This window comes from Eulemur rufifrons, chromosome 10, assembly GCF_041146395.1.
Source record: "Eulemur rufifrons isolate Redbay chromosome 10, OSU_ERuf_1, whole genome shotgun sequence".
NCBI classification, from domain to species: domain Eukaryota; kingdom Metazoa; phylum Chordata; class Mammalia; order Primates; family Lemuridae; genus Eulemur; species Eulemur rufifrons.
The window spans coordinates 12,471,104-12,615,282 of NC_090992.1; the positions used below are offsets into that span (position 1 = coordinate 12,471,104).

General features: G+C 36.6%; 4 protein-coding genes across 4 annotated transcripts; all 4 read left to right on the forward strand.

The window, feature by feature from the left end:
* The first annotated feature begins 28,600 nt into the window (after positions 1-28,600).
* SPINK5 (serine peptidase inhibitor Kazal type 5) lies at positions 28,601-92,388 on the forward strand. The gene is made up of 34 exons (XM_069484176.1): positions 28,601-28,655; positions 29,840-29,865; positions 34,339-34,466; positions 36,162-36,225; positions 44,598-44,725; positions 46,002-46,065; positions 47,128-47,255; positions 48,695-48,761; positions 51,545-51,672; positions 53,008-53,095; positions 54,753-54,880; positions 56,134-56,215; positions 57,353-57,480; positions 58,248-58,329; positions 58,663-58,790; positions 61,452-61,500; positions 62,933-63,060; positions 64,695-64,782; positions 65,899-66,026; positions 66,681-66,747; positions 68,314-68,441; positions 69,934-70,030; positions 71,400-71,527; positions 74,792-74,864; positions 75,797-75,924; positions 76,084-76,162; positions 78,250-78,377; positions 79,178-79,250; positions 79,940-80,029; positions 80,138-80,265; positions 81,057-81,156; positions 85,090-85,220; positions 87,908-87,998; positions 92,339-92,388. The coding sequence occupies exons 1-34, from the start codon at positions 28,601-28,603 to the stop codon at positions 92,345-92,347; spliced, it is 3,267 nt and encodes a 1,088-aa protein (XP_069340277.1). The 3' UTR covers positions 92,348-92,388.
* An 11,713-nt stretch (positions 92,389-104,101) lies between these two features.
* Positions 104,102-108,599, forward strand: LOC138392988 (double-headed protease inhibitor, submandibular gland-like). Its single transcript, XM_069483994.1, has 5 exons — positions 104,102-104,168; positions 104,769-104,782; positions 105,309-105,430; positions 107,119-107,161; positions 108,489-108,599. The coding sequence occupies exons 1-5, from the start codon at positions 104,102-104,104 to the stop codon at positions 108,597-108,599; spliced, it is 357 nt and encodes a 118-aa protein (XP_069340095.1).
* Positions 108,600-113,773: 5,174 nt separating this feature from the next.
* LOC138393009 (serine protease inhibitor Kazal-type 14-like) lies at positions 113,774-116,913 on the forward strand. The gene is made up of 4 exons (XM_069484010.1): positions 113,774-113,840; positions 114,970-115,013; positions 115,751-115,887; positions 116,868-116,913. The coding sequence occupies exons 1-4, from the start codon at positions 113,774-113,776 to the stop codon at positions 116,911-116,913; spliced, it is 294 nt and encodes a 97-aa protein (XP_069340111.1).
* Positions 116,914-130,467: 13,554 nt separating this feature from the next.
* LOC138393118 (serine protease inhibitor Kazal-type 6) lies at positions 130,468-141,334 on the forward strand. Its single transcript, XM_069484177.1, has 5 exons — positions 130,468-130,582; positions 130,785-130,918; positions 133,199-133,221; positions 140,138-140,253; positions 141,101-141,334. The coding sequence occupies exons 2-5, from the start codon at positions 130,861-130,863 to the stop codon at positions 141,144-141,146; spliced, it is 243 nt and encodes an 80-aa protein (XP_069340278.1). The 5' UTR covers positions 130,468-130,582; positions 130,785-130,860; the 3' UTR covers positions 141,147-141,334.
* Positions 141,335-144,179: the final 2,845 nt, after the last annotated feature.

A 144,179-nucleotide genomic window follows, 5' to 3' on the forward strand; every position in this document is an offset into this window, starting at 1 on the left:
ATATTCTAGTGGAAAAGACAAATAGTAAAGAAACTAACAGGTTAATAAAAAGAAGACTCCAGGTAATGATTATTTCATAAAGGAAAGAAAACAAACCATGTAATAGGAAGTGACTGGGATGCAGTGGAGAACCTGGTTTAGATTTGGTTGTAAAGAAAAGTCTCCGAAAAAACAATATGTAAGTTGAGCTGTATAAAGGAAACAGCCTCTCACAAATCTAGGCTAGGGGCTTTCTGGGCAGAAGGAGCATCTGGTATAAGATGCTAATGCAGAAATGAGGTTGGCATGTTGGAGAAACAGGAATAGGGATGATGGTTCTGGAATATACACGTGGTCCCTGGGTTATGGATGAGCTACATTCCTGGGAATGTCTTTAGGTTGGACCTGTATGTAACTCAGATCCCTGGTGAATAGCATGTATACAGTAATACTATTAATAAAAATAACAATACTATAATGGCTCATATGTGGTAATAATACAGTGTAATACTATAATGGTAATAATAATAATACCCCTGTACTGTAATAAGTTACAGAAACTAGTGTGCTCTTTCTTTTCATTCCTAGGGCTAATAGGAATGTTATGCTTATTTTGATCTTCTAACCAAATCAATAATAACCTTTCCATTTCAATAATTAATCCACTACATTGCTTAGTCATAATTGATGCTTTCATTAGGACACTGTCTTTCACATATTCCATTATTCTCACTTTATTCCTTATAATTGTACTGATAGTTGAGCAGCTAGCTAAAGCCTAATGCTTTCCCAATGAATGATGGCATATGGCTTTTCTCCAAATGCTTAGTTATTTCTACTTTCGTTTCCATTATAATCACCTTTCTCTTTGCTGTACCCTCACCTGTACTATCAGTGGACTTTTGCTTTGGAGGCAGGGTCACAAGGATAAACGCAAAATTGAATAAAAAAGTTAGACCAAAGTGATGCTGTGCATAAGTGACCATATGAACAATGAGATTAGCTGCTAGTGTACAGATGCTGCACCAACTAACCACTTTTATGCTTACATATTTGCATGGGTGGAAGAAGTACAGAACACCACAAGTTGGTTGCCGGTAGCCCAGGGACTGTCTGTAATAGGCTAGGGGAAGAAACAACAGTACAAGCTGACATTGGAGAGATTCATTAGCACCTTGTAGGTGCTAATGCTGGAAGTTTAGATCTAATTCCACAGGTGAAGTTTGATGGAAAAGAATCAGAAGGCTCCAAGAAGGTGGTTTAATTAATGTGATTTATATTTTTAAATAAAATGACTGTGTAAAAATTCAAATGGCAGCAAGGAAACTGATGAGGAGGGTTGGAGTAGCAGTCCATTTGAGAGATAGTGTGTCTAGTTCAATAGGTAGCAGTGAAGAGATTCATGATATGTTATAGGGCAGTGGTCCCCAACCTTTTTGGCACCAGGGACAAGTTTCATGGAAGACAATTTTCCCATGGGGGGGGGATAGTTTTGGAATGATGTGCGGTCAAACCTATCTTCTAATGATAATCTGTATGTGCAACTGCTCTCCAGCCCTAGCATCACCACCTCAGCTCCACGGCAGATGATCAGGCATTATATTCTCCTGAGAAGCACAACCTAGATCCCTGGCATGCACAGTTTACAGTAGGGTTCCTGTTTCTATGAGAATCTAACGTCGCCACTGATCTGACAGGAGGCGGAGCTTATGCCATGATGCAAGTGATGGCGAGCGGCTGTAAGTACAGATGAAGCTTCACTCGCCTCTCACCTCCTGCTGCCTGGCGTTCCTAACGCCACTGGTCTGTGACTGGGGGTTAGGGACCGCTGTTGTAGAGGAAGAATTAATAGGACTTACTACAAGATTAGACAGAAAAGATTCATTTAAGAATCCTTGGTTTTTGGTTTGAGAAATTGAATCAAAGCTGGAGACATTTCTTAAGATAGCCCATGATAATGGAAGGTTAGGATTGGAGGGTGGATAGGCTCAAGTATAAAGAGCTGTATCATGGATATTCCATGGTGAATTTTACCATTTTTTGGGTGTATGTTTAAGTTGTTATTTTCTTTTATAAAGAGTACTGCAATTACTGAACTTCTATGTTCAGGATAGCACACTTGTTCTATTCCTTCATTAGCATAAAGAAGTTAAATTACAGGATTGATGATATGCCCATTTCGAATATTTATAGACCCTGTATATTGCTCTTCAGGAATGCTGTACCAATTCACCCTCTCACCGCAGCACACAAACTGGTAGTTTTCATAAACTCTCCTAGCATTGTCAGCATCTTTTTTTTTAAGTCTTGTGAATTCAAATAGAATACTAATTCCAGTAACTAAGTACTGAGGACGCTCTCTTTGCCTACTTCTGAATGTTTTGGTAGGGAGTTGGTAGAGGATTATCAGAGAGAACACAGAATGAAATAATAATCGTAGCTGATATACATTGAGAGCTTATGATTACCAGGAACCATTCCAAGCACTTTATATATGTATTCATTTGTTTAATTTTAATTATTTAATTATGAAATAGCTACTATTACTATCCAAAATTTATATATGACTAAATGGAGGCAAGGAGAGGTAAAGTAACTTGGCCCAAGTTAGTGGCAGATTCAAAGCCTGGCAATTTACCTCCAGAGTCTGTGCTTCTAATCATTATAATCATTATATTCTATTGACAATCTACAAAACATCTAGTGGGTGAACGTTTTATTTACATGAAGAAAACAGCATAAGATAGTATATATGGTTCAGACATAAGGTACTCTAGTACCTCATTACTTACTATATTCCAATAGTAAGCAATAGCAAAATTAGTGGGTTGTGAATAGCAGAAAAGAGTGGAAAGATCTTGATTCTAAGGCTGGGAGGAGTCACTGGAGGATTTTTTTGGATGGAAGTCACAAAGTAATGATTTTTCTTTTTAAGGAACTAATAGTAGTTACTATTTATTGAATACCTAGTAAATCCTAAGAATTGTAAAATATTATTTAATTAATACAACAATCCTATGAGATAGTGTAATCTCAGCTAAGGCTCAGACATTTTAAGTAATTTGCTAATGCTTTGATGGTTAGTAAATGGTAGATGCAGGGCTCAGATCCTGATCTGCCTAATTTTAAAGCCCATGTTCTTTGCTTCCCTGCTTATAAATGTTATAAGGATGCAGATCAGACAACACTGCTAGATTTGAGAGTGATAGAGGCTGGGCAACGAGATAGCGCACACAGAAAAAGCCAATATCAATCCCATTTTAAAGGAGGAACATATAGGAACACACAGTTTTTCTGGTTGGCTGTTTTATTTTCCTTGAAAACCCCACGGATGGCATATTCTGAAATTCTCTGAATTTTCTAGTAGTATATTGGGACACTTGAACCACCTTTTTTTAAATGCAAGTTTGGTACATGATAAAGAAATGTGTTGTGTTAAGTGTTTGGGGGAAGAAATTACATTGAAATTTAGAGAAAGCAATCAGTTGGGTCCTGAGAAATAGAAGAGATTTTAATGGACTGTGATGAGAAAGTGGATATTGAATTAAAAGCAATTAACTTGCTTATATGGATACTTAGGAGGGGAAAGAAATCTAGGACTAGAGTCAGAATATATGTGGCTTAGTCTTGACTATGACATTTCCTAGAAATTCTATCCTGAAACTTAATTCTTTGGAGCTATCTTTCCTCATCTGTGAAATGCAAATAAAAACATTTACTTTACAGAGCTGTTGAAGTTTTGAATAATTAAGGTAAAAGCGTTTTAGTATGTCTGAGACCAACATTAATGACAGAAGCTTCTCTGCCTAAACAAGGCAACTCCACAATTTTAAATATATTTCAGGTATTTAAATTTTTAAATCTTAGGAAGACAAAAAATGAAAGGTTTCTCTTTTTAAGAAGAATTTGTTGCCTTTAGATACTCTATTAGGTATTGTGATTACAGAAATGTATAAGACATTGAATTTGCCCTGTTAAGATACACAGCTACAATAAGAAAAAGCAATTCATAATTTAATCATTAAAATAGCGTATTGAATAGGTCATCTAGTTGATATGTGTGTGCTAGATGCGTTTGAAGGAGGAAACGGTCCCTGAAGCCAGGTAGACAGAGAAGTTTCTTTGTAGCTGATGAAACTCTGTTTTATTTCAATTTTAAGGTAATGGACAGGTTCCTTAATTGATAATCTGCTGTTGTAATAACATTGTGTCATAAAATTGCGAAGAAAATGATGAACCAAACTAATCTTTCTACTTCATTCATAGATATGGAAACTGAAGCTCAAAGAGGGTAATTTTATGAGAATCTAGCTTTTTTAGATGATAAAAATCAGTACTCAATTCTAAATATATCTGGCTTCCAGATTATTGTACCTCAGCACTGTTTTCCTTTTCTGTAGGTAATTGTTTCCTTGGGATACTGCTGAAAGAGTAAGCTCTATCATGTTTATGTCACTGTTTATATCCAGGCAATTTGATTTAACAGTTGAGCTGTCTGCCACAAATGCTTTTTAGAACAAGGTGGGGTAGAAATAAATTACTAAGTGAGCATAAACAGACATGAGTAGTCCTGGATAAAATGACATTCTTTAAATCTAAGGAAATCCTGTAGGATGAATCATATTTCATGCAATTCACATTATAATTTGACCTTGGAGAATTTGATGGATATTAAGGACAGTGTTATTTAATTTTTTAAAAGTGGGGTGGTAGGATCTGGGATACAAGGGGAAGAAAACAGTCATTTATTGAACACTTTTTATTTGCCAATTATTAGGCTAAATTCCATTTAGCCTTAATTCTCACATTATTTTATGAAAACAATGCTATTATTTGTCCTTCTCTTTTTAAAAAATTTTTTTAATTTTTTTGATTTTTAATTTTATTTTCCAAAGTTGGATAAGCATATCTGTCCTTCTCTATCAGTGAAATGCTGAAGTTCATGCACCTCGTAGGTGGAGAAGGCAGGCTCTAACGCGTGTGCCCTTTCTTAGGCATTGGTTTCCTTTGTAGTCTCCGGATTGGGTGGGATCTTAGGTTTCCTCATCTATAAAATAGGAATGATATTAACTTTCTCATCTGTCTCCCATATAGGAACAAGCAGAGCAGACTTAGTATCCAATGGGCTAAAGATATGACCGTATTTGGAAAACTATTATCCTATTGTTTTCAGTTAGAGACGTGGGATCACAGATTTTTGGAACTTTAAAGCCGGCAGGGAGCAGGATGGCATGGCTTTGTGGGCACACCTTTCTACGTTTGAAGCCTGTCTGTGCCACTCTCTAGTTTTATGATTTGGGGTAAGAAATTTCATCCCTCCAAGCCTCAGTTCCTAATCTTAAAATGGGGATAATAATATCTCATAGGTTTATTCTAAACATGAAACCAGAAGACAGGTGCAAAATATTAGTTCTCTAAGTTCCAAGGAGGAGAGATATATTACTAAGTTAGCTCCAGTAATAGGAATGTATTGTGAGATAATATTTGGCAATTAGAAAGAAGGATCCTAGGGGAAAATGTGATATACACATACTTATAAGGGAATATTATTTTTCAGCCACAAGAAGAAGGAAATTCTGTCATGCTACAACATGAATGAACTTTGAGGGGATTATACTAAGTGAAATAAGCCAGTCACAGGAAAACAAATACTCCATGATTCCACTTATATGAGGTGTATAAAGTAGTCAAACTCAATGAAACAGAAAGTAGAAATGAGGAGATGCTGTTCATTGGGTATAGAGTTTCAGTCATGTAAGATAGAAAAGTTCTAGAAATCTGATATACAACAGTGTGCTCATAGTTAACAATTCTGCACTGTACATTTAAAAATTTGTTAAGAGGCTGGATCTCATGTCATGTATTTTCTACCACAATAAAAGGAAAAAGAAGAAGAAGGAGGAGGAGGAGGAAGAGGAGAAAGAAGAACAAAAAATAATCTTAGGGAAACTCTGGGAAAAGGCTTTGGTTGAAGACCCAAAGCAGCTCAAAAAATGGTCCAATAGGATAACTGAGAATGTGCTTAAAGATCTACAAAGCTGAGGTACCAGAATTTTTTAAAACAAAGTTTTGGTATTTCATTACTTTTTGGGTGTAGTCATGAAGGGAAAACTCGCATGTGTTGGGCTGCTGTATACATGTTTTGTTGTTTAGTAATTTATAATTTTGAACTCCATATTTCATAGAGGGGTGTCAATATAATTGCAATTAAAACCCCTGCCTTCATTTCTGGGAGCAATGGATGCTTTTTGCTACACCTTTCACTAAGTCTGACTCTGCTATTCCCTTGGCTTCGGCTACTTTTTTGAGTCTTATTTTTTTTCCATTGTCAGTCGATTTTCTCCATATTACACTACCAAATTCTAGCAGGAGGGATTGTTTAGCTAATAATTTACATCACCCTTATTAAGCAGAAGTCTTTGTGCATGGCATCCTCAGGCTATGGATAGAATGCCCTTGGACGACGTGTCCACTCTAGTCCAATTGGTGGCTGTCATCCTCATGCTCAAAGAACAGCCTAGAGCTTCTTTTTAATCAATGGAATCAGGTGAAGTAATTTTCCATAGGCATGTCAGGCATCACAGAAGATAACATTACTATTATTGTCATTTCTTGAAATTATTAGGTCATTAAATACAAAATGTCTGACTTCAAATCAAAAGTGTAGTTTGTATCTCAAACAAGAAGCAGTACCATTAATCAAAGTGTACACGTGAACTATTGACACAGTTTTGCCATCTTAACAGTAGCTTGTTTATGCCAGCAGTGAAGAAGCCTGGAGAACAAGTGTTGATGAAATCGCAAAAGGCGTTTTCCACAGCTTGTTGAGAATTGAATATTTTTCCTTGCAAGGAGTCCAAAGCCTGCAAGAAGTGATAGTCAGTTGGTGCAAGGTCTGGTGAATACGGTGGATGACAGAGTTTCCAAGTCCAGCTGCTGTAGTTTGAGCAGCATTCTTTGTACAACATGTGGTTAATCACAAGCATCCTATCATTTTGTCCAATTGTGTGCAGTAGACATCCACTGTAATTAATTGACCAGGTTTCATGAAGCTGTAGTGAATAATACCAGCGCTGAACCACCAAACAGATACCATTAGCTCTTTTTGATGAATATTTGGTTTTGGACTGTGTTTCAGCACTTCATCTTTATCCACCATTGTGCTGAATGCCTGTGATTATCAAAAAGAATCCATTTTTCCTTATACGTAATGATACAGTGTAGAAGTGGTTCACCTTCATGTTGTGACAGCAAAGAAAGGCAGGCTTTGAGACAATTTCTCTTCTGACACTCATTTAATTCATGCAGAACCCATCTATCTAGCCTCTTTACCTTGCCCATTTGTTTCAAATGGTCCAATATTGTTGGAAGAGTAAAGTCAAACCTTGCTGCTAGTTCACATGCAGGTTGAGATGGATTTGCTTCCACTACAGCTTTTAGCTCATCCTCTTCCACCTTGGTCTCAGGTGCAGGGAGTTAGCTATGCTCCCAGCAAAAAATCGGGTCTCTCAGCCAGGGGTTGTCACAAAGGACAAGGAAATAATAGAAAATAGAAAATAATAGAATATAGAAATAAAAGAATACACAGAGATGAAAGTACAGTTTTATAAAGAATAGACTTTATAGGTGGAGGCAAGGGAGTCCCCACAGCATTTCCGTGAACTGTGAGGTCACGAGTGAAGTGTCACATCAGTATTTATGGGTACAGTGATCGGTTGCCAGGGGTAACAGATTTACATAATAACAGGTAGTTCGTTTTAGGTTAAAAGTTTCCCAAAAGGCTTCTATAGAGCCCTTAATTAACTCTATCTATGTGAGCAAACGGTTACATTTAAAGATGAAGAAAAGAGGCAGCAAGTCTGAATAATGTGTTCAGTGGGGAAAGATACAATTCTTCATAGCATACCGCAGAGCAATTGAGATACAGAGGAAAATGGGGCAGTGAGAAATTGTCCACATTTGGCATCATTGTAATTTTCAAATTGTTTATGTGTATTTTCTCTTTCATTTTCATCAACAAACCAATACATTAATAAATATCTATATACTTCTTTGCATATACTCATTGTGCTAGATGCTGAATATATACTTATGATTTAAAATGTATGTTCCCTGCACTTGTGATAAAGGGGGAGGCTGGATGAAGCACCCTGTTTCATCTCTACATGAAAACAAAACACTTATATCTATCATGTATGTTATAATTATATTTAAGATATTATTTAAGCAAATTTTATTGCTTAAGCATTGAGATATAATAAAAACAGAAACATTGCAAGTGTCAGAGAAAGACCAGAGGATACCTAGAAAGATTCTAAAGTAGCAAGTAGTGAGGAAGTTAGGAATGGAAACTTTGGAATGGAAATTTGGGATAGACTATGGTTATAAGAGTGAAAGGGTTTGTAAGTTAGATCTCAGAGCTGTTCAGCCTTGGAGATGCTTGAAGACATAATAATGCTTGGAAAACTAAGAGGAGAGGGGTAGAAAGACCAGGGTGAAAAGTCCAGTATTCTACATCTTCTCTTGAAAGTGGTCTTATCTCTGGCTGAAATGGTTTATTGATGGATTCAAGATTTGTTTGTGCATTTTGCGCTCAGTAAAGTGAGGATGTGATTTTAAAAATCAGAGATGAGAAATTGGCCGATCTAGTAGATTATTCAAAAATAAGTGTTACCTAGCTTTTTCAATCAGTACCCATATCCCCTCCGAGTATCATAGCAGAGTCTCTTATTGTAGAATCAACTGCCTAATCACCAAAATAGTTAACAAAGCTTTGAAAGCTTATTCTGGTTAATAAGCACAGAGAAGAGTTTCTGAACCACTGTGTTGGCATTTCAAACTGGATGATTCTTTGAAGGATGGTGGAGTGTCCTGTGCATTGTAGGGTGTTTAGCAGCATCCCTCGCCACTATCCACCAGATGCCATAGCACCTCCCCAGTTGTGACAAACAAAAATGTCCCCAGACATTGCCAAATATCCCCTGAAGGGCAAAATTGCCTCTAGTTGAGAGCCGTTGGAATAGGATAAAGCTAATAAAAAATGCAACTAGAGGTAAAACGCATTACATACAATGCTGTATATGACGTGAGTTGCTTTGTTCCCTGAAATACAGGGTGATGAAAGAAGAGTCAATCCCCAGATCAGGCATGAATGGGTGATTGAAAAAGAAGTTGTAGTTTGGGAAAATCATCCACAACTGGGAGTCAGGAGAAATGGAATGAGTCCCAGCTTAGCCACATTCTAGCTATTCGTCCTTGAATCAACGACTTCTCCTTGTCAGAGCCTATTAATAAAATGAAAGGACTTGAATATACCATACTAGAATACACTAAGGACCATCCCAGCTCAAAGGCTATGGTAAGTTTGTGACTATCCATAGATCTACGCCTGGTCATTTGGGTATTAAACTCTCTCCAAAACCATACAATCAAAAGGGCTGAGTGTGTTTTTTTGTCAGAGTCCAGCCTAACAGGTTTTCTCTCTTTCTTTTTTTCTTGTCTCATGAGGAGGCTCATTCCTACAACCATCCTCACTGCTTAATGAGATACAGAGGGAGAAGGTGTGAGCTGGCAAAGGCAACTAATTTTTTCCTACAGTGATATTCATTTTTTCCTTTCGAGAGGAGGCCTGGGGTTAAACAGTTTTGGTTATGCAAGTATTTTTGTTGTTGTTGAGCTCAGAAATATAAGCTAAGTGGGCAACGAATCAAGGGTAAACTTCCACGGGAATGGTAGAGCCCAGCCCTCTACACTTGCCTCTCAGAAAAACGGACGTCAGAGGACATTCAGCATTTTCGCCATAAGTAGGCTGCCATGTTTCCATTGCATCACAACTCTAAGATGAGAGATTACTTTGACTCCCAAGAGTTGTTTTCCAGTTCAGCTTCATAGCATACCAGCTAATTAGGCAACACGACAACAGGGTGGAGCGATACTTGCATTCTGGACGTCTCCACACCCACAGTGGATTTGGCCTGGTGCCGCTGCCAGCCACCCTCAGAGCAGTGGCATCTCAGAATGCAACCACACCCAGGTGACAACAAATTACATTTTTTTAAAGATTCAGTTTAATGAAAAATCTCATATATTAATTAATCTAGGGGCAGAAAAGTGTCAGTTCTTTTCTCCCTTTTCTCTCCCCCCACTTTTTTTTTTTTTTAGATTTTGAGGTGTAATGAGCTAGGCTTATAAGTGAGTACACCTGATAAAGGCAGGAGTTGAGATGGCTTGATGGTCACAATAGCAATTTGGATCAAATCAGGCCTTGCGTTAGGAAGAACAGTGACTAGCTTTTGCTTAGTATTGTATAGCTCATGGAGTACTTCCATGTAAATTGCTTAGTTATATCTTCATGACAAATCTGTTATATGTAGTTGGTATTATTTTATAAATTAGAAAAGTGTGCTCAGAGATGTCAATAAGCATGTCTAAAATCACAGGTTGAGGGGTCCAGTCTTTTGACTCCAAATCTCATGCTTTTTCCACTGTTTTTCCTAGCTGTTCTCTATGTAACTGAATGGTGGAATGTTCTGGTCAGAGATCTCATCCATTAATTCAGTATATATTGAGTATTACTATGTTCCAGATGCTGCTGCCTCCTAAGGCAATATTTTTATTACACTGGCTGATATACTTGATGAGTACAGTTTCATTTGTCTGCCTTCTTTCTGTCTCTTTTTTTCCATCTTCCAATGCGCCTCACCTCATGAGTAATTTAGGAATTTATTCTGTGCTCACAGTCCTGCCTCAGCTAAAAGTGAGGGCTGGAATTAAAACACAGACTTCCTAACTCCACACTAAATATTATTTCGACTACATTCATGACCTTGCTAGTGAGTTAAGGGCATAAGATCAATTGATAACAGCATTAAAAAGCATTATTTTCTCCAGCTGGGGAGCATGACATTTCCTTTCTTTAAAAGAAGATAAGATGTTTGAACATTTAAGAGCTTAGAATGAGCTGTTTGATTTTCTGACTTATTTAAAAAGATGTCACTTTTTCATGACTCAAATGACCTGTCATTTCATTCAGCCGTGTGTGGCTATTTTTTGTTGAGGTGACCCAATTCCTTGCAAAGGCCTCACCACCTGGAGCAAAATAAGCTGTTCAAAGGAAGGGGCACTAACAAGTAAGTGACTCCTTAATCCTAGATTGCTATTAATTTGTACCCTTACACTTAAGCACTGTTTTCTTTTTGGCACTTGCCACAAAATTTTCAGTTCTTCAAGAGGCATAGAGGTGGATTTCCCCATTATGATCTCTAATTCAGTGTAATGAACAGGCTAACAAGAGACTTCTAATAACACTTTATAGTGAGCATTCCCCACGTACCAAATACCATCTAAAGGCTTTACGTGAATTAACTCATTTAATCCTCATGGCAATCACTATTATAATCCTCGGTTTCGTGGTGAAGAAATTGAGATAGAGAATTTAGGTAAATTGCCCATCTTTACACAGCAAAGAACCCAGTATTTAAACCCAGGTAGCATTGCTCCAAAGGCAAACACTTAACTTCTAAGTTATACTTGCTTCTGATTCTCAAGTAGCCTTCACTATATATGACTTGAACTGTTACCAATAATAGTTGCTTCAGCTTTTTCACACAATCATCCCAATCAGCTCGCAATAATCCTGTCAAGTGGGTGATACTCTTACTGTGATTTGCCTGAAGTCAAAATGCTATCAAGTCATGCGTTTCCAAACCATTGTTGTCTTCTATGGTGCAGATTAAGGAACTGATCTCTGTCCAGGCACTGTCTGGATCCACCTACAGGAGATGGTCTAGGAAAATCCTGAAATAGAGTTATCCCTCAGCACATGTGGGATATTGGTTCTAGGTCCCTGGCACATACCAAAATCACAGACAAAGTCTTGCAATTGGCCCTATGGAATGTGTGCAAAAAGTTGGTCCCCCTTATACACAAGTTTCATATTGCATGAGTACTGTATTTTCAATTTGCCTTTGATTGAATAAAATTTGTGTAAAAGTGGACCTACGCAGTTCAAACCTATGTTGTTCAAGGGTCAACTGTATTTTGCTTTGGGATTATGAAGTGGAAGTTTTGGAAGGATGAGAATCATTCCTACCCCCTGTTGAAATAAATTATGATATTAGTAGTTGAATCATATAGCTCAGGAAAAGGTGGTACTTAGGGCATGTTTTGCTTATTTTTAAATTTAAAATAATTAGGAAAAGTCACTGTTTGTTTCAGCTCTCTTCATCTATAAACTAAAGGAAGGGGTGCAGGATAAATTCCAATGTCCTATCTATCCCTCAAAATATCTATTTACTTTGTCAAAAATAGCATTTTTGTTCTTAAAAATATCTACTTTGTGCAGAAAATTTATCAGATGAGAAAAGCGGAAAGGGAAACATAAAAAATCATAATTCTACCCACCAGAGATAACAAATATTAGGATTTTTTTGAAAATCTATTTCTGTCTTAATACATATTATATATATACAAATGCTTTAAAATAGTATGATATTAAATATAAATGTTTTCTAGAGTCAGGTTCATTGAGATAAATTTTATATAGCAAAATTCACAATTTTTGGTGTGCCGTTACATGAGTTTTGACAGACAGAATCACTTATATAACCACCAGCACAATGGAGATATAGAGTAGTTCTATCACCCAAAAAAGTTCCAATATGCACTTTCACAGTCACTCCTCTCCCCTGGTCCCCAGCCCATGGCAATTACTGATCTGACTTCTGACCCTATAATTTTGTCAATTATGAAATGTCATATACATGGAATCATAAAATATGTAACTTTTTCAGTTGGACTTCTTTCACTTAGAACAATGCTTTTGAGGTTCACCCATGGATTAGCAGGTATAGTAGTTCATTTCTTTTTATTCTTGAGTAAAAATTCATTGTATGGGTGTGCCAAAGTTTGTTTACCTATTCATCAGTTCATGTACATTTGGATCATTTTCAGTTTTTATTGATTATGAATAAGGTTGCTACAAATATTCTCTTATAGGTTTTGTATGGAATACAGTTTAATTTCTATTGGGTAAATACCTAGGAGTTAGATTGCTAGGTCTTATGCTAAGTGTACATAGAATGGTGTAATCTACTTTTTAAAAACTTGTTTTAAAAAATAATTATTCACAGGAATTTTCAAGGTGCTAGAAAGAGGTTCTGTGTACTCTTTACCCAGTTTCCCCCAATAGTTAAATTTTACATAATTATTGATCTACATAATGATTCAATGTATGTGTATATTTAATGCCATTTTATTATGATTAGAATTACATAATTACTCCCGCAATCAAGTTATAGAACTTTGTATCACCACAAAGATCTACCTCATGCTACCCCTGTAAAGTCACACCCAACACTCTTTCCACCACCATCCTTAACCCATGACGACTACTAATTTGTTTCCCATGTTTACACTTTTGTGACTTTGAGAATGTTATATAAATTCCATTATACTATATGACCTTCGGAGATTTTTTTTTAGTAAGCATAATGCCCCTGAGATTCATCCAAGTAATTGCATGTATACATAATTGATTCCTATTTATTGCTAAATAAGATTCCATGATGCAGTGGAACATTGTGGTTGTTTCCAACCTCTGGCTATTACAAATAAAGCAACTATGAACAATTGTGTACAGGTTTTGTGTGGATATAAGTTTTCATTTCTCTGGGATAAATAACCAGGAGTACAATTGCTGGGTGGTATGATACCAGTATGTCTGGATTTTTAAGCAACTGCCAACCTATTTTCCAGAGTGGCTGCACCATCTTACATTCCCACCGGCAGCAGATGAGAGATTTGGTTTCTCCAAATCCTTACCAGGACTTAGTGTGGTCTCTATTCTTTTTATTTCGGCAATTCTGGCATTCTACTCTTTAAAAATTATTTTCCACTCTTTCCCTTATATATCTATCACAGTTGAAAGGTACTACATAGTCTGTCACAGAGGCCCCACATTATTTTGTTCTTGGGTCTTTGCTTATGTTGTTCCTTTGCTGAAGTATCAGTCACCTTCCCATCCCATGGTCAAATATCCTCAAGCCTCAAGGCCCAATTCAAAAGCCACATCTTCCAAAAAAAAGTCATTGCTAATCTCTCAGCTAGAAATCATATATCTTTCCTGGACACTTCATCTGTGCTTCTTTTATGCATTTACTATGTTCTATTGAATCACTTATTTTCTGAAACAAGTATTGTCTTCTTCACTAGGTTGCTAGATTCTTTAGGGTGGAATAATCTTTTATGTTGTTTTTTCTCTCCTTACCTTCCCTACTTAAGAGTTTTCAAGCTTTCAATTAATAAAACTCAACATCAATCCTGTAAATTGATTTTGATTTGAATTTTTTGATTGGCATTAATCCTTGCTGATTAGAGTATAAAAGTGCTTAATTTCAAATATCTGTGTTGAACATTTTCTTAAGCTTATAGCACTTTCATCTTTACGTTTCTTAAGCTAATTTCCATCTAACATTCAAAATTTATAGTTTAAAATCCACTTATTCTATCATAGGCTCAGATAGTACCAGCCCATTTCCAGGATCCATAGTATCAGCTATAATTTTTCTGCCATCTACAGAGGTGTAAAACATAACCTCCCTAAGACAAACCTGGCTTTATTTCTGGTCAGATTTCATTGTTGGAGAGCTATCCCTTTCAATAAAGTCATATCTGCCTCTAACTTCAATCAGATTCTATCTTTGCTCTCTTGGGTTGCATGGAGTAAAACTTTTTTTTTTTTTCCTGTTTGATCCCCAAAATTTCAAGTCTTTCCTAGGTATTTGAAATGCCAAGGGATGACAATTCTGGATTAAAGTGAGTTGTAAACAGATACTATGAATTCTCTATATATTATTGAATGCTTTATTTTCATCTAACAAAACAATCAATGGAAAACATTGTCTCATCCAATTTTTATGACTCTTGGCTACCTCTCATTTATTAAGTATAAACCATTTAGAATTGGAATGTCCCCTTGGTGAATTGATTCTTTGTCATCATAACATGATTCTCCTTATTCCTGGTGATATTCTTTGCACTGAAATCTATTTTGTCTATTAATATAGCTACTCAGGCTTTTTTTTCCTTACTGTTTGCATCATGTCTTTCTCTATCCTTTCACTTTTAACCTAGTTATGTCTTTAAAGTGTGTTTCTTTAGGCAGCAAACAGTTTGGTCTTGATTTTTTTGATCTAATCTGACAATATCTTTTAATTTACATATTCACATATGCTACACATATATTTATGAATAATACATTTACATAGAATATATTTACATTTAATATACATATAATTTACATAAAACAGATTTACATATTATAACATTGATATGGTCAGACTTGAGTCTACCATCTTGTTATTTGTACCACCGGTTTTTTTAATTCCTCATTTCCTCTTTTTTGTCTTCCTTTGGATGAATGAAATATTTTTTGATATCATTGTATATTTTTTGTTAATTTACTAGCTATAAATCTTTGGTTGCTCTTATTGTTTAGATGGTTACATTTAAAAAATATTTAAATAATAAGAAAAAATATTATATATTTATACATGTAGTTACACTTTCTAGTGATTTTCTCTCCTTTGTATAGACCCATATTTCCATCTGTTATATTTTTAAATCTTCCTTTAACATTTCTTCTAGTGCAGTAATCAGTACTCTACTGAATGCATATGAGATATTCAGATCTCGGGGGGGGGGGGCAGGGGGGGGTTCTGCTTTGTTCAGCTCTCTCATCTCCAGTTCTCTGTCCTGAGAACTCCAGCTGCTTTGTTCTTCCTGGAATCTGAGCTTTCTTTCCCCTCAGCACAGTCTGCATGGCTGTGCCTGGGTTACTTCCCCACGCTCTGTGACTTAGAAATTTTCTCAAGCCAGTAAGTTGGAGCAAATTTAGGGTTCAGCTTGTTTGTTTACTGTCTCTCATGGATCACTTGTCTTCATTTCAAAAGACTAATATCTACACTCTTGAAAACCATTGTTTAATATATTTTGTTTGTTTTGTTTTTGCTGCTGTTGGTTGTTTGCTTGCTGTAGGCAGGTGTGTAACTTCAGTTCCTGTTACTTATTTTGGCTAGAAAAATGAATCTAGTGAGTTTCTTCCAATTGATTTTTCTTCTCATCATGGGTCCCATTTTCTGTTTCTTCATATGTCTGGCAATTTTTTTTGTTGTATGCTAGATATTATGATTTACTTTCTTAGGTGATGAATATTTTTTGTATTCCTATAAATGTCCTTGAGCCTTGTCCTGGGACACAATTAAGATACTAATTCCTAGAAAGGAAATAGTTTGATCTTTTTACAACTTGCTTTTAATTTTTGTTAGGTGGAACCACAGCAGGCTTTGGGGTGAATTTCACCACACTACTAGGGTAATAACCTTCTCAAATCTCTAAATGAATGACAAGATTTTTCCTCTGGTGGGAATACAAGTTATTTCCGCTTTTATGTAAATTCTGGATATTGTTCCCGCTGATCCTTAGAAGGATTCTTTCCTCAGCCTTGAGTAGTTTTCTTACATACATTTATTGATATTTACTAGTATTCAGTTGCAGAATCTAAATACACCATTTGCTGCAGATCTCTGAAGGTCTCTCTTTGACGTTCTTTCCTGTTGTAACCATGCCATGTGAATTTTACCTCCCTTGGTCTCCCAGACACCCGGCTTTGTATCATCATCTCAGGGAAACTTTTGGGCTCTACCTGTGTTCTCCTTCCCTATACCATAGCCTGGAAACTCCCTATAGGCAGTAAGCCGTGGCAATGTAGGGGTACCTTGGTTTGTTTCCCCTCTCCCAAGAATCATTGTCTGCACCATATGATGCCCAAGGTCAAAAACTATTATTTCTGTGTTTTTATTCTCATTGTTTCAGTAGAAGAATAAATCTTTTCTCTCTTACTCCATCTTAGCCAGAAGCAGAAATCTTATTTATCATTTAAAAACAAACTGAATATATCCCTTACCTCATACATTAATTTCTGCTTGTTTTTTCAGGATATAAAGCAGGTGTTTTAATTTTCTCATCTTCCTTCTCATCATTTGCTTCCTAATGAAGTTATGAAAGCTCTATCTTCAAGCATCTTTCACAGTGTTGGGAAAGTTGAAGGCTATAGGAAAAAGACAGAATCTTGATTCAATAGGCTTCTGTCTGATTGCAGCTTTCAAGACTTACTATTTGTTCCTTTGGGAAGGTTTCTATAGCTCTCTAAATTTCAGTACATTGGGAGTGATAACAATAATACATATCTAACCTACTCAACAGATTGATCATGAGGGCATATGAGATCATATATCGAAATTATAGTTATCATTTCACTTATAATTTATAAAGTATTTTTATAAATGTTAGTATTTACCTTCATCACCAAGACTGGTTTACATTTATTTTTCTCTTTCAGTGCATTTGATGTCTTTCTATTTTTTTTATTTCTCTGTGAATGTCTGCCTCTCTTTTGTACTAGCTTCATATTTTTTCTTTTTTTCCTAGCCTAATATCACTGAATTGGTGTTTAGAACTTGTTAAATATGAAAGAGCAGAACAAAATATGTTAGGACAAGAGTCAGAAGGTCTGTGTTCCTGTCTCAGCTCTTCCATTTATGGCCAATAGATTTGAGCCAGATCATTCAATCATGCTAATCTTTAACCTTCTAGACCATAAAATGTAAATAACTCATTCTCTGCTTAAATTAAAAGAGTTATCTTGAGGATCAAATATATAAAATAAGTAGTATATAAATATTTATATACATGTATATTGTTTACAAATTGATATTGTATAATGTTATTCTATAACTGTAAATTCATATAATCGCTCTATGGTATAATAATATAATAAACAGATAAATGCTATTATTAATGCTAGTAACTGTAGGGAGTACTTAGGTAATTTCCTCTATGCTTTTAAAATCCTGTTCCCGGTAACAAAACTAGTATTTTCTATCTAGAAGAGAGAGAAGAAATAATCCCTATCTTATACTGCAGACTAAAGCTAGTTATTGTACTTTCTAAGGTTTTTATGTGGTTGGCAAATAAATGTCCACTATGTATATAATTTAAATATTTTAGAATATTAAAATTACTTTCTAGAAAAAGCTTTCTTAAGTAGTTTTATATTTAGGGTTGAATGATGGAACAAATTAATATCACATGGGAGGTGTCACTCCAAATAAACAAAAAGACCCACTAAGTGCAAAATAATTTTCATATTCAATTTTAATTTCAACCGTGCTCCCTATGTAGTGTTAGATAACTAACAGTGATATAGTGGGTTATATATACATAATATAGTAGGTACAGTAGATGATATAGTGGGTAAAATAAAAACATCAGATAAAAGAAATAACCAGAGCAAAATTTTGGTTTGCATAATTATTTAAGGAAAGATTCATTGCAATTAGGTGAATTTTTCAGATAGATGAAACTATACCTTTTTAACTATCTTTTTACATGTTCTATAGATTGCCTGTCCTGTCCACATATGTTGGCTTACATAAATTACTTATCTGTTATATGGTTGAATTGAAGGTTACCTATTAAACCAGGAACAACAACAGCAACAACAAAAAAACCCGATTAATCAATTATAAAGATATAGAAGGGTTTAAACAATATTTCTTGGAAGTTGCCAATAATTCATATTTCATACCAGAATCAAAAGAATTATCTGATCATGGCTTCAACTTGCTTTTAGAATAAATGCAAAGGTGTCCTTATAATGGGTATGATATGCCCCTACCCACTTGTCCAGTCTCTATTCTTATTCTCTCCCTCACTTCTTGCTCTAGCCTCTTTGGTCTTACTCCAGTTCTAGGCAGTGCAGTGTTTTCTTTCTTTCATGTGCCTGGAATGCCGTTACTTTCCTTTCAACTGATTTTCACCAGCTGATAACATCTCATTTTTTTTTAAATAATTGAGCCTAATTTTATGTGAAAACCCCCCTCAATAGGTCAAAGCTTCCTATTAAATGCTAGCTTTTCTCTATGGACATCTTCTTAGAACCTCTTCTGCAAATTCAATTGAACAATAATTTGTATGATTAATTTTCCCTTCTAAACTCTAATCTCCGAGGTCTGCAATTGTATTTGTTTTGTTCACAAACTTAACCCTGGGCTCTAGCATAGTGCCAGGCAAATGTGGGCATGTAGTAAATATTTGTGACACTCATGTGAAGAGTTTTATGGAATACCCCTGGAATGCCATCACACTCTTCTAACTTTGGGCTTATATTTTTAAATTTTTAAACCACATTTTAGTAATTTGGTTCCATGCCCAAGAATTCCCTGATTTTATACTTATTACTCATTTGCTTCTGCCTTTTTATTCTGCCTAATGAATCAAGGTTGTGGTATGACACAATGACTGTTGCTTTTGAACTTGGCACATTCTTAATTTTTAACTCTTAAGACTTAGATATGAGTCTCAGCTTGATCACTTACAAAGCATGTGGGCTGTTGTGAGTCACTGATCCTCTCCATGTCATGGTTACCTTGCTTTTAAACTCGCCTTTTTTCTAAAGCAATTGAGATCTGTTAAAACAATAATTGTGGAAATTTATTGTAAATTATAAAGGTGAATTCAACTTTTAGATATCAATTTTCACTCATTCATTCAAAAAAATGTTATTTATCTAATTGGAGAGAGAGACAAGTCAGCTGGCAGTTGCAAGCCTGTGTCACGAGTGCAGTGTGTGGAAGTGGGCACAGGGCACTACAGGAGCACAGAGGAGGGACACTCCAGGAGGGGCCAGGAAAGGAGTCCCAGGGAAGGTAATGTCTCAGCTGAGTCCTGCAAACAAAGAGTCAGCCAAGTGAAGAAGAAGGGAAAGGTCATTCCACAACGATAAGAAGGAATATGTAAATGCTTTAGCAGTGAGAAAAAATACGGAGCAAACTCTTTGAGTGGATGGTGTTTGGGTTAAAGCAGGGGAAGTTTGGGACTCTGTCTAGCTCTGTTAAACAAATTAAGGAAGGGCAAAACATGTGGGTCAAGGCCTTTTGGAATAGGAAAGATAAGAGTCATACAAGGAAACCAATCAGGTAATAACAAATGAAAAATATGAACTCCATTCTGAAAGTTTGCCAACATCAGTTTGCTTTCTACTTTATCTGATGACAAAGACTCTCCCCTTGACCAAAATTTAGTCAGGCTCCTCTGAGCTCTCTTCTCGACTGGGCCTCAACCTTTGCCTAGGAGAACAGCAAAATCTCAGCACAAATGATTTTGTTTACCTCCCTCCACACTAACAGGATTGAAAAAACACTAGCATAGTTCCCAACAGCTCAAGAACACATCTCTGGGATAAACCAGCCTCCATATAAGTTTCTGCCTGAGAAAGCTGAATGCTGTCAAAAGAATTTACTGCTTGCTCCAGGGAAAGCCTGACTATAGGTTCCTGACTTTCTTAGAGTATTTAGTTTAAAAAAGTTGCAATTGCTCCAATGGCGCTCCTATAAAGAAACTGTAAGGTTGGTGGGGGGCCATGTAGCCCCCTCCCCTGCTACAAACCCCTCTGCCCTAAGCAGTGAGCCAGCTCCACTTTTCCGCTTGAACAAACACCTGCCCCCCCTAAGCCCAGCGACATCCTGTGACTGACAACACACGCAGCCCCCACGCTGTCTACCTGACCCTAGAGACACCCTGTTACAGCCCCAGAGACATCCTACTTACCGTGAACTTAATAATCCACTTAAACAAACACCTAAAAAGCAAGCCCCCCTCCACTTATGCCCCTCACCCCATATAGATACCCTTACCTCAGTCCCAGACGACGGCGACTTCGCCCCTGATTTCTCCCGGGACCCGTTACCCTCGCCCGGGCTCCTCCCTTGAGACCTGTTACCCTCACCCGGAAACACTCCAATAAAGCCTCTTATCCCTTTCAACTCTACTCATCTTTCTTTCTCTGACGCCCACCATCCCAAAAACCTTACATTTGGTGCCGAAACCCGGGAGGGGTGTCTGGGTCGCGCGGGCCCCTCCGACGGACTCATGCTGCCGGGGGTCCCTCTTCAATTCCTCGTCAACGGTGAGTCCTCCCTGTGTTTGCCCGACTCAGACTTCCTTCCGGAGACCTCTGTTTCTTCTCGGGGTTCACTCCCCACGCGAAAATCGCAGAGCTCGCCTCAGAGGTCCTCCCTCGGCTCCGGCCTGGGATTTGAGAATTTCGGGGACGCCGGATTTCTCTCTTCCCTCCTCACAGTCAGTTCGTGGCAGTATAACCCGAGTGGAGACGCCCCTCCGCTTATACTCGCCACTAGGATCCCGGATCCAGCCCGCTCTTTCTGGTCCGCGTCCGGCACCATCGGCAGCCAAATTTCTAAACTTCCTCGTGAGACTCCCCTCGGGTGCCTCCTGGACAATCTCAAAGGTCTGGGTTTAGACATTCCGCCAAAACAGCTCATCTTTTACTGCAATAAGGCCCGGCCGATGTACAAATTGGACGATGACTCCCATGGGCCCGAGAACAAGACCTTCGACTTTAAAATCTTCCAAGACTGAGACAATTTCTGTCACAAAAAAAAACGGCAAATGGTCGGAAATTCCTTACGTTCAGGCTTTCTTTTTACTTCGCTCCCATCCTTCTCTCTGTACAACCTGTACATCCTTGCGCGAGGGCCTGCGCCACCCCCCTCTCTTCCCCCCGGACCTTCTCCTTTGGCCCTCTCTGGTTCCCCGACTCCCTTCGCTCGCCCCCACGCCGGCCACCGCCATATCCTGGTCCCTCTGGGCCCTCGTCCCGTCCTTCTGCTCCGTGCGGCCACTCACCGCCCACATCCCCCGTCAGTCGACACACTCGCTGTCATACAAACCCTTGCGACCAGTCTCTCCTCTGTCCTTTGCGAGAGGTGGCGGGCGCTGAGGGAGTAGTACACGTTCATGTTCCCTGCTCTCTTTCCGACCTCTCTCAGACCGAAAAGCGAATGGGGTCCTTTTCCAATGACCCAACGGCTTACACCAAAGAGGTTCGCTACCTGACACAGGCTTATAATCTCACTTGACATGATATTTGTGTCATTCTCTACCCTGATGGTAGATAAAAACAAACAAACAAACAACAACAACAACAACAAAAAACGTGTCTGGAGGGCAGCCCAGGCACATACTGATGAGGTCCATCCTACGGACCGGTCTATGCCAGTGGGGGCTGAGGCTGTCCCTCACAGAGAGCCCCACCGGGAGTACCAACCGGACACCCCGGCCAGCCAGGAGGACAGGGGACAGCGAGACCGCATGTTACAGTGTGTTCTTGCCGGCCTCCAGGCCGCTGCTCACCTGCTGTTAACTTTAAAAAACTAAGAAAAAAAAAAAAAAATTGCTCAAAGGCCCAATAAAAACCTGGTAACTTTCTTAAACCGCCTCACAGATATTCTGGTCCAATATGTCCCCCTAGATCCAGCTTCCCCCGCAGGGACTACTGTCCTTACAAGCCATTTTATTACCTAATCATCCGCCTCTCTTGAGACCCATTACCCTCACCCGGAAACACTCCAATAAAGCCTCTTTACTTATCCCTTTCAACTCTACTCGTCTTTCTTTCTCTGACACTGACCATCCAAAAACCTTACAGAAACAAAAGGCAAAACAAACAAACAAATAAAACACTTGCAATTGTAAATTCTTTCTCTGCCCCTTTCGGGATAAATCTTCTGCAACTCAGAAATGTCTTTCTCAAGGACCTGGAGGGCATACTTTTGAAACGCAATCATGGAGAAGGAGAGGGCGCCTGTCTCCTAGTCTCTGGGGAAGGTAAGAGCCAGACTTTAATAAGTACCAAAGAACAAATACAGACGGCCTGATCGCAAAGCCCAGCCCCACCCCACAACATCCTTTAGTTCTTTTCCTTTAGCATGCATGCTCCAGGGTTAAGAAAGCCTCCTGCCTTTTGTTTTGGTTAGTAGAACTGAGCTCAGTTCATACTGGAGTGTCTTTTTCCTACTGCAGCAACATGGATAAAATCTGTTGTGCCATATTTGACAAATGCCCAGCACTGTTTCTCTTTGACACTATTCTACAGTTCGTAAGTTTGGTATAATGGTTACTTAAAGAGAAAGAAGCCTACCTAAGACCCAATTCTCAACTGTACCCATATATTTTTACAGTGTGCCTGTGGCTGTCAGTACATATGGTGAGAGTATTGCTTGCTATGGCTTCCATAACCAAATACCACAGACTGGGTGACTTAAACAACAGAAACTTACATTCTCACTGGTCTGGAGGTTAGAATGCAAGGTGTCAGCAGGTTTGGTTTCCTCTGAAGCCTTTTTCCTTAGTTTGTAATAGCTGGCTTCTCACTGTGTCCTCACGTGGTCTTTCCTCTCTGTGTCCAAATTTTATCTTCTTACAAGGATACCAGTCAGTTTGGATTAAGGCCCACCTTAACAATCTTATTTTAACTTAATTACCACTTTAATGGCCTTGTCTACAAATACAGTTGGATTCTGAGGTACAGGGCGTTAGGGCTTCAACATTTGAATTTTGGGGGGCACAATGCAGCCCATAACAGTGAGTGCCTGAGATAAGTCAGTCACAGATACAGGTAATGTGGTTATTGCATGAGTGGTGTTTACAAGCCTGGGCTCTGGAGTTGCTTTTATTGCATTGATTGTCATCATTTGCAAAGATCACTGCTTACAAGCTGTATGGAAAGTAATAGAATGTCACCAAATCTCAATTTCTTTACCTGTAAGAAAAGAATAAAATGATACTTAACCTTTATATTTATTATTGTACCTAAGTGCATAATAAATGCTAGCAAGTTTTATATTTATTTACAATTTCTTTTATAAAGATAGAGATCATCTTTTCCTCACTTTAATTATAAATCTAACAGTTTTATTATTGTTTACTGTACACACACACACACACACATTACACATATAAAATATACACTGCTCTTTTCCCAAAATTTAGTATAGTCTTAGCTACTACAGAATTAACTCAAATGATTTTTTGAAGGACTGTAGCTCTACAAACCTCTGTTTCCTATTGCCAGGATAAATCCTAGGAGACTTTAGATTATACTAAATTTTCAGGTGACAGAGAGTGTGGGGCCATGGGTTAGGGGTTCAGGTAACACCAACTGGAGGGAGAAGCTGAATGTTGTTTTTAAAAAACAAATATAACCCATATATAAAACTTAACACAGCTAAAAATTAGACATTGAGATGGCATGGTGGCTCACATCTGTAATCTCAGAGACTCTCGAGGCTGAGACGGGAGGATTACTTGAGACCAGGAGTTCCAGACCAGCCTGGGCAACAGAGCAAGGCCCCTTCTCTAAAGAAACTCTCTATATAAAAATTAACACAGCTAAAAATTAGACATTGAGCCTGGCATGGTGGCATGTGCCTGTAGCACCAGCTACTTGGGGGCTGATGTTGGGGGGCGGGGGGTCACTTGAGCCCAGGAGTTAGAAGTAGAGGCTGCAGCAAGCTATGATTGTACCACTGCACTCCAGCCTGGGCCACAGAGCCAGACCCATTCTCTAAAACCAAACCAAAACAAAAAACTAGACTGTTGAAGTTTTCTTGTTTTCTTAATCCTAATCTAATAAAAGCAACAATTATGCAATTATATCTATAAATAGCAGGGTCTATATATTCAGTAAACAAAAATCCGCCCATCCCATTCTATTCTTAGATAAAACAAGATGCTTATCTGTGTAGTTTCTTAGTCTTCCCAGACAAACAGAAAGGAATTCCCACAGAGGGAGTGAAGTTAGTTGATAATGGATCACTTCCAGATAAGGAGGTAAGTAAAGGCTGTTTTCTGGTTAGTGTTTTTCACAAAGGAGAATATAGACATGTTTAATTGATGGGGGAAATTATTAGAACTACAGGAAAGGAGATCAAAAGTTAAAAAAATGAAAAAGAAATTATTTCGTCTTCTAAGATCTATTAGAATATGTACTTTTCAATTATAGTCATGACATGACTTTTTGCCAGAGTGATTATGGGTGTATAGGTTATATGTGTGTGTTAGAGATTAGAGGCAAGAAATACATCAGCAGTAGAATATTGCACCCAGTTTAAAGCACTATAATGTCTGGATTCTCCTTGAACTGTGTGAAGGTCTGTGAGGTAGCCACAGGGTCTTAGAAAATGAAGGGTCTAAAAGGTGAGAAAGTGTTAAGTCTGGGACCATCCAAACTAGTTGCTATTCTAGGGTTCTTTAATGGTACCATTTTTGGCAGGTAAGGAAAAGATAATAACACCTACTTTGCTATGTCACAACATTGCATAAACAAATCAAGAAAGCTAATGAATGGCAGATTGTTTTGAAAGCTGTGGAAGGTGATTTAATCATAAGGGACTATAGTTATTTATTAACTATTACCATCAGCAAGGAACTCTCTCTGTATAGAAAAAGAGAAGACCTGAAGGATGATATGATAACTTTGGATTTTGGAAATGATCTTTGTCTTCAGCGACATCACTGGTCTACAGAAATCTTTACTTTATAATTTTCTCATTTTTTTTCCCTCTGACTCAATATCCTTCATGTGAGTTCAGATTCTGAGCAACTTGATAAATGTATAGGAATGTAAAATTTATAGTTTTTATTATCTAACCCCACTCCTTTCTAATGGGAGGAAAGAGAGTTCTACATGTTTCATGAATTATTGAAAGAGTTGGAAACAAAAGATGGAATTTTGAGTTTGAGAAAAACACTGTGGTAACTTAACTGTAACCCAAACCCAAGTTCTCCAAGACTTCAATCTCATTCGGGTAAATTTAATGTCCATGGTGATTTTCAGGAATGAGGAGTGATTAACAGAGGATGTGATGAATCACCTGTGCATTTACAACATTCCTAAAATAAAATGGAGAAAAGGCCCGGATGACATGAGCTAGCAGATGGGTACTTCCAATTTGGGGCGTGCTCACTGAATATTCCTTTGGCTACCTTCTCCTCCTGAAAAACATTATCAGTTTCAAACCTTTTGTTCATCATTTCGGAAGGTTCTGTATGTCAGTGAGGAGCTCTGTTCTGGTAAGAAGGAAACCAACTCCTGCAATGTTTCCTCATGGCAGAGATTCCTTAGGGAGGCAGTCATCACCTGGTTCTTCTGTTCCACCCTAGCACCATTTCCACTCCTGGGAATACTCTCCATCTGGGCTGGATTTGGGGCCACTAGAGCGTATTACACAGTCACCAATTCTATTGTAAGGCACTAAACTTTTCTACCACTGATAACAGATTGTATGGTTGGGACACATTTCATATGGCCTGACAGGACAGACGAAAGATACAAAATTAGTATTGGTATGTTAATATTTGGAAGATGCTTTGAAAGATAAAGATAAGAAATCAATGATAATTGAAACCTAGCAATAATTTTGGTAAGTTCTAAATGGATAATGATTTGATTTGTTCTAGGCATTATGGTTTAGAATATAATTACAAAATGAAAAAGGGAATATGTAACTTTATGTTTTTAACTTCACGATGTGTTACGGGCGTTATTCTAGGCTGAGTAAACTCAAATCCATTGATGAAGTATACATTCAAGACATGTTGACTTTTCTTGGAATCTTAGAAATTATGTAGTACAATCATATAATTATAATGACGTAAAAGTGAAAGACTGATGAGCTATCATTAACTCTAAAGTTTATCACATACTTGGTATTGTTCTAAGCATCACACACACACACACACACACACATATGAATTACCTCCAAACCTTAGAATAATTGTACAATGTAGGCATTGTTATCTCTATTTTGCATATTAGGAAACTGAGGCTCAGAAAAAACAAGTGACTTTCCCAAGGCAACATAGCTAGTAAGTGGTAAGTCAAAATTTGGACCCAGATCTACCTAGCTTTAAAGCCAGGTTAATTTCCATTATACTGTGTAGTTGCAAAGACAGGAATAGAAACAGATTTCCTGATTCCCTGTCCCGTTCTCTTTCCATTAAGCTATGACGGACTTTGATTTTCTAGACTCTAAGAGTAATGCAGTCTGAACTTGCTCTCTCTGGTCACTAATTTTACTCTACCACTGGAAAGTAACAAAGCTATTATAATTGTACAGACCTTAAAAGCAATGATTATATTTTTATGAGAAATAAATTATTTCACGGGGGAAAAAAAAAGAAAGGTCATACTCTCACTTTGATGGGTCTCAGAATATTGACATGGTCCCAGAGTTGGCCAGCCTTGATCAGTTTTCTGGAACGATATAAAATGGCCTTTGCACAAAATCGAAACTTTCTTTCTATGGATTTGAAGACACTGGGATGTACTGGAATCAGCCACTTTGACTCTGGCTTCAGTTTATCTTTGCGTGGTTCTTCAGGTGCTTTCTTAAGCTGGTAGATAAAGGTATTACTTGTAGGATGGTAAAATAAGCTGGTAAAATAAGCTGGTAGAAAAAGGTATTACTTGTAGGATGAAAGAAGAAACTAAGAAGAAGAAACTCTCTCTAGAAAAAAATGTTATGTTTATATATTTATAATTTTTAATACCTTATTCTGTTCTTCTTGGGAGACTAAATAACACAGCAATTCAGGAATCAAACTCAATTTAGCAAAAACTGATTGAGTCAAATTTTTCTTTTTTTTTGGTAGAGATTGGGTCTTGCTATGTTGCCCAGGCTGATCTCTAACTCTTGGCCTCAAGTGATCCTCCTGCCTTAGCCTCCCAAAGTGTTAGGATTACAGGAGTGAGTCACCATATCTGGCTGATTGAGCCACATTTTTCAAATAGTAATTTGAGTAGTGATGGGCTGTAGAAAGTTAAACTTTTGAGTTTCTAATGTTTATGATTATGATATTTGGTTAGAATATAAGATTTTAGGATATCAAATATCTTTCCTATTGAGAATATTAAAGAGTAGTTGTATACAAGCTTTGTTTTCACAAAGTTTCTGCCTTTACTAATGTATACGGGTGAAGCAGCATGTGGAGTGGAAAGAATATTGAACTTGTGCCTGGCTTGTGGGTGCCGGCTCTGCCTCCTCCATCTAAATTGTGTGCTCTTGGGAAAGCCATTGCTCCTTTTCCCCATAATTCAATGTTTGAATTTTGCTAGTTATCTCTTAGGGTCATTCAACTTTAACGTATATATGCGTCTGTGACATTGAATTCAGATACTTCAGAACATTTATGAATGGAAGCAGCAGGAAGCCTGTTTGTCCACATGGAAATCTTTTAAATTTTTACCTGACTGGTAAGACAACCAATCTGTCTTCTTTTCCCCTCCTTTCCCACTTATGAAGGAAGTCTAGTTAGAAACATGTTTGTCTACAAGGTAGTATGTTTGATGTTGCTGGGGAATTCAGTTCTTATATAGGATTATGGAGTATTCAACTTTGAGTAGGGTCATTGGACTTAATTTATTGCCTTCTGGAGAGGTATCATGAAAGCACATTACTGCTTTAGAAATAGACATTATCTGTTCAAATCTGCCACCTTGACAGGATCCTAAAGGATGGAAGCTAAAGTGGTGTGGTATAGTAAGTCTAGCACGACCTTGAACAACTGGTTTTATATGATTGTCGTCACCGGTACTGACGAGTATATATACAAGAGAGCTACATCTCCACGAGTTCAGACTTAGAGCACCAGCTGAGCAATGCACGGAGCAGACCTGTAGCCGACTTACATCATCTTCAACATGAAGATAGACACAGTGCCCGTGCTTCTGACCTTGGCTCTTTGCCTTATACAAGGTGAGTAATTTGTGTGTAATCCAAGCCTCTTGCCACACATCTCAAAGCCCTGGGGAAGGGACTTTTCTCCCCCCACCTCCACCAAAAAATATTTATATATGTTTGTATAATCCTAAAATACCTTGCCAGACGCAGAGGTTTTGAGGATTTATGTATGATATATGTAGCTTTATAACTATGTTATTTTTAGAAATGGCAAGTAGTTTGAGATAATCTGAATTTTTTTTCATGAGAAATCCTTCCATTTTTTATTAGTTCTGAAAAGCTAACAGATTCTTCTTCACCAAGTATATCCATTTGTACTGGCTGTATATCTATATATATGGAACAGGCATTTAAAACTTATATGTAAATAATATTTGTGTTTTAAATAAAATATTAAAAATACAAATTCAATAATCTGTTCTTATTTTAAAGCAGTAGTGTATTCTAGCTTATTTTATTTTCATGTTTTCAAATCCTAAATGAAATGAAAGTCTTACTCCTAAGGAGTGAGGGACTTCTGTGGGAGCTAAGAGAGAGGTTTTTGCATTTGCTATTTGACTTTGAAGGGAACGTGGATTGCCTAGCATTAACATTTTTAAAAGGAGAACCTCAGAGACAGAAAGTCAGTGAGATTGCATATAAACATAGTGCTCACTTTCCTAAAATAAGTGTGTAGGTACAAAAGAGTATGTTAATGAGAGAGTATAATAGTCTGTGATTTTAATTAATTTTTACCAGATCTTTAATTTTTGTATCTGTAATAACGAGGCAGAGTTGCCAGAATTCAGAAAATTGAATTTTATGTGTATTTACGATGTAAACTTCATGTTGGATTATACTTTTAAATTCTATAATTGGTATAATATTTGATATGTATTTTATGTTAAAATTTTAAAAGGGAGCCTGCCATACTGTACTCTGAGTGGAGCTTGTGGAAATTTGCTATTTTGATGAGGTCAGAAAGTCCGTGATTATTAATTTCAAAGTACTGGGAACTTGCTGAGTGGTTGGACCTTTGTGAATCTCCCGGTGCAGTGCCCTCGTTTTATTTGCCATGGTCAATCTTAACGTGTTCAAAAATAAGTTGTGGTTTGATAACATATTGTCATTAAAGCAATCAAGACACTGTATCAAATGAATTATTTTATTTATTAAATATTTTACATGTCCTTAACTTTGGTTTCTGTATTTTTGTCCAGATGCTGCCAGTGAGGATAAAGATCAGGTTAGTCCTGCTTTTTCTGTTCGTTGAATCCATTCCAAGAAGTCTAAAGTAAAATTGTTTGTGGCCAACACCTTCATGTTAACAATGCAAACCTATTATACTGATAGGTACTAATAGCTTTTGTTAAAAACATAGAAACAGGTCTTTTTGAATCAAGGTATGATCTCTCTCTCTCTCTTGCTCATGCGCGCGCACGCACACACAAACACTCAACATGTCAGTGATGATGGATGTCTGCAAGAGGCAATTTACCCTGTTAAAGGAGTGCTGGGGAATTTCATAGACAAACCAAAAATAAGTCAACTTGTAAACTACTATCATTCTTTTAACATCCAAACAAAGCAGGATACACCACATAGGAAGCTAAAAGAAATTTTCTGGTAATCATTATGAAAAAAGGCGTTGTCTGTATCTTGTACATAGTGAATGTATATAGTTCATCTAATAACTATCTATTGAGCATCTCTTATGTTCTATTATGTGTCAGACCCTATTTGAGATGTTGCGGATATTCTAAAGTAAACAAAATAGGTGAAAATCCTGCCCTTCAGAAACTTACAGTTTAATGGAGGAAAACAGACACATTGATAAGTAACCTAGTGAGATATATAGTACTTTAGATAATAATTAGTGCTAGGAGGCAAATAAAGCAGGAGGCAAAATAGGGATTCCTGGGAACGCAGGTGGTATGTGTTCTCATTGGATAGCCAGGAGAGTTCTTTCTGGAGAGAGTATTTGAACAGCAAACTGATAGTCATGAGGGAGTGAGCCATGAAGATACTTGCAACTTACAGCAGACCAGGCAGAAGCACTTTTGCTGGCAGAGGCCCTGACGCAGGAGGGTGCTTTACCAACTCTTGAAACACTTTTCTTTCAGAAATAAAAGAATCATTTTCTATAGAAGTTGAATTGTTCCATCTATTTGAATGACAAGTAAAAAGGCCAATTATACACACACACACACATGCATTTTATATTTATATACGTACACTGCTGTGTGTGCCATTAAGCACTTAAAACACAAATTTCAAGTGTTTCAAGTGTTTTGCTAAGTATGTAGTAAAATGTGCTATGTCTCTCAAAGGCCATAAATCTACTCTTCTTTACACTGAAACTCTTAGAACCATGGTTAAAATACTCTCTTGCTGCATTTTATTGCAACGGTTCTATTAAAAAGAAACTTCTTACAGGAATGTTTTAGAGAATTTGGTCATAGTCTCTATTATTTCATCTAAATTTGCTAATTAAAAAGAGGTCCAGAAAGTATGGTAGTGTGAAAAAAGGCTGGATTTTTGGGAATTAGAGAGCCATTCCCAATTGGATGTTTTATAGTGGAAAAAAGAAGGGATATTATATAAATACCACTGCACATAAAGCCATCATTTTCTTTTTCAGAGTCTGTGACAAGGGTGGTGGATTTCCTGCAGATAGTACAAATTTTACAATGATATTTTTCATACCATTAAACTCTATTTCACTGAAAAATGGCTTAAAAACAAAAGTTTATCTATTTCTTATATCAGTGTAAAAGGCAAGAAGAACACAAAGAAGTAATCACTTATTGGAAAACCTTTCTAATCATAGTCTGTGGATACTGTGTCAGAAATGACAACTATTGATGTAGTCTTTCTTATGGTGCTGGAATTTTTGTTATTTTCCAAGTTTAGTAGATTGAGTTCTTTCTAGCACCATAAAAACATGTTGAAAGTTATAAACATAAGCCAGAACATCAGGGAGAAGCACTATCATAATCTGCAATGATCTTAACCATATGCTTAGGTTTGTCATCACAGAGGGTTATTATAAAAAGCCCAAAGCAAACTTGTCAGTGGTCTAGCACCAAGATAGGGCGATGCCAGCTCCTAGAGGATTCTGTCGTGATGTCCAGGGATGGACAATGGAAGGCAGTGAGCTAGACCTCAGCCAGTGAGGGAAACGGAAAGAACTTGGCCCTGTAGGGCTTCAGTTTTTTTGAGATATGGAGAAAACAAAACAGCAACAATAACAAAACAAAACAAAAACAAGACAGGAGCTGAAAGTTATACTGCAAGTAAACAGTTGCTAAAAAGTCATTTCCCACCTCAGGATAACCTTTTAGTTTAGATATGCTCCTGTTTCAACCCTTTCTATTACGGTAATTGGAAGGATATTCTATTTTACTCAGAGAAGAGCCCAGCTCATGCTTTCAATTTTTATATTTTTCTGTTTCCGGAGGGAATGCATTGGATTTCCTAACTCAGAGAAGTAGCATTGAGTCTCATCTAAGCCAATTAAACACAGTGAGCAAGTTTCTTAACCTACTCTCTGGGCCTCTGATGCCCATTTGTAAAAATGTGGGTCTTCTAAGAATTAGGCTTTCATCAAATTGTGACATTGGAAAAGTCCAATTCAGGAATTATCCTGATTAATGCTATTCTTTTACAATTAACCACTAGAAATTATTTAGAGCTTCATTCCAATATTATCATGAGTCTTTGTTCTGTACACTTTCTGTAAGACTTACCTCACAAGGGATATATTTCTGTTACAAAGATACCGAGCTCTTTTCCGATTCTATTATAAGGTTTTTAGGACTTTATTAGAATCAATTACATCCAGCCAGGTAAGCAGTAACTTGCAAAGTTGGCATAAGGTACTATAGAATCAGGGATCAGGCACAGACCTCAGGATATTGAGGTTGCCAGAAATTACTACTGTGCTACTCTGACAAGATCACTGGGTAGTAATAATAATCTTAGAGGCATTTTAGCAGGTTATCCTCAGCAAAATTTTCCACTGCTGGTCTCTGATATTATTTAGTTATTCTTTTTCACCATTAACTATTCTGTAAGTGCTACCAACTGCCTACCATGTTTAAGAGGGTAGATTAGGTACAATATTATCCATTCACACAAGGATACTTCTTCCCTAATTGCTGCTGTATCTGTGGAACCTAGCAAAGTATAGTAATCTCATAAATAATTGATTGTCAACTGATCAAATGATTATTATAACAATGTAGGAGGCTAAATAAAGTCCTATAATAAATCCTTTGGAAGACGTTGTGTTTGTTGGAGTTGAAGCAAAAGCTTTTTTCTTTTAAATTTTCTAATATAAAAATCTTGAAGCAGATTTGTTATTTTTGGAAAAATCAAAGCAATAAAAAATAAACAAACAAAAACCCTTTAGATTCAGAAGACTTGCTCTAAAGGCCTAGTGAATTTTCTTATCTAATAGGGAATATCACAATTTAAATCAGTACTTTACTGAGGTAGCTCAAATGCACAAATGATTTTAAGCTCCTAGAAAAGAGTAACATGTATCAGACCTTCAATAAAATATACTTAATGAATGAATGACAAGAGAGAACCCTCACTTGTAAAGATCATTCCACTGTCTTTCCGCCACCAATTCTATTATTCAAAATGGTTTCCATTCTCTTCCCTAAATGTGTCATAATAGTCATTGGTATTAAAAAAAAAAAAAGCCCACAGCATGTCTTCAAGGATGTCACATACAATAGTAAAACAGTAGTTCCAGAGGACATGCCAAAAAAAAAAAAAAAAAAAAAAAGGAATGAAAAAAGGCTTAAGCAAGTTTTGGGAAAATTGCACTGTACTTCCATAGATTCACAAGCTTTGATTTTGATGGTAGTAATAGTATTGGTAGCGTTGGTGGTGATGGTGGTTGGGGTGGGACTATGGGCACTTTTTAAGAAAAGAATACACATATAAAAATGCAAAATGGCTAGGCCTCTCACAGGAAGGGGTTGTGACAGTGAAGGGCCCTGAACCTTAAGCTTTATTAGCTTTAAGGTAAGTCGCCCTGTGTTCATAAGACAAATGATATGTCAAAGGATCTGAGATTTTTTTTTCAGAAAACAAATTCAGTCTAGAAATTTGTTTAACGAATCTATATGACCAAGGAATACATCCTCCCCCGCCCCCACCATTTAACAGCTGCTGATATTTCTAGGAGCTGGTATCTTGCAGTACACTTTATGGAAAATATGGACAGAGGCACTTTGGAGTTTTCAGTGATCACATAACTTGTCTCAGTCCTCCAGCAACATTCTCATATTCTTTCCACAGAAATTACTCTTGGTCTACTGCATGCTAGGTATTTTAATATATTCCAATAGTAATAATGACAACCACCACCACCATCACCACAATAATAACAATAAAGGAGGAAGAAGAGGAAGGATGAACTTACTTTGAATATCTCAGGTCTTTTGACTCCAAGTCCCTTGTTCTTTCCATTTCACTAATGATTTCACATAAATGCTTATTAGGTGAATTTGCCATCTCCACCAGACAAGCCAGAATCATTATTTTTGTTTATGTTATTTGTATCAACTGACTGAATGGCTTCTGTACAAGGGAGATAGTGAGCATTAAATAATACTGCTCAAGGAGGTTCTGCTTAAAAGAAAGCCGTGTTTTAATGAAGTTTCAATAAACAGAACTTTTTTTTTTTTTTCTTTTTCCTCAGGAAACATGCAGTGAATTTAGGGCATTGATGAAAAATGGAAAATTATTCTGTTCCCAAGATAAAGAACTTTTTCAAAGCCCTGATGGAATAATGTTCATCAACCAATGTGAGACATGCAAAATGATATTGTGAGTAAAGTTTTTCTTTTTTTCAAGTGTTTGAGTTACCAGCTATTCTCTGGACTAGTAAATATATCCTTTTTCTTTTCTTTCAAATGTATTTTTCTAAGCCAAAATGGTTAAATAAAAATGCTTAGCAGATCACTGTGACACATTCCATCCCTTAAAGTTGGATAATTGTCACTCATCTGGAAAGGTTTTAATAATCACTCAGATGGGATTCCAAAATCATTTCAGAGGGCCCAGTATTTATATAGCACTCTGTAGTCTTTTGAGGATGTAGTTCCTCTTTGAACTTCCTGATACTGGGGAAAAAATGGATTTAAGAAAGAATGTCAGATTCTCTTGGCCCATTAATACCTGGTTCTGTTGTAGCCTAGGGACTGAGAAGATCCCCTTGAGAATAATGTCAGACTGTCCTGGGAGCAGCCAGCCTGCAGAAGGATTTAAGTAGGATACATTCTGATTCAGTGAGCTGGTGTCTTTAGACATCTGGGATTATGCTAGAGTGAGACGAACTCAAGGGTAGATTGCAGCTTCTAACTCCTTGGGGCTCAGAAAGAATTAGTATCCTGGAAGTTTACCAATGTCTACCCAATTCTTCTTAACTTGGTTTTCTTCTTTCCGATGACACCACTAAGATGGAAAAAAAAAAAAAAAAAAAAAAAAGGCTTGAATTACCAATTGCAAATCCTCAAACCAGATGGTCCTAATTTGTTTTTGAAAAGGGGATTCATCCTCAATTTCTGACCACCATCAAAATTTCAGCACTGGTACCAAGCCAATATTAAGCTTACCCATTTAAGATAATTACATTATAATTGGCTTTTTAAATGCCAGGTTTGTATGTGTCAGGGAAATTAATTTGTCATAGTCAATAATATTGGGATCATATATGCTGCTTCTAGAGAAGAGATTGTGGGAAGATGAAGAAAAGCAGGACAAGATTTAGTGGGAGTCTGAGGCCCAGGGCAGGTTAAATAATTCTTTCTTATTCTTTTGAAAGCTGAATGTAAACTGCACATTATTTCCTACAAAATTGCCTTCTTGTTACTTAGGATGTTTTAACAGGAGACTGAAACTATGAATATAATAAATTTACTAAAAAAGTTAAAGCAGAAATAAAATTGCTTAAGAATCAAAAGACAGTTTATCACATTGGAGTTACTCATTCAATTATTGTTTTTCTTACTTATGTAAATCATATTGGATTAAACTTGGTTTCTTAACCTGGAAAGAAGAGATTGTGCAAGGCAAAAGAACTGTCTCCAAGTTGCTGAAGGACTGCCTTGTGGAAGAGAATATTGATTTGCTCTTTGGGTCCTTAGAGGTTGTAATCAGAATCAATATAGGCAGGGAGATTTTGGTTCACTGTGAATATGATCTTTCAAAAATTGCATTCAAACAATGGAGACGATGGCTTTTAGAATTGGTGACCATCTGGCTGTTGGAAGTACTCAAGAGAGGTAATCCTGTTACTCAGTTAAAGGTAGGGATTCTTGCCTATACTAATACCATGTTTTAGATATTTTTCAACATTTAGGAGAGATTTGTGGTACTGTGCCCGTTTCTGGACTTCCCTCCACTTCTGACACACGAGATTGGGCTGAGGAGAGCAGTCAAAATTAAGTTTATCATGGAAGCTGTTATACCTAAAAGGTGGGCAAACAATGTTAAGCTATGCTATTCCTTTTTCTCTTCCAGGGAGAAAGAAGCCAAATCCCAGAAAAGGGCCAGGCATTTAGCAAGAGCCACTGCCCCAGCAAAGGTGAGACTATTTAGAGCCAGCCTGTTATGTTTGCTTTCGAGACGATGTTGCTTGTATTTATTTCCTAATTACTAGGTCATACCTGTTGTGAAGCCAACTACTTAGAAGGGAGGGAACATGGACTAAGGTCCAGGGGTGGGCTAAATATCTGGCACATCTTGTCCATAGGCCCAACCCATGACCCAACTCTCTGAAAACATTTGGGCACTGACAGACGCTAAGAGGTGGAGTAAGCCAGTGTGATGTTTGCCTTGTGTGGCCATTTCTCATTCTTCTTGTCCTGTTTTAGCTCCAAGAATAGGCTTCCTGGGACTGTGAGATTAAGTTCAAATTTCAGAATTCTTATTTATCCTCTATGTAACTTGGGCAATTTATGTACTTCTGGGTCTCAACTTTTTCATCTGTGAAGTGGGTTGTTGACCAAATGAAAAACTAAGTTTAAAAAGCCAGCCTCAGTATTAACATGTTTTAGCAGGCATTCAACTCATTCTATTGCCTTTCTCTTTTCTTCTTTTGCTTCTTACTGCATATCTTTTCTAATTTGGAGGCTTTTCCTAATTCAAGTAGAGTTACTTGTTTATATCTATTTTATAGATTGGGACTAATCTAATATTAGGCTAGGCTAATATTTTGTTTGAGAAAAGTGTTCTGTGGTAAAAAATAAATAAATAAATAAAACATTAAGAAGTAAAAGAAAGAAATTGCACAGATTTTAGCCCACTGAATAGCCATTCCATTTTATAAATGCTTTTATTCATACAACATTTTTTATTTATAGAAAAATATAAAAATAAAATTAAAAGATAAAAATTTGGGGCCCAGCTTGGTGAAAATTTCTGATCTGTAACATATCACAATTAGGTTATCAACAAAGCTGGGACTAGGAATATCACCAGCTATTCTGAAAACTACTCACATTACTTCAAGTCTCCCATGCAGCTTTTTCTCTAATTTCTTTTTTTCTCTTCCTCCTCTCCTGGCCCCAACACATAATTAAAATGATCAGTCAGAGTAGGCACACCCTAATTACTTATGATCTCCACGGTCTAACTAAGCTACCATCTTTCTCAGTAGTGTTACTCAGGAATGTCTGAGAACCTCAGCCTCCGCAGTAAAGATAGTTAACTAAATTCCTTGCCCGGACTCAACCAGTCTCACTTGAAAACAATAATACAATCACCGCTCAATTTATCAGTAGTTGCAAATTCTTTATCTGTAGCAAAGGGGAGCTGGTTCTGTACTCAATACAATGTGATCCAGAAAGGTTTAGTGACAATTTTTAAATATGCCTTTATTTGTTACATTCAAAGAGAAGCTCACTCTGTAAGATCCACTTTCCTTTTCCTCTTCTGTCACCTTAAAAAAAATGACACATCAATGGTGTTCAAAAATATAAAATACAAGCAAATGACAAACAAAAAACCAAAATACACACATAGGCATGCACACACATGCACCAGTCTTAACAAACCTATTATTTTTAAACTGTTACTGGTTAGAAATTTCCATAGGTAGTCACAAATTTATTGAATTTGAATTAAATAAAAGTTTTAAGAAATAAAATTACAGAACTTTAAGACATTATATCTTTCTGTTAGTATTTTATGCCTGAGTTATAATTTTTACTTGTAGATAAAATTCTTACAGCTATATATTAATAGTTTACTGTCTAGGAGACTATCTACATATAAGTTAAGGTAGTTAATATTTGGTTGTGTGCCTTTCAAGTAATTTCTGTCTAAATTTTTACTTGCCGGTGTTTCAGTGGATTCATGCAATCACACTATATTTTTGTTGTTTTTCTTTCCACTAGAAAAGAGAACAATCTACTCACTTTCTCTTCTTAGATTCCTCTAATCAAAAATCAACCATATTACTCACTCTGAGAATAAGGTGCTCTACCTTTCAAGAACTTTTCCTCCTACAGACATCCTATCTCTCTCTCTTTCATCATCAGTTTCTTCTTCATTAGCATGTCATCCTTTCACCTCCTGACTCTAATATTCACTCCTTCAAGAAGTCTTGGTGCTGCCTCCAAAATATATCCCCAATTTGACTTCTTTTCACCATTTGCATCTCTACCACCCAGTCCAGTCATCTGCCGTTTCTGATCTCTAATGTCTTTGGTTCATGTGGAGATTTTTGCTTTTTAATTAATGAATTCATTCATTTAATGTTTCTCATGATTCAGTTGCCAACTTTATGGGATATTAAGTTCTTATGAGAGTATGTGTGTTTCTGAGTTCCCTATTCTTGTCAGATTAGTTCACCTTTTTAATAACTAGTATAACAAGTCTGCTTTCCTAGCTCATATTAAAAGTTGACTTACCTATGCGTACATGTTTATTTTCCATATACACATTAGAAATAAAAAATTATTTGGGTTATAAAAAATCCAACTTGAATTTGGGAAACCAATGTAATTAGGGATACAAAGAACTTATAAATTAATTTGGGTAAAATTGACTTTTTGTAATATTAACTTGACCAACTGAAGCAAATAGAGTAGCTTATAATTCATAAAATTTCTATGTACTTTATGCAATTTCTAAAATATTCTTCACAGAGATTCTTATAATTTTTTTAATGCCTAGAAAATGTATAATTTTGTTGCTACTTTAATGTATTTGTTTTTTATAGTATGTTTATCTGTTTATTGTTGGAATAGATAAATTTCTATAGGTTGGTCTTGTATCAGACAAGTTTATGATATTTTCTATTAATTTTAGTAATTTATTGATTCTGTTGTTTTTTTCTTGGTAATTGATCATATCATCTACATACAATAGGAGTTTTATAATTTCCCTTTCAATCTTAGCACTCCTTTATTTCTCTTTCTTTCTTTATATCATTGGCAAGGATCCAGAGTTGAGTAGTTAAATAGTAGTGATAACAATGAACATCAACCTGCCTTCCCTTTCCCCGATATTAAAGGGAATACACATAAAGTTTTTCCATTAAATATAATATTTACCATAGGAGTTTTTACATATAAACTTTAGCTAGTTTTGGAAAGTCCTTCCTATTTGTAGTCTGCTGAATATATGTTGATTATTATCAAATGTCTTCTCTGCAATATTAAAATAATTTGATATTTTTCTATTTTAGTTTACTAATATTTCAATTTTCTGGATATATTTCCTAATGTTAAACTATCATTGTTCTCATAGAGTAAATCATACCTAATTATAATGTATTTTTAATATACTGTTGAATTTAGATAGTAATATTTTATTTAGAAAGTTTGCAGTTGTGTTCATAAGTAAAGTGAGTTTACACTCTTCTATTTTTAATTGTTCTTATCTGGCTTTGGAATCTATATGAAGTTCCCCTGAGGGTGGCACTTCAGGCTATGGGTGAATGAGGAGGTCAGCAAATCCTCTCCCCAAAAGCAACTACAAAGCTAGACAAATCGACCAAAACAAATATTTTAGCACTCTGAAAAGTGACAAGCAACCTATGCCAATCTGAGAAGAATTCATGCTTGAAAATTGCTGAACTTTGGATAGAAAAATGGGAGTCTGTGATATTCTTGCTCAGGGATACTCCCATCTCACCCCCTGGCTTGGTTAGAATGGAGGTTCTATAGAGGGCAGGCTATGAACATCAGCAATTGCACTGCCACTATTGAAAGGGGCTTATCTCATTTGAAGTAATGGGCAACAGCTATGCCTAGAGGTGCTTTCAGTGTAAGTGAGGATTTTCACTGAGAGTAAGAAGGATGGCCTGAGGTTGCAGTCATGGTTGGGGCAAGTATATTTCTGGCTGAGTCTTCACACATGGGTAGAGGAGAACAAAGAGGGGCAGAGATTCAGAAACTCCTGATCAACCATAAGGCTGAGCAATATGCATTAGAAAATACAAAATAGTCCAGTGGGAAGCAAATGCTAGGATAGATGCGAAAGTGTCCTGAACTTTGCATGCCATCCCCTATACACAAAGGTCTATCTGCAGAGGATGAAAACCTTATTAGCTTGAAGTATTTGAGCACAGATTGTGTCAAATCATTAGCTGGCCAGTAAGCTACAAAGATTTAGGGGGGAAAAAAACCTAAGAAGCCAGGCTTAGAAAATAAAAGCTATAAACATTTTCTTAATGGACACATTAGCAGTTACAAATTATAGGAGAAAAAGATTTAGCCCAGGCAAAAAAGGAAAAAACAAAAATGCAACAAAAATAAACTTTAGGGGAAAAATCTTAATGCTGAGTCCCTAAAATATTTTATCTAATATGTCCTATTTTCAGTAAAAATTATGAAATATGCCAATTAACAAGAATATATGACCCATACTCAAGACAAAAGAAGTCAATGGAATTTGTCTTTGAGCGTCTACAGATGTTAGATTTAGCAGACAAAGACATGAAGCAGCTATTAAATATGTGTTCAGTATACTAAAAAAAAAGTTTGAAGAATTACAAGAAAGTATTAATATAATAACAATGAATAAACAAATAGAAACTTTCAATGAAAAGGTATAAATCATTAAAAAAAGACCAAATGAAAATTTTGGAGTTTGAAGAGCACAATAACTAAAATGAAAAGTTCAATAGAGAGGCTCAAAAGCAGATTTGTGATTGCATAAAAAAGAAGAATTAGCAAACCTGAAGAAAGATTAATAAAAACTATCAATGGAAGTACAAGAGAACCAATATTGAAGAAAAATGAACAAATTTACAGATCTTTTGAGCAAGCAAGCCAACAGATGTGTAATGGGAATACCAGAAATATAGAAGAAAGAAAAAGGAATAGAAGGTATAATGGCCTAAAATTTCCTAAATTTGATGAAAGAAGTAATCTTAACAATCAAGAAACTCAGCAAACCCCAAAATACGACAAATCCAAAGAGATCCACACTAGACCCATCACTATTAAAATGTTGAAATCAAAAGACAAAGAGAAAATTTTGGAAGTGGCAAGAGAAAAATGACACATCCTCTATACAGGCTACAATTAAAGGCTGGCTTCTCGTCTAAAACAATGAAGGCCAGAAGGCAATGAAATGACTCAAAGTTAATACTGAAAGTGCTGAAAGAAAAAAAAAAAAAGGATTAGCCAATATTCTACTCTTGATCTTAGCCAAGGCCAAGAAGCAATAAGATTAGTCAATATTCTATATCCTCTAAAACTATGTTCTAGAAACATGTTTATTTTCTGTTTTTTGGGTGTGGTTTTCTATAAAAATCTAATGGCTTAAGCTTTATATTTTTTTAATATAACAGTTCCTGAGAAGTGTTTGTTAAAATCTCTAACTTTGGTTATTCATTTATCTCTAACTTTGGTTATTCATTTATCTAAGTCTGTATCATTAGCTGAATGTATGCTCAGGATTGCTATACTGTCTTGTTCTTGTCTTTCTTTTACTTTATGTAATGTCCTTCTTTGTCACTTATAATGTATTTTGGACTGAATTCTATTATTAAGTGTTAACATTGATGCATCGGCCCTCTTCTTACTCATTTTTGTCTTATATATTTTTTCTCATCTTATTGTTTTAATACTTATTTAACTTTTAGTTTTAATTTTTCTCTTGCTATCAGTTCATGGTTGATCCTCTTTCTAAAAATCCAGTCACTAATTATCTTTTAATTTATGGATTTAACTCATTTACATTTGTTGTTATTTCTGTTATTTTAGGACTTGGATCTCTCAATTTTTTATATTTTCAGTTAGTCCAGTTTTCTAAAAGTTATTTTTAAAGTAGTTTCTTCTTTCCAGCATTTCTTTGATGGCAATTTAAATGTAACATACCTATTTTTATTCTTGTCATGACTATCCTTAACCAAATACCCATATTTTAAATTATTTAGTACTATTGCTAATATCTGTGTCTATTGCCAATATCTGTGTCTTCTCTCCTCATATATGCTAGCCTTCTCTCAATTCATTTATTGTAAACACCTAAACCTCCACAGTTTTGTTATTAACTAGATTTTATCTTTGAGTTATGGCTATTTTTCTCTTTCTCTCATTCTTTCATTTTTTCATTAATTCTAGGAATTTTTCCTATTTTACAAAATATTTCTTCTTATGTTTTTTCCCCTCCTTTGGGGGACTTCTAATTTAATTTTTTACATTCTTTAGGTTTTCTTTTCTATTTTAAATAGTTTTTCATTTACATTGCCTTTTAGAAGAGTTCATTGATTTGATCTTCTGGTTTATAAGTTCATTATCTATTTGTACCTATCCCACTTTCATTCTTTATATTGTTGGATTTATTACCATTTGAATATTTTCCATATTCAAAACTCCTACTTTGTTTTTCCTTTATAACTTCTTTTTTTTCTTGTTTTATATTGTAGATATCTCTTTTTATCTCTTCAAAGCATAGTCATACTTTTGATAAATTATTTTTCTACCCATTCCAAAAATTCTGCTTCGTATGTGTTGTTTAGTATATTGTAATTCTTTTAGGTTGTTTTATTCCTCAGATATACAGATTTTTTTTTTTACTGTAATATTCCATAATGGCTTTATTTTTTCTGCTAAAATCAGTTAGTTAATGTTCAAGGCCAAGCTTCAGTCTGTACCCCTCCTGGTAAGCGTAAGGATAGAAAAAGGAATAAGGCCCAGAGTTGGAAGTTCTGGGACTGCTGCTACTGACTGCAGTTTGCTGCCACTCCACTAGGTCAGGAGTCCATCTGCAAGTTCTCAGATATTGTCAACATCAGGAAGAGGTGTTTCCTGTAGGTTGTGATCTACTACCCCTTGGGGTTTGGCGGGGAGGGAGGTGGAGTCATAAATCCTTGCACCTGTTCTCATCACCTCCCAGATGGCCTTTTGACCTGCTCTGTCATTCCTCTGACTACACCTGTGACCTACTTAATGTGTTGCTGTTGATTTTCCGGTGAATGGGGTACAGCAGTGATTGTCCCAAGTAAATTACTCTGATCCTTAATTCCTCATGCTTCTGTAGTATCCCCAGAAAAGATTTTTGAGAGAAAACTAGCAGTCATTCTGCTTTTGCTTTTATGCTCCAGTCACACTTCGCCTCTTTCAGCCTTTGCCTTAAACAGGATAATCTAGTTCCCATCACAAATGCTTCAGAATTGCAGTTCTCTATGTCTAGAATGTTCTTCCCTTAGATCTTTAGCAGTTATCTCCTCCTCATTAATCTCATCTCAAATGTCACCTTCGCAGGAAGACCCTTCTTGCCACTATATTTAAAATAGTTACCATCTGAGGCACTATGGTATTCTTCCATTTATATATTTGTATCTATTCTAGTTTTATTCTTTATAGTGTGTGGCAAACTAGGCCATCACAGGTCTGTATTCTAAATGTTCCATAGTTATCATTAAAATATTTGTATTATTACAACTATGACATTACCAATTTTATTTTGCCATGTGATATCCTAAAGAAAAAAATCTCCACTTTTATTCTCTGGTTTTAGATAGAAGTTAAATTTAAGTTAATTCTACATCTTCCTTAGCTAGCTTAGGTCACAATAATAATGAGTTGCCAAATAATGTTTCATAAGTATTCCTTTGATCCTTACCACTAATCTGGAATGTGGGTAGGGTGTGAATCCCCATTTTTCAGATGAGGAAAGTGAGGTTCAAAGAGGTGGATTGAGTGGGAGGCAGACTTGAGATTTAAACACTAAACACCAGTCTTCAGTTATTACCTGATGCAGTTGTTTTTCTTACCATACAGGTTTGTCCCTGTCATATTAGAGATTTGGGGATTTCTTCTGTCATCCCTAAAAATTTACTTGGCTTGATTGTCAATCGAGAAAACATTTAAACTAGCAACAACAATAAACGGTTATGCTGCGCTAGGCCCTGCTCTAAGTACTGTACATGTATCAACACATTTAAATCTCTTAATAGTCCTGAGAGGTTGGTGAAATTATACTCTAATTATTTAGAGGACACTAAAGCATAGAGGGGTTATAACTTGTCCAAATCACACATCTAGTAAGTGGCAGAGTTAAAATTATAGACCCAGCAGTTTGGCTCTTAATTACTATCCTAATCTATAATCATAGAAACTTTATTATAGTTTATAGTTTACAGAGAGCTTTCATATCCATTATCTACGGGGCCTCGCTGGGTCTCTGTGTAGAGAGCAGGCAGGATTTGACAGACAAATACTAATAGTATACTAAATTTCAGAGAGGTTGCTTGGCCTACCTCACCTGGACAGCGAGCAGCTGAAATCATTACCACAATCCTTTCTTTTGAAATCTATTTATGTCTCTTGGATCATGTTTTATTATCCTTGATTTTATTAGCTCACTATGGTATCCATAATGTGTTTTTCTTCTCCAACAAGTTATATTATTGTAGGCCTAAAATGTTAACGTTTATGTACCTAAGAAATATTTTATCTCTTATATTTTGATGTTCCTTGATCATGTCTCTTGAAGCTGAATTGTGAAGATTTCAAGAAAGGAGAAAGAGATGGGGATTTTATCTGTAGCCTTGATAATGCAGCTGTTTGTGGCACAGATGGAAAAACGTACAGCAGTAGATGTGCGCTGTGTGCCGAGAACGCGTGAGTATCCTCTGAAGCAGGCTTTCTCCCTAGAGCATGTCCTCTGTGTAATTACATGACACAGCTTTTTCTGCAGTCTTTAAAATAACAATCCATTTTGTGGATTAGTACAAAAACTATTAGTACCACTTCTTTTACAATTCTTAATATGAAAAAAAAGTATGTAATGTAACACATTATATTTTACAAATAACTTTTGTGTATAATTTATCAGATAGTTTTCACTGTCTCTATGAAGGAGATAGGATAGGGAGATTTTGTGTGTATATATATAAACACACACACATATATGCATATATACATATGTACGCACACATATATACACATGCACACCTCTATCTTCTATCTATCCATCATCTATCATGACATAAACAGAAAACAAAAAATAAACACATGAAGAATATACAGGTTTTTATTAGATATATATGTTATTATACAACTATGAGCACACTGTATATTTATTCTTACTATGTCTTATGTAGGGAATCCCGTTATAAATCTTTAAATGTCTGGTCCAGATAAAAGTTTCTCTCGAGAATCATACTGCACCTTGTATTTCTTTCCTAGCAGCTCTGGCTACTAGGAGACTCCATAATAACATTGGAAGTTTTTAAAATAGTTTTCCTCAACTAATATCCTCTCAAATAACTTTTTTTCTTATGACTTTTAAATACTTAGGTTTTTTCTTTATATTGTTTTTATTGATTTTTATTGTTATACAGATGCAATCATTGTAAGTTGCCTTATCTTTTTAGAAAGTAGGATCTATCACATTTATGGTACTATGTTTTTAGATCTACTTTAAAACTCTACTGTACTGAACAAAGTTAATTATCAGGACTTTATGTACTTTCTGTGAAAAATAAAATACTAGTTAGCATAACCCAAATAAAGAGTACTATGATGAGATGCTAAATAATACAATCTTGAATTTGTTTGTTTAAAACAACAACAAAGTTTTTGAGGAGCATCTGGTATCTGGTTGCAAGCTTTACTTTTGTCCATCTTTGGTTGAGGATCCCTACCCTAGACATAGGGGGAAAAAGATTTCTGGAAATAGTATTTACATGTTTAAGATTTATCACCCCTCCTGCATGACTCCATTTCTTTGACTTCGAGTTATAAACAGGCTCCTATTAGAAAAAGTAAGTAAAGAATGCAACGTGACACTTGTTTTCAGGAGCAAAGGAGAATCACAAGACAAGAGAAGTTCTGTTTGAATACAGGGAAGTTCTGTGATAACTAAACTGCTGTGTCTCCTAACTTTTTATTCTAGGAAAACCAGGTCCCAAATTGACATCAAGAGCGAAGGGGAGTGTGAGCGCAGTAATCCTGAGCAGGTGAGGACCAATGTCAGAGTGGCGGGAAATATTGGGCTTCTGACTTCAGGAAGAAAGCAGATGCTCTCTGTCCCTCTTGGGTGGGAGGCTTGGAAGGAAGTAATTCTTGCTTTCCTTGAAATGGGATGCTAAATTCTCTCTGCTAATATGAAAAAGCAATAGTTTCTGAAATGGGATCAGCTCTGTTTCTGCTTTCTATTAAAAAAAAATTAGAATTCAAAAGGAAACTCCATCAAAATACTAAGATCGTCATGTTAGTTATTAAAAATCACTTTCTAACTCTAAACTTTAAACTTCAGTCACTCAACCTGAGTTGAAAGCCCAGCATTGTCACTTGCTATCAGGAGACCTTGGGCAAATTACTTCACCTAAAATGAGATTTGGACTAAATAGCTTTTTTTCTATGCTAAAATCCTGTGAGGCTACGATGATAGGGGAAGGGGAAGGAAGAAATTGTCTCATATGTGTCACACTTGACTTTTGCTAACTGAATAATTTTTCAAATTTTCAAGATTTGATAACCTTTGTACATACTCCTAGCACAACTGAAGTTACCTCCACCAAGGCATTTAGCAAGTTTTGGGGCAGAGAACCTGCAGCATTGGGGCCACACGTGTCCTTCTGGATCCTTGAGTGTGGCCTTTTACTGAATCCAAATTTTACAGAATAAATCCCTTTATTAAAAGAGAAAATATATTAAAAGGATTTGTTCTGTGAAGTTTGAATTCGCTCAAGGGGCCCCACTTGGGGATCTGTAGGGCCACATGTGACATTGAGGCTCCAGGTTCCCCACCCAGTGGGGCAAGGACTGTGCTCTGCCTGAGTTCTAGCACATAGCAGGTTATCAATGTTTACTAAATAAATGAATAAATAAGTAAATGAGTTCCACACTTAACCAGATGAGTCATACAATACTTACTGAGCTACTGCTACGTGACTGGTACTGCTCTTGGTGACCCATTGCAGTGGCAGACGCACTAAGTTCTATAAAACTTCTGACGACAGTGTTGAAGGCATGACAGTTAGCATGGTGAATGCCAAGTTCCTTTCTCTGTCCTTCAGGATGTGTGCAGTGCTTTTCGGCCTTATGTCAAGGATGGAAGACTTGGGTGCACACGGGAAAATGATCCTGTTCTTGGCCCTGATGGGAAGACACATGGCAATAAGTGTGCGATGTGTGCTGAGTTGTTGTGAGTATCGGCATCCCCGGGTGGATCCAGTGAGGGTGCACTTGGTTGCTGTCCCAGTCACTCCACAGGGAGATAAAGTCCTTTTCATGAAGCATGTGATCCTTTGTCTTTATAATGTAAGATAGCCCTTTCTCACAGAAGAGCTTCCATTCTTTTTCTTCATATCATCTACTGAAGTTTCTTAAAAGGAGAGGATAAGGTGGTCATGTTAGTTATTAAATTCGAGACTCAATTTTTTAAAATTACAATGACTTCAAGACACAAAGTGTTTTATAACACACAATATTTTAAAATTTAGAAAGCACTTTCATGTGGGATAATCTACATCAGTCATTTGGCGTGCATTGCTTCATCTGAGCATGTGTAGAGACCCTTATTGAATATTGAGAGTCTAATTAAAATAGTAATAATAATAATGTCATGTGTCTAAATTCAGTATAAAAGGTGAAACATTATGAAAGGGTAGAACTATTGAGTTAATCCTTCTCTGAGTGCCTGGCACTGCTCTGGGCACTGAAAACTCAAAAGTGAATGAGATCCAATTAGTCTTTCATATTCTTGTTGTTAAACAAGGTATAGCCTCTCTGATCCATGTGTCAGCAACCCTCAAATTGCTATATTTACATCACTGGATCTTTAAAACCAGGACAGAGATTTAACAGATTAATAAACTTCACACCTGCCTTTGAAAATTATAGTTAGCCGTTGTAGAATTCAAGAGCATGTCCTATCAGGTTCATAAAACAGTGATTAAAACTGGTTTGCAGACAGGAAATCAACGTGATTTCCACTTTCCTATCTAGGAGGCATGTGTTTTCAGTGTTCCAACCTGCCCTGATTCTGTGGTTTTGTTTCTTTTCATGTACTAGCTGAAAAGGAGAATTTAATTTCTTTAACCTCTGGTTTCTCCTTCCGTAGAAGTGAAATAGCCAGGCCTATCTCCAGGATGAGACTGTAATCAGACAATAGATGTAGAAGGCTTAGAAGCCCAATTCTAATGCTGCTTTCATTAGCAACCATGCTTTTTTGAAAGCAAACAAGTGCTTTACAAGGTATGCAAAGTTATGCTTACGGGTGTGGATGGCAATACCTCAAATGCTCAGTTGGGTTTCACCCTTGTCACAGCATTGTTAAAGCTCTTGGTTCTGCCTGTTAAAGGGAATTTTCCTGACAATCTTCTGTTTGTCAATCAAGGTGTCACACCCCTCCAGTTTTACAGAACAAAGCTCCTAATTGACTGTCAGTGAGTCAGTTTCACACCCTTCCTTATCTTTGGCAATTTTTCTGGCTCAGGCACTAAAGACAGGGAAATGCTAGGCTCTTGTGAGTGAATCAGTTTCAACAAGTTATGGCAGAGAATATGAAAGCGTTTAGCACAGGACTGGCCACTGAAAATATGATCGAGCCATAAACTAACCAACTGTTTACTTTCTTAACAGTTTAAAAGAAATTGAAGAAAATGCCAAGCGAGAAGATGCAACCAGAATTCGACGAAATGCTGAAAAGGTAAATGACTTAATATAATCTGGTTCTTGTGATCATAAATATTAACAAACTTATTCTTGAACTTTTGAGGTCATACAATAAAGTCATTGTCCTTTATTATCATATGAATTTTTTTCTTAATATCAAATTCCCCAAACTGACTATTCCTAGAATATTAATGATTAGATTCAGGTTTTAAAAAGCATTTCCCACCTAAGGTTCAAAATGTACAATTTCCACCCTTGCTTCTCCCCCACCCCCAAAAGAGGCTATAAAATAGAAAGTTTATGCAAACCAAATTCTGCTTAATTTCCACCAACTTTCCATCTGGTTTAGTGTAAACCCACTTTACTTTGAATAAAAATTTTTAAAAATTGCAACCAAATGTAATTTAGACAGGAATAACTTTAAAATAATTCCAGAGTCTTTTAAATAGCATGTTCACTGGTAATTTTATGTATGATTCCATTGACACAGTTGGAGTTATTGACTTTTCCACTGTGGTTATTACATTCAATGAGACCTGCATGTGTAAAGGTCTTATTTCTGCTTAAACAAAAATCTCAGACAAATTTTGAGATTATGGTTTTAAAAATACCCTTAAAATTAAGTTTTTTTCCAAATTATTTTATAATGTAATTTTTCATTTAGTATAAAAAGTCATTTCTTTTGTTAATTGAAGAAACACTGTAGATAGAGAAACACTCTAGATATCTTAAATCATCTAGTTTCAAGAGAGGGATAGTCATTACTTTGCCTTCTGTTGGGAAGTCCGAGCAACTGTGTTTTACCCTTAGTTCTCTCATGCTGTGGGTGTGTGACACTGGGCACATCATTTCCTCTCTGGGCCTTAATTTTCTTGTCAGCATAATAAGGAGGTTGGATAAATGACCTCAGTTTTATCTTCCTGTTGGATTATGATTCTACATCCTGTATTCTTTGGTGCAGATACAAGTACACCATTTTTGTAGAATGTAGGGCTTGTGTTTTACTATGGAAAGAAACAAGCCCAGTTTCTGGTAGTCAAGAGCTGACTCTTCACTTCATAATACTATTTAATGAAGCAAAGCTCCCACCCTAAATAGGGTATTCAAAGTTTAAATTTAGAAAAACAAAAGTATTCGGAACTGTCTGTAGTTTGCTCAGCACTCACCATGGATTGAAAGGCAATTCTTTTGCAGTGGTTGTTAAATTTCAGTCTAAAACTTTGGGTCATCCTCTGATGTTTACTTCATAAACATGGAGAGTTCTTTTCCGCAGTTTTTCATCAGGTCTCAGTTGTACTTCCCTTTTCCTCTCTGTGGCTGGGGTCATTGTTTCGGTGGGGCCATTTTGCATGACGGTGTTGAATAGGACTGCTTTGTAGTGATGGCTCAATATGTGCCCCATAATTAACCTGTCAGTGGGTTGTTCACAAAAGTGTTTCTTCAGAAGCTCCCTGGATGAATCACAGCTTATAAACTGAAATTATCATTGTTTCTCTTATGGGAATCATTGAGCATTAATTTTATTACCATGCTGTGATTATCAGGTGACTGTGCTTCTGCATCTGTATTCCTAGATGGTTACAACCAGGGAGTTGGGAGCACACCCACTGCTCCTCCAAAAACAAGTATCTTTTTATTAGGAGGCAATTAGCATTCTCTTTAAAAGTGTCCCAGTGGAAATTTGAATTATTAAACAAAAATCAGAGAATACTAGATCTAGAAAAGCTCTCCAAAGCATCTATTCCAAAAACCTCAATGTGGAGATGGTAAGATTGAGGTTCCCAAGGGGGTGGGACTTGGCTATGGTCTCCCAGTGAGTGAGAGCTACAGTCTGGGGGCCCAGGTCTCCTGACTCCCAGCAACAATCTTTATACTCATGTTTTCTTGACTGAAATGGCAAGATGAAGATGATACAGGTTATAGAGCAGAATTTTTTGTAGGTCATATTACAGTAATATATGCCATCACAAAATATGTTTACTGACATAGAGACTCTCACACCTAGAGTTAACTTGGAATATATTTTTTGTTAAGTTTAGCCTTCACCAAATATTAATAGTAGAATTTTCAAAACACGGAGAAAAACCTGAAAGTACTGAACCAAAGCATCAAGAATCTGAGAACAAATCTCTCTTGGATTTTTTTTGGAAGTCACAACCTTTTTAGGTTTTCTAAATAAACATCAGCCTTGAGGGTCTACCTCTCTAAGGTGCGGGTGAAAGGAAATTAGATTTGCTCTCTATGAGGTTTCCAATGTCAGAAATAATCATCAATAGACAGAGACAGAATATACAAAAATTGTCCACAGATCCACAGAGAAAACAAACTAAAGCAGAATGCTGATGGATATCATCTTGGTCCTTTTTCCTTTGAAACTAGGCTGGATTGTAGTTGATTTAATCCATGTTAAGTAACCTTTAAACATCTCATCTCATATTTTTTTTTTTTTTTTTTGGTCTTGGCTCTGTGTTTTGTTGTGTTTGTGTTGAAACCTTGTAAAAGATCTCTTCCGCCAGCCCCTCCCATGGATTTGGAAGTTGAAAAGTACTGTTGAGTTTTGGTTTTAGGAAATACTTGCTCAGCCTTATTCTTTCCTAGGATCTTTTGCTTTTTAATAAATATACTACATAGCAGATACAAGTACCAAGTAATTCGACAAGATAATTACTATTTGTTATTAATTCTCATTAATATGTCATATGCATTTGCCAACCCTTCTAGACCTGACATTTTATGATTATAAATGTATCATAAGGTTTCTAGATTAAAGAGTAGAAAAACAGTAAATATAATCGTTTGGGTTTTTTTTTTTTAAAGGACTATTGCAAGGAATATGAAACACAAGTGAGGAATGGAAGACTTTTCTGTACACGGGAGAGTGACCCAGTCCGTGGCCCTGATGGCAAAATGCATGGCAACAAATGTGCCCTGTGTGCTGAAATTTTGTGAGTATAGAAACAATTTCTTTAGAGTGAGGCAAAAGGAGGAGTGGAGATTAATTGGAATGATGAGTAAGAGTAACGTTCAGGGGAAGTTTTGTTTTTTTGAGAACTATTTGAGCTGTGTTATGTCCTTTGCAGATCATAACACTATCTAGTGAGTAGGCACCAATGATGTGTGTATATATATATTGCTGAGTAAAAATGGATTCCATTTTCCACTTGAAAGACTGGCTTACAAAATACATCTTAACATTCTCCCCTGTGACTTTTGTGAGCTTCTTTGTGAACTAATCGTAGTACAGAATGGGGGTAAAAGCAGGGAACAAGGCTTTGATTATTTTTCTTTGGTAATTATCTCATTGTGACAGAGTTGATGAGACACCCTCGAAAAATTCATATTTTTACATTAATTGGATTATGCTCATCTTTTCATCTGGGACATGGGACATGGGAACTAGGGCAAATCCTACAATATATAAATCATGGTCTTTATGAAGACCTCAGATGAGGTCTCGTGACACTTTCTGCCAGATCCTCGAGCTCTCTAAGCCCTTTCCTATGTTCTCTCCTCCTGCCAGTTCTAATGTCCTCTCCTCCTTGAGATTACATTTTTGGATTATCCTTTCTTGGATAAGACCTCCTAAAGTCCCTAACTGAAATTCATGCTAATAATTCTTAGCAATTGTCTTTTATAATAATCACAATTGCTGGTAAATATATCGTTATTTCTCCATTTGTTGACTATCAGTCTTCTCCACTAGGCTCAAGAGTTCCAGGAGGACAGGGTGTGTGTTTGTATTATACACTATAGTATGCCCAGGGCCCAGGCCAATGCTTGCCAAAAAAAAAAAAAAAAAAAAAAATAGTCACTAACTAAATGATGAGTGAATGAATGAACAAAAATATGAATGAAGATCCCTGTTTTCAAGAAGCTTAAGGTTCATAGCAGGAATAAGCCATGGGCATGTACACACACATATTTATATATTGCAAAACAAGATGAAAACTGTTCCATAAGAGAAGAATATTCAGTTATGAAAAAAAACAGTGATAGATGTAGAGCTCATTTCTATTTGAGATTTGAGATGTCTTCTTCAAAAAGATAGGTTTAAATGGGGGAGATTTAAAAGAAAGAGAGATGGGAAAAAAACCATTTAGTGGAAGGAAATGATGTATATACTATAAAGGCAAAATGAAAGGCAAAATAGGGATTTAAGGTGATTTGAAAGTATGCTAGAACAGGAAAACTTAGCTGTTTTGCCATCTGTACTTAGCGATTATTTTTTATTACGAAGATATGAAGCATCTGTACTCATTTATTTTTTTTTCTTTTTCCAGCAAGCGACGTTTTTTAGAAGAAAACAATAAAGGAGATCAAAATCTGAGAAAGGATGAAGAAAAAGTTAAAGTTAAAAGAGAAATTGAGGTGAGGATTAGTTTGCTAAATCTAGTTGTTACGTGTGTGTGTGTTCTTTTAGTATGCATTTTCAATATTGGTTAATATTTTCCCTACTACTAATAGGTTTACTGAAAACTAATTTATAATTGTTTTATAAGATTCAGGAGAAAAATTATGGCTTTACAATTTCTAGCTCCATTTGGAGGAAATTAATCAAGTCACATTAGTAAAATAGTTTCACACTTCTAAATGAAGGTGATATATCAAAACATTTTCTGAATTGAAAGTGTGATATGTACTCTTCCAATATGTGGTAGCTGTTGTGGAGGTATTCATTTTAACAACAATATCAATGTAGAATTTTAATGTTCTTCCTTTAAAATCATACTGCATTCTGCTTTTTAAACATCTCTTAAACTAGTCACCTGAGTGCTTTTCTGCTGCTATCACTTTTGCTCAGAAACCTAATAATTTTCCTTATGAAGGCATTAGCATCTTGCCTGGTCTATGTAATTTTAGTCTTCGTCTTCCTCAGTACTTAAGTTTCAATTCATCCGCCATGTTGTTTTCATAGACTAGGAGATGTTTCCATGAGTCAATGGCATTACACAATGTCTGAAGATATCCTAGAGTATATGGGGAACCTTTCATTTCGTGTAGAAACCCTATCTAACTTATTTATTATAGGTAGTTGTCTATTCTTTTTTGATGTATAGTTTGTAGTTTTACCTTCCTCTTTGTGTAACTGTGTCTCATTGCGAGGCCTCATTTTCAACTGCTTCCTAAACCTCGATCCTAGATAACAAAGTTCTTTTAATTTTAGTACTTAAATGTTCCTCCACTATTTTTTTATATTTATTTCAAAATTTCTCCTCCCTCCCCCCTTCCTTCTTCCTTTTCTTCCCCCACTTTCTCTCTCTCTCTCTCTCTCTCTCTTTCTCACTGTCATTCTTTCTCCTTCTGTAATCTAATTATCATAATTTCTCTAATTTTATCTCTATTCACTCAAATTCTCCACACATCTGGCTATCATTCTTTGTTATAAATATTTATCATTTTCCCATTGTCCTAGAATAAAATCCAAATTCCTTTCAAAGTTAAGCGGTCTTATTTTTAATTGATTTTCAGGGTCTCCTTTTTGACCATTTCCCAAACCTTCATCTATTTAAACAAACTAATTCTGTAGCTACTATACTCATGGATATGTTAGATTTTCTCAAAAGAAGATGTTCTTTCACACTTCTATGCCTTTGCATATCATAATTCCTCTTGGAGGACCTTTTTACCACATTGTGTTTCTGGATACATCCTCAAGATAGAACTCAGACATAAGTCGTTCTCTGAAATTCCATGAATCATCCTTTTTTTTGTACTTGTACACCCTTAATTCAGACCTGTGTTATATCCCTTAGCTTTGTATATTGCAATTACGTATTCTTTCTACTGATTGATGAAAGGCCTAAATAAATCATATTCATATTTATAGCTCCCTAACTTAATATAGTTTGACTACCTAAATATTACAAGGAGAAAAACATCACAAAATTTCTGGATGATTCTAAATCCTAAAAGTTTTATTTTTTTTCATCCTTAATTTCTCTTTTCCAATTTATTTGTAAAACAACATTTGACATTTATAGAGAATAGAGAATTATATCTAAATTGTCTCATTTTCATTATTCAGAAACGCTGCAGTGAATATCAAGCTCCGGCAAGGAACGGAAGGCTATTCTGTACCAGAGAACATGACCCTGTTCGTGGTCTAGATGGAAAAATGCATGGCAACTTGTGTTCCATGTGTCAAGCCTACTTGTGAGTATAGAGTGTTAGAATGTCAGAGGAAGAAGGGACCTTGCAGATAATCTAATAGAAACAACTTGTTTCATAAACGGAGAAACTGTGGCTTCAAGTAGGAAAGTGAGTTGGATAAGTTACACAGGGAATGTCAGTAAGAGCCCTGAGAGTGAGTACCTAGAGTTATTTATTTCAAGATGTCTTATTTTCTCTGATGCTCCCTCTTTTGGCGCTGGAACATCTTTGACAAACATGACTTTGTACAAATATTCGTTGCCTTCTCACCCCTGAAGCTTCACATGTGAACCTGTTTTAGTCAGCAGCTTATAGGCATCTGATCTTCCATGGGGGTTTAAGGTCCAAAGTTATCACTTAACGCAGAAATTGAATAGAGTCAAATTGCCCATGAAATAACCATAAACGCTTATAAAATTACAATGGATGTTACTTTATATAAAGTGACATTTCTCAAAAAATCAGAACTGCCAGTTTTCTTTCAAAATTTAGAATAGCTCTTACTTTATTTGGTTGAGTCAGATTAAGTATTTGACTTATATTTAGAATCTATGGCTTTTTGTTTTGATTGACAACCAATATGGTTGAAATATCATCAGTTAACTGTACGTACCATACAATTCCATTGTACAAAGCAAATTTAGGATTATTTGGTTTATCAGTATATGGAAATTCTTGGCTGTTTTCCACTTGCCTCACATTTTGTCTTTTGGCTACAACAGCCGTAAGTAAGCAATACACTGAAGCTTAAGCTAGGGTATACCTGACATGATAGCTAGATCCTGGATTTGAGAGAGGGGTGGTTGTAGTCATATTCTGAGAGTATAGCCAAGGCCTTCTCTGCCTCTCATCCTCTCTGAGAGGCAGTGGGACAAATTGATGTGCTTTGTTAAGGTCACTTTCAGCCTCCAGGTGTTATGTTACCATGGTTCTAATTTTGATGCTTCTGATGCCTCTGTAGTGGACATCGATGATGCTCCTTTTCTCACCAAATGCAAGAAAGCTAGTTTATAGAAAGCAAGTTTTCCAGGCCCACTGTTACTGCATTTCTTCCAACACTAAACAGAAACTATGAATACGTCATGGTATCATACCATACTGGAAGATGTTTAGTTGCTTCTCATTGATATGTAGTGATAAAGGAATAACATTGCTTCCCTCTAAGGATGAAAAACAGTCTAGCAGTGCAGGGATGTGGAGAAATCATTGCATGTATTTGGTCCTAATGGATCTCTTTCATTTTCTCTCTCATTTAGCCAAGCAGAAGCTGAAGAAAAGAAAAAGTCTGAAGCACAAGCAAGAAATAAAAGAGAATCTGGAAAAGCACCCTCATATGCAGTGAGTGGAATCCGTCCAATAAATCCCACTTGGCACTATAATTTGAACACACTTCAAAGAGCCTAGAGGGTGGAATTCTGCTCTGTAAAAATCCCTAGAAGCCCTACATTTCAAACTGTGGATGACATTGAGATGAATGCTATGGAAGATTCATCCATTCTGGTTGCTTCAAAGGCTAACCCTGTAAAATAAAATGAACTTACTTGAAGTCTGAAAAACTGGGTTCTACTTCTAGTTTCATCACTTAGAGACCCTGTTAGCTTTTGCTAGACACATTGCAGAGAAACTCTACATGTATACTCTTTCACATGAATTTCTGAACTCTCAAATCTTATTTGAGATAAAAAATACCATGATTCTCAAAAAAAGCATGATTCTTGTGTCTGAAGTATTAAAATATTAGTTTCCAAAGCCTTAGTCAGTTATCATCACCTATTGTTTTGATGATGAAAGTCTCCTAATTGTCCCTCTGGATTTTGTCCTTTCCCTAATCCATCCATTCTCCCTAACACAGCCTGAGTAATGTTTCAAAATGTAAATCAGATCATAATAGCCCTCAAGTAGCTCATCATCAACTGCAAGAGGCATTCTAATCTCCTTATTTCTCTTCTTCAGTTCTTTACCTTCATTCAAAAGTTCCTGCTCTGGTACCTGCCATGTAGTTTCCTACCTGTGTTTTTCAGTTTATTTTATTTTCATAATCTGGTGTGCATATTTCCCAATCTAATTTTGCCCAGGAAGATCCTATTCACTCTTCACACTTACCTAAATTATTCTTGCTCCTTGACATCTTCCTTGGTTTCCACAATCAGAATTCATGGTTCTGACCTTTGAGTTCTCAGATTTTCTTGTACCTCTGTGTTTGCACTTATTTTATTCTATTTAGATTATAGCGGAGTTTGCTTGTGTGTCTTTTTTACTATATTGGGACAACCTATTATGCCTTATCGGTTCCCATCTCTTAGCAAATGGTAAGGTTTTTATTGTTGTTGAATTAAATTTTACATTAGAGAGAAATACAATTAAAGTCCTGGCTCAAGGAGATATAACATTAGTTTCTGCCAATGTAGATGTCTGAATTTTCTTCTCTGAATAGAAATAAAACATATGCCCAGCTTACTTTCTTTATCTTGGCAGGAGCTTTGCAGCGAATATCGAAAGTTCATGAAGAATGGAAAACTCCCTTGTACCAGAGAGAATGACCCCATCCAGGGCCCAGACGGGAAAATGCATGGCAACACCTGCTCCATGTGCGAGGCCTTCTTGTGAGTAGTACTGCAGCTGGGAATATGAGGGAGGGTTTTGTCTTTTCTATTTAATTTCTATGTTTAATTAGGAGAGGGCCACTTCAATAGAAAATAAAATAATTAAGGGATATTTAGAAAAAATGCCCGATTGGAAATGTGTAAAAACCATGTCCTTTGAGGACTGTGAAGACTTGGGCACACTTAGGCAAGGGGAGAGTCATTGTCTTGAAATAGTCAAGTAGTTTTTGTTTTTAAATGGGGAAACAGGATTAGTTCTAGGTTATCTCCATGGATTAAAGTGAGGCCAATGGGCTAATGAATGAAAGCTCTGGAAAACAGGTCCCAGCTCAGGGCCAGGAAGAACTTCCTAATAGTTTGAGGATTTCAAAGATAGGATGACTTACCATTGGCTGTCAAGGATGACGTAGGTGAAGATTTTACTGGCAGATTAAAGCAAAGGCCAGTCATCAGAGACACAATAGTGAGCACTGAAAGTTTAGAAAACCGCCTGGAGCTAGGGTTTAAATCCCTAGTCTATGCTTATTATCTCTGTGTCCTTGGGCAAGTTATGCATTCTGTCTCTCAGTTTCTTATTTGTAAAATGGGATTGTAATAATAATTTTACTATATGCCATGGTGAAAATTTCATAGTATGAGCACAGGGTTAGGTACATTATAAGAATTTAATAAATGTTAACTGTAATAATTCAATTATATTTGAGATCACTTCCAATATGGAGATTCTATGATTTTTACTTATCTCTTATTTAACCACTCTCTTTTAGCCAAGCAGAAGAAGAAGAAAAGAAAAAGAAGGAAGGTGAATCCAGAAATAAAAGACAATCTGAGAAAACAACTTCTTTTGAGGTGAGGTACCTTCTCCAACAAGTCAGAGGCATATGGAGGTGGCATTCAAAGAACACATAAGTTCCCTAAAATTGTATGAAACATTTATACAGTTTGTATTTTTGTGTGTATTTGTATGTGTGCAGGCACACATGCGCATATGTGACCGTTTCTTGGTTGAGGGCTCATTGCTTTTATCACCTAAAAATATCCACGACTTCCAGATTAAGAACTATTCTAAAATAAGCCAATTGCTCCTTCCCATTTAAGAGAAAAAAGTCTAAACTTCAGCTATTTTTGCAATCTGATCCAACCTATGTTCAACACTTCCAACTTTCTTCCCCAATTTCACAGGAATTGTGTAGTGAATACCGCAAAGCCAGGAAGAATGGACCACTTCTTTGCACCAGAGAGAATGACCCCATCCAGGGCCCAGATGGGAAAATGCATGGCAACACCTGCTCCATGTGCGAAGCCTTATTGTAAGTAGAGCAGTGGCCCCAGGGCTTCTGAGGGAGTGAGAAGTGGGAATTGCCCTGGGAAGTTTTTGAACAATTGTGAATAATGCATTTTCCTCTTCAGTGTAGTGTTCAGTGTTGGCTGTCACATTTAAATGGACTAAAAAACAAACAAATAACAGCAATAACAACAAGAAAAAAGCGAGTGGAGGGTTTTCAGATTATATAATAACTCTTGTGATATAAAGAGATGCAGAATAAGCCAGACAGAAAACAAATACTGCATGATCTTACTTACATGTGAAATCTAAAAAAATCTAAGTCTTAGTAGAGAGTAGAGTGGTGATTACTGGAGGCTGGAGGTGGGGTAAGGGTGGGGGTTGGGAATGAGGAGGTGTTGATCAAAGGGTACAAAATTTTAGTTAGGAGGAATAAGTTTTGGGATCTATTGCAAAACATGGTTACTCTAGTTAATAATACTGTATCATATATTTAAAAATTGCTAAAAAAGTAGATTATAAATGTTCTCATCACAAAAAGAATGATATGTGAGTTGACTATGTTAATTAGCTTGACTTAGTTCCATAAATTATACAATTATTATTTGTCAATTAAAAACACAAATTAAAAAAAAAACGAGATGAAGAAATAATCTAGAATCTTTCACCCAGAAAAGAGTATATGCCATGATAATCATACTAATTGTTTTTAGTTTTCAAAAAAAACTATCAGCTAAAATAGGAAATAGATGCAGTTACATGTACAATATCATTATAGTACATGAGAGATTTTTATGAGTTTTTTTAAGTTTATTATCTTTCTACTTATTCTGTGTGATTTTAAGGAATAGAATTAAATGGATAAGAGCTACTGAGAGACAAATTTGTGTTCAGCATGAAGACTGATCTTGTAAGAGAGTAGGGAGGGACTCAAGAATGGTGATTTTGTTGTGTAGGAGTTAGATGCCCATTTATAGGGGGCTTAAAGTATGGGACTTTAGAATGGATGACAGGATATGGCCCTTCAAATAAGAGTTTATGAGTTTCCTAAACATGATTTTTGACCAAACAGATACCCAATTTATTTTCTATGTGCCAAGAATCAGTGAAAGGGTTTAGTTGCTCAGTCTTCCCTGATAGAGAGCAATATAGTCCTGTAGGTTTCTCCCACAGCATTGGGGACGCGGAGCACTCGAAGTCTATTAGATGGAAAGTTAAGAAGATGATTATATAATTGTCATAACAAACATTTATTGAGTGCATGTAATTTTCAGGTACTAGGAGCTTTGCAACTTAATCTCATTTAATCTTCACAACAACCATATGAAATAGATTCCGTGTTGTCACAAGTTACAGATGAAAAAAACAAAGGCTCAGAAAAGTTGAAAATAATGGAAAAGTCAGGACAGTATATACAACGTGGAGATGAAGAAAATGATAATGTATGTCTCACCGTAGGGTGTAGACAGGATATAATCACTTAGCAAGGCCTTTACCAACTTCTGGTAGATATTTGCCTATATTCAGGCTTGCCTCAACCTGTTTTTCTTTTTCCTCCACATTAATCTTTGGGTAACAAGGAAGTAATTCTGCCACCTAGTGGTCAGACTTGTTGCCTTCTCTGACAAGTTCCCATTAGGAGGAAAAATGCTGCTTAAATTTTTTAGTCAATTTACACTTGTGGTAAAGTTTATTAATAGATGAGTTTTCATATGGAAAAAGTCTGAAAAAACCTACGATTTTGAATCTGTTTTATCTCACAAGTTTATCTCACAAACATAAAAATTTCTTATCAAAAAGAAATACTTTTATCACCTCATATTTTGTAGATATGTTAATAAAAGGCTATTGATTTTCTTGAGACTCATTCTACCCTCTGTGGTCATTTATTTGCACACTCTCATACCATGTGAATACAGTCTTTCCAACTTTTTAAAAAGTTTTAATTTGATCAATGAGCAAGTCTTATGTTGATTGGAACATTAAACCATTTTCACATATTATATAATTTTTTTGTCTGTACATGATTATTTGCATTACATATCCAATTATGCTATAGATCCAATCTGTTAAACTCAATTTGTAACACTGTTAGTTATTCAAAATGTAAGAGCTATCATTCTCACTTCATTTGCATTGTATGCCTATTTTTGGAAGGTTTCCTTTCAATGATGACAGTGATGATATCAATCCCTCATATCTCTTATTACTTCTACTCCTTCTCCCCTGCCCCTTGACCTTGTTACCTCTACTTAAAAATGAGGAAGGCATGGAGAGGTTAAGCACTTGTTTTCCTTACACAGTCTGGCTCTGCAGCCTTTCCTCTTAACCACCATGCTATACTGCCTCCCAGAAGCCAAATAGTGGCACTTTATAAAGAGTTATCACAGATGCAAAAGAATCAGCAAATAAGAAAGTATTATTGGAGTACATATGCTGGGAAGTTAAATATGTGTACTCCTTAAGTAAGGGCCTTTCTCTTGCACACCATTCTCTTGAGGTGAGCCGAAGCATTCTTGTTTATTATTTAATAAAATTACAAACTGCTATGGGAATATCTTTGGGGTTGCTTGAGAACAGTCAAAGCACTGAATGATCAATCTATGAATGTTAAGGATCTGCTATACTGCACTAAGATCCATTTCTTCTTCTCTCTTCCTTTTTTTTTTTTTTTTGTTTCTTATAGTCAGCAAGAAGAAAAAGCAAGAGCAAAGGCTAAAAGAGAAGCTGTGAAGGTAATTTTCTCTGAAATGCTGATGCTATGTTCTGACATGTTTTTCTTTATAAGAGCATTCTAGTTATCTCATTAGAATAAATGTTTCCTGCTTAATTTTCATGCCTGAAATGAACAAAGAAAACTTTTAACCAGAAGTTTCCAGAGTACCAATTTTATTTCATGATTTTTCAAATTTTGAGGTTCATTTCACAAAAAGTATAGTGCTAACTTTTTGTAAGGGATTTCCCCCACATTTGGCTTTTATTAGATTTCTGTTGTTAGGCACAGATTTTTAATATTAACTTGTACAGTTTACTAATTTCAATTTACATAATTCACGTATCTATTATTTCAAACAGATAGTACAAGATCCCAATCATTCCAACATATAAAACAAATGCACATATGTTACTATATTTGATCTTTGTCACCACCCAGCTATGGAGGAAGTACTGGGTTCCTTGCCCCAATCAATATTATTAAGTAGTTCATTTGATTTCCCAATTATTTTTAGTCTACCTTCCATGCTTTTATAATTTTATAATTTTATAGGTAGCAGAGCCCTGTGTGTAAATGTTGGATTACTTTCATATAATAGCCATACACAAGATTTACCTTTATTTATTCTATTTCTTAACAACAGTTGCATAAGTACAAGCCTAATCATTATTTGGGGAAAAGTTGACACAGTTTAAAAGTTTACTTTTGAACTGACTCATTTTTTCAATAACTGTTTCTGTTAGCTGGATCTATCTTTGTATTGGTAATTTAGAATTGAAAATTTGTTTCAACCCTCATATTTGACCAGTTGCCAAGTCCTCTGAAGATATTTCCAATGGTCCTAAAACACGTCTCCTTCTCTCATTCTATTGTTACTCTTCTTGTTCAAATCTACATCCACCATCCCTACACTTTATCAGTTCACTCCCAGGAAGATGTCAGTTTCTCCAAGGATCAGACTTACTTTCTTCTCTCTCTATAAAGATAAATCTTTATTTCTTAGTTTAAGCAGGTTTTTTTGTCTTCTTTCTGAGCCTCCTAAAGAAAAAACATGTCTCTGCAATATTCTCTGTTCTTCCAGGAAGGCACCTCTTCTAGGCCTGCCTATGGACTCTCCCTACCTCTGATCTTTCATAGCTTTTATAGACTGTGGTATGCAGCCCAACACAAAACACAAAACTAGAAAAATAAGTTTTCTAGTGGTCTGTCAGCCTTCTGCATCTTGATCATAATCACCCTCAGGAGAAGGATGACAAATATTTCCAGGTCTGCTACACTGCCAGGACAATTCTGCATTCATGATGGAAGCTCCATTAATACTTACTGATTTACTGCTACCTAGTATCACTTTTCTTTTCACTTTTAACTCTGCATTACTTCTTCCTCACCATAGGCAATATGCAGGAAGCGTAGAAAACTGCTCTGAAAAAAATACTTTCTTCATTTTCCAGGAAACCTGCAGCGAATTCCGGGACCAAGTGAGAAATGGGATGCTCGTCTGCACCAAGGAGAATGATCCTGTCCGTGGCCCAGATGGTAAAATGCATGGCAACAAGTGTGCCATGTGTGCAAGTGTGTTGTGAGTATCCCTCCCCATCTCTCCCACTGAATTTCTTCATCATTGATCACCCCCCAGTTTTAGATTTTTCATACATGGTGTAGAGTATATGCTATGGGTTGTATCCTAGTGTAGGGATGAGGAGAAACTTGCCCTTTCCCCTGAAAGTTAGCTGAAAGATCAGCTCACAGTTAAGGCAGATTAATAAGAGAAATGTTTATTTACCAACACCATACGCCTGGGAGAAATCACAGCGTGATTACCCAATATCCCAATGAAGTGGAGATATTTTTATACATGCCTTTAGAGGGGAGGGGGGAAAATGAGGAGTATAGATAGGGATTGTTAGGGACGATGAATGGAGGGGGAAACAGATTGATTTGTAAATTAACCTAAACGACAGGTATAGTGTTTTAAGTGATTTGGGTTAGGTCTGGTTGTATTCTTGACCTTCTTTCCTGTAATATATTGAGATAACAGGGAGAAGAAGGGAAGCCAGTTGCCCCTTTGATCTTTTGATCAGGTCAGTATGGTTCATGCAGATAGAGGGAAAGCCCCCTCCAGTGCTTTGGTGATCCTGAAGGGCCTGTGATTCAAAATATTCTTTATACCAAGGAGTCATGTGTTGGGGTGGAATTTCCTGAGGTCCTTCACTAGAAAATTTTAAAAGCAGATAGACAAGACTAAATAAAATAATATTGAATTATATAGTGGCAATGTTATTCTATATTCAATTATCCTTCTAGCTTCTAATTAAGTTAAGGGGAAAGACTCAATTTAGAGCTAATATGTTTTTAACACTTGATAATCTTCATTCATAAAAAAGAGAGAGCAGAAATTTCATGATCTGAATTGGGTGATCCCTTGGCTCTTTCTCTCATCCTTGACATTTTATGATGCTTTGAATATATTCAGACATGGGTTAGGTAAAAGGCAGCCGAACAGAGGTCTGTGTGACCAGTATATAAAGACTGTTAAAATAACTTGAACAAAAAATGGAATAGAGAGGATTGTAGTTCTCCTTTCAGGGACATTACTGTATGTAGATGAAATGTATACTTTGGTAAGGGGCTTAGTGTAGAGTGAGCCCTCAGAAGCAGGCTTATATAATACCTGTTTACTAAAAGGTTTTCTCATTAAGCCATGCCCAGGGCCTCCCAGGCCTTTGCTTTGCTGAGTGGTGTGGGCAACCCTGTGACCAGAGGTCCACTGTGTGGGGCAATATAGGAGAAGCTGATTATTACCGTCTCTAATTCTTCTCCTTCTTAGTCCCCTAATCCCTTCCTGAACTTTAATATAAATGTTGAGAAAAAATGTTTAAATAATTCCTGTTTAAAGAGGTGCAAAGTTATTATCTCTTAACTTTCACATGTCCTGGTCCAACCTTAAATATATGTGCATAGTGTCTTCAACAGAGAAGTCGACAGCACAGGCCAGTAGAATAAACAGTGGGCTGAGACTTTTTCGCGGGGGACCATAAACAGCTTTATTTATCGGCATCACAGGCCAAAGCAACAGCACCTCGTGGCCTGAGTAAATTTGTACTGAAGACTGAATCTGACATTTGGTTTGGAGGATACTCCTTCCTTCTTAAAACATACTACCAAAGAGAATGGGGAATTTTATTTAGCCCGTGTCTTCTTTTTCTATTGCAGCAAACTTGAAGAAGAAGAGAAGAAAAATAACAACAAAGAAGAAAAAGAGAAAGCTGAGGCTGAAAAAGTTAAGAGAGAAGCAGTACAGGTAGGTGTTTCAGATCAGAGCCACATAATATTCAGTGATCGCTCTCTGTAGACAAGTCTCCTACCTTCCTCCTCACCCCTGCATCCTCAGTGACTGCAAACTAACGACGGGTATTTCGGTCCTCAGGTATAAGAGGACTCCTTTGTCATTATTCAATTTATTTGCACTAAATCCATTAGTTGCTTGTGCATTGGAGAGGAGATCAATTATTTTTCTCTATTATCTATAATATTATGCCATCGATTTTCTTTATTTTTTAGTTATATCATTTGCTTTATTCCAACTTACAGTTGCTTCTATATATTTTCTCCAAATAAAGTAAAAACTCTTTATTAGTTTTCGGTGGTTGCTGTAACAAATTATCACAACTTGATGGCTTAAAAACATAAACTTACTATCTTCTGGTTCTATAGGTGAGAAGTCTGACAAGGGCTAAAATCAAAGGGTTGGCAGAGCTGCATTCCTTTCTGTAGTCTCTAGGACAGAACCCGTCTCTGTTTCTCCAGTTTCTAGAAGCCATCTGTGGCTCTTGGCTCTTGGACACCTTCCGTCTCCAAAGCCAGCAACGTTGCATCTCTCTGGCTGTTCTTCTGCAGTCGCATCTCCCTCTCCCTCTCTCTTCTGCTGCACCCTCTCAGTTTTAGGGACTGACCCTGTGACTATGTTGAGCCCATTAGGACAATCCAGGATAGTGTCTCCATCTCAAGGTTCTTGAGTAATTATGTCTGCAAAGCCCCTTTTGCCGTGTAAGGTCATATCCTCACAGGCCCCGGGTATTAGGACTTGGACATACTGGGTGTGTGTGTCTGGGGGGCTATTCTGCATAGCACAAGTTCCTTAACCAATTTAAGAGACCATAAATTATTCTTCCCTGTATCTCTCATGATGCCTAGCACAGAATAATATTTGAATTGAAGGTTTTCTAATGAGATAAATAATAGTAATCTTAAATTCCAAATAACGTGTGGCCCAGGCCTCTGAAAAGCATCTTAGCTAATGTAAACCTTTTGTATCAACCATCTGCATCCATTATTTTTTTAGTTTTCAGAGGGGTAATGTGGAGGAAGCTTTCCAGTGTTCAGTTACCTGATTCTTAAATCCTCCTTCCTTTGACAGGAGTTGTGCAGCGAATACCGTCACTATGTCAGGAACGGACGGCTGCCCTGCACCAGAGAGAATGACCCTATCGAAGGTCTAGATGGGAAAATCCATGGCAACACCTGCTCCATGTGTGAGGCCTTCTTGTGAGTAGACATTCAGCCACTGTTGCTGCTAAGTGTAGGGGAAGATAAGCCCTGGGTGGACAAAAGGGCTGACACCACAGGCTTTCTCTTGAGGCGGATGATAAAGGCTGTCTTTGCATTGAGTTTGGGGATTTACTATTATAAAGCCATATACTCAGCACATTTCTTTTTAGTGTTTTCCAGTGTTCTGAAAGGTACTTGAATCACCATCAAGAAAGGACCATGTGCTTAGGACAAATTACCCCAGAGTTAGTGGCATAGAAAGACTAGGACTTCTGTTCTCTGCATTTATGAGTCACTATCATGAATAATCCGAAGGTGTAATCATTAGTTGCTAACAAACTGAAAATTCGCTAACATTTAATAAATATTATAGTTGCTTTCTGGGGAGAAGGACAATATCTCTGCTTTCCAAAATTAACACAGTGGTGAAAATGTATTTACTGGTTTGCAATGGTTTATGTGTCTTATTCTTTAAGAAACATAAAATACAAGAACAACAGTAGGGAGGAGCATGCATTTGCCTTTCTACTCTCAAGCTAAGTTGGTAGATGCACAGAAGTAATGGATTAGTTTTTATCTAGAGAAATTTCTTCTTAAGATAGTATGTATTGGTGCCATGAATAACTGTTTTTTTCCTCCCTCCTCTTACAGCCAGCAGGAAGCAAAAGAAAAAGAAGAAGCTGAATCCAGAGCAAAAGTTAAAAGAAATTCTGAAAAGGTAGTTTTCCTGGAGTGTTCACACTACACTGAAAGGATACAGTTTTGTAGTATTTCTGTAAAAATAACTCATGGAATTATTGAAGGCCCTCGCTGTGAGGGAACTGGGAGTTCATTTAGTCCAGGGAATGAGAAACTTTATCTTAAAGGGACAGATACTAGATATTTTAGGCTTTGTGGCAATATCATCTCTGTCACAACTACTCAACTCTATCATAGCTCTAAAGCAGCCAGAGATTATGCACAAACAAATAAACATGGCTATGTTACAGTAAAACTTTATTTCTAAAAACAGGTGGTTGGTCAGATTTTGCTCCAGGTCACAGTTTGCAAACCCCTGATTTACTTTATTCCTATATTTTAAAATGAAGATTTGGAATTCAGAGAGACAAGGAAGCATTTGCTTATAGAGTTAGTGGGAATATTGTTATCATATCTTCATATTTCAAAGTTCTCACAGTCGAACACTGGAAATAATAGAATACAAATCTAGACTTCCTGACACCAATTCCAACATTCTTCCTATGTGTTTTGGATTACCCTATTTGGTCAAACCAGGTATAAAATGTTCCTTGCTTTACCTTTGATTATTCTCTGGTATCCGCATTTGGGGAGATAACAAAAATGTAGCATCCCCAAATAATATTTTCTTGAGTTTAAGAAGACTAACTCCAGGTAGGTTATTCCAGCTTGTGGTGATTTCCCTGCCCTCATCACAAACTATTGAAACAGCATGTTAAATTCTTTAAGAAAGGGGTAGAATTCAGAATGAGAAATGACGTTGAAACCATGTCATACATAGAATGACTTAAGTATCTGGGCATGTTTAGCTCTTGGAAAAGAATATAGGGAGGTATGGGCGAGAAGAAAAATATCCTTGATTTCTCTGAAGGAGGTCAAATACTTTAACATTGCTGATCTGAAGAAACATACTCATCCCATTTTTAATGATGAAGAAAATTAAACCCATATAGCAGGGATCCTATAGTATTTATAAGAGTTATTTTTTAAGATTCCCCAAAAGTAAAGCTATGGCTCATATGTGGGAACTGTCTAGTGGGTTGAACTGTCTGGAACGTAGTGGAGTCTGTATCACTGCAGATATTTTGACTGAAATTGAATGACTTAGAGGGTAGGACATAAAAGGGATTGAGAGACAGTGTGCGTGGTTGACCTACATACACTTTGAGATCATATCCGCTCCCGAAGTTTTTAAATTCTGTGACATGTGCAGTGTCTTTTTGCATTCTAACATGAGAGATGAACGGTAAAGCCCTGAGCAAGAGCTGTGAACAGTCCTCAGAAAAATTCAGTTTAAGCCTTATGTGTGATGGCAGGTGTAGTCTGGATTTGGGGCTAACTCTCAAAGAAAAAGAAATACAAACCTCTTTTTAAATCCTGTGTACTTAATAGGAATTAAACAATATAATTGCCAGGAAAAAAAATCCTCAGGTCATTTTCTCTCTTTCTTCCTCCTGCTCCCAACTCCCAGGAAGTGCTTAGTAGGAACCCAACAAACTAATTTCCAAGAAAATACCCAAGCTCTTGCCTTTTCTCCTTTTTCTAGGATACATGCAGTGAATTCCGAAGCCTCTTACAAAATGGAAATCTTTTCTGCACACGAGAAAATGATCCCGTGCGTGGCCCAGATGGCAAAACCCATGGCAACAAGTGTGCCATGTGCAAGGCAGTCTTGTGAGTGCAAAAAAATCCTCTGCTGTGGATTAGAAGAGTTGGGGAAGCAATGAGATGGGCAGATCATATATATTGTTTGTCCTGGCCTTGCACACAAAGGAAACAAATAATTATCTGTAATGTATTTGAGGTGAAACTTCATAATGATTCACTGTTCTAGATTCATGGTTCTAGAAATAGGTAATATATTACTAGGTTATTAGATTCTCTATTGTTCCAGGGTAGAGCCCATTGGTACATCACAACATTTGTTGATAAAATCCTAAGTCCTTTGCTGTCGAGTGGATCCCTTCCCTGGATTGTCTTGGAATTCTCATTGGGAAGAAAACACAGATTTTACTGTCAATCTAACTCCTCACTTCCATTTTTGAAAATATCACATTTTCAGAAAATGAAAAGTAGCTCTTTACGTAAAGTTTGGAAGTACACTTAAGATATTTAAGTCATTTAACAGTCATTTGCTGAACATCCACACTGTACAACATGTATAATAATTACACAAAGATGAATCAAACAGACACTCTTCTCAGAAATCAGGTAGTCCATGAGGGATTAGACATGGGCATAAGGTAATATAATACACAGGAGAAATTTTTAAATGACAAATGATGTGTGTTGTTTATTATGTCACTTCAGGGAAAGGACATTTAATAGAAAGTTTTATGGATGGATAGAACTGGACCTTATAATTTGGATAAGATATGACAGGAGGGAATGAGAGGAGAAACAGAGAGCAGGATAGCTGAAGATACAAAATTAAGAAAACTGTAGAATGTACAGTCAAAAGCAAGTCATTTAGTTTAGTTAGAACTTACCAACTTTACCAACTTTGAATGCTAGAGTGAAGATTTTGAGGTCAATTCTCTATGTAATGGGAAACCACTAAAATTTTTCAGGTAGGAGAATAAGTGGCATAAATGTAGTTCCTTTGGAAAGATACATATGTCAACAGTAAAAAGGAGAAAAAGAGAAGGAAGGGATGTAGGACAGAAGGTGAGCAGATCAAGGTGAAGGTGAGGGGATCATTGTGAAGGTGGAATCAGTGCTACATGGCAATAGCCATGTGAGTTGAAGGACAGGGAGCAATTAGAGATGATTCCAATGTTTTGTTCTTTGGGAAATGTCGAAAATCCATTTGAAAAAAACACATTTAATAGAGAAGTAATTATTTTGGGGCCTCTCGAATATTTGTATAATAAATACAGCTGGAGATCCTCAATCATCATATATGAAGTGCTAATTAATTAATACTTTTCTTTTTTGTGGTAATGTACATGTTGGTTTTCTTTTACTGTAATAAGAGCTCTTCCAGGCAAAGGACTCCACATAATTCATCTTTTTTGTTCTTGGAGAAGGCCTGCAACATAGTAGATGTTAAGTCAATGCTGGTGAATCCTATATATATTTTATTTGGTCGTATGATGAGAAACACAGAAATACACCCCACTCTCTGTAATCTATTATTGCCTACTGCCCACTTTCTGATTTCCAGCCAGAAAGAAGATGAAGAAAGAAAGAGGAAAGAAGAGGAAGATCACAGAAATGCTTCAGGACATGGTTCCAACGGCAGTGGAGGAGGGCATGCTGAGGTGAGAGCTACCACTAATTTCAGTAACCAGAGCGGGCTCAGCTCATTGACAATGGGGCTATGAGGTGGCCTGCATCGCCTAAGGCAAAGGTGAATGTATGCAGTGCTGTGTCTGGAAGCATCCTTGGAAGAACAGTGGCGTTTCCCCTTAATTAAGGTTGTGCGGTAGGATATGGACAATTTTTCACCTCCCTAGGGCTTGTTTGGACTTCTTTGCACCTGAAAATAATTAACAATATGCTGCCTTTACCCCACTCTCCTGAGTTCTCCTTGCAATAATCCCATTTCGGTAATCTCATCAGCATTGCATGTTCTTTCTTACCCTGGATGGAGCCACTGTTTGGGGATATCTTTTCTGTTGATCCAATGCAGCATAATATGGTGAAAGAGCATAGGCTTTTGAGTCAGGTAGTCTGGGGTACGATCCTGCCCATACCACTTGGATTTGTGAAACATGGAGTAAATTACTTCATCTCACTGAACTCTAGTATCTCTAATTTAGCAATAATCTTCTAGGGATAAAATAAAATAACTTAGGCAAATGTTTGGCACATTTCTTGAGACATTTTTAAGTGTCAGCATGACAATATTGCACGTGAGGTCATTCTTTGTGAACAAAACATCACAAGATGACAGCTAGCTTATTTATCTTCTTACAACTCTGGAATACCAAGACCATCTCTTCACTTCCAGGTTTGACACAGGCCTAGTATTTACCTTTGATAAACTCTAGCCTTTCTGATTTTTTTTTTTTTTCATCTTTTCTGCTTTAGGAGGCTGAGTTCTCCTACACAGGAATAGACTTGTTAAGAGTTTTGTCTGTCTTCTCCATAGTTTGGTCAAGCCTACTTTCCTTAACATTTCGTATAACTTTTTGCTTTCTCCTTGCATTTTTCTCTCCCTTTTATCTACATCAGAGGTCAGCATGTTTTTTTTCTGTAAAAGTCCAGATAATAAATATTGTAGGCATGGTGGGTTATATTGTGTCTGTTATGGAAAAGAAGCCATAAATAATATCTAAATAAATGAGTGAGGTTGTGTTTTGATAAAACCTTATATGTAAGAACAGGCAGCAGGAGAGATTTGGCCTGTGGGCTATAGTTTGCCAACCTTTAATCCATGCTATTAAATCCCATCCATCTTTATAATTTCCTTTTGTAGAAAGCAACATTAGTAGCCATGACAACTGAACTGTTTTCATTAGAATAAGGATGATTCTAGCCCCTCTTTCTCTGGGGCTAGCAACCCTAGATGTTATATTTCTTTTAAGGGGAGGTTGATAAGAAATTTCCTTACACAAATTGTTTAAGATACTTAATAATACAATAGACTAAGTGATCCAGGAGGCCTGCTTTCTTCTCCCTTTTCAGGACAAATGTGCTGAGTATCGAGAGCAAATGAAAAATGGAAAACTCACCTGTACTCGGGAGAGTGATCCTGTACGGGATGCTGACGGCAAATCGTACAACAATAAGTGTACCATGTGTAAAGAAATTCTGTAAGTACTTCTCTCACAGGCATATCTAAAAGATAGTCACATATTCCTCCTGAATTAATGGCTATTTCTCATTTTCTATTGTTCCCTCCATGAAAATTATTCTTTTTGTTAGTTTGAAAATATTACTATTTTCTCTTGCAACCCCTAAGGAACAATAGACCCTAGCAAGGGTAGCTAATCAAGTGGCTGATTCCTACTCTATTTTCTATTATAATTCGGTGACCTCTAAGTACCACCATGATAAATAATTGTTCTTCCTTGTGCTTGAATCCTCCAAAGACTTTATGATGGTCATTTGGAATAGTTGGCGAGCACAGTTTAAAAGAGCTGCTTTCTTGTCATATGCATGGAACACACTTTTTGCATAATCCAGGTTCTATTCTTTCTATTTATTTTCTCCGGGTGAATGATATTAAGTCAGAGTACTTTTTATGATCCAGCTCAGCCTATTCTGATGTATGCTATTGGGATAACATAACCACTGTTAATGCCATCTATAGAATAAGGTAGTTCTAGATGACCTTGAAGGGTACCTGTAGTTCTAAAACTTATTACAATGCTCTTAATTATGGCATTCAATTGATATGTATTTCATAAATATTTATAATGCTCCCTGTTCTCACAGTACACATGCATTCTTCACCTTTCTCTCTGGAAAAAAAAATGACAATCTTGTAGTAGTACAGGCCATGTGAGAATATATAATCCAGGTGCTGGATTTTACCAATGAGAAAAACTGAAGTTGGTTTACTCAGGTTTACTCAAGATCTCATGGGGAGTGACCTATAGAGATAAAACTAGAATCTAGTTCTGCATACTAGCCTAGTATTAATATTTATTTCATTAAATATTAATCATTAAAATTCTTCAGTAGAAGCAGGATGGCAGAGTGGGGTAGTGCTAGAGTTTTAGCATCTGATGGCTATTTCAGGTCTATGTTATTGGACAGGTTATTTAACTCTCTTAGGCTTCAATCTGCCCATATTTACAGTGAAGCATTGCTTAATGATGGAGATACATTCTGAGAAATGGGTTGTTAGGTGATTTCATCATTGTGCAGACATCCCAAAGCGTATGTACACAAACCCAGACGGTATAGTCTACTACACACCTAGGCTATATGGTACAGACTATTGCTCCTAGGCTACAGACCCATACAGCATGTAACTGTACTGAATACTGTAGGCAACTGTAACACAATGGGAAGTATTTGTGTATCTAAACATATCTAAATGTAGATAAGATACTGTAAAAATGTGATATTACAATCTTATGAGACCATCATCAATATTACAATTTTATGAGACCATTAGGAATGAAATGTCTGATTTCCTTAAGTGCCAAGTTTGACAGTTGATATCTCTGACATTTCACTTTGACACTTCTTGTTTTATTTTTATTGTGAAGGTACATCCTCAGTCTTTCAAATGCACATTTTGGCTTGTGATTATCTTTCAATTTTTTTTTAGAGCAATTTTTGTGAAACCACAGATATAGTAAAAAATTCATGTTATTTTCAAATATGAATTCTGTTGTGGAAACAATGCAGCACAGACAACTTGAAATATCAACATAGTGTTTGGGAAGGATGTGGCTACTGACCACACAGTGTGTCACTGGTTTGAGAAGTTCTGTTCTGGTGATTTTAATCTTGAAAATGAACCACGTGGACAACCTGACACCAAGGTGGATAATGATGAGCTGAAAGCTGTAGTGCAAGCGAATCCATCTCAACCTACATGTAAATTAGCAGCAAGGTTTAACGTTACTCTTCCAACAATATTGGACCATTATAAACAAATGGGCAAGGTAAAGAAGCTGGATAGATGAGTTCCACATGAATTAAATGAGCGTCAGAAGAGAAGTCGCCTTGAAGCTTGCCTTTCTTTGCTCTCATGACATAAAGGCAAACCATTTCTACACTGTATTGTTATGTGTGATGAAAATGGATTCTTTTTGACCATCACAACTGTTCAGCACAATGGTTGGATAAAGATGAAGTGCCAAAACACAGTCCAAAACTGAATATTTCTCAAAAAAAGCTAATGGTGTGTGTTTGGTGGTCCAGCTATGGTATTATCCACCATAGCTTCATGAAACCTGGTCAGTTGATTACAGTGGATGTCTACTGCAACCCATTGGATGAAATGATAAAGATGTTTGTGATTAAGCAGCTGAGATTGGTCAATGGAGACAGGTCAATTCTCTTGCAAGACAACGCTTGACCACATGTCACACAAACAATGCTGCTCAAACTACAGAAGCTGGACTTGGAAACTCTCCATCATCCACCATATTCACTAGACCTTGCACCAACTGACTACCACCTCTTTAGGCTCTGGACCCCTTCTTGCAGGGAAAAATATTCTATTCTCAACAAGTTGTGGACAGTGCCTTTCTCAATTTCATTGCCACTGGCTCTCTAGGCTTCTTCTCTGCTAACGTGAACAAGCTACCATTAAGATGGCAAAACTGTGTCGCCAGTTTAGGCACATGCTTTGATTAATTTTACTGCTTCTTGTTTGAGATATAATGAACTAAACCTTTGATTCAAAATTAGACATTTCATATTCAATGTCCTTTAACATATGTGGTTGTCATTGACTGAAATGTCATTCTGTGGCACGTAATTATACGGGAGGGAGGAACAACAATAATCATAATAGCCATGTAGTGTTTCTTTCTAGAGTTAAAAGAGATGAACCATATAAAACTTTTAACATAATGGCTGGCACAAAGTAGACGCACAATAAATGTGAGTTGTCACTAGTAAGTAGTGTTCAGTAAATATTAGATATCACCGTTTACAGTAATAAATGATGACTAATATTATGGTCTCTTATACTATACCATCTTACCCCTTTGTACAACCAATACTTTGCAGCTATGATGAACATAATTGAGACAGCTCTTCATTTATGACTTTCTTTCTGTATCACACATTAATAATAGAGAATTTTTTAAAAGAATAAACGATTCTTAAATACAGAAAATTACTAAGATAAAAATTTACTATTATAAAATACTTACCTGAAGTAGTTAACAAAAAAAATGGATTTATTTTTTAATAATTTTTGGAGACCATTCATCATACAATAAAGGGTTTTCAGCTGCCTAGGATGTGACAGGCACTCTTCACGGACAGGTACTTTTCAAGTGAACAAGACAATTTCCTGTAAAGAAGATGGTTAAGGATACACAAACTCTCAGGGTCCTTCCAACCCTGAGTCTGTGTTAACAAGATGTTTTCTGACTCTTATCTAGGCAAAGAGAATCAGAGAAACAAAATGAGCATTCTGGCTTGAGATCAAATGGGACTGGATCATCATCAGGAAAGGTGAGTCATTAACTATGCTTTCACAAAAGGTCTTTCTATAAGTCGACACTTGGCCATCAAAAATATGGGAAGAGGATGTCAATGTGGTCAACTGAGATCTTGCCCTTTGAAGGCCAGGAGCCGTCATTAATGTGAATATCACTAACTTTTTCAGTGTAGAAATCTAACGTCAAATGGAAATCTTTCAGTCTAATGCTTTACAAAGCACTTTTATAAATAGTGGTTTATTTAATTTTCTCAACAGCCTGGACAAATAAGGCTTTTTAATCTTATTTTATAGATAAGGAAAATGAGGTTCTGCACATATATTAATTTGTTATTGCTACCATAACAAATCATTACCAACAGTGGCTTATCACAAAACAAATTTATCATCTTACATTTCTGGAGTTCAGAAGTTCTAAATGGGTCTTACTGTGCTAAAACCAAGGTGTTGGTAAGGTTGTGGGTTTCTGTTGTCATTGTTGTTGTTTGTAAAGGCTCTAGCGGAGAATCCATTTCTTTCCTTTTTCTACCTTCTAGAGGCTACCTGTATTCCTTGGCTGTGGCCACCTTCAAAGCCAGCAATGGCCAGTCAAGTCTTTCTCAAGCTGTATCATTCTGACATTGACTCTCTTGCCTCCTTCTTTCATGGATGAGAACCTTTGTGATTACATTGGGCCCACTCGGATAATCCAGAATAACCTCACCTCAAACTAAGCTGATTAGCAACTTCAGTTCCCTATTCAACCATAATTCCTCCTTGACATGTACAGCAACGTATTCACAGGTTCCAGGAATGAGAACATGGATGTCTTTGTGGGCCATTGTGCTGCCTATTCCAGCAAGCTTAAGTGGCTGCCTTACTTTTGGATTGGAATCTTCTGATTCTCAAATGCAATCAAATACTATGTGAAAACAGCATTTCCAGTGTAACGTTTTCATCTTTTCAGGATATGTGTGATGAGTATAGAAGCCACATGAAAAATGGCAAGCTTATCTGTACTCGAGAAAGTGACCCTGTCCGGGGTCCAGATGGCAAGATGCATGGCAATAAGTGTGCTATGTGTAAGGAGAAACTGTGAGTATTTTTCAAAAATGAGTTTTTGACCAGTATAACAGTACAACAGCCATTTCTCATCAGTTTGAAAAAGTGACAATTGCTTAAAAAGCAGATCTAGTAATTGATGAGGTTCTTGTTTACTTTGGTTGAAATGCTTCTTTCCATCTTCTCTTCCAGGGAAAGGGAAGCAGCTGAAAAAAAAAAGAAAGAAGAAGAAGGTGGGAAAAACACAACAGAAAAGAGCAATGATGAGCAGGTGATATATGTTAGATGTGCTAATTCCTAAACTTGGCTGGTTTATTATGTGCTTAATTCATTTAAAAAATATTTGTGGAATGCTGACTGCCCCAATTACTGGGGATATAATGGTAAATGAGAAAGTCATGGCCAGATCTTGCAAAGAAATAGCATGCTATTCAGTGCCCTAAGAGCAACTTTGATGCAATTAGCATACATTTGTAGGACCAGCGAAAATTGTCAAACTATTGTGGTTACCCAGTTAATAACATTTTTGACATTTTAAAACAAACAGTCAAGCAACCAAAAATTACAAATAAGAAAGTGAATATCAAAAATTTGGAGCGCTTTATAATATTAATAAATTCTTGATCTGGCATTTCAGTGCCACCTAGTGTTCAATTTTAGGCTTTCTAAATAATACTCAACTCTTTACAACACCAGCACATAGAATATTACACAGCACAATCTCTTCTTCTCCCTCTAGGGACGCTAATTAGAAAAGCAAAATGGTAAAATTTCCCCAGGAAGATTTTCCTACTAATGAGGCAACTTTTCATTAGGCTTATACTAACTAAATAAAGGGAAACATTAATAGTGATTGTCATTATTTGAAAATATTTTGAGAATATCTCTTGTGCATTTTGGTAGATGAATGGCTTTGAGAAAATATTGTACAACTTCAAATGATTTCTAAAGGCCATCTATTTAAAATCTTGGTCAATTTTCAATTTTATGATATTTATTTTAGAAATTTCAAACAGAAAAAAGTGCTGTATGTATGTATATAGAGAAAATATTGAGATTGTGTGTGTATATGTATGTGTGTCAAAAAGAGAGCTACAATTTTATCTACACATGCAAAGTAAAATAAACTTTACAAATTATTATATTTAAACCTCCCCCAAATCTATGCAGTAGGTGATATTGTTCCAATTTTATAGTTGAGAAAAACTCAACAGAAGTTACCTACACAGAAATAATAAAAAGAAGAGCCAGAAATTAAACCCTTAAAGTAAGGGTTGCAACATAGGAAGATGGGTGCTATCATAACATAATAAACGTGGTATTGTGGGCACCTGGAAATGAAAGTAATTCTAGTAATTTCTGAAAATGATGGTTGTGAGACATTTAATATGCTGATCACATATTCAATTCCAGAAAATTTTTTAAATGCTTCAGATAAAAGTAGGCCTAGAATTGTTTATGGGCATCACAAGTTGAAAAAAAGAAGGGTAAGTACAATCTAGGTTACTAGTGGTATTTTTTAAGGTAATGCTCCTGTATTTCTACTTTGGTTCTTTGGGCTTAAAGAAAGTTCAAGAGCCTTCTGTAGATCTCCAAAGATTTTAACAGAGGCCTGATCCTGTGGACTCAGTTCTATTACCTCCTTTTTAAGGTCCTTATTTTTCAATGAACAAAAAAGCATCTCTATTTCTTATGAATGGATAGGAGTTTTATTCCCTGGTATGTAACAACAAACAAGTGAAAAGCTATACCTTGGTTGTTAGGAGATTTCTGATCGCAAATCTAACATTGACTTTACTTCATATCTCTGAGACTTATTTTTCTTATCTGTAAAATACAGAGAATAAGCATTTATTTTATAGGATTTTTATGACCACTAAAGGAAATCCATTAGCACAAACAACAAAGTGCATGATAAAAAAATTTTTTTTTAATTGTTGTTGAGGAACAAAGCTAAAAGTTTGCATGTTTGTGTGTATTACCAGAGGGTGTCTCTTAGTTCCTTCCAGGACTTTTGAATTAAGACTTTTTATGTGTGGAATAATGAGTACGGTTGTAGGGAGATAGGTTCGCAGCTCAGTTTCATACAAAACTGTAAAAAACTGGAACGGGCTGCTTTAAGCAATATGAAATTCACATTGGGGCAAGACAATCATTTGAGAGGATGCTGTGAAGAGGACACAAACTTCTTAACAGAGATTGAATAAAGTGCCTTTAAAACACATTCCATCTCTGAAATTATATTTTCCCTATTTTTTCTTTCAAGTGTTATGAGTTCATATCTAATCAACCAATCATGTTCTCAGGTTTTAAAGATCAGACTATTGTAGCAACATCTTTTTTTACTCCTATTGGCAGGACCAGTGCCAGGAATTCCGGAGCAGGCAGAGAGACGGGAAGCTTGTCTGCACCAAAGAAAACAACCCTGTCCGAGATCCATATGGCAAGATGCACCCCAACAAGTGTGCTATGTGTCAGAGCATCTTGTACGTAAAGAAGTTCATCGATGGGTTTGATAATTGTGCCTGTTTGCCAGAAAATAGCTTCTGTTACTTTTAGAACCTAAGGCACTGAGCATCACACATTAAAGATATAATAGCTCCTCACTTTTCAAGAGGATGGTCAGTTTCCAAACACTTTCATAACAATTTTTTATTTTGATGATAAGAAGCATAATCATAATTTGAGCCTCTGGGGTAGGAAGACAGTTATTGTGTGGCAACAAAATCATTGACTTTTAAAGAGAAAGCTTATCAGCTAAGCAACCTGGGTCAGGCCAGTTCACTTTGCAGAGCCTCAGTTCATTCTATATTTTAATATAAAGGAAACAATAATCGCACAATATAGTTTTTGTGGGGATTTGGGAGATCTCATTTTTAAAAATGTTTATAAACTTCAAACCACTATAACTATGTAAAGAACAATAAAAGCTGAGAGTTTAGTTATAATATAATTAGAAAAGTAAAAATGAGAAATGAAGCAACTCTCTAAATGAGAGCTATAAATATATTATATTAAGGGCAAAAAAATGACCTTTTGGGATCATACCATTCTGGATAAGAGTACAGTAACTGAATCTATAACCACTGACTGCATTGCTGCAAATATATTATTATGGAAATTTCAACAATCAGGACTGATTAATAAAAAAAAAAGCATTTTTAGATTTTTTTTAGGTTTGAAAAATAATATTAGATTTGCAAATGTTTATACTTGGAGAAATACTTGGTTAAAGACAATTCAGTAACAATGCTATTGTTAACATTATTCTTTTTTTATTTTGCAGTGAGCGAGAAGCTAATGAAAGAAAAAAGAATGATGAAGAAAAATCAAAAGCCAAGCCCTCAAAAGATGCAAAGGTTATTTCTTAAAGAATACCAAAATAAATATTTTACTTTTTACCTTTAGAATCTTGCATGCTTCTCTAGTTTTTGGATAATAAAGACACTAATATTTACTTCAAAGAAAATTGATTTTGCCAATATTGTCATTTGGATCATAATAAGATGTTTTTTTCCTTCTGGCTTTGGAGTTTGGTACTTTTCTTGATTTTGTAGGGAATTCTCCTAGAGTATTTGGCAATTATTGCTTTAGTCTTTCCTCTTTGGGAGAAATATGAATTAAAAAATAGGGGGTAAAATTTTTGTCCACCTCAACTGCATGCTTGTTTCTGACACTTTAAATGTTAAATGAGCCTTCAGGGAGCTTATTGACATTGATTGCATTAATTCAGCTAATAAAAGCTAATCTCAAGCCTACCCTTTTAGCTTCCCTCCTTGATGTCTTTTTTTCTGTTTTCTGCAGATGACTTTCTAAGCATCAATGAATCAATAATATGCATGCTATGTATTTTTCAAGCCTGAAAACAAGACATCCTCATTCAGTTCTTTAACAGTAATGATCACATTTGTAGAGTTAGATTCCTTTGAGATTGTCCTTTGATCGAGAACACCTCATGTGGAAAATGGGGGAAAGGAAGGATGAATGAAAGGAAGAGGGAGATGAGGAAATCCATCAAGTGGTGTTTTATGTTTCCCTACGCTTTCAGGACCAGTGCAGAGAGGCTCAGAATGCAGCAAAGGATGCAAAGTTTGCACGATCTGAGCGTCTCTTGGCCTCTGTTGTAAGGATTAGTACAGTGAGTCTGAGCCCAGGGCCAAGAGAGGATATCCTAAAACCAAATTTGAGAAAATCACCCAGCAAAACAGGGAAAAACCATGTTCACTTCCCCTTTCTCATTTTCTAGGACGAGTGCAGCGATTTTCGAAAGCATGTGAGGAACGGTGAACTCATCTGTACTCGAGAGAATGACCCAGTGCGTGGTGCTGATGGAAAGTTCTATAGAAACCAGTGCCACAAGTGCAGAGCTGTCTTGTGAGTAAGAGGATTCTGCTGCTCCTTCTCATAGCAGGGGAACTGAATTTCTAGAAACTGCTGATTGAGCAAGTATGTGTGCTCATGAATCCCATGGCACCCTTAAGATAAGTCTTTAACATCAACCCTTAAGTTGAGAACACCTAATATAGTAGAAAGAATAACTGGACTTAGAGGCAGGAAATCCAGATGTAAGTTCTAACCGTGAAACTTACTAGCTGTGTCATTAAAAAAAAAAATTTTTTTTTTAACTTTCAGCCTCATAGCTATAAGAAATTATTCGAGATCTTTTTTTCACAATTAGATCAGACTCAATTGAGATCCCTTTTTAAAATAAAATACAGATTTTTACACCCCCAAATTACATTAAATTTATTTTTCGAAAGGGTTTATAGGTTATTCTAATGAACAAGCAGATTCTAGACCAATGGACATGATAGATGGTAATGATGATGGTTATGGAAACACTGTGAAAAAAATAATCGAATTTATTTAGCTTTTCATAATAAATGTTCTTTGAAGTAGGAATTTCCAATACTGCTCTCTTTTTATGTTCTAGAAAATTGAAACTCAAGGACTTTAAGCCACTTGTCTAAGGTCATACATCTATTAAGTGATCAGATCTCTAAGCCAGCTCCTAATTATGTACTTAATATATCATCCTGGTCACTCTGATTGAATGTTTCATGGTTCTATCATCTTTTATGAGGATTGCTTAACTTCCCACTGGAAGCTATAGGAGTTGATCCCTGTGCATATTATTTTAAATTATTTTTTGTTTTCTTTTCTAGTCAAGTAGAAGCTTTGGAAAGGGCAAAACTTCAAGAAAAGCCACCCCACTTTAGAGCTTCTGAAAAGGAAGAGGACCCAGACTCCTCTAATTCTTCTCTGGTAAGAATGACTATTTCTGAACAACTATATTAACTTAATTCACTTGACTTTTTAGACATGTTAGCACTTGCCCTCCGTAAACACCACTTCCAAAGAGGGGTTGGGGGTGGGCTGATTCAGTGCAGCCACAAGTCCTCTGAGAACCAAATGCAGTTCATGCTGGGTGGCAGTTCTGGGATTTCCCATCAGTGAATTATTCTATACTTCTTGAGATTATTAGCCCTGCTTCAATGTAGTACACTGGTGGCCGGGTGCAGTGGCTCACGCCTGTAATCCTAGCACTCTGGGAGGCCGAGGCAGGAGGAGCGTTTGAGCTCAGGAGTTTGAAACCCCATCTCTACTAAAAATAGAAAGAAATTAGCTGGACAATTAAAAGTATATGGAAAAAATTAGCAGGGCATGATGGCACATGCCTGTATTCCCAGCTACTGGGGACGCTGAGGCAGAAGGAATGCTTGAGCCCAGGAGTTTGAGGTTGCTGTGAGCTAAGCTGATGCTACGGTGCTTTAGCCCAGGCAACAGAGTGAGATTATATCTCTAAATAAATAAATAGTACACGGTGTATGATGAGTGTGACTAATCTCACATACAGTCAAGTATGTAGTCAGGTGCCTCGATTCTGCAATTTCAACAGACCAAAAAGGCTCATCACCCAGCTTCTGCTCACTGTCCTCTCCCAGCCAAATCCTTTCCTGGTAGCCAGAATCAGTATGCTGAGCACACTCACACTGGTGAAGTTCCACCAATTGGCAATTCACAGTAGGTAAAACTTCTTATTTAAGATATAGGCTGAGGGTCACCGGTAATACATGTCTTAGTGTACATTACCATAACAGCATTTCATTTTTAGAGCCTTGACAAGGTGAGAAGTAGAAAAGACAAAATGGGATATGAGAGCATGAAGTAGATTCATGAAGTAGCATCTCAGATGAGGCCCTACAAGAGAAATTTTAGCACCTAGGCTGATGACCCAGGAAGGAAGAAAGAAAGATATCAAATGTGAATTTTATATAATTCTTTACCCAATTCAACTGATAATAGATGACTTGCACATGTGAAATAAATGCACGTTAATTACATATTTCTAGTAAATTGTTCTCCACATCAGGAACCCCTAAGCATGGAGAAGAGCCAGTCACAAAATCTGTTCTTTTTAAAAAAGATTTTACTAAAGTATAATAGTCACAGAGAAGAGTGCGCATATCGTAAGTTTATAGCTACATAAAATATCACAAAGTGATCACACCTGTGATACCAGCACCAAGGTCAAGAAATAAGATACCACCAGCAGACCAGAAGCCCCCTCATGCTCCCTCCTAATCCACAATCTGGTTTGGAGCTAAGATTTCTTTTGGAGAAGAAAGTCACATTCATCACAAATTTTTTTTCATCAATCCAGCAGTTCATTTGTCATTCTACGAATATTATTGAACACTATTCTTCCAGGCATTATTTACCGTGTGCTAGATCAATAGCCATAAACAAAAGACAGAACTCTCTGCACTCATGGAGCTTCTGTTATACTGGAATAACAGAGACAATAGATGATATGAATGAATAAAATGTAACACCAAGGAGGAAATAAAGCAGAAAAATGGTATAATAAATGCTGAGATGGGGAGAGGATACAATTTTAAGTAGCATGTACAGGGAAGGACTCTCAAAAAGTGATATTTGCACCAAGACCCAAGGGGATTGATTCTGTAGGTGTATCTGAGGAGAGCATGGGCCAGGAAGGAAACATAACAGCAGAGTCCAGTGTGGTTGGAACAGAGCAACATCAGAGAAAGCTGTAGAGGACGAAGTCAGGAAGGTGATGGGAGGTCTTGTTATAAAGGATTTTGTAGACAATTTTAAAGATGTTGGCTACTGTTCTGAATGAAGGTTTTGAGAAGAGTGATATGATCTGATTCATGTTTTAAAAGAATAATTGCACCTACTGTATTGAAAGTACACTGTGGGGAGGCAAGGAAGGAAACTGGACAGTTAGCTATTGCAGTAATCCATGGAAGAGATGATGCTGGTTTATACCATGGCTGTGGTGGTGGAGCTCTTGAGAAATGATTGGATACGGAGGCCATTTTGAAAGTGGAATCAACAGAATTTGTTGAGTTGATGTACTACATAAGAAAAAAGAGAGAGGCATTCTGTCTTTGTTGCCTCTGTTTACTTCTTTATTATAGTGCTTTATCCTGGTACTTTTGGAACATTGTAGCAGCAGTTACCTGAAAAATACAATCAATATACCTAGTTCAGCCATACCTTTGCCAAGGATTCATAGAGGTTGCTTGTCTAAATTCTCCCCGAATAGTTATATCAATATGGAACTCACCAGAATCTAAAGCAGTTTGTTTAGATGTTTGAAATATTTATCAAAACAAAAGAACAAGCACATAAGTCCTGTTTGACTCCTCTGAAATGAATATTAACATATATAATTAAATTTTCTATTTCTTCTTTGTATCTGTTTTAGGAAGTGATTTTCAAGGAATTTATTAATTTTATCTATGTTGTCAAATTTATTGGCATATAGTTATTTATAATTTCTACATTATCCTTTTAATATCTATAGTTCATATACTGATGTCTTTTTTATCTCTAATATCGGTAGTATGTGTTTTATTGCCTTTTTAGTCAATTTTGCAAACGGCTTATCAGATTCTTAATCTTTTCAAGCAGTTAACTTTTGACTTTGCTGTTTTTTTATTTCAATTTCCCCTTTTTATTATTTCTTTTTTTCTATGGGCTTAATTTGCTCATTGTTTGCTAGTTTCTTGAGATGGAAATTTAGATTATCAATTTTAGAACTTTCTTCTTTACTAAAGTATATATTAAAGTTGTAACTTTCCCTCAAATCACTGCTTTGGCTGTAGGGATTTGATGGCTTATATTTTCATTGTCATTTATTTCAAAGCAGTTTTAAATCCTATGATTACTTTGAGTCATGAGTTATTTAGAACTCATCCTTTTACTTTTGACCTGCCTGTTTCCTTATGTTTAAAGTATATTTCTTATAAACATATAGTTGATTCTTTCTGTTTTTCCAGTCTGATAATCTGTCTTGTAACTGGAGCACTTATTGATATTTAATGTAATTACTGATACCATTGGATTTCAGTCTACTATTAGCCTATTTTCTTGCAAATCTGTTCTTTATCTTTTGGTCCTACTTTTTGCCTTTTTATCCTGATAAGTCAAGTTTTTATATTATTATCATCATCATTAATTATTGAACTTATACTTCTAAAAGACTATAAAGAGCAAATATGTTTCTTCTTTTACATGGAAATTTTTTTTTTACCATGGAAAATATACTGACAACTAACATTTACTGAGACTTATGTGACAGACACTGTGTTAAGCATGCAGTTACATGCATTATCTGATTTAATACCCTAAAGCAATACTATAAGGTAAGAGCTACTATTATTCATTACTTTCAAGTGAGAAAATTAAGGCTCAGAAAAGTTAGATAAGTCACTTCTCTAGTTAGTGGCAGAGCTAGGACTCAAATATCCATGCAATTAACTAGTATTTACCTCTGAGTCTTTCCTTTCTACATTGCATATAACCAATAACTTCATTTTATTATCATTATATTATTTCTAGCATTATTATCATCCTAGTTTTCTTCCTATGGTCATGCCCCAGCTTATTGTGTCCATTATGATATAGGTAGAGGTTTTGCTTTCTTATTGCTCTGTTCATCCTTATTTCTTTGTTTACTTATTTTCTGTAAATAAAAATTACCAGAACCGGGAAGTTAAATGCACCTAATATGGTATGTGAGAAATATGAGTTCATATGACTTATATCACAGTTCCTTTACAATCATTTATTCAAATTGGATTAAAGAAGCCAAGAGGTTCTTTTAAGCCCATCCCTCCCCTTGAATGCCACTAAGCAAGTCTGCTTTATGTTTTCCTTGTGCAGGATGCTGACATGTGCAAAGACTATCGAGTATTGCCCAGGATGGGTTACCTTTGCCCCAAGGATTTACAGCCTGTCTGTGGTGATGATGGCCAGACATACAACAATCCCTGCATGCTCTGTCATGAAAACCTGTAAGTAAACAAATTGCACCATCACGTCTTCCAGTAGAGAAGTTCTTGACTCTAATGTCAGTCCTTAGTAGTGCACTGATAACAATTTGAGGTACATTGCAAGTAATTCATTAATCATAGAAGTTAAAAATTTGTGAATTATCTTTCTTATATGTAAAATAGAAAAGATTTAAGGTTATTCCTTTAGTAAAACTGCTTATATACATTACTAAGTAAAAGAGAAAGGAAAACATGGTGGGGTTACAGAACATCTGTACGGGGCCGGGCGTGGTGGCTCACTCCTGTAATCCTAGCACTCTGGGAGGCTGAGGTGGGACAATTGCTTGAGCTCAGGGGTTCAGGGGACCAGCCTGAGCAAGAGGAAGACCCTATATCTACCAAACATAGAAAAATTAGCCGGGCATTTTGGCACGTACCTTTAGTCCCAGCTACTGGGGAGGCTGAGGCAGGAGGATCGCTTGAGCCCAGGAGTTAGAGGTTGCAGTGAGCTGTGATGACACCACTGCACTCTCCCTACTTGTGGCAACAGAGTGAGATTCTGTCTCAAAAAAAAAAATCTGTATAAAGTGTAACACTCAGGGGGTGTGAACATCACCCATATTGTATGTATAAGAGAAAAACAGTTGAGAACCATTGCTAGATAGAGTCAGCTCAGCCGATAATATCTAAAAGGTCCTATGACTACAAGACAGTCACCGATTTCCCAACTTCCTCTTGAAGGAAGTGGTACTCTAGAAAAGGAGAGCCCTCTAGGATTAATGCCAGACCTGATGTCTGCTTTCAGATTTATCCGTGCATCTCTAGGTATATTATCTCATCATTCTGAGTCTCATTTTCTTCATTGGAGAAATGGAAACAGTTCTCTGAGCAGCTAACTTCTCAGGTTATTGAGGAGAACTGCTAAATATAGAAATATTTTTATTTTAGGTTAAGCATAAAAGATTCATTTTAATACTTTTATTATTGGCTTTCGCTTTTTTGTTGCTTTTCTGCTCAGATGTTACCTGATTTGGGTAATGATTTCTTCTTGCCTCTGTACATACTCTCAACTTCTCCCAGCTTCTCTTTGACCAGGTTTCAATGAGAGCATGGTGGCAAACCTTGGTTTTTCCAGCCCACCTACCCCAGACCTACATTGCAGTCCATGCACTACTTCATCCTTCTTAGGACACCATAAGCAAGACCCAGGGCATGAGGATAGGACTCCTTGATATCCTGCTCTTTAATCCTAGGAAAATACTTAAATTTGCATTGATTTCCTTTTGAATGAAGTAACTCATGAAAGAATAAGCTGCTTCCAAGTTCATAGACTTAGAAGCGTAAAATCTGAATATGAGTGCTTCACACGTTCCTGCATCTGTAGGTATGGTATGGTAGATAAGGCACTTTCACATTCACTCAGTGAATCCCTGTGACCTTCTGTGGAGTGGTGTCATCTTCATTATACAGAAGGTTCATATGAGGCTCAGAGGGTGCAGGTAATTTGTTTAAAGTCACATAGCTAGGAAGTAGGTCAGACAAGATTTTAACCCTGTTGATTTGTTATGGTTCTAAATATGGTTTTCTTTTGTTGTTGCTATACTACAGTTGTATCCAAGGCGTAGTCCTTTAAGTATTTGGGGATCAAAGATTCCTTTAATAATGTGAAGAAAGTTACCTCTTTCAAGAAAAAAAAAAAAAATAACGTGACATGAACAATTTGTACATAAAATATTCATGGGCTCAGGGACCACTTGAAATTTGTCCAAAGACTTTACAGAGTTTTATGAATTAAGAAATTCTTATTTAAGAAATGAATATAACTATTCAGGAATTTAGTTACTATATATACCTCATCTCAGCCCCCGAATCCTTCCTCTTTATTGCAAATGTCAGGGGCTAAATTATCCATACGATTTTCTTCAAAATTTCCATTAACTGTATAGATCCATAACAAGTCATCTTCTACTCGAGGAAACTTTAGAGTAAGACACTCAAATGATGAAAATATTAATAAAATATGTCTCAGGATGGCTTGTTTGGCTAAAGGAGCTGGGAGTATATATTACAGAGAAGATTCAGGTTATACCAGGCAAGAGGAACCAATATTAGTTTCTATGGTTCTAGAGGAAGGTATCAGGGAACAATTTCAACTTAAGCAATGTCCAAAGACAAATTGCACTGCCTTGATAGATAATGAGTTTCCCATCACTAAAGGCAAACAAGTAGATGTTTGATTCATAATATGTCTTAAGTGAGAGGCATTAAAATTCATACTCTTTAAGATTCCTTCTTATTCCTCCTATAAAACTCAGACTGTATTATTCTGTCTTGTTATATTTTATATTGCCCAAGTCATATTATAGACACACAATATAGTCCAACTTTTCTCCGGGATCTAATTTTCCCATCTATAAAATAGTGACTTTTGGACCAGATATGTCCAAGTTTATTTCCAACATGCAACAATTCTATGAGTATATTAGTGAATGAAATGTGATGAAATAGGTCCAGGGCTTGGGAAAAATCTGGAGCGGAAGAAAGAGACTGAACCTGGATGATACCTGCTGCAAAATGGCTGAATACAGATCCCGTTCTCTAATTTCAGTTTGGTTTGATGCTCAAACATCACTCACATTGGTCCTTGTTTTTTCTCTTTATAAAACTGCGATCTTCCTGTTGTTGACGCTCCCTCTGATCTGTTTTAGGATACGCCAGACTAATACACGCATCCGTAGTAAAGGGAGGTGTGAGAAGAGCAGCACCCCAGAAGCAACATCTGCCAGCGTGCCCACATCTGTAAGTACACTGGCCTCCGTGATTATGATGCTGGGAGCAGTTGGTTCTGCTTTTATTCTCTCGCACTGGGTCATGGACATTTCTCTGGCCAGAGAACTGATACTAAGTCAGGTGACTCCAGAATTGGTCACATTTTCACTGTGGGGATAATTAATTAGTTATTGAAATATGTGGGGATTATAATATGGCAGTTAACATTTTAAAATGTTTCCTGGGCTCATTAATAGATTGTTGAAGAGGAAAGTCTCTAATGTAACATTACTTATTTCAGGGTAGGTTTTTATTCTCTGTGATCTACAATAAAAAGATGAGACAGAAACCAAGAGAGGTCAGATAGTGACAAAGCTGGATTTAAATCATTTCTGCGTTATACCTGTGTCTTTGCACTTTTACATTGCATTACATTTTTTCCCAATATTTAAAGTTGATATCTTTCATTAAACCCCCTAGAAGGATGTTTCGACATACGTTACTGAGTTTGACATTCTCCCTGGTGAATGTATTTGAGTAGTCTCTTCCTCAGGCAAAATGGTATGTCACTTGGAAAAACAGGAATTTTCAAATAAGAGAAAACATTTTACAATAAGATAAATATGGGTTCAAATTCCAGTTTTTGATGTTCTTCAACTATGAGACCTTTGGCAAATCACATAAATATCTTAAACCAAAGATCTCAATGAACTATGAAAATATTCAGGAAACACTGATTTTTAAGCATCTTGGCACAGTGTCTGAAAAATTAATGGCATATTTTATTAGTATTATCACTTTTATTATGCCTAAGATGCTGCAAAATATGAATTTAGAGAAAGTTCAAAGTATGAACCTAGAAAAACAGACCCTGGCACAATGCTTATTTATTATTAATAAATTATTTTCAATCAATTATACATTAATAAAATTATGTTTAATATTTATATTTTTAAAATAAGCAATATTCTAATAGTTTATATTTAATAAAATGATTTATTATTATTCACAACTGTCTTTACTCCATTCTCTTGCAACATAAAGCTTTGGCAATATGGAATTGGAAACTATTTGGCCAGATTCAGGGATCTTAGTCAAACAACACTACATGAGGCCATATTCAAAAAAACTACTCAAAAATCCTTGATATGGGAAATTGGGAAAACAAGAGCTATAAGCCAGGGTGTTTCTGGTTTCACACTCTCAGCTAGAAGGCAGAGTAGAGAAGGCTGAGGCCCCAGTGGGCTTGACAAAGTCTACCCTCATGTGGGCTTGACAGATCATTTATTTATACTGAATTTTTTTAATTTCAGAATATTACGGGGGTACAAAAGTTTAGGTTACATATATTGCCTTTGCCGTGCCCAAGTCATAGCTACAAGTGTGTCCATTGTCCAGATGGTGTTTACCACATCCATTAGGTGGTATATACCCTTCCCCTTCTCCCCCCAAACCTGCCCGACACTCGATGAATGTTACTACTATATGTGCACATAAGTGTTGATCACTTAATACCAATTTGATGTTGAGTACACACAGTGTTTGTTTTCCCATTCTTGTGATACTTCACTTAGTAGAATGGGCTTCAGCTCTATCCAGGATAATACAAGAGGTGCTAGATCCTTACCAGAATCCATAAAAAATGAAGTTTAAACTTTTACTCTAGTCTGCGTATTGTGTTTGCTATCTTATTACATATAAATTCTTTGTGATTTACTCCCCATTTTATTGACAGAATATACTGTTCCCCATCCTCACAAACATACCTACTTACATATATCTCAGGGTAAGGAGGTCAAAAGAACTTTATGCAAGTCCAGTAGACCACACCTTAGACCACACTTCCCTGTGACTCCCATCCTGTGTAGGCAGCTTGTCAAAAACTACTTTATGAGACACTCTCCATAGGGTTATACTGATAAAATGTATTTCTTCTGATGATGAAGAATCTTGTCAGGGTTCAGCACACAAGGTTTTGTGAGGGAATTCTTTACTTTCATGTCTGGGTGTTTGCTTTCCACTAGAGTTGTGTAGCAGGTATTAATAATGACAGGAATTATTTATGATGTTAGCTAGTGGAACAAATCTTTATAGCAAAAAAGTATTCTGGACATGGGTAAAATTTCAGTTCCCTCTGTTTGATTCAGTGGTGTGATCTTAGGTACCAGATGTACAGATAGGTGATGGCCCAGCATTATTCTGTTGGCTATTATGTATGCATGTATTGGTCGGGGGGGTGGAACGCATCCCTGGAATTTTATTCCTGGGTGGAAGATTCTCTAAGAGAGCCTGGAATCCTCAAGCAAATCAGCAAGAAAAACCTAAATGATCTCATTTAAAAGTGGGCAAAAGACACAAACAGAAGCTTTTCTAAAGAAGATAGGCTAATGGCCAATAAACAGATAAAAAATTCTCAATGTCACTAATCATCAGAGAAGTGCAAATCAAAATCACAATAAGATATCACCTAACCCCAGTGAAAATGGCTTTTATCAAAAAGTCCCTAAACAATTGATGCTGGTCTGGATGCAGAAAGAAAGGAACACTCACACACTGCTGGTGGGACTGCAAATTAGTTCAACCTCTGTGGAAACTAGTATGAAGAGTCCTCAAAGAACTAAAAGCAAACCTACCATTTGATCCAGCAATCCCACTACTGGGTATTTATCCAAAGGAAAAAAAGTCATTTTATCAAAAAGACATTTGCACTAGAATATTTATAGCAGCAAAATTGACAATTGCAAAGATGTGGAATCAACCCAAGTGCCCATCAATTCATGAGTGGATTAATAAATGTGGTATCTGTACACCATGGAGTACTACTCAGCCATAAAAAATGAATTAATACTTTTTGCAAAAATCTGGATGGAACTGGAGACCATCCGCCTAAGTGAAGTATCTTAAGAATGGAAAAACAAACACCACCTATACTCCCTTTTAAATTGGAACTAACCAATCAGCACTCATGTATGGAGATGGAAGTAAAACTCAATGGAAATCATGCAGGTGGGAGGGGGTAGAAGGGATGGGTAAAATCACACCTAATGGGTACAATGTACACTATCTGAGTGATGGGCACACTTATAACTTTGACTCAAGCAGTACAAAAGCAATCTATGTGACCAAAACATTTGTACCTCCATAACATTCTGAAATTAAAATAAGTAAATAAATAAAAGGCCGGGTAGTCATAAGTTTCCTGGAAATGTAGGTTGAGGATCCTGGAACCCATACTCCGCTTATTCTCTAAGTATATAGTACTTTCTATTATACAGTAACTATTATGCAGTAACTACTTATATTTATGTAGGACTTTAGGGTTTTACATGCATTTTCCTTTTGCATCCTCACAATGGTCCTTTGATTAGGGAAGACATCATCATCTTCCCCATTTTACAGAAAATCAGCCTGGAGGAAACTTTGTCATTTATTAAATTTTTTCAGTACAATGTCTTAGGTCCAAATGTAGATCTTCTAATTTTATTCCATATGCTTTGCCACCATTCCTTAGTTGTTCAGGAGATTCTGAAAACCAGGGGCTCTAGAGAAGACATTATCTCAACTAAAAGATTTCCTATATTGGAAGGAAATTCATGTATTAAGGAAAATACCAATATTATTTTGTGAGATGAATGAATGACTATTCTCAATTTCATGACAAAGATTTTCAAGGATTCAACAAAATCACAGCTTTCCAATTTCAAACCAAAGGAAACCTCATGGAGTTGATATAAGCACTAAAATGGAGGTGCAAGTTTGCAGTGACAAGTGTTGCTCATGCCCTGGATGGTACTAGCTGAAGATGTGCAACCGCATGGAAGGAAACTTCCTGAGGCTCTTGCCCCCTTTCACAAATTCCTTAAATGTTGATTTAATGTTTTAAATGCTGATTTCAAGAGTATATGAATACATGGATGAGTCAGGCAGGAAAGACAGCTGATTATAGTCTAATAACCTAAAACAAACTATAATAGAAAAGCATTAGTGTTACAGGGATTGGATTCAAGTCATGACCTAATGTGAAACCTTGGCAAGTCACAAATATCTCTGAAGTTCGATTTCCTCATTTGCAAAATGGTGCTAATTATACCTACCTCTTATTATTACCATGAGGGTTGCGTGTAATCAAGAGCAGAGTTAACCCATGTTCATTTTTATGTCTTTCTTAAGAGGTAGCACATACTATCTGTTCAATTAATATTAATTGAATCAAATTGGATAAAATGCAAAAGTGATTTAAAATTGCTATTTCTTGGCAGCATGCAGGAATCTATGGGTTTCTTGGATTAAGACGCAACTGTAAATATACAGCTCATATTTCTGTGGTATCTTTGAGTTCCAGCATCTAACCTAACCATCTTCTCTTCTAGGACAAATGATGGGAGGATTGGTGAAAGCCATCAGGAAAAACAGACACCCCAATTCTGAATAGCCTACCTTCACCAACTGTATATACAAAGAATTCTTCAGAACTTGCCTTATTTACTGTAGAAAACAATACAGCGCTGTTGGGAATGGACTCACTGATTTTCAGTCTTTTCCATCTTTTTCCTCCTAGACTCTGTGATCTGAGAGCACAGAGACATCTCCATCCAGTCTGTGCTCAGGAAATGTCCTGATCACAATGCTGTCTGTCCAACTGCCTGTTCAATAAAAGTAAACTCAGCAGAGCACCCTTCCTGGGATTTCTTTGTTACTGCCTGGAACAGTGGAATTTGTTTTTACAGAAAGGAATAAACTCCACCTTTTTGTCTTGCTAAGCCCATTGGTGGCTCCACCTTTTTGTCTTCCTAAGCCCATTGGTGGAACAGAAAATGCTCGTTTTTTTTTTTATTCATATTCAAGATGCTGTCATAGTTGGAAAGGAGTGTCTAGGTGAGAGGTGGGGAAATATGGGCTCCCAGGCAGCCAACAACTGTATAAAGCTAAATGAGCTATGAATCAGCCTCACCTTGACTACCCATTGCCATACCAGCTCCTCTACCTGGCTTCTAAATTTGCATGAATGGCATAACTATTGCTCAGTTATGTAGGCCCCATCCACAGAAACGACCAGTAATTCTTCATGTCCAGTCGTGTTACCTCTTGACAATTTCCTATGTCAGGATCTTGTACCCATAGTCTGGCGAAGACTAAGAAAATGAGTTACCAACATGTGCAAGTCTCTAAAGCAACACTCTCCAACAGAAATGTAATGCAAGCAATTTTAAATTTTAAATTTTCTAGTAGCTACGAAAGAAATGAGTAGTATTAATTTTAATAAATAAATTTTATTTAGCCCATTGTATCAAAACTATTAATGTCATTAATATAAACTTTTTTACTTACTAAGTCTTTGATATTGGTGTATATTGTATGCTTACAGCATGTTTCAATTTGGACCAGCCACATTTCAAATGCTCAATAACTGCATGTGGATAGAGGTAGATTAGATAATACAGCTCTACCATGAGCTAATGGCATGGAAAATCTAAGAGGGGACCCAAGCATTAGATAGCGGTGAGGTGAAACAACTTATAAGCACCTGCCTCCATGACGAAGCTCTGTCATTACCTGGTCTTACCTAGTCATTTTGTTCACTTGAAGATTCTGGGCTAGTGCTGAATAAACTCCAGAGAGAGAAATTATATGGAGACTCCATCATAGCCCAAGGTGTTCTCAGCTACAGAAGAACTGTGCCTGGCGTGGGAGACCGATTTGGATTTGGGGAGTTAATTTTGTACTTTTTCTTCTTGTTTTCTTTTTTTAAAATAAGTCTCCACTAGACCAATGAAAGTAGGACTTTGTGATCTTTGTCCTTTGTAACTGAGTGAAAATAAATCAATGCCTGTTCTGTGTCCTTTCTATTTTATCATTAAGAAAAAGGGAAAAAAGCCTTGTAAATCATTTTTCAAGCATGGAAAATATAGAATTCCTTCAGAAAAAAAAAAAGAGAAAATTCTGTTGAATTATTTTCTTTGGCAATTCCAGGATGTACAAGATGGGTTTAGAGAGAGTCTGTGACCTATGAGATCATCTCTCCTGTATCTCCTTTCTGTTCATTTCTAGGAAATCCAGAAACTCTTTTTATGGCTAAGTCATATATGCTTTTTTGAGAAGATATTTTGTTATGACATTTTGAACATTTTACTGAGCTCTAAACAAAAATGCTTCACATTTATTTTATTATTATTAATAAGTAATATGCTCAAAAAACTTTTTTAGCCCACCCTTAAGGCCTGACCAATCCTTGGTAATCATCCTGAGTCCCAGAGAGAGAGTGTGGCTTAGGGACAGAGTGGTGTGGAGGATGGCCTTCTGGAAGAGACAGGGGCTGGGGAGAGGCCCAGTGACCTCAGGGGTGAAGGTCAAGGGTGAGGCGGGGGGTGCAGAGGTCAGGAATAGCACAAGGCCAAGCCAAAAGAAGTTGAGAATGGAGTGCGGCTCAAGAGTTGGGTTCAGAGTGTGCATGTATTGAACACAGTAGTTGAGATTTGAAAAGCTGAACATTGATTTCTTTTTGGATATACAAACGAGTGGTGCATATAGAATGTCATCTGTGTCAAAGCACTAACAAATATATAGTTGCACTAAATATCAAGTAAACTAGTTTTTCAGTTACTTCTGATAAAATAGAAGGCAAATTAAAAGCAGACTCATCTCACCGAGGTTTCAAAATGAGCTCTAAAATTCTGAACCAGGAGGTGACAAATGATCCTAAGATGGAACTAAAGAAAGCAAAAATATTTGTATCACCCCTACCTGGCTACTACCACAGACTTACGCATTTCTCCATACTTGCTACTGCAGATTCCATTTTAGAATATGGGTTTATAGAGATCTATCCCTTCCAAACTCCCGATTTTTTCATGTGAGAAACTTTACAGAAGGCGTCCTACCTTTCTCAGGCTTCAGAAATACCCAAGGAGAGCACTTGTCTAGGCTATAGTTCTGCAAACTGTTTCTAGAAAGAGCCAAATACTAAATATGTTAGGCTTTGTGGAACATATAGTCTCTTTTGCAACTATACAATGCTATTGTTGTGTACATAAATGCAAATACATAAATTTACATTACGTAAATAAATTCCCACAGCTGTGTTCCAGTAACATGATATTTACAAAGTAGATGGTAGGCCGGATCTAGCCCATGAGGCTGTGTTTTCCCTGGTGTAGACCAGCTCAGTAATGAACAAGCATCTGTCACTTGCTCTTATTTGTAACTTGGCTTCTCCTAGCCCCCTTTTTTAACCTTAAACACCAACCACACGCCTCATTCTATGACAATGATCATGATAACAGAACAAAAATAAAAGTTGGCATTTATGAAAACTTAATATATGCTTGAAACTGAGAAAGGCACAGGGCAGAGTTCACATTTGTGCTCCAGTCCTATGTATTGTGTTATGGATTGAATTGAGTTCCTTCAAAATTTGTAGGTTAAAACCCTAACCCTGCAATGTGACTGTATTTAGAGACAGGGCCAGTAGGGAGGTAATTAAGGCTAAATGAGGATATTATGGTGAGGCCCTAATCCAACAGGACTGGTGTCTTTATAAGAAGAAGGGGAGATACCAGAGATGTGCATGTGCATGAGGAAAGGTCACGTGAGGACATAGTGAGAAAGAAGAGAGCCTTCACCAGAAACTGACATTTTTGGCACCTTGATCTTAGAATTTTGGCCTCTAGAAGTATGAAAAAATAAATTTCTGTTGTTTAAGCCACCCAGTCTATGGTACTTTGTTATGGCAGGCAAGCCAACTAACGCACCAAGCTCTTTCCTTTATACTTTGCGGCCTTCTTGATTGACTTTGACCAAGGTCGGTCTCATAATCTAACCCAGTTAGATTATGAACAGGGCATCACATGACACTCCCTGAGGACTTTACCAATGGTGGGCAGTCTCCCAAACTGTTCCCTACAGAAAGAAGCAGAACAGGATGTCCTAGTCTTCCCAGGACACTATCTTGGCACACAGATCCCTTTTTCTTTCCAGTATTGAAACTAAAGTTCTATCTAAATAATTAATATATGACTATGAATCATTCTTCAAGCATGAAGAGAGAACAGAGAAAAAGACTGTGTCAATTTTAGATAGTTGCTAGGGAAGAAAATCAAGAGAAATCTTTGTCTTTCATGATGGAATTTTCATTTGATTCTGTAGCCCCTCCTGGATTATTTTGAGGGATGCTGTGTAGTCTTCCTCTAGGTCATTCTGTGTACTTTATTCTAATCTGTTATGATGATTGTAAATCTTTCAAGCCTATAGACATCTTGCATTCTGCCTTATGTTTTTTTTCTTTTATAAATTTCAGACCCTCTTTTTCTCTTCAGTAGACTTTTGCAATCATCTTCTGAAAGATTTACTTGTCTCCACCCTTTACAGTTCTTTTTAAATTTCCAAATGACTTCTTTAGAAGACAGATCTGTTCAATTCCTTGGTATAAATTATTTGAAAATGCCTACTAAGCAGCCACACTGCACTAGAACAAAGCAAAACTAGATAAACCTAAAATCTAGGCATTATCCTTTTCTTCCCCTCTCCCTGTCATCCTCCATAAGTTAACCATCACATCTGACAAAGCCATAATCATCCTTTCCTGGTTGACCACAACAGCCTTAGAACTGATCTCCCTGCTTGAGTCTTCTCCCCTTCATTCCATCCTCCACTATAGGCTGAGTAATTATCTAAAATTAGAATTTCAGGGTATAGTGCTTAAAGCCTTGAAGTGGCTTCTCTAGTCTCCAAGGTTAACTCCAAACTCCCTCAAGGCCTCTATTCAGCTCTTCAGCCTCAACTCTTGCATTGTCCTCCTTCCCTTCTGCACTTGAATGATTTTTTTGGAACTCATTTCTACCTGTCCCCTCCTCCTCACATATCTTCTCCACCCACCCTGGTCCTGCTCTTCCCCTTTTTCCTTCCATTTTATGAAGTCTGTCTCTCCAAAGTCTAGACTAATTCTCCTCACCTGAGGAAAGGCACAGCTTTATTCCAGAAGTCTTTCCTGACCTTGGTCCCCTATGAATGTGAATTATTTATCCCTTCATTATGCTTTTATAACACCCTGCCCTTACACCTATATTACCACTGTCACTGTTCAGTAATTGCTTATTTACAAGTCTGCCTCTCTCACTAGACTGTGCCTTCTTTAAGAAAAAAAAGACATTTTAATGTCATTGTTTATACAAGAACATTGTGCCTAGTAGAATGCCAGGCATGGAGCAATAGCTCATTAAAAATTGTTGGGTAAACTTAGACCTTTAAGATAAGGATTTTAAAAGGGAATAATATTTAGGACAGACACTATTCAGTTCTGGTCAAGGACATAAAGCCTACAAAGACAAGGGAGAGACATGATTTTCTAAAAATTTAGGGATTTTCGCATTCTCTTTCCTGGAACAAATTAGAAATTGCTGGCACTCATGGCAAAAGCTGGCACTGTTGACAATAAGCTAGTTTTGTGGTATATGAACTTGTAAAATGTATCTGCCTCTCCATGAGGAAGGCTATATTTATGAGGTCAGTCTCAGAAATATACAAGCTGAAACTAAAAGAATGCAAAAAGCAGCATGAGCCTAGAAAAATATCCTATGAGTTATATTTTTGGTAGTTAACATTTTACTAACTTTTAACTAATTAATTTTTCTCAGCTAAAGAAAGGATATGTACTTAACATAGGTCTCAACAAGGGAAAAGTATTTATTTCAGGTTGATAAAATCTTGGATTGAAAGAGCTAGAAGAGACTTAGAAATGATTTTCCCAATATCTTTACTATATGGAGATCCTGAAGCTGAGAGGAAAAGCCATTTTCTGAGCATACTCTAATGAGTAATCAGAAATAACAAATTCAAGTAAATGGCTTATAATCTCATGTACGTTACATCACATCCTTTAGCCTCATGAACCCCAGTCTCATGTTCTTTGTGTAAATAATATTGTCTATCTTATTGTGGTTTTAGGAAAAAGGAATGGAATTTATATTCAGTGATCTTAGAGAAAATTGTTTATTATCTGCAGAAATGGCCACTTCTGCATATTTGTGGTATGCTTCAATTCTGTATATATAGAATATGTGTAGAAAAAAGTACACTTGCAGATTTATTCAGCATATGGTGATGGGATTAGTGATTAAAACATGAATTCCAATGCCTTGACTTACATGAAAGTGATTCAAAGTGGCCGTAACAAAATGAGTAGTTACCAGCTTTTATATTATCATCTCTGGATCCACTTTAATTCCTAGGGCTTTAAGCAAGAAAGTTGCCAGAGCTCCTGTTGCTATGGTGTGTAAAAATGAGCTCTTGATAAGGATATTTGCTTATGTTCTAGCCATTGTTTACAGAACAGATCTTGAAGAGCTGATCGGGAAATGCCACATCCTTTTCCAGCCACAGGCTATTCCTGTGCTTGTGGAAGAAGCAGCTGGGTGAGCCCCAGCTATGAGAGCGTCCTTAAAGACTTCTGGTGGGGCTGCTCACCCTCAGATTTGATGTCTTAGTTCATTTTGTGTTGCTGGTATACAGAATACCCAAGGCTGCATAATTTATAAAGGAAAAGGGTCTATTTACCTCATGATTTTACAGGCTGTGAAGTTCAAGAGCATCGCACCACATCTGGCTGGCTTCAGGGGAGGGCCTTGTACTGGGTCAAAGCACAGCAAAGAAGTGAAAAAGTGGGGGAGCCTGTGCAAAGAGATCACACGGCGAGAGAGGAAGCAAGAGGGAGTCTAGGAAGCTAAACTCACTTTTATGACATTCTACTTTCTAGTAAAACTAACCCAGTCCCATGAGAGTGAGAACTAACTGATTCCCAGGGGAGGATATTAATCTATGCATGAGGGATGAATAGATTATTTTTGGGTTCTCATGACCTAAACACCTTTTACTAGGCCCCACCTCCCAACCCTGCCACACTGGGGAGCAAATGTCAACATGAGTTTTGGTGGGGAAAATTCACATTCAAACCATAGCATTAGCTTTTACCTAGAAGCAAAAGATAAGATTTTAAGAAAAAAAATGCAATTATCAAACTGTCATTTTTATGTCAATGTATCAAACAAGAAACAATAACACATCAACAATGAAAGCAATAGTTAATATCTATAAATTAACGTTCCTTGTATTTTTGCCTTACTTCTATCACAAAGCTATCAGAAAAAGGTATACACTTTTGCTTTAGAGGATGATTGAGTTAAACAAGACAAAAGCATAAATAATGGGCAAGAAATTAACTCTTAGTGGCTTGAATATGTTGGAAAATAACCAAAAGATAAGAAATAACATTTCAAGAAAAATAAAAGGGACTTGACCAAGAGTGCTTCTTGGTATGCCTTCCACAAATGGTATTGGGAAAACTTCATGTCCATATGCAAAACAATAAAATTAGACCCTTATACCATTCACAGGAATCAACTCAGAATGGATTGAAGACTTAAATATAAGACCAGAAACTGTAAAACTCCTAGAAGAAAATACAGAATAAAAGCTTCATAATACTGGTCTTGGCAATGATTTCTTGGATATGACACCAAAAGCACAAGCAATAAAAAGCAAAAATAAATAATTTGGATTACATCAAACTAAACACCTTCTGCAAAGGGAACAGTCAACAGAGTGAAAAGGCAGCCTACACAACTGTATAAAATATTTTCAAAATATATATCTGATAAGGAATTAATGTCTAAAACATATAAAGAATACCTACAACTCAATGGCAAGAAAACTAGTAACCCAATTATAAAATGAACTAAGACTTGAATAGACATTTCTCTAAAGAAAATGTAGCAAAAGGCCAACAGGTGTCTGAGAAGATGCTCCACATCACTAATCATAAAGGAAATGCAAATCAAAACCACAAGGAGGTATAACTTCACACCTGTTAGGATGTCAATTTTCAGGAAAAAAAAAGATAAGTGTTGGTGAAGATGTGTAGAAATTGGAGCTTTTGTGCAGTCTTGGTGGGAATGTATAATGATGCAAACAGTGTAGAAAACTCTATAGAGTTTCCTCAAAAAATTAAAAATAGAACTACTATATGATCCAGCAATCCCACTCCTGGGTACAAATCCAAAAGAACTGAAATGAGGATTTTGAAGAGATAACTGCACTCTCATGTTCACTGCAGCGCTATTCACAATAGCTAAGAGATGGAAACAACTTAAATGTTCATATACAGATGAATAAAGAAAATATGGTAAATACATACAATGGAATATTATTCAGTTGCAAAAAGAACGAAATCCGATGATATGCTGCAACATAGATGAACCTGGCGATATTATGCCAAGTGAAATATGCTAGAAACAGAAGGACTAATATTGCACAATTTCATTTATATGAGGTATCTAAAGTAGCCAAACTCATGGAAAAAAAAAAGTAGAATATTAGTTGTGAGGGGCTGAGGGGAGGCGGAAATGGAAAGTTGCTGTTCAACAGTTATAGAGTTTCCATCATGTAAGATGAAAAAGTTCTAGAGATCTATTCTGCAATATTGTGCTCATAGTTAATACTGTACTTAAATTTTGTTACAAGGGTAGATCTCATTCAAGTGTTTTTGCCAAAATACAAAAGAAATCTGCTTGGTAGCATTCTGAGGAAGCTGAAGACTCCTGACTCTATGACTTCCAAAAGTGTCTACTGAACCACAGATCAGGTGCTCAGTCCCAGTTAAAATCACTCTGTTCCATGTGTGCTGGAGAACCAGAGAGCAGCCTCAGAGAAGGGAGCTGTTAATGGCTGACTTGGACCATCAGAATGCAGGAAGCTACCATGATTGTGCAGAGATTAGAGGGACTGCTTTCACTTTCTATGCACTTATAAAGCACCTCACATCCTCATAAACTCCAATAATGAATAAGACAAAGTGTCCCCAAATCCAGGCAGAATCAGATGTAATTTTATTTACAAGAAAGAAAAAAAAAGAATAGATAATTTTGTATACCCAAATTTATTGATCAAAATGCACACCTGCCATGTTCGGGATCATATATGGGACAGCTAATGCATTCTTTTGCATTGTATGTTTGAGTCAAAGGCCAGCTTCCCTAGGAATCACAGCCAATTTGGTTTGAAACAAAAACTTTGGGCCTGTTAAGCAACAGAGTAAGTAGAGATGGGCCTGAATTCTTTGAAGTGACTTTTGGTTTGAGCAATGCATTGTGATGATATTGAGTTTAACATAATTCTACGTACTGTTTATACATCCTTAGCTAGTTACTAAGTGGGTGGCGAAAGAAAGGAAGAAAGAAAGAAAAATGCAGGGCTGTTGACAGGATTAATTTCTCCGTTGTTCCTAAAAGAATTCCTGGAAAGGAATAGACATGGGAGATGGATATAAAGGCCATTAGTCTTTGACTCTGAACTTTAAAAGGAAAGTAAACATAAAACAAAATTAAAAAAAAAACCCACATTCTTCCTGGAAAGGAAGGCACGTGCGTGAGCACTCACGCGCACATGCACACACACACACACACACACACATCAAAACCTACTTAGTGAGTGTGAAAATCAGAGAGGAAATGAAGATTCCTCGATTTCCTGGGTTAGGTTACTACTGACAGATATTAACAGAGTGAAACTGGAGAGAGGCCACTTAAAATGAGATTTAGCACAAGGATTTTTGGGAACGTGTTGGCCTGGAAGATCATATAAAATGTACAGGAGGCGATGTACCCAGGTGGAACATCCTCCCTCATTTTCTTTGGGGAAGTAATCAGAGGCAGAAAATCCACGTGGACACAGGGCTGTGTGTGAGAAGGTGTGGCACAGCAGAAAGCATCCTATACCGGAATCAGGGGACCTGATCCATTGCGTGGCCTTGCATAAGATACTCCCCCTCTCAGGCCCTCACTTTCTTTTTTAGTGTGGTTTAGATCAGAAGTTTTCAAATTGATTTCCACGGAACCCTGTGGTACGCGGTCAAAATGCAGGTACCCTGCAACTCTGGCTTGTTTCTATTTAAGTGACTGCCATTCAAAATTCTGTTTCACTTGGCTATTTGCCTCCTAAAATTACATTTGAAAAAATGAAGTTCTACTTTTTAATTAAACAACAATAACAAAAAGCTTGAAAACCACAGACCAAATGTTTGTTTAGAGTCTCTGCAGCTCTAACATCCTGTGAGTGAGCCATTGTTCTCACTTCTGTTATCTACCTGGAACATGGTTGGTCTAACCAGGTGCTTCACTGTGACTTGGGAAGACCATTCGTCCCATTTAGAAAAGCTTCTGGAGAGCACTTTATTTTAGTATGTAGAGTTCAAAAGCTGATGAAGCATCAAAATAAGGGTGAGCTGCATGTGTTCAAATTCCAAAATGGCAGAAACTATTAATAAAATGATAAAGTTCTATCTGGTATTGGAAAATGGAAAGTGCAAATGAAAGACACACACCGGAAAAGAATTTAGAAACAAGCTCAAACAGTTACTTGTGACCACAAGATCTGCAATTGGAAAATCCAGTTTTGGTCAAGATTCTATCACTCCACAGCTGTCTGCTTTGAGAAATTGCTTAATTCCTCTAATATCTGGACTCATCATGTGTGAAGTAGAGATATTTATTCTATCTTCTACAGAGACAATGTGAGGACCACAGGAGATAATATGGGTGAAAGTACTAACTGATCGGAAATCCCTAGGCTTGTATGATGGAAAAAATATTAAAGTTAGTTGTATGTAGTGGTTGTGTGGACAGATAGAAACATGTAGATATGGGCATAGTGGAATGTGTTCAACAATTTCATGGTTATAACCTTAAGATATATGTGCCAGTATTCTAAAATCAGAATTTTCATTTTGAATATCCATTTTAGTAATGAAGTGGTGTAACTTAGTAAGGGAAAAATGTATTTTAGAAGAGAAGCGCAAGCCTAGGATTTTGGAGACCTGGCTCTGCCTATGGTTAACTGTGTTACTAACAGAGTACACATAATCTTTGTGAGTTTGTTGCCCCATCTGTTAAATAACAACAATATGATCTGCATTTTTCACACATTTATTTTAATCATTGAAATGATTAAATCATCATAAGCAAATGCACATTATGTGGCTTCATAGGACATTATTGAGGGAAAAATGCAGGTTCCCCACCACATAACAGAAACACTGTACTGTGCTAGCCTGGAGTGCTCAGAAACATTGTTACAAAGCAGCTTAAACAAGCACCAAGATAACTACTGGCCCCAGGAAAAGTGCCCAGCAATTTCTTGCCTTGAAGTAGCCAGCTTAGACCAGCCCTGACTGCTCTAGGACTGCGTTAGTTGTCCTGTAGTGCCCTTTCCCAAATTATAATACTAAAATCCCCACCTGGTGGAAAATTGTAACATCCTTAACATAGGGCATGCGCCTGCGTGATTTGTTTCACTGTGAATAAGCAGAGATGTGATGCAAAAACTCTGCATTATTCCCTGGGAAGGGAGTTAAGGCAACACCAAAGGGCGGGCAGATGTGGATTTTGCTAGCAAGAAGCTCCTGTGGGAAAAATTCCTTTGCTGGCCAGGAGCAAGTACCCTAGTAAGTAACCTCTAATAAACTCAGCTAACTGGCCAAGCTGGACTTGTTGGAGTCATTCTTTGGTTTCTCAGCTCCATCTCAGTTTGGGGGCAGTTTTTCTATACTGTCCGGGATTTTCCTGAAACAATTGTAAAGTATCTTCATACTCTAGAAACAAGGAATTAACAGTGCCAACTACTCATGTTATCTACCACTGTACATTTTAACGAGTGTCCTCATTGCCTCTATTTTCTATTTCAACTCACCTGCCTGTAATATGACATTTACACATCTAATATCCTTTACACGTGTCATTTCAATGTTTGTTTTCTCTTACTACGCCAATTATTGAGTTTGTTCTCAAGTACAGCATTGTATTTGCTGAGAAATCAGGAGGTCATTATGCAAAACACCTTTTTGGTGGATGACTGTCATGGTAAAACTGTTCCAACTGTCTATAAATCATGATAATAAGGAAACTTTCCTTGACAAAGAAAACAAATGTCCTATCATGAGTTCACAGCCAATCACTGAAAAGTTCAATTTCTAATGAAGGCGGGCCCCTGCCTGTCTGTGAGTATATGTATGTACAGGGCAGACTGCTCTGTCTCTCTCTCAGACTCCTTGCCCCAGCGCAGTGTATCTGTCACCGTCATTCACCATCACTATGAAGGGCATTGCTGCTTTGGCCATCCTTGCTCTGGCAGCCACTGCATGGGCTACTTCTCCATCGGGTGACTCAGGATTTCTTTCAAAAATTCATGCCTTTATGTTAACTGTGATATATTCAATCTTCATTAAATTATAAAATGTTAAAGTCTGAAGATACTTTAGAAGGTTTCTATTTGGATTGGCCAGATTAACAAAGTGAGGTGGGTCAGACCTTCAGTGAGAGGAAGAGAGACTGAGATGAGGAATAAAAGGGTAGGGGCTCTCTGCACAGTTCCTGATCTGGATCTCTCAGGTTTATGATTTGCCCTTTCAGGAACAACTTATGCAGCTTGGGGACCATGACTCCCCTACTCTGGGCATGTCCCTAGGAGCTCCTGGACATCTCTGACAGCTCTTTCTCAATGACCAGGGCTTTCCTCTCTGGATTGTTTGTTTGTTTTAAATCAGGGCCATATACATCTTTGTCTTCATTCTGAGTTTGGCCCTGAGTAAAGAAATGACCTCTATTAGGGCTGGATTGGGCTGAGCAAAGAATGTTGTTGGGAAATGGGTTTGGGTTACTGTGAACAATGGATTTAGCTTTGCATTTTTAACTGTGAAATGTGTTCTTTCTCCAGTTCCTTCTTTCCAACAGCTCACTTCACTCTCTGCTGGTGATCAAGCCAAAGGGACAGAGGTGAGTGCAACCTTCTCTGTGTGGTCTTTATAAAAATGGAATCAGAGCTAATGTGTAGATAGAGCTGTGAAAGTAGCTAAATTGACTCACAGTGGATTGAAATAATTCCTCAGGAGTTAAAAAAAGTTCCTGGTCTGCACCTTTCTTTCTCTAAAGATTGCAGAAGGAACCTCTTTGCAAAAGGAAAACAGCAGATAAAGTAAACTTTTACCTTTGGGCAGCATTTTAAACTTTTCTGAGTATTTTTCATATACATTATTCTACTAGACTCTCATTACAACCCTAAAAGGAGACATTAACATTTCCTTGTTACACAGAGGATTCTATTATAGGGTCTGTTCTGGTCTGGTTTATTTCTGTAGCACAACACCTGGTCCATAGAAGATCTTCCAGAGCTGTTTGCTGAAAAACTAAAGAGACTGATGTTCTTTCTGCTCTCTTCTTCCTCTTTCACCATCTGGATATGAGAATGACTGCAGAATTGAAGGGACGGAATGCAGGCTATTATATTTTGTTTGAATTACAGGTGGACTGTTACCAATACAACAGGAAAGGCTCACAGGTTGCATGCCCAAGGATTTTCAGACCAATATGTGGCACAGATCAGAAAACTTATGATAATGAATGCCTGCTTTGCATGCAAAACCAGTAAGTATAGTACTTGATTTGGAGTCCCCCCCCCCTTTTTTTTTTTTTTTTAAAGATTATAAAGCCCACACTGGCCCAAATCTGCATGGACTTTTAAAACATGGTTTGACAAATGCTACATTTTTGTATGTTCCTCCAGTATTTCTTGGACATTGCTCTTTTAAAATAATGAAAAAAGAAAAGTTTAGCTATATTTCTAGTGTGTGTGTATGTATGTATGTGTGTGTATGTATTTATGAGGGTTGTCCAGAAAGTATCCAGCTATGAAATATGAAAAATGTGTATTGACAATGGCTGGATACTTTCTGGACAGCCCTCGTATATCTTTGCTATTTAGCCAAATTCTCATTCACATTATACACTATCTTTGGGGCATTAGCCCCATAAGACATTTTTATGCCCACATTACATTTACGGAAGCAGGATCTCAAGCAAGAAATGTACCTTGGTCAAATTTCCATGAATCTCCTCTGTTACATCTTTGTTTTTGCATTTGGGAACTTTGAAGATGGCTATCTCTAGAAATTTCGCCTGTTAGCCATGGATACATAAAATTTTGAGAACTTATATGGAAATATAACACTTTGATCTAACCTTCATACCCCAGAGAAAATCTGTGCAGCTTCTCATAATTATCTGGAAAAGTCTAGGAAAGAGAATTATAGTACAAATGGGTACTTGAAATTAGCATATCCCCACCACCACCAGCTCCACAAATTTAATATTAAGTCTTTACCTTTAATAAGATATGAGTCTTTAGAATAATGAAAGAATTGTTGTTGCCAGGCTTTCAGTACTATAAATTCAATACTTTATGATTAGTGGTTAAAATCATGAGTTTTGGTGCCAAACATCTGGATTAAAATCCAGATTTCACTTAGTAGATTGGTGACATTATGTAAATACCTAAGCCACCACAAGCTTTAGTACTCTCATCTGTAAGATAGAAATTATAATAGCATTTAGGATTCACTGTGATAAAATGTCACAAATGTTAGCTAAATTGACACAGAGTGAATACATGGAAATAAGCTCTTCTTTCTTCTTACCTTTCCTCCTTCTTTCTCCTATTTTCTAGCCCTTCTGAAAATTTACAGTTGAGTGTAATAGCAAGTGCTATTCACGATAAGGCTTCTCAGGACACGCAAGTTCATGTACTAATATTAATACAACCAGAAGAGATTAAAGACTGATGAGATCTTATTGATTATATTATCTAATATCTTCTTTTATAGATGGCATGAATCTAATACTCAGCAAGGAGAAGTAACTCCTTTCTGAGTATTAGATTTTTGTATAACAAAATTGTGCAGACTGTAAGAGCCAGGAAAGGATTTGGGCATATTTTCTTTTTCTTAATCTCAGTTTTAAGAATATTTTCACAGTATCTTATGCGTTAGATTTTCATCTGAATATTCATGGGCTATTTTTAAAAATGCCCAATCTACTTTTAGTGTTGATTTCTTTTGTTATATTCTTAGTTTTTAAATGTTTGTCTATTAAAGATGTTTACAGTCAATATTAGCCAACTGAAGTAGTAATTCAGAGAGAATTCAACCAATGGGAATTCAACCTCATTCTCAGTCCAAGTCAGACAACAGAGAAATAACATATGACTGTATTTTATTCTATAGCCTATGAAACCTCAAATTATTGCATTATACATTTAATAAAATCTTCTCTTCCAGAGAGCAAAATTTACAACTCAGAAAACTTCATGATGGTAACTGTGTAAGTATATGCAGAAATTTTATTTACTCTTAATGTAAAAGGTTACAATAACTCCTCACTTTCATAGAAAAGAACTATTTTAAAATACATTTTCTAGAAATCATTTATGACTGTGTATTTTCATAGATAAAGCATCTGGCCAGCCTAAAGAGAAGGCCTAAATTAGCAGAGGAAGAGTTCACAAACCTTACTCATAACCCTTAATTGGGACATATTGGTATACATATGGTTATTTTCTAATACTGCAACTAATTACAAGGTTAAGATGAGGATTTCAAGGGAAATTAGGTACTCAAAGACACTCTTATAACAAGAAAGGAAGTTATAAATAAAGCATGAAAAAATTCAAGAACAAGCATAGAGACCATTCAGGGGTAAAGAGCTATATGAGTGTGATGTCAATAGTTCTAATAGAGCTTAGAATGTGATATAAGAGCATCATAAACACGGGTGGTGGCAGTGAAGACAGCTCATTGTAGGGAGGGACACCTAGCCCAATTTGATGGGTGTGGGAGAAAAGCATCATCAAGAAACTGTTCTAAAAGTAGTTAAAATGACATTTACGGGAAAAGTGGGAGCTGGCCTGGTGGGTAAAGTGGGTAAGCTCAGGCAAGACAGGAAAACAGCAGGAGCTGGCACAGAAATGCACAGCAGCTGAAAACAGTTGGGAACTTAGCCCAGAGGTTTATCAAGAGTAAGAGGCAGAGAAAGGACATAAGCACACCTGACAAGAAAAGCACAGGTCAGGAGGGGATTATCTTCTGATGGGAAATCACTTAAGTATTTAAAGAACAAGATCTAATTTGGTTTTTAAAAGATCACTCCAGCATCAGTGTGGAGGGTAATCAAAGCCTCCAATGAGCGTGGAGGATGAGCAATAAATCGACAGACTTAAAACTGGGCAAAACATATCGAGGGCCTGAGCAGAGTGAATGACAGTATGGCGAGGAGAGGGCTGATTCAGAAGTACCAGATGGAACCCACGGGGTCCATTCATTACTTAGATATGAGGACTGGGTGAGAGGGAGGACCTAAACACAGGCTGAGCTGTCTTTTGCTGTAACAAGATTTCAATGTTGTTGGGGCAGAGTATGTAAGCTGCAAGGTATGTCTTTTTCCATGTGGGATTTTGGACCAAATGATTATTCAAGGTCTTTTAAAAGTTCATTCTCCATAATTTAATTTTTTTTTAAAGACATGGTCTTCTCTGTTACCCAGGCTAGAGTGCCATGGCATGATCATAGCTCACTGTAATCTTGAACTCCTGGGCTCATATTTTCTATGATTTAATGATTTGACACATGAAACTTTGTTTTTGACTGGACAGATTCAGTGCACCAAATATTCTGAGGTGTGTACCCTGGAATACAAACCTCTCTGTGGATCTGATGGAAAAGAATATCCCAATCAATGTGTATTTTGCAACGCTGTTGTGTAAGTTCTGAATTTAATATATGATTTGCAGAAATAGCCTCTTCCAGAAAAAGCCAGAAACCATCTTAGCTACCTAATAGGTTAAATGCTACTATGAACCATAAGAGATCATTCATTGATAATCAGAATATGTGAAAAAAAAAAGAAAGAAAGAAAGAAAAAAGGAAAGAGACAGAAAAGGGGAAAGAAAAGATAGAAGGAAAAAATGGACGCTAAGAAAGTGAGAAAATTGATCAGCATCATGATGTTACCAAGTGGCAACTAAAGAGAAATTTGCAGATTCTTTGGCTCCTAACACCAGCTTTTACTACTGCATTGAATTCCTCTTTTCTCCCCTGTTGAAGCTTAGTGATTAATTGCTCACCTTTCGTGCTGTGTACTCAACTGACTGGATTGATCTAAGGATATGGAACTTTTCATTTAAGGTCTCCAAAGGCTTCCTATTAACAAATAACTTCTTTTGCAGGAAGAGTGGTGGTGCGGTTTTTTTGGTAAATCATGGATCATGCTGAGTCTCCCCAATGCTCAAGAGTACCAAGTCCCCCTCTGGCAGATTCTGCTGAGAGGACCAGTTTCTCCAGGATGGCTGAAGAGGCAAGAGGTGATTTGGTGCAAATGTGGATTTGATTCTTCAATAAAAAATTCTCAGCAGGAAACCTACTGTCAGGCTTGACCTCTGTGGATGTGATTCTTCTCTTAAGGAAAATATGTATGGTCATTTTCCTAAGCTATAAGTCACATGGAAAGATTTCCTCCATTTTTATTCACATTGGGAGCTGGAGATTATATATTAATATCTATACCAATGAGAGGAGAATCTGCTCGTGTCACCCCATTTTATAAAGACTCAAACGTTTTAAGTAAACATGAGTCAAAGGATGGATCCACTCATTAGTCTCACATTATCTTTAGCACACTGATGGAAAGTGGAAAATTCAGATTTAGAGAAAGAGTGAGAATCTAAAATACTGTAAACTAATCAGAACAGACCAGGAGTAATGTATACTGTAGGTATCACCTTTTAAAGAGGACTCGCCATATAGGGGCTCCTGCAAAAGAAGGTGTCATGTTGGGAGGAGAGGTTAAAGACAAGATGACTTGACGAAATGTTGAAGTCACTAAAAAGACCTCAGGAAAATTTAAGGGAGCTGAGAAAGGTGAGGGTATATAAAGAATCTTTATGAGACAGAGACTCTGGAATTTTCTCAAGTCTAAGGCTCCATAGAGAACACTTAGAGTATTAATACAACATGCAGAGATACATATTTCACCTTGATAAAGAGCAGAAATTCCTAATAGTCAGTCTACAAATAGGAAGAAAGTTATGCCTTAGAAATTTATGTCGTGAGCACAATAGTTTTTAAACGGGTTGCTTAAATAATTGCCAGCTATGCTGTAGAGATTTGTGTGTTTGTTTCTAGAAACATATATAGGAAAGCCACTAGGGGTCAGACAATGTGTTGTGTGGGGAGAAGCAATACAAATGGGCAAAAAGAATCCGTGCCATGGAGGAATTTTCAGACTACTGAGAGACACAGACTTTAAAGAGTTGATTACTATATAATGGAACAAGGACAATAATCCAGTATTATTAAAGGTTCAATCAAGACAGAAAGGAAGATACGAGGTGTTAATCCCATAATGTTATCCGTCTACTTGGGTTTCCATAATGAAATATCACAGATTGAGTGGCTTAAACAACAGAAATTTATTTTCTTACAGTCCAAATCAAGGTGCTGGCTAATTCAGTTCCTGGTGGAGGCTCCCTTCCTGGCTTTCAGATGGCTGCCTTCTCACTGTGTCCTTTCCTGGTGGGGGGAGGGAGGAGGAGGGAGAGTTATCTATCTCTTCTTATAAAGACATAAATCCTATGGAATTGAGGTCCCACCCTATGACCTCATTTATCCTTACTTACCTCCTAAAGGCCCTATCTCCAAATACAGTTACATTGGGGATTTGAATTTCAACATGTGAATTTTAGAGGGATACACTTCAGTTCTCTGCAACTATGTTGCCAAAATTTTATTTTTTATCTTTTTCGTATGTGAAAATAAAAAGCATGACAACATAAAGGCTGGGGGGAGGAAAATGAAAGTGTTCTGTTGTCAGTTTCTTATAGTATAAGTAAAGGGCTATCATACAATTTAAAGGTAAACTGTGAGAAGCTAAGGGTGTATACTATAAACGCTAAAGCAACATCAAAAAGCCAACAAGGGAGATAAGGTAAAATAATAATTTAAAAAAACAAACAAAAAAGAAGCCCAACTCAGCCCAACTCACCCTGGATCACTGAAAGATCAACTCACAATAAGCAGATCTACTAAGGTAGGTAAAGAAACTTCATGAATTTTGGGAGAGTCAATGGTGGTGGTGATGGAAGAAGGTCAGCCCAGAATGTTAAAATGTCATATTTTGTTGCAAAAATATTTCTAATTTCCTTCACTCTGCTAATAAAATCTGCAGAAAACAAAGTATAAAAAAAGTAAGTTATTTAGTCTCAGGTGGAAGGTAATTTCATACTTGTTATTATTTTTGAATGCAATTAAATGAGTCTGATCCTACAATATCCACATCAATAGTAGTGGCTAAAAAAAAGCCAAAATAAAATAGCATTTATTGGTAGTTTATCTGGGTCAGGCAATTTTCCAAGTTGTTTAAATGTTTGCCCAACTGAACTTCCAAAGAGCACTTTATGGAAGGTGTGATTATCTTATAATGCAAATGGAAAAATTCTGTGGCCCAGAGAGAAGAAAGTCCTTCCCAAATTGACAAAATATTATAACCAGATTTTCTGTTTCTGCATTCAGAATCCTTTTTAAACAATGGAGTGCCTCTACCTTTCTGAACTGGGAGCACATTATTTCTTCAGGAAGATAACAGGGTGTTTGCAAAATATTCCACATTAGATTATAAGTATGGAGCCCAAAATTGGATGAAAACCACCTCTTTCATATTCTAGGTGACCCAGGTTCTTTCTGGAAGTTTCCAGTAAGTATATTTATAAGCATTTATTAAGATGAAATAATAAGAGATAAATTAACTGAGGAAAATAAAAATATTTTCATTCTAGCATTGTTAAAGTCAATAAAAATTTGATATGACTTTAATTGAACAACAAATGAAGAATATTAGTATAATCAGTAGCCATATATTTGATGGAATATAACATCAGGCATCTAAATTCATGTTCTATGTGATTATCTTTAGAGATCAAGAAACTTTAATAGTACATAAATAAGTGAAAAAAGCAGGAGACAATATATACTATAAAAAGTGATTGAATATTATAATAAAAGCCTGTATATGTGTGTCTATGTGTGATTATGTGTATATATTTTTAAAAACTAGAACATATTTTAATATATGTTTAATAATTATCTCTGAGTTGTGAGATTTTATATTTTTTAATTTCTTTTCATATATTTCTATTTTCCAATTTTTCTAAGTAAAGATATATTTCCTTTATTAAGAAAAATGATTCTTTCCAGAAAGGAAGGTAGAGGCAAGAAGTTCAAATAACAGCAGAAACGTAGCTATGACCACGTGTCTTCCCTGTTAGAAGTGAAAAGGCTCTGATTGCTACAGGGACGAGGCTGGACCCACTGCAGACAGCATCCACGTATTTCAACCTTCAGTGCAACCTCCTGTTCCAACCTTCTCTCTCTTAGGCATTTCCACACAATTTTTATTCTGGCCCAAAGTACTAATTATCATTGTGGAACATGTTATGCTTTTTCTGCTCAACTCTCTCCCACTGTGGTATGTTTCCTCGGGCCTCTCTTGAGCGTTCCATTCCTTATCCCCCTCACATCTTCCCCTGCTGAGGTTTGACCTTGATTCAACCTGAATGATGGGCCTCCAGGGCTCGCTCAACCCAGCACACAATGCCTCAGTGCCTTCTCTCTCCTGCGCAGCTACTCTAGCCCCCCTCGAGGCCCCAACACATGCTCCTTAAAAAGAAGATGTGCATTCCTCTTCCTTTTCTCTTCTTTCTAAGGTGTGTTGGTCGTGGCATGGAGGGTGGGGAGAAGGGGCTTCTGCATTGTGCTTTAGGCCTCTGGCTGCAGCTGGATCTTCTACTGTTCCTGCTCCATTCCTGGGGGAATCTATGGAAGATGTCAAGATAAGATGAGGGTTTGCTTAGCAAAAACATGGCATCCCAGATTGTCTCAAGAACAGGCACAGTAGGCAGCTCTGCACATTGTACCAAGAACTTCCCTTCATCCTGGGAGTGGGGTACTCTGGAGACCTTTCAACGTCTCAAACGACACATGTCACACCATAGCATATCAGCAAAGAGCTTATATAAATTACCTGTTGACCAGTGCTGCAGAACAGAGATAAAGGCCCAGAGGACATAGGGAGGACCAGGTCACTTTTGCAGGGCGAATACAGAGTTAAATGTGATCCTTGGTCAGGCTCTGGAACCTGCAGATACCATTCTGTGGGATTGGAAACGTTGCTACACGGGAAGTCGATCCAAAGGGAGGATTTGACCGTTAACTTTCCATTCTGTGTCTGAATGAAAATAGCTTGGGGGCTCCCATGAAATGGCACAGAATGATTTTTCTCCCTATGCACCCTGTCAGAATGCCCCAAGAGAGTCTAGCACACAAAGTCAAAAGACTCTTAGCACAGCCAGGGATGCCGGAAATATTAGAAATTTTTGTCTTAATCCAAAGAGGTATTGTCTGTTTCATGAACAAGTGCAGACCTACGTCCTCTATTGAGAAGCTCTTGTTGTGTAGAAACCTCTAGTAGCCCCCTCTTTTTCTTTGTATCCTCTCAAAAAATTTATGTGAAGCTTCAGGTAAGGAGTTGCCTTTTCAAGACGTCTAAAACAACTCCACACTGACATGATACAAGGATGCCCATAGAGTAACCTCTGATTTACTTCTGTCTTCTGAGTATTCACAGACCTGTCCCTGAGCTCTATACTTTTAATCTTTAATATGGTTCATCAAGGTTTAACTTTTCCTAATCATTTGTTCTTGGGGAAGGGTGGAATGAGCTTTCCGAACGTGGTGTACACAGAATATAATGAACAGACTTGAGATGACTATTTGTTTTAAGAGTTGTCTTAAATCCCGATTATCTCTACTTTGGTGATTGTATTAGAAGGCAACACCCTGAGACAAGATCTCAGACCGTCATTCCAAGGACAGACCCAGAGGGAAAATGGCCAAATCTTTCCCAGTATTCTGCTCAATTTTGTTCATCTTTATACATATGATATTATCTTCTGGTGAGTAATTTGGCTGGTCCTGGCCAGCATGTAAGGTTGATTTGTGGGCTTTGACTTTGTAATCTGAAAGAGAATGCTTTGGAATTATTTTTAAATTTAAGTGGATCATTTATATAAAAATATATAAAATGTCATATATATCTGCATATATATTAGAGATAAAATGGGATGTGGTCCAATTATATACATATGTGTGTGTGTATATAAATACCCATACATCTGTGTATATATTTACAGAGACAATAGGGTGTGATCCAAAAGACTCAGGGTCAGTGTGTGGGCAGGGGTCTTAGTTTTGCCATCTATTACATGCAGGTTAAGACAGCATTTATGGGGGCAAGGAGGTTTGGATGATTCAGTGAGTGTCTAGCATGTTAGAGTGTCCAGCAATATCCCTGTATCAGAGCACATCCTGAAAATTTAGACTGTTTGAAAAGGCTTTGCCATGTATTTGAGTGGATCATGACCTTTTTGTCCTCTTCTAGAGCAGTTATGGAAGGAGTCATGAAGAGACCAAGTCTCAAGGACTTGAGACCTTAGTTTTTCACATATCTATCATGAATTCCTGAATCTCACCCAAGCAAGTGTCTATCCCCTCTCTGAAAAATATGGGGATTGGATCAAAAGATCACTTTAAAGTTCTAGCATTTCCTGTTTTTTTCATAAATTAGCTATGAACTCTGAATCCTCTCAAGTCTAAACTAATTAGTGTTAATTGAAAAAAATTATTTGTTTCACTGAATTGGCAACCTTTATGAGAGCAGCAGTGCATCTAAATAGTCCTCTGCTGGTTATGTATCAGGAATAGAAGAATTATTTCACTTTTTTTTTTTTTTTTTTTTTTTGAGACAGAGTCTCGCCTTGTCACCCTGGCTGGAGTGCAATGGCATCATCATAGTTCACTGCACCCTCAAACTCCTGGGCTCAAGCGATCCTCCTGCCTCAGCTTCCTGAGAGTTATTTCACATTTTTTTAAAAGAAAATGAGTGAATACATGTATGATTGAAATAATATTTTCAATTGTTACAAGATTCCTTGGTAATGAATTAGAACTCTTTTATTCTGTCAACAGATTAAGCTATGGTTTACCAGGGATAAGATTCTGTAACTATTTTCCTATATTCTCTAGTTGAAGGACCTCCACGATGGTGGCCACCACATGGAAAATTTAAGGTAATTAACTATATCTCTCCTACCTTGTATCTGTACCAAGCTTATGGCACTTATAGAGCCCCTCAGACCACCATCTTCAAACTGCATAATCCCAAACTGCTTCAAGCCATCACTGACACCAGAATTGTCCAGGGAAGAAATTCACCTGAAAGCAAGCAGACCTGGGTCCTAATCCTGATGGGACATACGCCTTCTTTTTAGTTTTCCCTACAAAATCAGGGAAGCCAGTCTCAATGATCTCACATTTCGCAACTTCGAGATAAGTAGATGGTTTGGGGATTTTGAGAGTGGATAAAATGTGATAAATATTTTAAATTAAGGCATGTAGATACAGTGAAATATCTTTTCCAATTATAGAGCTTCAATTTTCTTAGCTGAGTTGCCATAGAAAATCTCTAAGAATGTTTCCAGATCAAATAGTCTTGGCATAAAGGTAATTGAGAAGAAACTCAAATTCCCAGATAAATTATCTGTTTATCCACTCTTTTTCCCACTCTAACATAGCAGGCCTCTGTTCTTATTACTGAGGAGGTCCTGACAACCAGGGTGTCATCTTGTCATCAGATGGGATAGACACAGTTTCTGGTTCCATTGCTTTGTGGAGGTGAGGCTGTGAGAACTTTTGTAAGACTGAGATATGGTCCTGACTATGCTTAAATTTTCCTAATAAAGACAAAAGGTGACATACCTATCTAAATGTAGTTCTAATTGTGCCATTCTTTTTAACTCAATTTCAGGTGAAATGTCCATATAAGAAAGTAAGCTTGAAGTGGTACAATGGAACAGCGGATCCCTGTCCTGGCTTATATCAACCCATCTGTGGCACCAATTTTGTGACCTATGACAATCCCTGCATCCTGTGTATTGAGAGCTTGTGAGTACTATTTGGAGAAAAGAAGAGAATGATGGATATGCTTGTGCATAAGCAATTACTATCTAGCCCTCCTATCAAGTCCATCAACCCTGAAGGAGGAATCTGCCCCAGTTTTCATAGATAACCATCAGCCCCCACTTAGAGAAGCAGGCAGTAACAGAAAGCCCACTGGAGTAGAAAGTAGACTCCTTGTACTGAGTGGTGTTCCTGAGGTCTGTTTGCTCTTTGAGCCCTTACATTCCCATATGCCAATTGATGGATTTCCACTTGAAGCTCTCAGATATCCCTTCAAGTTCTGAAATTCTTTGATTTGAAGACAAATTGTGTTTTTTGCCTTTTCTTAGGTATCTTCACCTCCTAATGTGTCTGAAATTCTAAACTAAAATGAGGTGACTGCAAACTTTGGGTCCTTCAGCTAAAAGTCAACGCTCAGTGTTTTGGATTTATGTAACATAAAATCAGTGTTTAGACACTAATCTCACAGCGCAATGGTTATAGCTTTGATATCTATATGGGCCAGTGCATTTCACAAGGAGAAAATCTTTCCCCATGGCATCAGATTGGTGGCCTCAGCACAACAATAATTTTGTAATTTTGTGCCAGGAGCTCTGACAGGAACGTATAAACCCCAGGTCATTCCCACTAATGACTACTTCAGCCAAAGAGTGAGAGTATCGACAGAACAGCTGAGGACTGATATACCTTGCACATCGCAAACTTAGGACTGATTCAATAGCTTATTTTCAAAGTGTTTGTAGCGTATGTCATAATATCTTCAGTGGCATCTCAGAATCATGGAAAGATAACTGGGTAAGAAATCCAAAAACCTGGCTTATGTCTTTGGTCAGTTCTCTCTATACTCTGCACCTTAGCTTCCTCAAATATAAAATAAGGGGCCTAGATAAGATAATTTTAAAAGTCTTTTTGTAACCCTGACATTCTGTTATTTAATGAAGTGTTTATTCTGACTCTTCCTTTAGGAAATCTGAAGGAAGAATTAAGTTTTACCGTGATGGAAAATGCTAGCTGAGTGGACTTGGATGTGGAAAAAGATGTCTTCTTTTTCTCTCCATCACTCCAATCCTCCTCTTGTACCTCTCCTTTTTTTACCCCTCCTTGCATGTGTCCTTTGAGAGCTGCCCCTGTTGAGTTTGTAGCAGATAACTCAAGGTCTCTTCTACAGACCTCTCCCCCACTGATTCCCTGCCTCCTATAGTCTCCCTAATAAATAAACTTTTCTGAAAGCCTGATTTGACTTGGATCTCAGATCTGTGTCTAAAATCTCAGAATTAGGCCGGGCGCGGTGGCTCACGCCTGTAATCCTAGCACTCTGGGAGGCCGAGGCGGGTGGATCGCTCGAGGTCAGGAGTTCGAGACCAGCCTGAGCAAGAGTGAGACCCCCGTCTCTACTAAAAAAAAAAAAAAAAAAAAAAAAAAAAAAAAAATAGAAATTATCTGGCCAACTAAAATATATGTAGAAAATATTAGCTGGGCATGGTGGCACATGCCTGTAGTCCCAGCTACTCGGGAGGCTGAGGCAGTAGGATCGCTTAAGCCCAGGAGTTTGAGGTTGCTGTGAGCTAGGCTGACGCCACGGCACTCACTCTAGCCACGGCAACAAAGCGACACTCTGTCTACAAAAAAATAAATAAATAAAAAATAAAATCTCAGAATTAGAACAAATGGAACATGTAAGCCATCGGTCAAAGACAAACATTGGAATGAGTAAGCTCTCTGATACTGTGAACAGTGAAGCAATCTATGTAAAACCTCCAGATTGTCTTACAAGGAATGCAACAGAAATTCCTTCCACATTCCCTTGGCATTTCTATAGAGCATTGTGCTCTGCCTGGCTGATTCCTGTTGTCTAGCTTCTACAAACTCCTCATTAAACATCCGCACTTTTGGACTCAACCTTGACCCAGAGGCATTTGCACATGTGCAGCTTTGATCAACAGGGTCCTGCACCTTCACAGCTCCACCTTTTTTGCTAGAAGGAAGTCTACATTGTTGGTATCCATGAATGTCCCATTGCTCATTCACCTTTTTCTTAATTTCTCTGGACACATTTTAAACTCTGAAACATATAGGGACATATTTTTCTCTTGGTTATACTTCATATATTATGTGTACATATATGTGTACATACTTCATATATAATATGGATAGCAGATTAATATGCACTGATATGCTTTCTTCCCCTCAGCAACTTGCTCTCTGATGGCCTGGGAAAGAGCATCTATTCTGCCTCTCCATAACTTGTAAGGTTGTGGTCAGAGTGTGTATATGTTCTTCTAGATCTTTGATCTTAACTACCATGCTGACTACATGGTGAATACATGGCTCCAGTGAAAAGGAAACAATTGCTTTTTGTCTGTTATCTTTAGAACATGAAGAACAAATGGTCTGGAGAAAAGAAGATATTCCCTATAGCATGCCAGTTCCCATTGCTTCAAGTCCTGGGCTATCCAAGAACACTAAGAACTCCAGGGAGGATTGCTTTTTACACTGTTGCTTTAACCTCACGTTCATAAATCTTTTTTTCTACAATAATTAATTTGCCATAAAAATCATCCAGATTTTTTTTTTTAATTTCAAAACAGGTACTACTACCAGCCTTCTATGAGATCTGGGATCTATTTATCTTGAATCTTCTCTAGTGATTGTATCTTGGCTTTGGGTAGTTTCCTCACAGGCAAGCACCAATTAATAATTTACAGGGCCTTCCATCCAGCTCTCCTGTCCCATGCTGTGGCCTTGTTCATTCTTTTCCCTTCTTTTTTCTTTTTGCTCCTTTGATTGGATAATTCCCAACTATCTGTCCTTGAGCTCACTAATTCTCTCTTCTGGTTGATCAAGTCTGATTTTAAAGCTTTCTACTGAGTGTTTTTCCAATTCAGCTATTATGTTATTTATCTCTAAGATCTCTAATATTTCTACCATTTGTTTCTATTTCTTTGCCAATTTTTTTTGGTTCATGAATAGTTTTCCAAATTTCATTTAATTTCTATTTGTACTTTTCTGTAGTTATTTGAAGTTCTTTAAGAAGATCATCCTAAATTCTTTGTCTGTCATTTTACAGATCTCCAGCCACATCTTTAGGGTTCATCACTGGAGCTTTGCTATTTATTTTGTGGTGTCATATTTTCCTGATTCTTTGTAATACTGATGTTTTTGCATTGGTGTCTGAGCATTTAAATGAGTGGTCAGTTCTTCTGGCATTTGCAGGTATTCTGGGGTGGGGTATACCTTCATTATTTAGTCTAGCCATCAGATTCTGGGTGGGCCATCTTGTAGAGGCCATGGGCAGGCAGACCTTGGTGTTGGGTTTTCTAATTGGGCTGATACAATGCCTGTGAACTGAGGTCGAGTGGGACTGCTGGCTGTTCTCCATAGTCCAATGAGACCACTGGCTGGACTCTGTGGTCTGTCCGAGCTGCTGGTTGGGCTATGTGATTGACTTTTGTTAGGTAGGTTTGCAGGCTATTTTCCCTATCTGGGTGGTACTGCTACTTGTGATCTGTAGTTGGACAAGGTTCTGAGGGTGGATAAAGTGCTGTGGTTGCTGCTTGGTCACTCATAATGGGCAGGGCAGGTGCTATGCTCCAGATATATGCAGCAGTGGGCTTGCCTCTTTGCCTGGGCCTAGGCAGAAACTCAGTCTGGCCTTAGTAGCTGTGTGGAGTTGCTGCTCAGTTGCTAGGTTTCGGTGAAGCCAGATGCTCCCTCCACAACCAGGTACATAGATTAAGAGAGTGACAGAAATGAAATAAAACAGGATCATACTGTACACGCTACTTTTGAAATGAGAGTTTATTGAATAAAAGATCAATATCCAAAAACAAATTATACTCTAAATGTTTACAACAAAGAAAAGAAAATGAAACTTATCTAAAAGATATTATTTCCCAGAATATTTTAAAAATTGAATACATAATAAAGAAAAGCAACTCTAATAAAAAAGTATGTATGACCTCTACCTTGAACATTGTAAAATATTAATCAAATATTTTTAAAAATCCTAAATAAATGGAGGTATATACTCATTCATCATTTTAGTAAATCAATATTACAAAGATGTATATTCACTCTAAATTTGTTTTATAGATTCAACACAATCCTAATCAAATAGGTAGCAGGGTTTTTTGAGAATGACAATGTGATTTTTAAATTTGTTTGGAAATGCAATAGGAGAAAAGAATGGACAAAATAAGCTTAAGGAAGAATAAAACTGAAGGACTTACACTAACAGATTACAAAATTTATTCTCAAGCAATAATAATGAAGGAAATTTATTGGTGCAAAAATAGACAAATAGATCAGTGGAATGGAATATAGAACCCAGAAACAGACCCAGCAAGGTTAAATGAATTCTCAAAACCTCTACAGTAAGTTAAAGAACCCTAGTTCTCGTTGTGCAAAATACCTAGCTCTCAAGATTATAAATATTTTAATAAATAGATATTAGATGTCTACTATTTCCTAGAATCAGTAGAGAGGGCGCTAAACTGACACAATATCCACTTGCATAAAATTTACATTATTATATACAAAACAAAAAAAGAAGTCACTTAGCCAAGTAGTTACAAATATGTTAGGAAAGAGGAGCAGAGGGTCCCATGAAAGGGTACAATGACTTCTCTTCTACGTTAGGAGTCCTTCTATAAAAGCGAACTCTGTAGAGCCTCAGTGAAAAGGAGACACAAAGCTTCTGCTTGACTGGTTAGGATGCAACTCTGCAATATGGGCATTTCCTCTCCTAAAACTTAGTCATGATGCTAACATGTCATAGTTTCCCTTGGAACAGTGACGTAGGAGGAGATTGAGTAAACACGTACTCATAGAAGTTATTATTATAAAACAAGAACAATATACCTTTGACATATTCATCTTTCCTTCAGAATAGTCTTCTGTGTCCCTTTCTCATTGTCAGAAAATATTCAGCAAATTGAAATTGAGCAAGGCCCTGACCATTGCAATGCACATATCCTTTTATTATTACATTTAGTCACACAGGTATTGCATCAAAAAAGAGAGGTTAAGAAGAATCATTTAATTATGCTAAAGTATTTATACTTTCTATTTGATAAGTCCCAATGGCTCCTAAAATCAATGATATACAAAACTAAGTTTATTTTGATCTCTACTGAACCCGCACCTCTTCCATGCTTCTTTACTCGATGAATAGTAGTACTATGGAGGGATATTCTTCATTTCAGAGCTATATTAGGTTTATATCTCTCTATTATGTAGTCATTAAGATGCCATAATCCTCCTTAGTACAGGATGAGCATTCTTAATCTGAAAAATCCCAAATTCCAAATGTTTTAAAATCTGAAACTTTTTGAGCACTGACATGGTACTCAAAGGAAATGCTCATTGGAGCATTTTGGATTTTGGATTTTTGGATTAGGGCTGCTCAACTAGTATATATTCTGCAAATATTTCAAAATCAAAACAATATACAAAATCTGAAACACTTTCATCTCAAGCATTTTGAATATGGAATACTCAACCTGTAATATTAAGTAGTATCATTAAGTAAGGAGGAATCATAAATCATTGTTTGCAGAGATCTGATTTCTAAGTTCTGGTAGTAGTAATAGGAATGTCTAATAGATCACAAAGTGCATAAAATTTAAAATATATCCATTTTGAGTTGATTTTTGTATATAGTGTAAGATAAAAGTTCAACTTCATTCATTTGTATGGGGAGATCCAGTTTTCCCAGCTCCATTTATTCAAGAGATTATTCTTTCCTCATTGTATCTGCTTGGTTCTGGGCTTTCTATTCTGTTCTATTGGGTATGTAACTGTGCCACATGGTTTTGACTATTGTAGCTTTCTAATATTATTATTTTAAATCAGGAAGTGTGATGTCTCCTACTTTGTTCATCTTTCTCTTAATTGCTTTGGCTATTCAGGATGTTTTGCAGTTTCAAATATATTTTAGAATTGTTTTTTCTACTCCTGTGAAGAATGCCACTGTAATTTTTATGAAAAATGTGTTAAATATATATATTGCTTTGGATAGTACGGACATTTTAACAATATTAATTCCTCTAATCCATGAGCAAGGGATATCTTTCCATTTATTTGTGTCTTCTTCAGTTTCTTCATCAATGTTTTGTAGTTTATTTTCAGTGTACAGATCTTTCACTTCCTTGGATAAATTCATCCCTAAGTATTTTTTTTAATGATTTTGTAAATGGGATTGTTTTCTTGATTTCTTTTTCAGATAGGTCATTTTTTTGTGTACAGAAATGCAACTAATTTTTGCATGTTGATTTGTTTCCTGCAACTTTACTAATTCATTAGTATTATTAGTTCTAATAAGTTTTTGTGGAATTCTGGAGGTATTCTACATATAAAATCATGTCAACTGCAAATAGAGATAATTTTATTTCTTCCTTTCTAATTCAGATGCTTATTTTTTTTTCTTATCTGATTGCTCTTGGAGTACTTCCCATACTATGTTGAATAGAAATGATGAGAATAGGTAGGCATCCTTGTCTGATCCTGGGTCTCAGAGGAAAAACCACTGGTTATGATGTTAGCTACAGGTTTTTCATGAATGTCCTTTATTATGTTAAGGAATTTTCTTTCTATAACTAAAATATTGAGAGTTTTTATCAAGAAAAGATGTTCAACTTTGTTAAATGCTTTTTTCTGTATGAGTTGAGATGATTATGTGGTTTTTATCTTATGTTCTATTAATGTGATGTATCACATAAATTGATTTGCATATGTTAAACCAGCCTTGCCTGCCAGGGATGAATACCACTTGGTCATGAGGTATAATCTTCTTGATGTGTTGTTTAATTATTTGATAATATTTTATTGATGATTTTTGCATCAATATTCATTAGTAATATTGGAATGTAGTGTCCTTGCTTGGCTTTGTTATTAAGGTGATACTGGCCTCATATAATTTATTTGGAAATAGTCCCTTAGTTCTTTTTTTTTTTTATTTTTTCCGAAGCGTTTAATAAGGATTGGTATTAATTCTTTTTTGAATACTTGGTATAATTTAGCCATGAAGCCATCTGGTCCTGGACTTTTCTTCATTGGGAGGTTTTAATTACTACTTCAGTCTCTGTATTTATTACTGAACTGTTCAGGCTTTCCATTTCTTCTGACTCAATCTTGGTAGTTGTATTTTTCTAGGAATTTATTGATTTCCTCTTAGATATCCAATTTGTTGATATATAATTTTTCTCAATCATCCCTTATGATCCATTTTATTTCTGAGGCATCCATTGTAATACCTCCTAAACATAAGACTAGAAACCACAAAACTCCTAGAAGAAAACATAGGGGAAAAGCTCCCTGACATTGGCCTTGGTAATGATTTTTCTGGATATCACACCAGAGTATGCTCTAAGTGTGGACAAAAAGGTGTGCGTGGTTTTCTGATGGTCACAGGACCTAATTGTCTACAACATTTATACTCCACTGCTAGAGTATAGAATCATTGCTGGGAAATGGAAGCTCAACAAGGGAATTAATTTCTCTATCCCTTTTGCATATGGTGCGACTATGTGCCTAATTTTCAGCGATGATGAGTGAAAATGTTGTGTTTCAGTTTTTAGCCAAGTTGGTGAAGAATTGCAATATTTTTTCTTCCCACCACTTTGATGCAAATGAGATGGCCAGTTTGAGCCTTGCATTGAATATGGAAGAGACAGACGTGAGAGCAAAGTGGATCTCTCCATCACTGCTTGGAAGAAAGCTGCCTGTGAATCACAGACACAAGCATCTGGAGTTTATACAACTGAGCAACAGACATCTACTCAGCATAAGCTATTATACAGAGGAGTTATTTGTTGCATCAGCTGAGATAACCCAAATAAAACATTCATAATAAAAGGTACGATGCAAAGTTTACCTGTTTTAAAGGTATGGATGTAAGAGAGTTATTAGGTTATGCTAGCTTTATAAATTAAATCATACAAGCATTGATTCTTCCACCCACGATAGTTATTTAGCTTCTACTATTTTTTATAATGGTTGTAAAGGATACTGACATATGTCAAATCAATCTCTATCTTCAAAGGCTATAAAGTATTTTAAGTAATAAATAACTTCTCTAATAAGTAAGATAGATACTCATAATATACCACGTACTATGTGCTGTGAAAAGTATATTGTTTTAAGTCAGAAGAGAGAGATTGTTGGATTCCTTCTTCGGCAATTACAGAATACATTTTAGGATAGGTTTTATTTTAGATAGTCAGGAAAGTTGAGTCAGATTCTGACAGGCAGCAGTAGTAAAATGTATTTTAGCAGAGAAAATATTAGTGGGCAAAAGTACAAGAAGAGAAAAATCCAGATTACTCAGGATCCTAATGGTTTGAGCCTGTGATGTTTGGCAGAGAACCTGGGAGATTAAGTCAAGACGGAAGTCTGCTAGATGACAGAAAAATCTTGAATCCCAGGCTAAAGCTCTTTAACTTTATTGGCTCAGCTTTGTTAAATAATGGGCGTTACTCCCAGTTGTTTTTCCCTGGGCTAGCTTGGCCAGACCAACATTGATAGGTTTGGGAGAGAATTTGTGTTGCAGAAATAATGGGAGTTTTGAACTTAGAAATAAAAATACTTACAGAAGCTTTTTATTCCCAAAGTTTAGGGAAAAGCTAATGATGACTTTTTTGAAGTAAATCACCTGACCTGGGCAGTACTGCTTTCTTGCGATTTTAAAAGACTTTGGCAAACTTTCCCCTTGCATTGCCATGTCTTAACAAACATTTATTTAAGAGGCTTCCTCTGATGGTTATAATTAAGCTTCAAAGGAAATGAGGAAAGCCAGACATTTAGTTAGACTGAAACTATTTCTTTTTTTCCCCCATTGTTACCAATGTGTAATTCTACCTTGCTTGTTTTCCTTCACATTTTCCAGAGGGTGAATAAATGTTCTGATTTAGGATGATAGGAAAGTCAGTATGCTGGCAAAATTTTTTACTACTGTCTGATTTAGAGCTAGCTCTCATTTCACCTTGGGCCACGGTACACATTTAAAACAGCATGACGTCGCAGGACCTGTTGGGGGCTGGCCTCTTCTCAGTCTCCTTTCAATCACCCTTAGCAGGTGTCCTATGCTCCAGTCTGTTGACTCTTCTGTGTTCGTGTCATCAACAGCCTTCACACTTGCATGTCTATTCCCATGGATTGCACTTTAGTTTTTTTCTCTGCATGTATGTCTTCTTCTTCTTCAACATCTCCCACTACCACTCTGTCTCCAAACAGCCTTATTCTGCCACAGAACCACTTTGTCCTTCATGATTCATTCCGGCACAATGTGTTCTTTTTAATGGGGCCTTTTCTGATGACACCATCTTAGCAAAGTTAAGTAGTTCTTTATTTATGTATTCATAGCTCTTTGAGTATATTCTATGTTACAGAATGCTATCACATTATATTGGAATTATATTGTTTACATCTGACTTGCTAAACTGTGGGCTTCCTGAGTACAGGGATAACACAATGTTTTAAGTACTATATTTAAGGCATATGAAAATTGCTATGAGAACATCGAGGAAGCAAAGCCAAACAAAGCTTTAGAAACCGTTGAAAAATCTACATGTTCAAAGAATGGCATAGAAAATTAGGAGGCAATTTACATAAGATAATCAAAAGAGTAACAAATAACACAGGTAAATTAATGTGAAAACAGTTTGTATTGTTTGTTCAAAAACTATTTTTTGACCATGGGCTCAGCCCAGGAAAATCAGTAATAGAATGTAAGAGAAAAATAAGGTAAACTTATGCGTTTGCCTTTAAGATCATTGTAATCGCATGTTGTGGACAGAGCTACTAAACATGAACCAATCAGCAAGTGATGTAACACAGCAATTCAGTGCCCACCTCTGTGGATAAAAGTCCTAAGAAGAGTGAGATAAATGACCACAGGAATAGAATTCAGTCCTGTTCCCTTGAACACTCTCCCCATCCCCCAACATGGACTTTTTTGTTTGTTTGTTTCTTATTATGGTAAAATACACATAACATAAGATTCACCATCTTAACCATTTTTCAGTGTACAGGTCAACCGTTCAGTGGTATTATGCTCATTCACAGAGTGTGCGACCATCGCCACCATCCATCTCCAGAACTCTTCCGTCTTTCCCACCTGAAACTCTACATCCATTAAACAATAACCTGCATTAACCACTTCCCCCAGGCCTTGGAAACCATCATTCTACTTACTGTTTCTATGACTTTGACTGTTCTAATACGTTACAAAAGTGGAATCATTCAGTAATTATCTTTTGGTGACTGGCTTATTTCACTTAACATAATGAGCTCAAGATGTATGCATGAGATAGCACATGTCACAATTTCTTTCCTTTTTACAGCTGAATAATATTTCATTGTGTGTATGTATACATGCACATACGTAAACACATATATGTCACATTTTGCTTATCTATTCATCTGTTTAAAGACCTTTGAGTGGCTTCCATGTTTTTAGCTACTATAAATAATGTTGCTATAAACATGGGTGCACAAATAGATCTTTGAGATCCTGTTTTCAAATATTTTGGGTATATACCTAGAAGTCCCACCTAGACTTTTACAAAAACCTTTTAACTGCCACTGTATTTACGCTCTTAAATAATTTTTTGTTAAAATTCATGCAATCATTGAAGATAGTATTCTACATTAGGAGTCAAAAAGATCTCTATTTTATTAAGAATAATGATTGGCCAAAATGAACAAGATAAAATTTGATTAAAGGTTTTTTATTGACATCAAGAAAATAAATCACAAAGAGAGAATGATAGAGAGGTATGATTTCAAATTGAAAGTGTGTGTTCTATATGTTCATTTAGGTTAGTTATAAACATCCTAACTGGGACAAGATTCTATTCTTCCTGGTTACATTCATTAGTCCATCAACACCTTTTCGTTCCGTTGTTCAATAAGTTACAGTGGTCTACCCATATATCTTTATTCATTCACAAATACAGCATGAGACCTTATCTAATGCCTTGCTGATGTTCAAATCCATTAGGTGTTCTGTATACCTCTTACCTAGTTATCTTGTCAAAGAAGAAAACAAAGTTATTATGACTTTTTTAAAAAATACCTAAGGATCATGGCATCGTTTTATCATGTTCCTCAGCCCATACTAAAATAATCTCTTTTTGAATATTATCTGAATTAATGTTGAGAGATTTGAGGAGGCTGACTATAAAAACATATATATATAATATATAATTCCACTTTTAAAAATAAATTTAAGAAAAAATATCCCAAAACATAAAAAAGAAAGCAAATTAAGAAGAAAGAGGTCTTTGAATGAAATGCAAATTTTCTTAATAATATATTAAAAATCATAACATCGGTTAGCTTCCAAGAAGTTTTATATAGCAAACTATACTTTACGATGTAGTTTGATTTTCACTGTGGTTGAAGTAATGTCTAGAAATGTAGAATGCCTCAACCTTGATGAAATGGGAAATGAAGAGAGCATAGATGGTGGAGCAGAGGCAAGGAATGGTGCAGGTTATATGAATTGAACGGAAAGAGAATTGTCATTCGATAATTGTCAAATTGCAAAAACTGACTTCCAGTACGTACTTGATAGTCTATGTACTCTTGTGAAAGAATAAATGAGCTTTACAAACTTTCCCGTCTATCTCATCAGGAAACCAGTGACAATATAGATATTTCCAATTGAGATTGAAATCTTGTTAAAATATATCCTCTAGAAGTCAAAGGAATGAAAGAACTGGTAGAATACTAGAGATGACCAAATATTTACATGTTAAAACAAAGAAGAAGATGGATTTTGGAAAATGTCAGCTAGAATAGTTACTAATAATCTCTGGCAAACAGAATGCTAATAATTTTTAAAATCATATTTGTTTTGTGAATAAATATTTGTGGAATAATTGCTAAATACATCATGAAAATTTGGACGATGTAATATGAATGCAATACAAATTCTATTAACAAGGAGAATCTAGAAAAATAAAGGAGATAACATACAGGCATAATTTTACAAAGTAGAACAATTTCACAAGAAAAGTTTAGAAGAAGTACTATTAGTGTCCAAGTTCAGGATTCTCAAACTCAAATGCCTTCTAGGGCCAGCAACAAGTAAGGCAAATGAGCGAAACAAGAGCACATTTAAGTGAAGCAGGTACCACTAAACTCCAGCTGACTTTTGCTATGGTAATGAAGGGCCCAAATATTTTCAGAAAATGTTCTGTTTTATTTTGATTTTTTGTTAAATATTCAAATTTTAAAAATTGTGGCTATTTAAAAAAATATTTAAAACCATTGGATAAGCCCTATAAAATATACTAACAAGCCAAAGTTGGTTTTCATGCTACCAGTTTAGAATGTTTGCCTTAGCGGACAAAGAAATGTTCCGTGAAGACTACTGTAATTTGGACTTCTCATTGTTTGAAATGCAGAATGAAGACACATAATGATTAAGGAAAAGAACATCCAGGCAAAGGCAACCCTATGAGTAGGCAAATATGAATGTAATGGAAATAAATGAGAAACTGTGAAGAGCTTATTTTGGGAAGTGTGTAAGATCTATGATGGGGAGGAGCAGGAAATATGATAATATGAGCATTTAGCAAAGAAGGTGAGGATGATTAGTAGTCCACACAGATTCATTAAAAGCAAGTCATGCCACACTTGCTTCATTGCATTTTGTAAGGGTGAGAAGCTTGGTACCATGCCAAAAAATATATGAACATTGATTTCCATAAAGTAACCTTGGAGATAAGTTGGTGAAATATCTTTGAGCCTGTTTTGTTCAACACTTTCGCCATGACATTGATGATGACTGAGAAGACATGTTTAGTAGATTTATATTAATAGCTGATGCAAACCCGGGAGGGATTGCTAATGGGATAACATATTCAAGCCTAAACAGTCTAGAGAGACTGAATACAAAGTTTGGCCAAAATACAAATGATGTTTATGATACCAGAAAGTCAATAAAATAAGTAACCTGGAAAGCTACCTTTATTAAGAATACTAAGACTCAGAAATGTTAATTAACATCCTTAAAATCATATACTAGGTGGCAGAAATGGAATGCACATCCCAGATCTATCAGGAATCTAAGTCTATGCTCATTCTTACCTATCACAGAACCACCGAGTACAGAAGTACTATGTGTATTTCTCCAAAGAATTTTAGATCCTATTTTCTTTGAGTGGAAGATAGAGGTAGATGTCTTTCAAGATGATAATCAAAGAGTCTATGGTTTGTTTTTTACTGACCAAACATTAATGATGATTGAACCTAATAGACTGAGTAGAGTGGATTAAATTTTACATAAACTAAGATTTATAAGTGTCAAAAAATGAAATTTTCTTATTCAAGTGTTCTCATTTTCATTTCATAGTAATATCAGAAAATACTTATTTTGCCAATTAAAGGTATGTCAATCTCAGTCATTCAACAAACATTTTCTGAGTGCTTATTAATTGCTAAGTGTGGTTAAATGCACTAGGGATACCACATTGAAAAAAAAAATAGCAAAATTTCTCCCACTAAGCCCTCACATTTCACTAAGTTAATGTGTTTCTCTGGTTCTACCTTCTCATTCCTTTTATTCCCCACAGATAGCATTTGGATTCAGGAGAAAGCTTAATGCCATGACAACATTGGCCCCTGTGGGTATTTCTTACCAGTTGGTTTCTGGATATTAACTTCTATCTCTCCGGGAATTGCTACAGAGTAGTATGTTTCCTACGGTCACTATCACAGAGGGCCTGGGTCCCCATTCCTCCCACTCCTGTTATCTAGCTGATGTGTTAGCACCCTCTGCTGAATTATATAATCCCCACCCCAACCCCCTTTGAGCTATCAATTGTAATGTCCTTGCCCTAAAATCAAAACTCTTCTAATTTACCACTTGTTTATCTTGGGGCCTATAAATTTCAGCTGCTTTTTCTGATCTTCATTGCAGCATAATCTTCCCATATTTTAACTTATTACAGATTTTCTTTATGATATTTTAAATAGCAGTTTATAGTTTGATACAAACTTTCTCATTATTGCTATGACCATTCTTTAATTTTTTTTTTGTTCCCCTGAAAAAAGTTATAGCATCTCACTCTTTGATCTATCTTCCAGTTAAATTGGCCATGATAGTTAATGGAATTCATCTAACTCATATGAAAAGTATATTTTCAAGGAGCTAAAACTTAAAGATCTTTACTGTGATTACTTTTTTTACTTTGCAGAAAAAAGGACATATAAAATATTACTCATTTCAAATATCCAATTCAGTAATTTTAAAAATAACTCTTCTTTTTCTTAAATTGAAAACAATATATTGACTTCCCTGTTCATTTTGACTCAAACTTTGAAAATCACTGGCATTTGACTATAATAATAATTTAAAATTTAACAAGCTGATTCCTGCCCAGAAAATGCTTGTTCTAATGCAAAATACTTGTCTCCTTTAGGTACACCTTGGATGATTTGGACTCTGAAAATCCAAGTTACACCCAAGATTCCATTCCCCTGTGGTTACTCATCTGGACCACAGACATGTAGGACCTGTCTGAAAAAGACATAGGGATCAAGTGGAGCTCAACCGGTGAATCATCCCTTTAATGCAGTGAAACCTTAGGGGGAAGAGTAGGGAGGATGTATTGGCTGTTAGGAAAATGTAGGCTACTGGTAGAAAATGACAGCTCTATTAGTAAGGTCTAAGGTGCGACTCCCATAATTGTCCTAATTTTTAAGATTGATGGGGCACATGAAGCATTTCTTTAAGTTGGTGACAGGTCCCAATAAATGCCTAAAGTGTATAGGACTGCATATGGTTTTAGAATATGGTTTTTATAAAGAAGGTGGAGATCCGAACTCCCTCTATCATGTCTATATATATATATGTGTCTGAGTGTGTGCTTTAGTGCTTTTTGGGAATTGTCTTGCCAGAGAACCTGAGCTGGACAAAGCAGCCTTGATCTGAGTGAACTAACTGGCACCATGAAACTCTCAGGTGTCTTTCTGCTCCTCTCTCTGGCTCTTTTCTGCTTTTTCTCAGGTGAGTTTTTTCTTAAAATTAAGATCCCACATATATATACTGAACTGGAGATGACAAGAGCAGTTGTCCATCATATTTCAAAGTTCTAGCAATTTTGATATAAAAGGTCAATTCTAGGAGATCATTGTAAGGATGATAATGATTCTGGCGATGAAAATGATGTTGCTAATAATGATAAAAATAACTGTTATTTGTTGAGCATACACTATATTCTAGGCATGTACTAAGAAGGGCTTTTATGCATTATCTTCAATACTCATAGTAAAGTATTTGTATTCCTATTCTACATCTAAGAAACTGTGGCACAGAGAAGTTAAGAAAATTGCCAAAGAACTTGTGACTAGTAAGTATAATAGAATTTAGAATTTGAATCCAAATTTTCTAGATATCACAGTTGATGTTTGTTCCATGGAACTAGTCTGGAGGATGGATAAACGGCATTAAATATTGGTTTACACAGGTAAAAACAAATTTTAAATGGGATTTAGCTGATGAAGAAGCCATTGTTCACTGCAGCTAGTCATATTTACAAAAATAAATACACTTAGAAATATGAAAAAAATGGATAAAAGATTCCTATGATATTCTGGAGTAAACTTGACTACTAAAGCCAAATAACCTTTGTGGCTATTTCAATGACTAGCTAAGATGGAAGAAAAAAATAGATCTATGTTAAAATTTAGTTGCAAAGATAGTCTCAGAAATCAATTGCTATCCTCTGTCACTTCTCTTGACAAAGGTGAACTGATCTTTCACAGGAGCTGGTTGACTAGTACATTTAACATACCAAAGCATGGGTGCTTCACAGACACACCGGACAGTATTTGGGGGGACATAGTATGTTAAGGGTCTTCATGTTGAAACAGACAAAAGTGAATTTCAGCCATGACATTTTCATTTTATAGCTATGTGACCTTTGTGAGCCTTATTTTTCTCAGATTAACATAGGGACATAGAAGGACTATCTCTCTATGAGAAATTAAATGAGAAAAATGCATGTAAAAGGCTTAACAAAGTAAATGAGGCATAGCAAGTGTTTAACAAACATCTGTTAATATTATTATAGCCATTATTAAAATTTAATAAAAAGAGTACTAGATTGAACTCAGGGTATTAATCCTGTTTCTGCCTTGCCAGCTCCTACATATACAACATTGTGCAAATCCTTCTTCTGATCATGGTAAAGAACTGACTGAAAATTGTAATAGTTAATTTTCCCTGGCCATAAAAAATCACTGAGAATATTTATAAAAATACAAACTCCCCAGACCCTATCTGGTCTTATCTAATGGAATTTTTAAGTGATTGCTAGTTATGAATCAATGAGGTTGGTAATCACTGCTGAAAATGATCGGTAACATACTTCCAAATTTACAAAAGACTTGTTCTCTCCTTCCCCTCATTGCAAGAGCTTCCACACTGAGGATTTTTCAGTGGTCCTCCCGTAAGTGCTGGCCAGTGTTGGAGATGGATTGCACCAATCCACACCCTCTCTCGCTGAGGTGGCCTTGGGCTTCCACGTGAGGGGTGTTGTGAAAGGAGTCACACAGAAATGGCCACCAATCAAAACTGAGCAGCCTCTACCAGAACAGGACCTAGGATTTTTATTATTTCAGTATTTTAAACCACTGAGCTACTTAGTCACAATCTAAAACCACACATACAAATACTAAGAGAGAGGAAGAAGGAGAGAAACAAAACTGTATATATGGGCTCTTTTTCAGGAATTTAGAGATATGTAGAAGGAGAAAAGAGTTGCAGAAAAGAGAATGAGTTGGTCCTTACCAGTCTATATCTGGGCCAAGTCTTAAAAGTTGAGCAGTTTCCAATGCAAAGAACAAATGACAAACTTAATCCCTCTCCCAGTTGCCTGTAACAGAGGCTTTTGGGAGGAACTGCATGGAATGAACCTTGGAGTGTCAGTGTCAGAGAAGCCTTTCCAGTCCTACTTCTCCAAGGTGAAACCAGAGATGATAAGGTTGTTCCCATAGTAAATTAGTGACTCGGCCAGGACTGTAACATAAATCTCCAGATCCTTCTACCATTTTCTGCCACCCCACTTGAACCTCCAACAAATGTTACCCCCTCATGGTCCATGTCCTTAAATCACCTCTCTAAGAAGTGAGGAGGTATAAAATGTAAAAAATGCAACAACATGCTGTGGCTTCTTGAGAAGGCTAAGAACCAGGAACTGGGATTAGGGATTTCCTAATTCTGTAAATACTACTGTTTGCACATTCATAAATTACAGTGTTTGGATTTTGTGCTTTTTTTTCTCAGGTGTCTTCAGTCAAGGAGGACAGGTCAGTGTCTATTTTATATGTTCTTTCAACCTGGGGGGTGCTTGGCTAGGTCTTCACTGGCCAGAACGAGGTTTGTCTATGGGTAATAGAGCAAAAGCAATGAACAGGTAGACCAAATGCAGAAATCAGCCGAAACTACTATTTTTAACTATAATCTTTCTGTGAGTATGCCATTTTCAGTTTTAAAAAGTCTACACATACATTCTCACATTTTTTCAAAGTAAATATAAATAAAAATAGGATGGATCTGAGATAAAATTCATAATCTTATCACTGATTTCACTGTATCATCTTAGGCAAGTTAGCTTTTCTGAGCTGCAATTTCCACAACTATAGAACAGGGATAATATTACTTCATAGAATTGTGATTATTAAGTTGCATAAAACATGTGAAAACATTTGGCAAACTATAAAAGGTTATGTATGAATTAGTTATTGATTGGTAATTAACAGTTTCTGAAGGAATTAGGGCAAAGGTTATTATTTCTTTTTCATAAATAACTGAAAGTGTACAGGAAACTAGCTTAATGTTCTATATTGAGAATACACAGACTGGTTCACTCAAACTTAAATACAATTTGGGGTTAAAAATTGGAATGGGCACAAATTATCTTCATGCTTGGGCTTTTATCCCCAAATTAATTCACCAAGTTCTATCTTTCTTGTTGTAACTTCAAATGACAATACGAATGCTATTTGTTCTGCCAATCCTGCTCCTGTGTCCACATTAGACATTTCTATGTAGTCCTGGCACTAGCTCTTGTTTAGCCTTGATGTGTTTTGGAGTACCCTTGACATCAAAACTGCCGGACACCACTGCCAACTGATTGACAAAGAAGTTGAAAAGTATTTTTCAACCCTGATATATCCACTGTATTATATAAGACCTTTGGTTTCCAACTTCAGCATCTCAGAAATGAGGATGCATCTTACAACGGTGATGCCTTAAAATTAACTGCCTGTATGTGTGTGTGTACTTGTGTGTTGTGTATATCTAACATATGCACACATGTGTGTTGGTGTTGTCTTATAAAATTATATTTCTTCAAATTGACTAATGTTTAAATAAGTATGATAGCACGGTCTATACCTGCGGTCCCCAATTTCCAGGCTGTGGCCCGGCACGGGTCTGTGGCCTGTTGGGAACCAGGCTGCACACCATTGCCTGAGCTCCACCTACCCCTTCACCTCCATGTATCCCCCCTCCCCACCCACCCTTGTCTGTGGAAATTCTGTCTTGCATGAAACAGGTCCCTGGTGCCAGAAAGGTTGGGGACCGCTGGTCTATACCAAACATGAAAACAAACACATAAGGAAAGGACATAAGATGCAGCCATATTTCATATCCCATTAGCTAGTAAAAAATGGTGATAAGACCATTACATATAGATTTAAGAGACAAAGACTTTAATATCAGTTTTCTCATTAACACACAAGTCACTTCTCTTCTTTGGGCCTTGATTTCTTCAGTGTTTTCTAAAGTTCATTTAAAATCTACTATTTACTGATTCTATTCCTTCAGATAGGCCAAAGTCTTATAGTCTGCTTGCTTCAGGATCACTTGGGAAGCTTAGTAGGTATACAGATTCCCAGGCACCATGCAAGACATGGAATAATAATCACTGGAATAGGGGATTTTGAATCTGCATTCTGAATAATTATCCTGATGACACTTATACACAATAACATCTGAACAGGTTTTTCTAGGTAAGAGGAAGCAAGATGTACCAGGAAGCAGTGGCTTTGGAGGCAGATAATATAGATGAGTCCTAATTCAAATGCTTATTTGTTGTGTGATTTCGGGAATGTCTCTTCCCTTCTCATTGCCTGTGTTTCCATATCTCTAAGATGAAGGTTTGGATCCAGTGATCTCTAAAACCTCTTCCTGCCCTAAATGTCTGAATCATTGTGACCAAAGTCTGTCCTGCCAAAGCTGCTGTCTCTTCTCCACTCAAATATAAAGGACAGGGAGGGAACCACCCTTTCAGATGGCACCAGGGCTTCCGTTTATTTCTATTCTGCGTGGCTGGAGGAAGGGCGGAAGTTTCAACGCCAGGCAGAAGATGTTAAAGCTAACATTAGGAGCATGCCTGCTCAAGTCTGATCCAGCCAAGACAAAAGGAAGTAAGATTTCCCTAGCACTCAAGTCATTCTCCTCGTGCCAAGAATTCTCTCCATGATAAAACCTCTGATGGAAGATTATAGGTAGCATTCTAAATTATAGACTTTTAGAAATACCACCTTCTTTTGAAAAGATTATTCAAGCCAAACAAAAAGCATGTTCCCAGACTTTTGGAATTCATGGACCAGTAAAATTTTCCTTATAAATGTAAATGACTAATAGCCTGCTGGCTCTTTAATTTACCAAGGAAGTACATTAATTAACATTATATTATAATAACAATAATTCTAAAATAAAACTACTATTTACCATCGCTAGTGTTGCATTAAATAAATTGTGATATAACACCAGAATGTTTAAAAGACATATTCTCAGAATAAGAATAGTCCTTGGAACTGAATCAATTTTGCTTTTTGAATCACTTACTACATAGCCTTTGATGTTTTTTATTTTCCTACCAGGCTCTGTATTTGGGAACCATATCTGCAAATTGCTGTTTAGATGAATAGGTTCGGATTGGAATGAACAGAACAAGCCTCTCAAAAACAATGATTGGCAATCATTTTCTGTACATTACTTTTTGGGATAGCTAAGTTTATTTTTGTTTGTATTTTAAGATAAAGATTGGTGAATTTTAATACGGTTAGTAAAACAATTCTCCATGACCAGAATGAGTTCGGAATTCTTCATTTTCCTAATTAGTTTGATTTTACTTAAAATTAATATACTGACAGAATATCTAAATACAGTTTAGTGATGTTGCCCAGCATCTACAACTTAACTACAAATCAGAAAACTGAAGTCTCAGAAAGAGGACCTGGCTGGCTTAAGTCTACCAACAGCCACAAAGCTATGGAGTCAACATCTCAGGACTCCCGACTGTACGTTGAATGAGCTTTCCATGGCTCCACACTACCTTTAATCAGCCACAGAAAGCCATTGTGCAGTGCATGTGAAAGAGCTTTGAGGAATATAATTTTCCAAACAAATATAAGGTAATGATTACTATCCTCACTTCTTAAGCAAAGAATATGATGAAAACAGTAGTTTAAAATAAGATGACTTGTCTCTCCATGCAGGAAAAAATTTGAAACTAGAAGGGAAAGGAGGCAGAGAAAGCAGAACTTACTGTCCTGGTTCAGACAGGATACGTGGAGGGCCGATGTAGGTAGTAAATTTAGAATTGGCAAAAAAGACTTGAGGTAAAGAAACACACAAAAGGTAACACGAGGAGAAAGAAATGGCAATGTTTCCATCTGAGGGCATATTGGGGAATCTGAAGAATGGTTCTATCATGAAAAATGAAAAAAGTTAGAATGCAAAAGCAGTTTGGAAGGAAAGGAAGAGTTATGTTTTGAACATAAATGAGTCAAGCATGAATCAAAGTATTGATCAAAGGTGTCTTGTACACTTCTGACAACTGAGAATTAGAGTTTGAGATATCGATGAAAACTCAAGAAGAAAAGTCTAGGATTTATCAGTACCAACTGGGAAAATATGTGTTCTTAGAGAGAGAAAATGAAGTATATAAAACTATCCTGAAAATGACCGTAATAGTCAGGAGGAAATAAGAAAAGACAGCAAAAGAAGAACTGACATATTACAAAAGTTTGGGCAGGAGTTTCAAAAAGGCTGGCGTGATCCACAGTAGCACATATCATAAGGAAATCATGACAGTTTTATAAATAGCCAAGGGGCGTATCCTGAAAGGCATCATGTCTGAGAGTAGTTTCAGTGGAGTAGAAAGGGCAAGAAAGCTGGGGGAGGAGAAGCCAAGGGGGGAAAGGGTTAAGAAACTGGTATGGTAAAGAATGGAGGCGATTTAACCACACAGGTAGTGTCTTTCAGTAAAGGGAAGAAGGGATGTCCTCCTACACCCCAAGGTTGTGTGTGTGTATGTGTGTGTGTGTGTGTGTGTATGTATGTATGTGTGTGTGTGTATGTGTGTATATGTGTGTGTGTGTATGTGTGTGTGAAATTGTCACTGGCTTTAATTGTAAACCTAAAATATTAATAATCTTGAGTGTTTAGTTGAGTTAATAACAATATAAGCTCAATTTTCCAAGCAAGTTACATGATTTTGTTGTCACTATTAGCAAACATGACTAATGTGAGTACTAAAAATGTCGCTCCCTTCCAAAATATTCTAGAAGGTGCTGTTCTTTTAAGAACCACAAGGGGTCAGGCTGATACTGAATATTGGCACCCATGTGTCTGGAAGGAGTCTCTAGAAACTGGAATATCTAGGGAGATAAATGGAGTTTCTTGTGAAATCCAACACCCAACACCAATCTAGATAACATAAAAAAAGAAAAATAAATAAATAAATCTCGCCAAAATAGAGTAAGAAATGAGAGTCAAAAATTCTAGAATGTGATATAATTTACATTGCTAGAGTTTATAATAGCAATATTCCACATGATTCTTAATTTACAAAGTGTTTTCATGGGATTGATGATTACAACAGCCCTAGAAGATAGGTATTATCACCTCCCTGTTAAATAAGAAGAAAATTAAACTTAGAGCAATGAAGTGTTTGCATAATGTAATGCAGCTGATCAGTGAGAGAAGCAAACTTCACACCCAGGTCAGTCTAATTCTATCTACAGGGTAACCCTCCAACATTAGAGCAGCATTGGGGCATTTCAATCGGATCCAGAGGGATTTCAGTTCTCCTGGGTTGGCTAAATGCCTCCTGGAGAAACTTCAAAGGAGAAAAGTTAATCCTCCCTCCACTCCCAGTCTAGACTTGCTTTGATGTCTACTGAGAAGCCAATTGTTTGGATTCTATTTAAAGGAGTCGAAAACAAAAATATAAAAGATAAGAGGAAATTCAGGGAGAGGAAAGGCATGACATCCAGAAATATGTCTATCTTCCTCAAGTTGTGAGAGCTGTGGTCTCCTACTAGTCCCAATGCTGACATTCCCTTGCCTCACTCTTCGCCCTACAGAAGGGATTTCTGGGTGGCTGTGCAGCGGCATTCTCCACCTTCCCAGCCCCTGGGGCCCGCAGAGAGTGGCCCTCTTCTGCCCCCAGCCACCATGCTAAAATTTCTCACACAGTAAGTGAAGAGGGCTCTCTAGATGTAAAGGAAAAAACATTTGGCCAAAAGTTGCTATTTCTCCTACCCAAGCAAAGATCTAGACATAAGAGCTTTATTTAAGCCTCTTCACTGAAAGTAGTCACTGCTAAGTCTTGGACCATGAAAGGTGGAAGGGCTTTTAGAGAGAATCTGGCCTCATGGTGTTGATCACTTAATATGAGTTACAGACACCTTTCAGAGCTACAGTTAGGACAGGCCTACCACTTTCTGTACTCCTAATACAGAACTATTTCAAATATTCCACACTGACTCTCTACAATTTTTGTATGACCACATTTCATCCCTTCTAACAACCTTGGGAATCTGGAGATGAGGCGTGGCATGTAGTTTTTGTTTCTCTGGTTCTTGGTTAAGAAATTTGAAGTGTAGGTATCAAATGCTTTGTCTAAGATAACACAACTAGTCAACAGTGGAATGATTTCTATAACGTGATTCTCAGCTTAATTCAGAGATCACTGAAGGCCACTACAATTTAGAAGTGTGAAATGTATCTGTTCTAAGGAAGTTTGCTCAGATACCAGTTGATTGATTTGGTTTTATATGTTGAAATCTTTTGCTCTTCCTAGTCTCTGTCCAGGGGACAGGGAAAGGGGGTAAGTGAGTTTGGGGAGGGGGGGTGAGACCTAGAATTCTCAAAGTAAGTGTCTTCCACAAGTACCACTTCCTTATCTGCTTTCTAAGGACAAAAGAGGCTGCATCACAAGATCAGAGGGCCGATTGCCAGGGAAACAATTGATATTATTTTAATGGAACTAGGATAGAGATATAGCAAATTTTCTTTACCCATGTGTAAATGTTTCCGCATTCCACACAGCTGATATTTGGAGGAGTTCAGTTTAACCTATTACATATTGCCAGTACCCTGGAAATAATGGCTTAAATGTCATTTGTACACAAAATGTTGACTCCATTGATATTGCATTGAAAAGAATCTTAAAACCACAGACTACTTCTGAAATATCAGTATAACTGAAAGACTTTATTAGTGGCATAGATGAGTAGTACCACTACTTCTATAGCACCCATGGTAATAATTATTAATCAATCATAAAATATGTTCTCAACAAGACCAAATGCAACCTCAGAATCCTTCTAAACACAGTGGCTTAGGCAGCCATTACCAAATCAGTGTAGAAGGCAAAAACTTGAAATTCTATAAACAGACTCTGAGACAGAGTAAGTTCATATAAAGACATTAGAATTTTTTTTCAAGAGATAATAAATGAAAGTTGCATCCACAGGGAAAACTAACAGGCCATCAGGTAATGTCTTGGGGCCCCTTGCAAAGATCATTCATATTTTTATGATAATGCAGAAGCAATGCTATTAGAGTACATTAACACAGTTAATAAATCTCATTTAATGACCAAAATTATTCTCAACTGGAGCAATTTAATGTTGGAGTAAGAAGTCTTACCTATATCATTGACAACATCTTTAATTTACTTCTAAATATAATAATATAATGTATTTCTTATCATGAGTTTCCTGTGTCTCAAAGAAAAAGCCTCAATTATTTTTAATGTATTCTGTTTAAGCAGATATGGAGAACTATTTTCTATTTCAGGATGCTTTATGTCATGACTGCATATATACAGCATTTAAAGTTTGCTGTCCAAAGCTTATGTTTCAGGGACGGTCTCTTAGCTAAAATGCACTGATGCCAATATTGCTGTGCTTACTTTGCTAGATTGACTGTGGTGAGTTCCGTGACCCCAAGGTCTACTGCACTCGGGAATCTAACCCCCACTGTGGCTCTGATGGGCAGACATATGGCAATAAATGTGCCTTCTGTAAGGCGGCAGTGTAAGTATCATACTCACCAAACCTGTCCCTTGCAAACACAAGCTTTCCGAGTAAGACTAATACACTTTCCTTGAGGTATTCTAGAAATACCTTCCCATACTTCCTCATAGAGACTGAAGAAATAAGCTTCAGGCTAATAGACTAAAAACAAATGGGTGAAAGCAACAACAAAAAATTATATAATAAATTATTTGAAAACATAGTAGCCTTATTCTGTTATTAATTTTGATTCATCTTAGCATATCAAAAATGTATACATCTTATACATAATAAAACTTTATTGTTATATTTAATAATTTCAATAAATTTTATTTTTTATTTCTAATTAAAAATTTCAATTTCAATAGCAATATATAATGGACACATGTTTACATTTATATAAAACACATCTGACTAATTAATATCAAACTTTTCTCAGGAGAAGGTCAGTGGGATAAGATAAGATGTGAATTAACGGATACACATTACTGACAGGGCCTGAATGTGTGGCCTGCTACAAAATGCCAAATGCCTGAATATTTTGTTTAACTTCTTACATCTTCTGTCAGGATAGAACTGTAACACTATAGTCTCAGCCATTATTTCTCCTGTCACTTTTACCTTTTCCAACTGCATATATATTTACTCTGGGAGAATGAGCTATTGATACCAAAAGGGATAAGACTTATCAAAACTCTGAGATTTATTTAAGATTCATGCTGTGTCCAGAGTTAGGCCAGATGTCACCTCTGAGTGCATTTAATTAACCTCTGCTAAATCATAGGCATGGATATCTATAGAATCAAATGATTCGATAGACCAACTTATAATATTGCCCTCAGCATATATTTGTCTTTCTTTTTTATAGGAAAAGTGGTGGAAAGATTAACCTAAAGCATCCTGGAAAATGCTGAACAAGAGCCAGTGTTTTGTGCTGGCTCGCCAGCTCTCTCATCCTTCCTTTGTTGTTTCTGCTTATACTTTTCTCTAGCAGATCCCTTGAGTGTGTAACGACACACCTTCTGCTCTGCCTGGGTCTTGAGGAGTTTAATGTATATCTATTTCCCTTGATTTGCTTGTTAATAAAGTAACTTCTGCAGAACATTGATTGTGTTTTCACTTTGAGATCAAGAAAACATACAGACACAACATGGAATAATTGACCAGACATAAACTTGGATCAAAAACCTGTTTTCCTGATCTAAATCAACCATCCAGCCACCATGGGATCTTAGGGAAATTCCTTCTTTTCTCTTATTCTTGGAATCTCCATGTGGAGAATGAAGGATTTTGACAACATAGCCATATTTATGCCTATAGTTATTTAAAAATATCTGTTATTTAAGTATTAGATTGCATTGGTTCTTCCCAATTTCAGAAAAGGTATATTGTATTAAAGTAAAACATTCATACTCTGGTTTCTCTTCAAAATGAATAAATCTTTCACCTTTAACTAAAAAAAAAGTCAAACATTCATCCTCTATGGACCATAGTTTTCTCATATATCTGGACTGGTAAATTTGGACTATATAATACCTAAATACATACAAAATTTGGCTTCTCAGTAACATCATAGGATCTATAAGATAGAAAGAAGTAAATTAATATTCAATAAATGGTGACTATTCAATAAATGGCGAATATATACAAAATCTCTAAAAGCATATACATTAAAGAATGTAGTCAATTTTGAGCTTGATCTTGGAATGAGAGAACCAGATGAAATATTAGAAATCCTAAGGCCTAGAGAAAGTTTAATGAGTTACTTTCTGAAGAAAACAGCTTTAGGTAAGAGAAGACTGAAGGTTATTTTTTTTTATTTTTATTTATTTATTTATTTATTTCAGCATATTGTGAGAGTACAAATTGTTTAGGTTACATGTATTGACTTTGCCCTGCCCAAGTCCGAGTTTCAAGCATGTCCATCCCCAAAACACAGTTCTTTAGATAACAATCTCAGGCTCCACGTAGCTGGCTCAATCCTATGAAGATACACAATTGGATATTTAAATATCTCATTCTGAACAATCCAAATGGAAGTCTTGGACACTCTCCCTTTGAGTACTTTCATGTAGTAGAGCATGCTTTTACAAATAACATCTTCCTGAGGAAACTCAGACAAAACACATCTCCAGATGCAACGTAGTAACCATCATTCCAGCAGCAAACATTTACGAGGTGCCTCCTCTGTGGTAGACTCTATTCCAAGTGCCTGGGATACAGCTGTGGGTGAGGATTGAAAGGACCAACGATCCCTCAGTACTTAATGAAACTTACATTCCAGCAAAAAGACATAGACTAAAACAATACATATAGTAAACAAGTAAATATAATAACAAGGTAGAAGGTGATAAAGGTTATAAGAAAAGATTAAGCATAATATGCTAATGTGGATGAGAAATGCTTAGGGAGGGGAGGTGGTCAATTTGCAGCACGAAATCAGGTGGTTAGAGTAGTTCTTATTGGGAACACCTGGAGATGAGGGCCTTGGTTAAGCAAATATCTTGGAGAAGAGCAAAGGGAGAAGCAAAAACATAGTCCTTGAGGCTGTGGATCATGCCTGCTTTGTTCAAGGTTCAGCAAGGAGGTGACTGAGGACGACTGAGCAAGTGGGCAAGTAATAGGTAAGGCCAGAGATGAGCCCAAATCCTGGAAGACTTTGTAGTTACTGTTAAGATTTTGGCTTTTACCATAAAGCATAAAATGTGTTTCTAACAATAAATATTAAAATTATGTTTCTGATTTAAAAATCTCAAATATCTTTTATGTACATAGATGTTACCCTTTATGCATATAATTGAATAGGACCAAGCCAGACTGAAAGATGCTTCCAATATCTAGGTAAAGGGCCAGCAAGTAGATTAGGTTATGCTAGGGAAAATACATAAGCAATGCTCTTCTATGCTTAAAGAATATTCTCCTTGATGGATAAAAATGACCACATAATATAGAATTTGGGTACATCAGTGATAAAAGGGTGAGTCTTCAAGGACCAGAACATGAGTCATGGCTCTAATGTAAGCTATACAACTTTGAACAATTCATTTGGATTTCTTTGTATCATTATTTCTTCATCTGAAAAATAGGGATAATAGTACCTACCTCCTCATTTTATGGTGAAGATTAAGGACATGATATATGTAAAGCCCTTAAATAGTCTCTGATACATGATAAGAGCTAAACAAAATCAACAGTATTTATTATGCTCTGTCATCAATTTCAGCACTATACTGTCTTCACTGATCAGGATATTTTTGTTCTATTTCTCAACATATAAAAACAGCACCCCAGCCCCAAGCATTGCTTTTAAAATGTCTACCTTCTTTTTGTGTATCTTTTTTGGAAATCCTTACCTCAACTGCTTTGTTCCCCTGTCCTCTTTGTGTCTACAGACTAGAGCTCATTAGGGAAATTAAACACTTTTCTCTCCTTGAGTTTCTATTCCCTGAAAGAATTTAGCTATTCTAATGTGAACATGTAGAGCATTATGTGAAGTTTAATAACAGAATCACTGTGCATCTTTGAAAGTATTTCCTTCTCCTCTCTCCTATTGGGTCCCTCCCCTCCAGCCGGGCCAGATTCCTATCAGCTGTCCCCAACATAAAACGTTCTTTTTCACCACTTTGTGCTTTTTTGCCTAAACGGCCTCTTGTGCCATCTTCTGCTGCACTGCCTAACCCTTCCTCCTTCACACAAATATCTTATCTGCACCTTAATTCTACCATTTATTTAAAGGCTTATTTCAGGGGCCATATCTGAAAATTGTTGTAATACCATCTCTTGTTTAGTTCTGAGCTCTTCTTTAAGAATTAAAGGAAAACAGTTGTAAAATAAACCACAGAGGACCAGAAATCTTACATTTCTTAGAAGAGACAAGTTACATTAACCCTCCCCCAAAACTAAGTCACAATATATGGATTTGGGTTCCAGAGATGTACATATTTGTC

What these genes read in the sequence shown, in the direction of transcription:
- LOC138393118 (XM_069484177.1), top strand. Translation starts at nt 130,861, where the DNA reads ATGAAACTCTCAGGTGTCTTTCTGCTCCTCTCTCTGGCTCTTTTCTGC. An exon ending in TCTTTTCTGCTTTTTCTCAG is followed by an intron (nt 130,919 to 133,198) that starts GTGAGTTTTTTC and finishes TTTTTTTCTCAG; the next exon opens with GTGTCTTCAGTCAAGGAGGA. An exon ending in TCTTCAGTCAAGGAGGACAG is followed by an intron (nt 133,222 to 140,137) that starts GTCAGTGTCTAT and finishes TTACTTTGCTAG; the next exon opens with ATTGACTGTGGTGAGTTCCG.
- SPINK5 (XM_069484176.1), top strand. Translation starts at nt 28,601, where the DNA reads ATGAAGATAGACACAGTGCCCGTGCTTCTGACCTTGGCTCTTTGCCTT. An exon ending in GCCCTGTGTGCTGAAATTTT is followed by an intron (nt 51,673 to 53,007) that starts GTGAGTATAGAA and finishes TTCTTTTTCCAG; the next exon opens with CAAGCGACGTTTTTTAGAAG. An exon ending in ATGCTCTGTCATGAAAACCT is followed by an intron (nt 85,221 to 87,907) that starts GTAAGTAAACAA and finishes GATCTGTTTTAG; the next exon opens with GATACGCCAGACTAATACAC.
- LOC138392988 (XM_069483994.1), top strand. Translation starts at nt 104,102, where the DNA reads ATGAAGGGCATTGCTGCTTTGGCCATCCTTGCTCTGGCAGCCACTGCA. An exon ending in CTGCTTTGCATGCAAAACCA is followed by an intron (nt 105,431 to 107,118) that starts GTAAGTATAGTA and finishes CTTCTCTTCCAG; the next exon opens with AGAGCAAAATTTACAACTCA. An exon ending in AACTTCATGATGGTAACTGT is followed by an intron (nt 107,162 to 108,488) that starts GTAAGTATATGC and finishes TTGACTGGACAG; the next exon opens with ATTCAGTGCACCAAATATTC.
- LOC138393009 (XM_069484010.1), top strand. Translation starts at nt 113,774, where the DNA reads ATGGCCAAATCTTTCCCAGTATTCTGCTCAATTTTGTTCATCTTTATA. An exon ending in ACATATGATATTATCTTCTG is followed by an intron (nt 113,841 to 114,969) that starts GTGAGTAATTTG and finishes TATATTCTCTAG; the next exon opens with TTGAAGGACCTCCACGATGG. An exon ending in CACCACATGGAAAATTTAAG is followed by an intron (nt 115,014 to 115,750) that starts GTAATTAACTAT and finishes ACTCAATTTCAG; the next exon opens with GTGAAATGTCCATATAAGAA.